Raw genomic sequence first — 123,476 nt, 5'->3', positions numbered from 1 at the left:
CCGTTCCACCTCCCACAGTCCCTCAAGAACCCTGTCCAGGTGTCCCTGCCTCAGCTGCAGCAAATCCACACCTTCCATCTCTCTCCTCAGAGTCTTCCATAGTGCTAGTGCTTCGCGCGGTAAGCTGTGGTTCACGTCCTGCATCGAGGTGAAGTGGTACGGGTGGTCTCTGACTGGCAGCTGATGGCAGCGGGGACACCTGATGCGCGTGTAGAAGGTTGAGAGAGTTTGGTTCTTCATGGCCAGGTAGAGGGTGTGGAGGCGCATGTAGAGTTGTTGTCTGTGCAGGTAGATTGTTGAGGGTGGGGGGTAGGCGTGTGGGAAGAAGGGGTGCTGGATTTGTCGCTGGAGGTCGAGGAGGGGCTTGATGCTCCAGCTGTAGGCTGGCATGTGCAGTTGCTCTTGCCATTTGGTGACGTCAATGGTGATGTCAGTGGGGGTCTTGGTATGTGGCAGAGGCAGGTTGTGAGGGTTTGACATCTTGTGGTGAGTTGCTGTTGTCACCGAGGCAGAGTCGGAAGGGAGAAGGAACATTTTCAGAAATGATGACGTTGAGGTTGATTGAAGATCGATCCATTTTGTGGAAAACTAATCTTTATATTGTGTCCAGCTGGGATAACAAAGAATGGTTGTTGAGCACAGTTTTGATTCACCACAAAGAAAGTTTGCTGTGATATCTTCCATTTTTGAAAGCTTCCAAGCATCAGAAGCTTCTCTCGAAACAAAGGAGAGGCTTTTCTTTACCTTGCTGATTAAAACCTCATTAATCAAAAAAAAAAAAAACTGTCGAATGGCAAGATTTAACTTGAGAAGGTGAAGCTTCTAGATATTATATCTTTTTTCACCTTTTCCAGAATCTTTGGCTCGTTTTGCAACTTGCTTATGTTATCCGAAAAGTGAATAGCACAGGTCAAAGAGTATAACTCAAATCAGTGACAGATTTCGATTTTTCCATGGCTGTGCTTCTTAGAACCGTAAAGTGAGATTGCTTTTCCCCTTTGCTTAACAACTGGCAGATATACAATCTATACCAATATCCTCAGCAAACGCTCTCTTCTATTTCCTTCTCGATTAAATCGCCCACCTTTACCTAGCACTTAATCAATGCACTCAGCCTCCCAGTGAGCATTTCCAACATGAAAAATAAATTCCTTGGCCTCCCTGCCGTTTGAACCCGAGGCCTTGGATATTGGACGCCCTGTTCAACCGCCATGCAGAGTCCTTAATCAGTCATCTTCAGTGGGTGTGGGCACGGGGGGGCGCAGCAGCTCCCCTCCGCTCCGCTCTCGGGACCACATTTTAGCATCCCCCCATCCCACTTCATCCACCAAACTCGATAGGGACACGACACCCGCCGGCGCTTTTCTCCGGGCAGGGCCGAAAGCGCAGCGACTTTCGGTCGGCCCGAGGCGCCTCAGGACCCGCATGTGAAGCCGAGATGAGTTGGGAGACGGGTGCCGAGTGCAACGGCCGAGTTGCGCCGTCGTTTGGATGCGACCTTGGGGCGCTGATCGCGGGTTAATATGCCTTGCGTCATTCTTGGACGATGGTGGCCCGTGGGCTTGAAGAGGGTGTATCGTTGCTAAGGGTCGAGGTTCATGTGTAACGTCACAGAAAACGGCGCCTTATAGCAATGAACTGGTCAAATCGATAATTACTGATCTTAAGGCAGGATATTTCTTCGAATTGATTTAATAGTTGATTGCGCTAAAGCCTAGTTAAATCCTTCTGCAAGCGGTAGCCCTTCTTCAGCAGCATCTGGGTTCTGGGAAGCTGCACCGGCAGGTGACCATTAATACAGCAGCTCAACTTTCAAGCACTGCCTATCCAGATCTGCATCGCATGCAGCTCTTTACCCTTTCGTGAACCCGGGCGGAAGCTCACAAATCCGTTGGCGAAGTGCTGATGCCGAGTTAGTCGTTTGCGGAAGAGCCTGCATGGGTTACACGGCGAGCGGGGCCCGAGAGTGGCACTGCTTCCCAGATCGAGAAAGGGGCTGACGCCTGCGCCCTCGAGCTCTGAAGATCTTTTGCTCGGGATCAGTGGCCTCCGGTTGTACAGATATTTTAGATCTGAGGATGCAACAGAGGATGGTGTCTGGATGTGTTAATGTGGGGTGGATTGCTAAGATCTACATTTACACGGAACTAGGTTTCTAAAGTTGGAAATCAGAAATGGAAATTCCAATGCTAATTCCTTAGTTTTCAGTCTCTAAATAAGAATAGATTAGATTAGAAGATAAGCGAAACAAAATGCTAGTTACGTCTCAGTGTCAACTTGAACAACGGCTTGGGATTGTGGTTAACGACATGAAACAATTCAAAACACTTCGGAAGATATCCTCTTCTATATTGTCCTATGTTCGGACCACCCTAAGCGGTTGGCTCTTGGGGCTCCTTAAAAAAAACTGGTCACGTAAGGAATACTAGAATTTCCTCCTTCTAGAAAATCGCATATCGGAACGTAATTATATCCAAATCCTTAGAGCTAAGCTTAGAATTATAAAGAAGAAGCTCAAGTGCCTTTCTTTATATTTTAGTAGTTCTGAGATATAAGGGGCTTTTATTGTGATTTTTTAAAGCTTAGGGGGGAATCTGAAGCTAGCGGCTCTATAGAAAGCGCTAAGAAAAAAAAACCTGGCTTTATATACTCTCTTCTTTTTCTTCTTTTTATTACTATGGATTTTTTCCGCTTTTATATTTTCTATAGGCAAAATCGGCCTGCTTCTGACTTTATTATAAAGCGAGCTAAGCTATATAAGACTTGCTATTACTATTGAGTTTATATCTCTCCCCCTCTTTTCTGGCTTAATTAATTAGTTAATAGGCCCGAAATACTACTAATTATATCTAGCAGTACCCTGCCTTATAAGAACTCGATCCAAATATCCTTTCTATTTTCCGGTAATAATAATAGTTAATTACAGACGTTTCTGCAAATGAACCAGCCCTATAGTACTAGTAACAGATCCATTAATTACCTATTATAGCCCTAGTTAATATCTTGGAAAACCCTCTTATAAATCTATCTATTATACGGCCTCCTGGCTTTCTCTTATATTTCCGGCTAGCTCCTATATATATAACTAGTCTGTTTACGAATTACTATATAACTTATAGAATTCTCTATTTTAGTTATATAAATAATTATTTTAAGACCTATTATAAAAAAGGCAATATAATACTTCCTTTAATTCGCAAGTCTTTTCTATATCTCTTTTATTTCTTTATAAATAATAATCTGCTCTATTAGGCCTTTCGGATAAATATCCAAATATATAATTATATTTTTACTTTTATATTAATTAAATATAAAAAGAATATATAAATCGATTTCTTCTATAGAATCTAGTACTTTTAGATCTATAATAAGCTTTTCTATTTTCAAGGCCTGCTATAGCCCGCTTTATATACTAAATCCTTTTTTATATAGCTCTTTTTTTATAATCCGCTTTTTATAACTAATATATAAGCTATTAATTTCTTTTACTTAGATTATATAATTCTTTTATAGCTTATAAATATACTTATAAATTATAATTCATTTATTATAATTTATAAAATAGCCTGCAAGTATTTTGCAAGCTAATAAACCGATTTCTGGATTTTATTTAATTTATAAATATATTTAATTCTCGAATTAGATACTAATTATTATTATAAGAACCTTCTAATAAATAATAAAATTATAGCCCTTATTCCGAATAAATATATAGATATAAGCCGCTATAATCTGGTATTTATAATCTATAAGACAGGTTATAAATATTTATAAATATATATAATTAATATTATATATATAATATATAAATTACTCTATTATATTTTACTTTTTTTATATAATAATCCGGGCTAATACTATAATTTGCAGTTATAGAACTATAATAGGATTCATTAGTAAATATAACTAAAATAATAGATTTTTTACTAGTATTATTTCTATATTTATTTGGTTTTTTTCTTATTCTTTTATACTAGTTACTTCTTTTAATAATATATTACCTATAAAATAATCTCGCTTGACTAGCTTTATTTATATTAGTAGAATATTTATATTAATATATATATATAGGTTTTATAAATACTTTAATTTATAAGAATATTTATATAAGTAATATTAGCTATTCTTTTATTCTTTTATTAAGCTTTATAAATAATAATTACTTTATATAATAGCTTTTTTAAAACTTAATAGCTATTATATAATATTTTAATAAGCTAAGCTTTTTTATTACTTTTATAGCTAACTTATATTGGCCTGAGATTATAGATTACTTCTTAAATAAATAATAAGTAATTAATTATCCGGATTTCTTTTATTAGATTTTTATTCTAAAGATATAAAAGCTTTTTATAGATTTCAAGAATTACTTTTTTAGATAATATACGGGCTATATTTATATAATTAAATATTAGAAATATAGCTTCTTATATATATATTTACTTTTTTTTTTTTAGAAAAAATACCGTTTTCTTAATTTCTAATTTAGTTAATAAAATTATTTATATTAAGCTTCTAGACCCGTTATAGAATTCTATAAATAAACTTATAGTTATAATAACTAGCCAGATATTTTATAGGCTATATAGCCTTAATAATAATCCGAAAGCCCTATATATAGTTTATAAAATACTTATAGCTCTATTTATATACTAGAAGAAGTTTTCTAAAGTATTTATAATTATAATAATTATTTATAAGAATAAATATCCCGAATACTAATACTAAAATAATAGTTATATATTTATAATCTATAAACTAGGCTTTCTAGATTAGAAAATTATCTATAATAATTACTAAATTATTTTATATAACTCGTATTTCCTCTAGAAATTTCACTTATATATTAATATTAAGATTTATATATTTATATAAATAATTAAATATATCTATAAATATATTTATAAAGAAATAAATTATATAACTATTACTATTTCGAAAATAGATAATAAAATTATCTAATATTTCTAGGCTCGGTATATAAGTTTTATAAAAGCTTTCTAATATCTATTCGAGTATTTAATATATTAGAAATTCTCTCTAATTTAATATCTTATAATTTATTTTCTTAAATAATATATAGTTTATTTTATAGCTAATCTTTTATTTAAATAAGTTATAAATAAAGCCGTAAATATTTATTTAACTTTAATAGCCTTTTTTAAATATAATATAATATATAAGAATAGTTACTAATATTTATATTATAAGTTTTTATAATACTTTATATAAATTATTAAAATCCGGATATAGAAATACTATAAATAAAAATATAATATTAGCTATATTTATTATTATAGCCCAGTTTTAAATAAGTAGTTCTATTTACGGCTTTTATTAATAATTATATATAGTTTATAATTCTTTAATAAACTCTATTTAATTAAAAATTTCTATTATTTCATATATTATATTATTTATATTATTTATAGCTTAATAGAAAATAATTAAAAATAGTTCTAATATTTTAATAAAATTATTTTATTAATAACTAGTTATAATTTATAAATATTCTTTTTTATAGGTATTTACTAATAACTAATTATAAATATATAAGTAATCTAAAACTAGTATAAAAAGTATTTCTATAATAACCTAATCTATAAACTAGCCTATAATTTATTAATTAATTTCCCGTTATTTTTAATTAATTTTTACTATAATTATAACTTCTTTTTACTTGATTTTAGCTTTATAGATTTCTAGTAAATATTTATAAATATTACCTTATCTGAAAATACCTTTAATTAGACTATAAGCTATTATATAACTAATTTATAAATTAATTATATTTATAAAACATTACTAGTAACTATAATATAAGCCTAACTAAATATAAACTAGTATTCTTACTTTTAGATAATTATAATAGTAATTATAAACGGTTTATAGACTATTTATTTCTATTTATAAGGCCCGAATAATACTAGTAAAATATTTCTTTATAAGACTCTCTATTATTATTATTATAATTAAGGTAAAATAGTCCTATATATAATATTAATAAGTATTATAGCTCTTTTTTTTTCGAATAAATATATATCTTATTTCTAGTTCCGGATTTTACTTGAGCTTAATAAATTATTTATAAATATAATTACTAAAACGAGTTAGTTCGGGGCTCTTTTATAATCTATAAATCTAATTATCTGAAACCAAATACCTATATAATATAAGTACTACTTTAAGGTAATATACTAGCTAATAGTCGATTTATAATTAGTAATAAATAATATTTTCTTTAGAGAAATACCTGTAATTCTCGGAAAGAACTTTATTTAAATCTTATTAATAATTTTATATAATTTGTAAACTAATATAATATAGGCCTACTTATAGCAGATACGGATTTAGCTATAGCTTTATTAATTATTTTTACGAATTAATATACGGGTCTATAATAACTTATTTAAATAGGATTTTATAAACTAAATTAGTAATCTTTTATATAACCTGTTTCTAAATAAATAGATTATATTCCCGCCTTTTATTCTATATACCGGATTAATTACGGACTTAATTAATTATATCTATTTATAAGAGTAACTCTTATAGGCCCTATATAATAACCGGGCCTTTAATAAATAAGTAATTCTATTAATTCTAAATAATACGATTTGTAAATTTAATTAAATAATTCTAGATATATTTACTAGCCAGAAACAGATATATTTTATAGTAAATTCAGCTAATATAAACGAGGCAGATTCTGAGATTATAGAATTATTACTAGAGATTCTATAAAGTATTTATTTACTAGATCTACTTCTTTCTAAGCTATAACTCAAAATTAGTATATCTGTAATACTTTTACGGAATTTCTATCTATAAAAAGGGCTTTATAACAAATTACAGATATTAATTTATAGCTTTAGGAGGTTCTCGATTCGGGTATAGCTACTAGATAGTAATTTTAATAGCTAATTACAGATAATTCTATAAATTAAGCTCTAGTTTATAAATTAGTAATTATCTTTTATACTTTTCTATAAGTAGTTTCTATTTGCTTTATTCTTTATAATAACTATTAATAAGTTATAAGGCCAGTTATTTAAGGTAATAGAAATAGATTTATAATTACTAGTCTTTTTTTATAACTAGTTTTATATAGTAGCCTTACGGGTTATCTTATAAATAGGGCTTTATATTCTTTTATTTCCTAATATAATATATTCAGAAATATTATAAAGTTTTACTTAGTTTTTGATTTATTTATAGGTAATTTTATATATTTATAGGCTATTTCACTTTTTATATTATTTATAAAGAGTTTATAAAGAGTCCGTATCTGATTTATATACTTAGCTAAAAGCCTTTATTAAGTTATATAACTTTAGCCAGGGCCTTTATTATATAGTATGCCTCCTTTAATTCCAAATCTATTTGGGACGAGTTTAGGGCAAAATTATTAATTGGCTCCAGAGCTTATATAAGGCCGCTAATTAATAATTTTAGTAAAGCGGCCCTAAACTCGTTAGAGTAACTAAGATTTAATATACCCTATCTGATTTCGGGACAGATAGTTATATCTATAAAAGTAGATAACGGAAGCCATAAAGCTCTAACCCGGAATAACCCTGGTTTCCATCCAGTTATTAAGCCTTGGTTATGAGACCTCGAGTTAAGAGCGGTACTCCTATTCGTAATAATTTTTCCCAACTATTTATATACTAGTTTTTAGTCCTGGTCTCCTGTCAGCTATTTAAACTTTTCTTGAACCCTGAAATATAATAGCTTCTATCCTAGCCCCTGCAGTCTCTCGTCGGCCTCGGCCGAAGGCGCCTCACTCCTAATAAGCACAATTCCGCAATACCAGGATAATAAACTATAAAACAGAAGAAAATTCGTATATCCTTTCTCTTGAACGTTATATATTCAACTCCTGCATTAGATAATACTGTAGAAGGACTAAACAAAAATGTTAAAGCAAGAGATGTGAAATTTTGAAATCTGTTCTTCAGAAAGCAGATTTAAATAATTGTAATTGTCTTTTCTTGCCAATGTTCAAACGTGCCAAACTCTGTCGTTCCCATGCCATATCGCTCATATACATTCAAATCTTTGGAACTGATTACTAAAAGAAGGTAATAATTCCTAATATAAGGAAAGGTTCTTTCGCCAAGAAGAAGACAGTGAACTTTTTCAGGTGGAGGCTCCAGTGGGTAATCTGGAAGAATGAGATCTAAAACCGCTTTTGGGAACTTTGTTAATGGGGATACATTTTCAACGAGTAGTCCTGTAACGCGAATCCATCCATGGGAAACTTGACCAAACGGGTCACCGACAAGATCTACCATTGCATCTATAATCTCAACACGCTTGACGATGTCTCCACTAGGCACCATAAGCCAAAATACCCCAGCGTTGATGGCGGCCCAAGACCAAGATGGCGCAATATAGTTCTTAGGCCTTTCTGTACTCTGTCGTTCCCTCCTGTACCAGCTTAATGTATACCAAAGGCCTTCGAGCCAAAGGCCTGCTAGGTACGGAGAGCACAACTCATCTGCGAAATGTTTTGCCAAGGCTGATACAGCAGGGAGCCTGTCGGTTGGGAATGTTATCTTGGCATCAGAGTAGTGGCTGATAATCTGGTAACACCAACTCTGGAGATGTTGTTCTGCACTCTTTGTGGCCCTTATATTGAGAAGATAAGACGGTGTCAAGGGGGAGGGTTCAGAACAGTCGGGCACCATGTCTTCGCTGGCAAATCCCTTCCTGCATTCCCAAAAGAGCTGGTGTTGTGTGAAATGGAGGTTGCGCCGAGAGAGAATTCTCTCCTGGTAGGCCCAAGCCCGGCTGGCCAGATGAGTATAGTTGAAGAGCCCCGGGGGAGTCGAACAGTAACGGTAAAAGTGCAAACAGCTTCGTTCTCCATTAGAAAGTACACTGCTGATACGAATCGCATGCTCCGGATGAATTCCTTGCGGCCGATCGATTAATCGAAAGCAGCCACCTTCCGAATTGGTGCTCCAGTCAGCTGAGATGGTTAGATGAGAGTTGCTGTAAACGTCGGCCATCTTGGCGGCTTCGCTAGCCCAGTCTTCCTTTGAATCTTGTATGATGCACAAACTGTCAATCCAGACATATCGAATACCAAGTGAACGGCAAACTGATATGGCATCACGGTAGGTCTTAGGAAGCTCTGCGTATCCCATTCTGTGTCTGAGAGCCGGGAGAGTGGATTTGGTTGCTTGATACCTAGCATCACAATTGACACCCCAGCAGTGACTAAGTGTTGCGTACAGACTGCCAGAAGCCGGTTTTTCTACTAGTCGTATGTCTAAAGAGCCCCCGTTGAAGGCCTGTAAGTCAAGAAGACGAGTTGGAAAAATAGTGCTTCTCTCGTCAACTACCTCGGAAAGGTCCGAATCCGGACATTTCTTTCCCCGTGGGACAAAAAGGCTTTTGTGGCAGTCATGTTTCTCGACGCAATGTTTCAACCAACTGCTGGCAATCGATAGAGTTCCTTGAGATCCGCTAGAAGTCACGGGTCTGAAAGTAGGTACACCATATTGAACGGCTGCTGGATCCCCTTAAAGAAAGCTTAGCATAATGTGCAAGACGACAAGCTACAGCGATCTACCTTCTTGTGTAATTACTGGAACAAAGGGCGTTTTAATATGCGTTCCAGATTCAACACGGAGATACATGGTGGCGGACCCCATAGAGGATGACTTTCGAGATAATTTGATTCGAACGGGCTTGTCTTGCATGCTTTTCACGAATCCAAGGGTGAATAGCTCGTGGCATAGAAGGCACGCCTGCGGCGAATAATCCGGCTTTTTATAGAAATGAGGATGGCCCTCTGGTGATGAGAGTGATTCGATGTTGATACGGCTGCACGTATCGCAGATGATCATACTTGTTCTGGCAGTTCCTCCTGCCGTGGCCTCCATATCAAATCCTTGATATTTCGAGATCGCCCCACTAGCAATTTAAAAGAAGGTCGAAGGGTGAATGTATAGTTACCAGCTTATCCGGGGATGGAAGTTTGGAAAGCTGGAAGAAGAGTGAAGGGTCAACAGACGAGGCTGCTAGGCACCGATGACCACATGACTTGCGCAGCTGCCGATGTTTCAGTTCAAAGTGAGATAATCGGTTCGCAGGTGAGTGGCCGAATCCAGCGCCACGACGCCATACTTTCCAAAGAACCCGACAGAAGCCAATCCTTTTGGCTTGTCTATTACTCAACTGGGCATTGCCACAAATCAACTTCGACCGCGCCTGCACTCTACCAAACTTGGCGACTAGTGGAGGCCGACTCCCTCATTACTTTCATTCCAGCTTGGCAGGAGACCTCCGGACCAACACTAATGAACAAATGGCATTACGAATATAAAACCACAGACAGTAAGATACGAGAAATTACTGGGGGGGAAAAGTGTGTAAATTGAAAGACATTCACATCGATGGCGCTGTATGATAAAATCTATGCAGATCGCAGCATAAAGCGACGGGATTACAGGACATTTGGGACCGCGACGACTCAACGCCTCCTCGTGGTGCGGCCTGGTAACCTGTAGTAGTTGGTCCATCGATTACAGTCTCTTTGGAGAGTACAGGGCTAGGATTGAGTCCCGACCTGGTGACAATAATCGAATCTCCTTCTCCTTTACTGCCGCTACCGCTCCAACTCGCCGACTCCTCCCCTCGACAAGATACCGTGTCTCTCTTATTAATTAACGTCGACCTTAATCGCCTATACAATTCTCTTTGACTTCGACTTTGCCAGTATATCGGGTCCTTATTCCGCTTGTTCTATAAAGGCTACCGGCCACAGCGAATACTAATTACTGTCCGTAAGAGTAAGAAGATATTTGGGATATATTCTTATATTCTTTTGGGTTTAGTACTTTACTAGTATAGGTCTGGCTTTGAGAGGCATATAATTCTTGATAAAATAAGGACTTGAGAACTAGACTTAGGAGGCATAATGCGAGGCTTAGAGGTTATATAAGAATAGTTCGAGGGTTATATAGATTATTTTGGTGGAATAGATCTATTCCTCTTTCTTTAAGCATTAGCGTTTATGGCCAGAACTTTCCCTAGATATTAAACTATATAGGTTAGAGGAGTATGCCAGAATTAAGATCCAGAAGGGGGGTCCTTTGTGCTTTCCCCTGAGGCGGAGAAGCCTGAAGTCGTATAAAGGTGGTCCGGCTAAGGTAGCTTGGGGCTATGGCTAGCTATTTTAGTATGTAATTATTCCTTTCTAGTATAATCTCCCTAACTCAAATAATAATTAAATAACCTTAAGCACGATTGCAGGACATTTGTGCTCCCAGTCCGCTATTTGCTCCGTTTCTATGACAGTTGACCACTAAACACCCCTATATTTCAGGCCATTGCCCTGAAAGTACCTTATATAAGCTACAAGGATAGGGTACCTTATCAGACAGATCCACTATACTTACAGGGGCAGGTTCGCTAAGGAGCCCTATAACTGCGCCTATTACAGCGTCCGAGCTCTGTAGTTATTCCGCTAGCAGCGCTATAACCCTTGACTATCTTCAAAAACTATGTCCATGTCTCACATCTTGGGTTCAGGGCACAAGGCCTAAAGTTGCAGGTTTTATTCAGTAGCGGGCTTGACGGCTCAAATTACATGTTACTGTGCCCTAAGAGCCCCGAAAGCGACAAAATGCCTTGTAATCCCGTCACTTTATGCGGCATCCTTCGTACGATGTATGGATTTATATAGCATGACCCACGTTTTCGCACTACTCCAGAACAAGAGAAGAGAGTATCAACGTGGTCATTGTGTGGTCTGACGTTTGAGATAGTCCAGTTGGCTACCAAGAGGGCGGGTTGAAATAGTTTTGATACGGAATCGACGTCTTTTGTAGAGTATCAGGGACTCTCAAAACTGTAACAAAAATCTAAGCTTTAAATAAAAAGTGGTCCTTTATGAAGTCATAATATGAGGAAGATCATATGGGCTGCCCGGCTAAGTAGGGATGGCTTGAACATCGAGGAAGCGTTGAACTTTTGAGGTGGTCTAGGTCTCAGACTCTCGAAACTTGAAACCAGTTAACGAGGTAAACGAGAAACTCCATGGGCGCACCGAATACTTGCAAGAAACATTATTTTAGTTCATAACAATAAATGCAAAGAAAATGTGTTCGACTGGTCATTCCATTACAGGAGGCTGCTTCGGGGCAGCCAATAACTGGATTAAAGAACTGCAGGGCCGTTAGTCATCTCGATGCGGGAACAGCAATCCCCCTGGTTCGCGCACGAGGTCCGCTAACGCAACCATTTGGAATCGAGCCCCTGTATGCTCGTCATTTGTTACACAAAGTTTGAGGCGCATTACCCGTAAGAGGAAATTCGGTAATAGCGTTGGAATTGCTCTGGAACCGCTTATTCATGAAAATGATTAAGGAGGAGGTTTTGGACCTGGGGTATAAAGTCAAGAGAAGCGGTTGACAATACGACCCAAATATCGATTCAGCCTCTCGAGAAAGATAAAATCGGAATTTGGCTCAACTGGACTAATTTACCAAGTAATCTTTCCACGACGGCCACCCAAAACGGGACTCTTTTCCTTCATCCTGAAAATATAGCAGGCCAGAATAACAAATCCCAGTTTTCCTCGTTCAACCCCCTCAAAATGCAACAAGCAGTCTTAGTCACCGAAATAGGGAAGTCTCTCACTCTCGGAAGTCGAGCTATCCCAGAGCCAGCGGATGGCCAAGTTCAAATCAAAGTCCTCTCAACTATGCGCGAGTCCTCTTTCTCTCCTCTCCCTTTCTCCTACACCCCCAGCTAACAACACAACAAGTCGCGCCCCATGACACCTACGGCCACGACCTCGGCCTTTTCATCGCAGACCGCCTCCCTTTCATTCTAGGAACCAACATCGCCGGAACAGTCACCTCTCTCCCCGCCTCTCCTTCCCCATTCAAAATAGGCGATGTCGTCTTCGGGCTCGGTTCCCCCTTCTACCCAACACCGGAAATGTCAGGATTGCAACAATACGCTCTCCTCTCCACCGAGTCCTGCGCCAAAATTCCTCAGGGATGTACACCCGGTGACATGGTCACATTTCCGGTGAATGCCACCACTAGCTTCGCGGCGCTGTTTGATGTGAAGGGGTTTGGGTTTCCTGCACCTCCTCCATTCCCACCCTCCAAAGAGGAATTCGACGCAAAAGAGTTGACAGTGTTGGTGATTGGTGGTGGTTCGGCAGTAGGCAAGTTAGCAATTCAGTACGCGAAGCTTGCCGGTATTGGGACGGTGATCGCCATTGCCTCTGTCGGGAGAACAGAAGAATTGAAAGCACTAGGAGCTACCAATATCATTGATCGCCATGCATTGCCTGAGGATATTCGAGCAGAGGTCAAGGATATCACGGGGCAAGAAGGCGTGGAATACATTTACGACTGTGTGTCGTGGGACTATGATTTTGCGATCTCGTTGCTATCGAAGACAAAGAAGGGTGTCTTGTTGACGCTGCACCCTGCTGAGAAAGCAATAGAGCTGGCCAAGGAGATGAGACCGAGTGCCAGAGTGCAGTTTATCGTGGGTAATGCGGACTTTATACAGCCGCATACAAAGGCGTTTTGGGAGGCGTTGCCAATTTGGGTGAAAGAGGGGGGTTTGAAAGTGGGAAAGGTTCGAGTGGTTGAAGGTCTGACCTTGGAGGGCATTGAGGAGGGGTTGGCCAGTTATAGGGATGGGAGTGCGGTTTTGCCTGTGGTTGTGCATCCTAATTCAATCTAAGGGAACGATTGAGAGTTAATTTTGTGTTTGGTTGCCACGGAGCTTTTGAAATTTTACACTTCTCTGGCGTGTTTGAAGGGAATATTGTGTCTTAACCACGAGGTTTTAGTTGTTCCTACTATCGCTTGAGCTGTCCTCTACTATCACACTCTGTATATGCTCGTTTATTTAGCTAATCCCTATTATCGCTTAAGCTATCCCTACCATGGTTCAGTATATGCTCTCCTTTTGCTCTGTATATGCACGGGCTGGGAAGGATCGGGTTAGTCCCGAGGGGTTAGGGGTGGTGAGAGCCTCTGCATTGTGTTATATTAGAGCTAAAGGCCCTATGGGTCAGGGTTAGCAAGCATATGCTAAGTAAATGGGTTTCATATGCTCGGCATATGCTAGGAGTATGCCTGGCGTGCCGTAGGGTGGAAGTCGGGAACGGAGGAGGACGAAAGAAGAGAGGGGTAGTGTTGCTTTAGTAAAAATAAGTATCTATGGTATCTTAAGGTCGAGCTTATGAAAGAAGCTGATCCCTACTATGGAAAATACAAGGGTATTTTCGCTAATTAATAGTAGGGGACAGCATAAGCGATAGTATGGCTCAGCTACTGGCCCCTTAACCACTTGTCGTTCATCCTATCCAGTTTTCCATGTGGACTGAGATGCCAAGCTTCTCAAGTCAGGTGTTCATGGAGTGCTTGCGCTAGCTTTCAGAAGGCCCGTGGTCTAAAGACTCAACACTTGGCACCAGTAGCTCCCATGAGATTGGGTTTTGCGGATTGTGAAAGAAAAACAAAGAAGACTGGTGTGTTTGCTTTGTTGTGCGCATTGGTAGCACCGTGATGCTGGCTGTTCTTCAGCTCCAGCCTGTGGCGTCAAACTAACCGCAAATGTTCCAATTCTTAGTTCTCTCAGACCAATGTGGTTAGAGAAAACACCACAATCCTCCTTGGCTCCTCGGCATGCGGCAAACTCCATCAGCTCATGTCTTACATATTTCTCACCTGATTTTCCATGCAGTCATGGGAGATTCCTTGCAACCTCCATAATCTACTTTAGAGCTCCGACGAAGATGATAGAGCGCCTCCTCTTTCTGTCTCTAGCTCTCGTACATTCAGCTTCTGGAGATACGCAATGCTATTATCCAGACGGCTCCAAAGCAGTCAATTATAGATATGTCCCCTGCACCAACGACACTTTCTCGGCCTGTTGCAACCCAAACGAATATGACATATGCCAGCCAAATGGTCTCTGCTGGTGGCCAGGAGGTTCATCATTGTATCGGGGAGCATGCACAGATCCAACATGGCAGTCTCCAAACTGCCCAAAGGCCTGCCGAGATGGTCAGCTCCCTTGCACTCTAGAACCATTCTTACCGTCCAAAAGCTGACCATATACCGCTCTCTCAGCAACCCCCAGTAGCTGGACCTATGCAATTCCCTGCGATAATAGTGGCAACTTTGTCTGCGGCCTCAGTGCAACGTGTTCAGCTGGGGCATTCACCGCATTCTCGGTACAAAAGACATCTACCGGCATGAGCGCTGCTACGGGCAGCTCATCAACAGGCACAATATCGGTTTCGGTATCTAGAATCACAGAAACGGAAACGGTTATCTCAACGGCAGCAAGCTCCAAGTCCAGTTCGGGCATATTGCCATCTTCTACAGCTCCTCCGGCCGCATCGGCGGCCGCTTTGGGTCCAGGAGCAATCGCGGGGATCGTGATTGGCAGTATTGCTGTGCTTGGCGCTGCGTTGGCTATTTGGCTTGTGTTGTCATGGAGGAAAGTGGTTGAGAGAGGACAGGCTGGGACAGGGGCACATGTTCCGCCTCCAGTTTACCATGAGTCGATGATTAAGGGTCCTTTGGAGGGTCAACTGCCGCAAACGCAGTCGCCGGTAGAGGTGCATGCGATTTCGTATGTTCCGGAGATGGATGGGAGGGGTGTAGGTAGATGAGAGGTAGAAAGGTTGCAATGTCCGAAGTGGCTCCGTGACAATGACACTGTCAAGGGTCATTGTTCGACGTTGTTTTCAGCTGATAGTTTCGAGGGGTGAAGTGCGCCGGAGTCTTCGAATTTGTGGTTACGCATCACTGGCTGCGGAAACGCTCTGGCTACTTTAAAGTGAGGTCACTGATTTGCTAATTACAAATTGGTGAGACAAAGCCTTCCTTCACTTTGCGTTTTGTGTATATCAGATGTATGGTTTCTCAACCCCAAGATCAATTGTATGCTCTTCTCCTCTTATTTAAGGAATGTCCTTCTCTACTAATCCGTCACGTCGATACTCCCTTGCGCGATTTCCAGCAGGTGAAATGACGAGAGAATAGCGGCCAGGCTTCATTGCAGCTGGGCTTGTGGAGCGGTATCCCCTCTTTTACTCAATCCAAAGCGTCGATAGCTCGATCTACTTGAACGTCTCCAAGCCCTATTCGGTCCAAACTTTGAACTCAAAAGTGTCAAAAATGAGAAAATTATCAACAAATTTGTTGGGTTCCCACATTTTGCCAAGATGCCGCTGGTGAGAGTAAGGGCATAGGGGTACCAGATCGTTTGACTCGGCTTCGAAAATGCTTCCCAAAAAGGTTGAAATGGAATTCGATGTCAAAACGAATAGCCCTTGTTTCCCACTGTTCGGGTTGCTGAATATGTGTTTACTATCATGCCACTGTTTAGCCGATAACCGCAGCAGGATGGAACATCCTTCAACCCCCTTTCTAGTTTCTTCCACGGAGAGACTGGCTTCCATAATAAGTGGTAAAGTAGATCACCCCGCAACAATCCTGCCACAGATTGGTCACCCGTGAGCTTTTCAAAAAGCTTGGCAATTCCGGCAAAAAAGGCAGCCGCGCTGTTGCTTCGATATGCTAAATGGCGTTGATTATATTCCTTGACGGAGAACTCTCGCCATAAAAAGAGGTAAGTTTTAATACATCTAAGCAATCTGATTAGACGGCAGGAGCGAGCCTATGGTAAGAAACCAACGTCATTTAGCCCTAGAGGAGCATCTAGTGTAGACGGAGTAGATCCAAATATTTCAGCAGCCATGGACTTACAGTTGACTCATGGTGTTCTCTGTATTTGTTTTTTTTCTGAACCGCGACTGTTTCTCCTAGTTATTGCCATTTTTTCGCCTTCGCTCAGCTTGAAATTCCTCACATCAGCTGAAATGTGGCAGAAATAGCCCGAAAGAGTTTCTGGTTGCAGAAAGCAGTGAACGGCTTGAGGTTTGTGGCTAAAGACATCTCCAGTCTTTGGTTACGTTCTGAAATCGCTTATGCTCAGCGAGGGAGAGCGGGCGACCATGGAGACTGTCCGATTACACACTTTATGTACCTCTTGGCAAAGATCAGCCCTATTTTCACGAGAAGGCGCTGGCAACAGTAGCACACGATCATCATCGTTACCATTCAAGCGAATATCTCGAGCACGTGGGCAACACTTGTCCCACGTGTTTAGATTAAATTCGGCGAAGTACGGATAACCTGTACACCTCAACGAGACGGAAAGAGAGAAAGCCCCCTATGAAAAAAATCTTCTGTGGGACAAAGTTTAGAGGCAGGATACATTGAAAGTTCAACATTTGTTGGTACAAGAACTTCAGATACTCTTTCAAATCGGCTCTTCCGTCCCCCTGAGCCTCCTTCACAATATTGGTGATATGTATTGCTAAAAGGCGCCATGCATTTCCCATCTCTCGTCACGGCGACTGCCACTGTGATCTTTATATCAATGGCGCAGGCCGCGTCCAACATGGTTCCTGACTACGAAGTCAAGCTCCTTCTCGACCCCGACATGGTCCTCGGATCCGACCACAAGCTCACGCCGACCGTTCTCTCGACCTTCGCCATGCCAACAAAAGTTACAAAAATGAACGTTCAGTTCCTCGACACGAGTACCGAGGAGATCTATAATACCGGGTGGAGTCCTCGCTTACGCAAAATCGAGGGTGTGGCAGACTTCGAGGAAACGTATAAGAAGCGCTACGCGATTACTGGGGGAGATATCGATGCCGCGCTCACGACAGCAAACAATGAAGGTTTCGATTCTGACACGACGAAATATGATGCTCAGATCGAATGGGGCTACCAGAAACTGACACTCTCCATCAGCCGGTAGAAGACGGCATCGGGCTCCGGCTACAGTGGCATGGACTTACCAGGAACAAGCAGGTCTCGAACACTCATGATCAACGATGCCCCTGACAAATTTGACAACTGGCTGTTTAACAACTGGGGTACTGACGCGTTGGCGGTGTCGCGCATTTTCGGCCCGGTTTTTGCAAAGCGGTCGATTGGCACTTGGAGCGGGTTGAAATTGTACATCGAGGTCTGGCCGATTATTGATGCAGCTGGTACGGGCACGGAATACATTGTCGAGGCGTCCTTCAAAACGACGAGCCGGACAACGGCTTTGAGTAAGCATGATGGCATGATCGCTTTTCTGCAGGGCAAGGGATGGTTTCTGGCACAGGACTCCTTGAAGACTCAGCTGATCATGGACCGATACTGAATGAGGCTGCTGAAGGCACTCTCTGACAAGATACTCTCCCGCGCCGTTTAGATAATTCTAATTCATAACTCACTATCCTCTCTATCCTCTGAAAAGAAAATCCCAAACGCTAAGATTTTAAATCTACTATTCGCCGGCATTGTTGTGGGTAGTTTCTTCGAATTTATTTTATTTTGGGGTTGCTACGTGTTGGTGTTTGGTGTTGTTGGAAGGGGTTGTTCTCGTAGGGGTTAAAACAGAGGCAAGGAAGGAGACTTGGGTAATGACAAGCTTGCTGGGGGCGATGTTGCGGAGGGGAAAGAGGCTGGCTGAGAGATCGACAAGTGTTGAGGCATAGGCGGTATTAATCATGTTATCAAATTCCTGGAACTTCTCTGGAAAGAGGTAAAGTTATTAACTAATTGCGAATTCTACGCGAATCTCACTGAGGCATGCATTGGCACCGCTGGCGGCAGAGGAGAAATCGTGCATTCCTATCTCGACCCTATTCCGATCCCCTTAACCCGGCCCGGTTCCTGATACCATTATCCAACTCTAACTCCAGGCACGCAATCGGTATCTTTCCTTCCCCAAACCCAAGGAAACCTCCCACATCACCAAATTCTCCCACCTTACGAACCCTACAAAGCCTTGACCACACTCTCGGCGTCAGTCTCCAAAGCATCTAATGCCGTCTCCGCTTGCCCCTCCAGCCATCCCCTCGCCTTCTCAACAACCATGCTCCAAACCCCCTCCTCCTCACCCGCCATAATCTCCAACCACTTAACCACCAGCAACGTAACCCAGACATTCTTATCCACACCATCCTGTCTCTTCACACCTTCACTCTGTCCATCTCCCAAGCCCATAATCGAAAAGACTTCAACATCGAAGACCCACGAACCCTCGAAAGTCTGCAACTCGATGACGCGTGCAACTTTCTCCTGCACGGATTTGGATGACCAATCGATAGCAGGCAGAGTAAGTTTCATATGATCAGCCTCGGGGCTAGAAGTGTCAGAATCCCGAAGTTCGCTAGCGGCAGACAGAGAACTGCGCTTCTCCTTTTTCTTGAGGAAAGTATTAAACCCTGCACGTCTCGCACGCGGCGCTGACTTCACGTCGCTCCCAGCCGCAGCGGGGGCCGCGATAGCAGGCATCGGGGAACCTGTGGCGCGGCGAGCGTAGCCATGGGCGATGAATGGTGCATTCATTTCGGGTGTTGACTCTTCTGACTTCTCGGAAGTAGCTGGTGCTGGGGGTGGTGGTGGCGTCATTGCTGAGTTGGTCCCTTTCATAACGCCGCCGAAGAGGTGACTTGGTCCGAGACCGGTTGCCAGCCGTGCTTGAGGAGGAGCGCGGCCGTAAAACTGGTCCGTGGGAGCTGCATTTCCGAATGCCTGAGCAGGAGGCGACACCTGGATGTGAGAATAGTTCATCGAGTATCTGGCGGAAGATGTACTCCCAAAGAGGCGGCTACCCGGTGCTATAGGTGGAGGTGGTGGTGCGGGTACGTTAGACTGGAGAACCGCAGCACCAAAAGGTTGCGCCTTCGTAGCTGGGTTTGGAGCAGATGCGCTGAAAAATGAGGCCTGTGGGGGTTGCCGTTGTGCAGCTGATTTTGAAGCGTCGCGAGCCACCAACCCAGCTCCTCCAAAAGGCTTGCCAAATGCTCCTGCAGGACTCCCGCCTACAGGTGCTCGGAACTTCTCGTTGCCAGAACCAAACGCGGGGCCCATGCCCCAAGTTTGCGGCTTCGGGCTGGCGGTCGAAGCACTCGCAAGCGCAAACATGGGGTTGGGTTGAGATGCAGGAGCTTTTGATCCCAGACTTTCCCTGGCCTGATTGGTCCCCTTTGCTTGTTTCATTCCGCCACGGAAATTCAAGCTTCGCTTTGCACTTGGTTGGGGCGATGCAGGAGCAGGAGGTGAGTATGCCGGCGCGGATGAAGAAGGAGTACCGATCACTGCGAAGCCATCATCGGTTTCCTCGTCTTCATCTTCTTCAGCAGCGTAAAGGTCAAGTTGAGCTGACATGTCCATATCTGCAATCGCAAAACAGTTAGTACATCTTCTTTTGAAAACAAACAGGGAGCGAAAACAGAAGAAGGGTGGACTCGCCAGCAAGAATCTCCCCATCATCGTCAACCACCAAACTCTTCTGTTCTCTCATGCTCTCCTCCTTCTCCGCGATCTCCTTATCATTCGCGGCAACAGCCACGAAACTGCACCACTTCCCTGCAATCTGGAATTTCTCGCCCAATCTGACGGCCTCCTTCTGCACCAAATCGTCGAAACGGCTTGCGTATCTCTCCTTGACCAACATGCCGTTCTGATCCTTGGCATCGTAAATCCACCCCCGACCTTCCTCCAGGTCTTGCACTGCTTTCTTGGCGGCGAGTTGATGAATGGTCTCTGCTGGCGTGGCAAGATTCTCAATCGGAATTTCGAGAGCGAGGGGGCCGTGGGTGGATGTTGCGCGCAAGATAACGGCGGTAGGATTTCGTTGGATGGTTTCGGGTGACATGAGGAGGTAAACTGAAGTTCGAGAGAAGGCAAAGAGAGTGGGTATCTTGTGTGGTGCTTGGTGCAATTTTGGGAAGGGGATATCAGGCAGCCAGAATGCTGAATCTTGAAGTCCCTTCAAGTCCTCCTTCTCTGGGTTGACGTTGGCGTCAAAGAGCGAAATTGTTGGCTTCTCTTCCTTTGCCTTCTCGTCTTCGGAAAGCAGGACTTTCATGCCTTCGGTGACCTTGTCGATGAGGTCAAAGTCATCATTTTCTTTCTCGTACTTGACTTCAAGGGTGTAGTTCGTGATATGTGGGGACAAGGCACCGCGAAGCATGCGAACAACGCAATTATCAAGTCTCTCACCATCCTGAACAGCTTGCGCGAAGCCATTTCCGGCTCGAGCGAGACCCTCGATGAGACTATGAGAGACGCCATTCCCAATGCCCAAGGGGAAGATCCGGATATTGCCATTCGTCTGCTCAACTTGTTCATTGACGTACTGAAAGAGGGCTTCTTGTTGCCAGATATCTCCATCAGTCAGGAGGATGATCTCGAGAGGGAGATCTGTGAATCGATTGCCAATTGTAGCCTGGATGGCACCGAAAGTCTCCGTTCCGCCATAATCAGCATCAAAGGTGAGCAAGTGATTAGATGCTTGCTGAAGCGTTTCCTGAGAGTAGCTCTGGCTCTTTGGCCACAAGAACGTGTGCGATGAGCCGAAAGAGCAGATGTTGAACTTCACGCCCACAGGTATGGATTTCAGGAAGACTTTCATGGCAGAGACTAACATCGGAATGTTATGTTGCATGCTGCCGCTTCTGTCTGCCACGAAGACGATCTCTGGTCGCGAGGGTGGGAGCGAGAATTTGGGGACGAGGGTTGCCATTAAGGCACGGTGATTGCGGATTGTGGGGTGAGTTTCCAGGATAGCTTTCGGGATTCCGACATCCTTCGACTGAACAATCAAGACGAAGTCTTTCTCCAGCGCAGCGCTTCCCAGTGACAAGGTAGCGGATGCCTTGCTCATCTCCGGATCAGCAGTCGAAGCCGTAGAGACTGTTCCCATCGAGACAGCAATCGGGTGGCTCGGGCTCTGAACACCCTTAATGAAGCTCCTTTCCTGCATGTTAACATCCACCGTAATCTTAATCCCTCCATCCTCGTGCGCTTGGACACCTCCCATCGCAGCAGGACCAGCGCCGTACCGCGGCGCAATCTTGGTCGGAATCGTAAACCGGATGCCTTCAGTCTCGTGATGCTTCAACTCGCCCACATACTCAATCTCCACAATCACGCTCCCGCCAGCCGGAATATTGCCCAGCTTCGTGCTAAACACATCCGCTGCCTCGTCCGTCTGTTCGAGTAAGCCTGCCGTCTCGCCTTTGCTGACTGCTTCATCGAATATTTTTTTCGCGGTCTGCTTTTCCTTCACCAGACCACGGAGGACCCGCTTGCCGATGCGGCATGTGAAGCTGACAACGCTGACGCCGTCGTAAAGAGGGAAGTTGTAGATGCATTCCTTGATTGCGGTTGTGGTAGAAGGGTTTGTGAATTTTTGGGTGAGCTTGGTGCGCGAGGTTGTCGATAGAATGGTGCTGTGGACTGTGCTGGAGAGGAGCGGGAGGTAGTGTTTTTGAATGCGGATGTGGTATTCTGTGGAGGCTATGTGGTAGTAGCACCCACAGAGGTAGCTCATTGTGACGGTGTTGCTTGTTCTGGCCGGTGTTTGGTGTGTATTGTGTTGTATTGTATTGAATGAATGAGCTTGAGGTTGGATGTTCTGTGGGTTGAAGGTGTTGGACGATGGAGGGACAGAACGTGGGGTAGAAGTTTATATGCAAGCGAGCGGGAAGGGGTTCCCCTGGTGCCTAATTTTAAGGTCGCCTGCGCCTCAGCCCAGATTCTGCCTTGGCTTGCTCTCATTAACGCGACTTGCCGTGTGTGTTTCACAGCAATCAAAGAGAAGTTCTGAATTTACACTTCTTTGGGTCTGAGGATGACGTCACAAACTTTATAGAAGGCACAGTCTGGAGGGACTCACAAATAGGGACCGTCACGTGATATCCGCGGACCCACAAAAAGGGGGAACATTCAATGCCTCGCCCGTCGATATTGGAGAGTCCTGGATCATGTTGGGACTTCTGTGGAAGCGAAATCGATATGTTTATTCAGCAGAATGCCACCTGGAGCAAAGGATTTAAGGTTGCCCAATAGGGGTGTTTCCCCAAACTGGTGCCTTGCATTTACTTGCTGCCTGCCAGGAACGCTGCACAGGCAAGGCTGACTGACTCCAACTCCCGCTTCTTCACCGATGCAATTGCCCAACCGATGCGGAACCTTCAAATCTTGTCCCGTGGTCTGCTAAATGGATACCTAATGGCTGACTCGATTGTTCAAGAAGCTTGGGGGTTGTTCGGGAGGAACGGGATGTGAGTGTCCAAGTGTCTTGCTGGACGGTTAACAGGGGATGAGCTTGAATATTCCGTGGCTCGTGGGACATGTGGAAGGGAGAAGACTTGAATGTTCCGTATCATGTATTTAGACCTCGATTTTTACTGACTCATCTGGAAAAATAAACTTCCCTAATACAGCCATCTCATGTGTGTTCCTTCAGATGAAAACGCCAGACTCCTGTATATGCACCTTTAATCAACCGTCCAGTCTCGTCTTCTCGAAATCTCTCGGCCGAATACCCATCTCAAACAAGCGATCGATCTCCGCGAACGTCCTGCCTTTCGTCTCAGGGTAGTACCACCAGACCCCAATGCAACTCAGACCAAGCAACGTGCCGTAGATGAAACCCACTTTCCCTCCCATATTCCCCTGATCAGGATTAACAAGGAACGGCAAGCAAACTCCGGAGACAGCGCCCACGATGCCGGTTGTAATGGTTGCCAATGATTGCGTATGCCCACGGAGTGTGGATTTTGAGACTTCAGTGACGATAGGCCAAGCAACGGAGCCGATGGTAGATTGATACGTGAATGACCAGATAGCCATAAAGACGACTTGGACCCAGATTGCGTTGGAGGATTTAAAGCAACCAGTGATGCCAATGGCGAGGAGACTGACTGAGAGGGTGACTGAGCCTGCGATAGATTTAGTTAGATGAACGCCCTGGTGCGAACCTTTGGGAGAGTGAATTACCGTACAACGCAGTGCCGCGTCGTCCAAACCGCTCCACGAAGACCCAGCCAACCATGTTGCCGATCAGCATGATGAACGAGAGGATCATAGTTACTGTGAAGGCAGCACCAACCCCGAGACCTCCGAGCTGCAGGAAGTAGGCCATGTACCCAATGATCCATCCGATACCACAAATCGACTGGATGAAGAACGTACTCATGGCAATGAGAGTGCGCAATGTGTTGGTACCTCGAAAGCACTCTCTATACGAAGCGCTCTTCTGATCCTCCGCCTCGTGCTTCAGCAGTAGCTCAATGCTCGAAATCAGTCCATCGACATCGAAATTCTTGTTGTAAAGTCTCCGTGCATTATTCTTCGCCTTCTCAATCCTACCTTGCGCAACGAGGAAATACGGAGATTCTGGGAAGAAGAAGAGGACTCCAAGGCCAATGGCAGCAAAGATCCATTGCACGGCGAACAAGATCCGGTAGGCGTTGGCGTTCTCGAGGCCCTGAGTTTGACGGATGACGACGTAAGCGAGGCACTGACCGAGAACGATGCTCCAGTTAACTGCAGCGGTGGTGGCTCCACGGAGGGGCAAGGGTGCAATCTCAGAGCAGTAGGTAGGTGCAATGGTGATGAATACGCCGAGAGGGATGCCTGTGAGAACCTTGCCGCCAAAGAGCATGGGGAGATCTCCAGGGTGGCCTGTTGACGCGGCAGAGAACCATTGGAGGAAAACACCGATGATGGTGAACACTGGCAACAACTTAACATCTGGTGAGGGGAATGGAGTTGAAACTTACCGTACGAGAGAGCCATGCAAAGCTGTCGACCATACTTCTTAGCAATGAAACCAGCTCCTATTCCACCAAGAAGCAAGCCGATGAGACTGCCGGCCCCAAGTGCGAGTTGCCAGATAGCAGGAATGACCCAGTCATACACTTTCTTGTCCTTGACATATGCATACACCCCATAGTCCTCCCGGAACTTCAAGACAGCGAGGACGATCTGATAAGATTAGCAGACTAGCCAAAGAAGAAAGGAAAGGGACAAACAGAGCTTGCAAGGCCATCATAACCCCACATGATACAGCTAAATAACGAGTAAGAGCCTGTAGATCGACATCAATAATGCTTGACAAGTGTCTCGAATAGATCGGAACTTACACCATAGCAGAGCCTTCGGGTTCGTCTTCACGGCATGCCACCACCCCTCGTCGTGCGACAGCATTTCAAAAACCTTAGCCTGCTCCTGCTCCTGTGTGATCTCTGATCCTCTTCCCTTCCCCATGCCGATATCCTTCAGCTTAGCCATTGTGTGAGCCGGTGGCGAGTGACAAGTCACAGATGTATCAATTTCCCTTGCTCAGAACAGAGTCAGAACATTGAGAGCGTGGCGACGTCTCTTGTACCGATCCTGAGCGGACCAATGCAGGACTCCGGTGGCAAGGTTCGGGGCTGAGTTCTGACACTGAAGATGAGACGTCGGCTCTGTTTGTCGGGTTTGTTTGCGTCGTTTCGTTTTCTGCCCGTCCCCGTCAAATATGAGTCCAGGGTACAAAGAAAATGAGGAGGGGAGTGCGGGGTACAGTGCAGGATGTATGGGGGTACAACGAAAGGGTTGCTATGGGTGGTGTTGTGGTTGTCGCATCGTGGTGGAGAGGTCGTCTTTGGCAGATGAAAGAAGGAGGTTTTGGGAAAGATCGAAAGGATTGAAAGTAAGGCTGAAAGTGAGCGGAAATGCATTCATTGTGACAAACCGGGTTTCATCGGTTTCATAGGCTGCAAGCTCTGTGGGCTGCTGATGTCACGTGCATTGTTAATGGGGGCTGGTGCGGAAGGCTAGGAACTTTAACATTTGTAGACTTTATTATAAGCTGTAAAGTCTATTTTATTTTCCTGAGTCTGATTCAATATTCTTCGCATCTGCGTCCCACCTGGCGAAGCCCACGGAAAAGGGCTCAAAATATTGCCTTATATCAGGTACGTTAGGTAACATAACGAGCCTGAGTAAATCAGAGCCTTGCTCAAACCCAACCTCATGAGTCGGCCGCTACTCACCCTCATGAGTCGGCCGTACTCACCCTCATCTCACTGTCAGCTAAGGTGGCTCAGACACGTTGCTGCTCCTCTTTCCAGTGACCAATCATATTCTTCTTATCATTTCGGTTTTGCTATGCGAAAAATTGTCAACTCTACATGACTGTGTTCAGGGGAACCAAGTAGAGGACCCCCTAAAAATGTATCTTTCGATCTCTTCAGGCAAACTCTCCGTGCCAGGGCCTTAGGACCCAGTTCGACTCCCGCTCACCCTAGGGCTCCCCGTACGTCGCCACCCGAATTTCAAGTGTGTGTCATCCAATATGTTTAATACCCATGCAGCTCTCTTCCTCAGATCTTTGACAGCCGATATTCCATCGCCGATGCTGTATGTAGAAAACTTGGTTGGGTGCGTTACCCATGTATTTAACCAACAGTACATCGTCTTCGGGGGCACCTAAGAGGGGCGGTGGAGCTTGATTATATGAGCCATTTTCTAGGTCTGCAGAGGCGGTATCGGGGAAGTTGACAGCGGATATATTCGGGGTGCTGGGCGAAGCCTGGTACTCTGGTTGCCACCTCCAACTAGCCTGGCCTGTTCAGAGTTAGCAGGTTCCAGAGTACGAAGTGGGCCGGGATAGAGGAATACCATTTTGATAGATACATGCAATGTCTGCTATTGTGAAGCATGCTTGAGAGCGTTGCTTCTCGTCGAAGCCGAAGACGAAGGTTGGTGAGGCTGAGGCTGAGGCTGTGTCGGTTCGAGCCACTACAAAATCCGGGGTACCGTGCGAGAAATAAAGCCTTGAGTGGCTTTATAATAATGTCTCATGATCCAGGCTTTAAAAGGCGCAACCGAGGAGAATTGTTCAATTTTAGACACCAAACCAAGGAAGCAAATTTTGCTTTGGCATTTGAACCCGCTCTATCATTAAGTTCATACAGCTACTTTGTTAGTCTCAATCCACACAGGAGCAAATCTCCAATAGCCTCCTCACTATGGCTAGCGAATTCGTCGAAGACAGTCTACCGACTGAATCTGAACCTGCTCCTGAACCGGAACCAGCAGCGACTTCAACGCTTTGTTGGAAATGTTTCCGTTTACTATATAAGAAGAAACGCGCAAACAAATTGATAACAGACGGCTGTGTTCCATTCCGAAGAACTTGGAAGTATCTGTTGAAGAAGGCCCGGAAAGGCTGTGAACTCTGCATCATGATTTCTTCTAAAATCCAATACATGAGAGATGGCCCAATGAAAATTAGCGAACTCACAGATGAAGTTCTTGCCAGGAACATGGAGTTTGAACTGCGCGATGCAAGGACAAATAGGATGGGAGAGCTTATAGGTGACAGGATGGCAAACTTTGCTGCATCAGAACTTTTGAGGGTAGAGGTTCGTGTGCAAGAGGAGGGAATATTTCAGTGGGAAAGTATAGAAGAGTTCAATGTATCCGCGAATATCGGTAATCTGCCATTCAGAGTCATTTTTATAAATTTTCAACTAATGGGCTCCAGGTAATCCAACTGCAAGATATATCAACCGTCGGCCACGGATTTACGACATAGCTTCTGAAAGCAGCTTCCAAATGACGAAAGAGTGGTTAAGCACTTGCCACAGTTCACACGACAGCTGTCCTCCAATGAACCTTGTGCAACTGCCCACTCGCGTCATTGATGTTGGGACATCCACATCTGATCAGCAAAGGCTGATAACAACAAATAGTATCTTAGGGAATTACGCAGCATTGAGCTACTGCTGGGGAGGAGAACCACAGCCGCTTATCACTAGCAAATCGAATGTTGAAACTCTTTCCAACAATATCCCCACCTCATTATTGGCCAAAACAATCCGGGAAGCCATCTTCGTCACTCGACAGCTGGGACTTCGCTACATTTGGATTGATGCAATCTGCATAATTCAAGATTCAGCCGCCGACAGAGACGTCGAGCTCACTCGCATGGGCGAGATCTATGAAATGGCAGCCATCACGATCGTAGCAGCCAGTGCAAAACATTGCAAGCAAGGTTTTCTGCAGCGGAGATCGTATCCGTGGGGAGTTCAAGAGTGGAAGTCCTTCAAATTACCATTCTCTTGTCCAGATGGGAAACGGGGCGAATTAATCATTGAGCCCACGGACCCTTACTTTACTGGAGATCAGCCGATCAACCACAGAGGTTGGACACTACAAGAGTTTCTCCTTCCGCCACGAAAGCTCATATACAGCGCAACGCAATTGATGTGGCAGTGCAATTCTGCCCAGGCAGAGCTTGGAAACAGTGCGAAGAAAGCGGGCGATGTTAGAAAGGACTTAATCAAAGTTCAAATTCTACCTATGCTTCTATCAAGCAGGGAGCCTTTTTCTTCACTGGACCAAAAGCTCGATGCCAAAACGATGCACGATATCCGCTTCAACTGGCAGGTTCTTATTCAGAACTACAGTAGCCGCTCTTTAACAAACAAAGACGATATGCTTCCCGGAATATCTGGTATTGCCTCAAAATTCGCCCGCTTCCTAAGAGAGGAGTATAAAGCAGGGCTTTGGTACTCCGAATCAGACAAATCGAATTTCGTTCAAGAGCTGCTTTGGATTGTACAAAAACATGAAGAAGTTTCTTTATTGGACTGGGCGCAATCAAATCGGTATACGGCACCTAGCTGGTCATGGGCTGGGTAGCAAGGCTCAGTATCATGGGAACCACCCCGCAATCTACCTACAGAGGAGGGTATGGTCTGCTACATTGATGAATGTTCAGTGGAACTTGCAGGCACAGCTCTATTTGGACAGGTGAAAAGTGGCAAGTTAAAGCTCCGGGCTAGGATTAGGAAATTGGGAACCCTCGGTACAGGATATGTCATTGATGATTTTCAATACATGGTTGACGTGCTTGAAGATGAGGTTGCCTCGATTCGTCTAGATGACACAGTCGAGCACCTTGCCGCTAGATTCGCTCCCTGGTCTCTTTGGTGTATTCTGTTGACGGTTGAAGGAGGATTGTTGGTAGTACCGTTCAATGAAGAGAAATGGGTGAGAGTTGGCATGTTTTGCAAGAAACCTATGTCTCGTATAGGCCATACGTTTAGTACATGGTTTGAAAATGAGGAGTTAGAAGAGATTACTATTATTTAGCAGAGCACGAAGCGCAAAAATTATAAAGGCAAGACTCTTTGTACCCAAGCTATTATATATTTTAATACTTTAGACTCTAAACCACTCTTATTAAAAAGATATTTGCTCCTAGATTTTTTATTACTAAGTTAATTACCTCCCTACGCGTCATTACGCACTAACTATTTACCAAAGGCAACACCCAATCTAATGCACCATGCATAAAACCATAACATTGTTGTGTTGTCATAATAACTACAAGCTGATTCTCGGGTTTGTACATTAAACAAAGGCCCTTCCGCCACGGCTCATCTCGCAACATTCCGATTCCGGCCAAGTTTGTTTCGGTCCGAAAGGCCAATGCCCACCAGGCACTGGCCGCTTGAAATTGCACAAGACTTTTATACTGGCTTGGCAATTTTTTGTATTTGGTCCAATACACACACAACCTTCAAGAAGGCTCATGAATTCCTTCCGCTTTCAAGATTCGTCTTTTTGTCTTTCTGAACTGGGTCAGAGCGAATCCAAGCACAAAGGTCGCGGAAAACAGTCCCCTTCCTCAGGATCAGACTTCCACTCATCAAACACATGCCAAAGTATCCACACCACAAGTTCCAGAATCGTAGCTAGGATGGTCACAGCCCAGTAGACCCAGGATTTGCCCGTCACAATAGAGGTTGAGCTCCAATTGCGAGAGTGGCATTGCGATAGAGGCCTGCAATTTAGTTTGTATATAAGTGGTTTTAGAGTGGGGAAGGGGGAGGTGGAGCTTACGGCGAAACATGTGCTCGGTAGGAAAAACATCGTGAGGACAGCGGTGGCTTTCATGGCAGAGGAGTCACGCTTGGCTTCCCTAGCGATGTTCCTTCTCTCTTGGGACATTGCTGTACTGATTTTATTTCCTACTGAAGTGTTCCTGAGTTGAAGCTATGGATCTTAAACTCAACTTGATCTGAAGAGCCATGAAAGATTGGAGAGAAGAGTTGCTGGAAGACTTACACCACGCCTATTGAGTTCAGTGTGTCCTTTCGTGTGCTCGAAATATCTGTAGCTCCAGCATGTTTACCAGATACTGGAGCCTGTTTTGAACGATTTCTCCTCCTGTTTCAAAGCGTGGCCGTAGACCAGAACCCATTTGAAATGTCTCGAAGTCGGGCATCCAGTTCGATAGCGTGGTGGCTAGCTTGATAACAGTTTCTATCTTTTCCAGGAGAATGAATGCACGTTGCTCGTATTCGAGGGACCTTTCTGCCTGCTCTTCAGGGTCTAGTGGCCTTTCTTACGACATTCAGCTTTATATCGATCACCAGCACTCAAGCCTGCGATTATATATAATCGCACTGTGTTGATATAAATAGTGTCTAAAATTTGAATAGCTTCACTGCACAAAAGCTCGATGACCAGAGTCGGAACGAACATTGGATGGAGACTGAGGCCTTGTAGAGCTGGGTCTTCCGGCCTCTCATGGACTCTTCGGGAATGAGATTGTGAAGTATGGTAGTCGGTACAGAAGTGGCAGGACCAAAACAACGAATAAACGGAACCAACATTCCGATGGGTAGGCTCTCGACCTAAATTGCTACGAAACGAATTAGAACGCTAAAGGGTGTCGGGGAAAATGGGATAGGCGGATAGGTATTGCCAGTGGGATCCTGAACCTTTGTTGTTTCAGCACATTCATTCATAGTGCCACCCACAAGGTGCAGATTCATAGCCTCATCTAAGGTTCGAATAGTATCCGGCTTGAATGGTAAGGACTTGGAATTGAAACCACCGAAGCCACCTCTCTGCTTGCTTGTGTGGGGCCTAGCAGGGCCAAGTCTTTGAATGTAGCTAGTTGATACATTCATCAATAATGATTTTTTTATTGCAGCTCACAAAATATGAGATTGGGCATCGGCGGTAGCTTTAGTACTCTGTCTAGCCCATTGAATAGAATCAGCGGGGGTCCCGGTTTATTGTCAACGGACTCGAGCGCCTTGAAGAATAAAACACATACTTCGAAATGCAGGAACTGGAGGTAAGAGCAAGGGTCAGACTGGGAAGGAATACTCTGCAGAGACTGCCGCCAGGTCTCGAGGAAATCGGCCTGGCTTCTTCTGAAGAAGCCCTGGTGATCCATTTTGGTGTCGTCTTTGTAGGAATTCCTCGGGAATGCTCGAATTCGAGTCGTTCTCCAGAAGAGGACAGCAAATCATAAGTTATTGGCAAGAAGCAGAAAAAGAAATGTAGGTGCCTTGTCACACATTTCAGACTGACTCCAGCCAATTGCGGAACAGGCTGAGCATCCACCGGACCACAGAATTCTGTGCGGAATCGAGTATCATTCATCACTGGGCTGGGACGGAGGCATCCTTGAATGCGCATTAAATTACCAGACTGCGACCGCATACTGCAGGAGTCGAGAAACAAAAAACTGAAGTCTACCACGCGGAAGTCCAACTATCCACGTCTGCGGGTCGTTGGATTCTTTCCCTTCGGCGTAGCAGTCGTAGAGCCGGTGGGAGCCGGAACAACAACCTTCTCCTTCTGCTTTCCCTTCGTAGACTTCTTCGTCGGCGCATTCCAATAGTATACCATCTGCGCAGCCAAGACCGCATTGAGCGCAAAGCCCGCAATAAATCCGTACAAGATCAATTTATCATTAACCTCCTGCAACGTTGTGAAGATTCTCGAGAGGGAACCAGCGAGGTAGTTGAACACCTGTAGATCCGCCATTAGCCCAAACTTTCAATCAGGAGAGAGGGGCAGGCAAACCGCGAACGCGCTCAACTGTCCAGTTCCGCCCTCCTGCCAAACAGCCGCAATCTGCGGGACCTTGCTCGCAATACCCAACACGCCCGCACCAGCCTGGAGATACGAGAGCGTTTTCATATCCAGAACCCCCTCCGTAAACAGCGTTGCCGCACTCGTTGCCAGCCCCGCAACGAACAACGCAGCCGCGCTCTGCTTGCCGCTGTAATGCAGAACCAACACCGCAATCACTACGTTCTGCGCCATAATCAAGCTCGTCTCGCCATAAGTACTGAACGGGAATCCTTGGCGCACATTATATGCTAGTGAGATCAGGTACGCGGAGGTCTCGAGGAGGTAGGAGAGGAAGGAGATGCCCTCGGAGGACTTAGAGTTGATGAGCTTGAGGATTTGCGGAACCTTGACGATGGTGGAAGCGGCGATGATGCCAATTCCGAGGCCTTTGGAGATGGCAAGCTTGATGCAGTCGGTGGAGGAGAGGTCGATATCGAGGAGGAGGGTTTTGTAGCATGTCTCGCCGAGGATAGAGACGCCGAGGTCGTGGATGGGAGCGGGGAGGCTGTGCGTGATAGGTTGGAGAGCACTGCGAAGGGAATCCATCTTGAGATCTGTGTGAGGTTGTGTCTTGGGAAGTAGTGTTACTGTCGCGATGAAGTTGGGGTGGTGTTGATCAACGAGATCAGGGCAAAATTAAAGACTGGCCCCGAAGCTTGCGTAGGGCCGCCAGGCTTTAATTTTAGCGAAGCGGCCCTGATCTCGATTCGAGATTAATTGGATACCTCAGGCACTTATTTAAGGGATATCAGCTTTACTAACTTTAAATTTACTTTGAAAATTCACTTTTTAAAGGCTAAAAATTCTCCAGGTAAGCTAAATAAGGTAGGTTTTAATTTCGAATTCCAAAGCTTCTTTCTTTTAATAAATATATACGTATACGTAAGTCAACCCCCATACCCGCTACGGGCCTGCCCCTGGCCTGTAACGCTTCTTACGGTCCGTAGAATGTCTTCTCTACTATCTGCTACCGCCGCCGCTACTACTACTATTACTACTACTATGGCAGTAAGCTTTGCTACTGGCCTGCCGCCGCCGCCCGCCCCTTCCGCCCTGCCTGCCCTCCCGCCCCGCCCCCGTACTATGGCCTCCCTCTCCCTCCTCGCCGCCCGCCGTATACCTGTCTTGCGGCCCGGCCGCACTACCAACCCCGCCCGGCCTACTAACCTGGAGGCTAAGCTTGGCTAATTCGTTAGTCAAGTTTATACCGCCGGGTATATATATTATACTAGCGGGTCGGGTATATGGACGGTATATATGGTTATAGCTGGTTTTTTTAGTAGAAGCTATACTAACTATTATTATAGTAATAAGGATACCTGCTACTTCTTCCGTAAATACTTTTATATAATATTTTACGGACCATAACTAATTTAATAGATACTTCCAGGTACTACTACTATTACTACTATTACTGCCGCTACTACTATTACTACTACTACTATTACTACTACTACTATTACTTCTACTGGCCCCGCTCCCGCTAACCCTTTCTTGCTTTCCCGGGTTATTACTAATAGTTATATAGGTAACCAGGTTACTTCTAGTAACCTATCTTTATATATATATATCCGTTACGGATTACTATAGACCGTAACTAATATATAAATAGCCTGTTATACTACCGCCGCCTGCCGCTGCTACCTACTTACTCTCTCTTAAAGGATATACCATTTTACTAAGCTTTATAGGAAGCTAGTAGCTCTTTATAAAGAGGAAGCGGAGGTACTAAAAGAAAAGGAGGGAACAAATTATTTAGTACCGGTATTAGAGAATAGAGAGAAATAAAGGAAAGAGAGAAAAGAGAAGGAGAGAGGGAGAGAGAGAGAGGAAGGAGGAAAGTTATAAATCCTATAAAGAATTATCTAGAAGAGGTATATACTTTTAATACTTAATAGTATAGTATTCTCGGTCTATTTAAGCCCTAAAATATTTAAAGTAATAATTACAAGTTACTTATAGATAGATATGGATACTTATAGGTAGTTACAAATAGTTATAGACTCCCAAATCCCTTAATTCGACCCGTAAGACTACCTGGTATCTATAAGGTACTTATAAGAAATAAAGTACTAAAGTAAATTAGCTAAGATCTCAGGATAAGTTATATTAAGTATTCTAGATAGGTTCTTATATAATAGAAGAATACTTAAGCCTTTTATAGATAATATACGGGAAATCCCTATATAAAACTATTTATAAGCAAATATAGGTATTTATAGGTCTAAACTAATAGTATAAAAGAACTAATCTTATAACTTATTAATAGTTATTATAAAGTATAAATAGACCAGAAACTGCTTCCGGAAAAGGGCAATTTCTAGGCTAGTATTTATAGCAGATAGCTTAATCTATAGAATTACCTATAACTAGCTATTAAAATTTCTTCTAAATAAGCAGGCCTTAATATAATATATCTATAAGCTTATAACTATTATCCGGATTCTATTATATAAATCTTCTTATAAATATAGGTTCTATAGAAGTAATACCGGAGCCCTAATCTTAAAAGTAAGCTAAGATAGTAATAAGAAAGGAAGATTAATACTTTATAGCTATTCTATAGGTAGCTTATATAAGTTATTATCCGAAGACTTATCTATATTTAGGGAATCTACTAATTAGTATATTTATAATTAGTCTAATAAATATTTAAGGATATAGGTATTAAGCTCCGAGACTATAGTATTTAATATAGTTAAGAGATATTACCTATAGAAAATTAACGGATCCGTAGTAGCCCAAAAAAGAAGATCTGGGAGGTAAATATAGTTAATTAGATCCGTAATTAATACTAGCTAGTTTATATAGTCCGGAATTACTACTATTATATTAGGGTCTGGGTTATTAAGTAATTTACTAATCTAGTAAATAAACTCCTGGCTATTCTTACTCTTATAGACCCGTATATTAGTCTATAAACAGAGCTACTTGAGCTATAGCTAAATAAATAATTATTAAAGATATATAGTAATAATATTAGCCTATAAACTATATAATATAACTAGAAGAATCTGGATAAAGTTCCTATTAAGAATTATAGGTATTTTTCTAAAGAGAATATTATCTACTATAGACTATAAATCTACTAAAAGCCGGTAAATAACCTTAAAGCAGTACTTATACTATATTAGTATCTTATTCCAGATAATAAGATCCGTAAATTAGAGGATCTATCTAAGAGTACTCTACTTTATAATAGAACTTATAGACGATTTATAAAGCTTAATTAGAATCTTAAACTAGGAATAAGACATATATTCATTTAGTAGTAAGAGAGCCATAATACCCGTAAATACTATATAAAGAACTATTTGCTCCTATCTATAAAAGTAATAGTAAAATGCCTTATATAAGAATGTCTTACCTATATTTCCTGGCTCTTATAAGTAGAAGTAGGCTATTTATAGATCTGATTTAATAGCTATAATAATCTCTATAAAATATAATTACTAATTAGGATTAAGCTAGGCTTATATTATAACTATAAGTAATACCTAATTCTCGAGAGTATATAATATAGATAAGAAACGGTATCTACTAGTCTAATTCCAGACAAAAAACAGGAGCCCGTAGTCCGTAAACGATTACTACTAGTCCGTAAGCCTATATATAAGCAAGAAGAGGCCATAATTATAATACGGGTTAAGAAGCAGAAATAGGAAACTACTATTATAGGTAAGCTAATACTAGAGATTATTACAGAAATAGTACTTATACTAGTTCTAGATTACTAATAAGTCTGTAATTAGCTACTAGTAAAAGCTAGTTAAAAATAATATCCGTAAACTACCTATAGATATAAATAGAATAGCCTTATTAAAATACTAGTACTATTTCTAGTTATTCTCTACTAAGCTATAAATAATACAGATAGCCTAATATATTAGGTAATAGATGCCCTTAACCAAATATAGATCCGTAAAGAATTATAGGCTATAAATAACTATAAGTAAGAGCCATAAGTAGTATTACTTACCCAAAATAGGACTATAGTAATATATATAGCCGATCCGCTTGCCCTTATCCTGCTAGTAATATTTCTATTTCCGGGTCTTTAAAACCTATATAAACTCGGCCGGAAACTCGGAATATAAATACTTCTAGCTATCTTTATATATAGTATTATACTTAAAGAAAGCTATTAGTATTAAATAGGTATTTATAATTTTTATAGCCAGAGCTATAAGAGAGATATTATCCGAAAAGTAAACTATTTACTCTTTCTTAAAATAAACTATAAGATACTAAATAGGAAAGAACTCCTAATATATAGAAAATTCGAATAGCTACTAAATAGCTTTATATAGACTTATATAACGGATATATATATATTAGGTAATCTTATTATTTATAGCTATAACTATAACTATAATATAGTCTACTCCTTTATATATATACTTATAAATATACTTAATTACTTATATAAATATATAAATCTTAATATTAATATATAAATAGAACTTTTAAAAAAGATACGGGTTATATAAAATAACCTAGTAATTATTACAGACGACTTCCTAGCCTAGAAAGCCTAGTTTATAAACTATAAATATTTGCTTATTATTCCAGTAGTAATACTCGGGATAGCTATTCTTATTAATTACGGTACGGTCTATAAAAGCCTTCGGGAACCTCTTAAAGTATATTAATAGGCTATAGGCTTCTTTACGAACTATATATAGGGCCTATATATAGTTTTTCCTATATAGACTATAGGTTATATTACCCGTAACTAAGGCCAGAAGCTTGCCTATAGGATCCTATAATAGATCCGGTAGCTTAGTATATATAACCTCGTTTATATACTCAGGTATATTAAACTTTTCGGATACCTATAGAAATAAGAGTAAATATAAATATAGAAGCCCTTATTTCTAGTACTTAATTATATAAATATAACTTATATATTATTCGAAAATATGGTTTTTTAGGTCTATAAAAAGCTTATAAATTTTAAATTAAAATATATAAGTAATTAGATCTAGCCGGTCTATAAGTTATAAGTTACCTAGCTCCTGGATAATCTCTGGCTATTACGGGTTTATTATAAAAGTAATAAAAAAGATAGGCTTTTTAAAATAATAAATAATAGTTATTAAGTCCTAGAAAAGCTATTATATAAACTAATTCCCGTCTATAAAAGAAGAAGAGAGAATAAATTAATAGCCTAGATTAGCCGGTAAGATATCTTTATAGATTAAGATATCTACTAAACTATTATAAATATCTATACAGATCCTGTCTTAATATAAATAAAGCTAATTAAGGGATATAATCTTATAGGTAATAAAAGTATCTATAATATATTACTAAAAGAGCCGGCAAGCCCAAAAGAGAAAAGATTTCTTATAATTACAGGTATATAAACGGAACTAATAAAAGGGCCACTACTTTAAACGGAACTATTAATAGATATAACGGGTATCCTATAAGGTTATTTTATAGTACTATCTATATTTACTATATAGGAAAAGTAATATATAATAAAGTAATATATATACTATATAGGTAATAGCTATCTAGTAAAGTTACGGACCTTAATAGCTAGGCTTATAGACCGCAAGAAGAATATTATATTAACTCTTGTCTATAAACTCGTTCAAAAGGATTCCTGCTAGCTCTATAGCTATAAGAAGGTTCTTGCGGTAATAATCTGCCCTAGACTAGAGAATTAGGTATATTTATAGGCTAAGAAAAATCCGAAAGTAATCTATTTAGCTAGCTAATTACTTCCGGGCCGTCTTATAGATCCGTATAAAGAAATTACTATAATCCGCAAGTATCTCATAAAGGCTATAGAAAATAGTTTAATCGAGTTATAGGCAGTACTATAACCGGAGATTAGTTATATAGTCTAGATTATAAAAAAATAACTAGGTAAAGGCTAGAACCTGCTATAAGCCTGGCTCCAAGAGTCCCTAGTAGTAAAACAGCTCCCTATAGATCTAAAAGTAGTAAAGGCTATAAAAAAGATTAGTATAGATATCTTTAGTATAGCTTATAAATATAAAAGCAAGTACCGAGTTATATATTCTTATATTTTAATAAAAGCTACGGGCTTACAGATTATTTTCCTCGAAAAGCGCCTATAAAAAGGGCGGCGGTGCCCGTAACTCGTCTAATACTATATCTCTCCTCTTATAATAGAGCTCAAATCTCTAATATATACCCGTAATTGCCTCTAATCCCTAGTATCTTGCCCTATAATCCTTATACTAAATATTTATTAGGCCAAGATTATAGGCTAGCGAAAACCGAAAGAATAAACGGAAGCCGGATAATAAAGGAAAAGGGCTAGAAGAAGTAGGAAGAGCAGGAGAATTCGCTATAGCCAGAATATGGTCTTATTTAATTTATATATTAGTCTGCCAAATATACTTATAGAACTATAGATTCTTATCCCTGTTCGTAACTAGCTATTATAGACTACTACGGGTCTGCCGGGGCATATTAGAATTAAGCTTAGCAAGAGCAGGCTAGTATATCCTCTAGCTAGCCTAAAAAGAGATTAGCTATAGGAGAAGAAAAGAAAAGAGAGAGAAACCCTATAATATAAATATATCTTATATATTATATTATTAGGATTATAAGGAAATTAAGAAAAGAAATAATATTATATATAACTTATATAAAAATTATGGAAAGAGGAATTTATTATAAAAGAAAGCTTACTAGCTAGAGAAAAGAAGAAAAGGAGGCTAGAGTAAAGTATAGGCTAGAAGTTTCGGTATTCCTGCTTAGGTAAGAATATATAACTAGGAATTTTAATAGGTAGTCTAACTATATAATAATATTATATAGACAAGTTTAGGGCCGCTTTACTAAAATTATTACTAGCGGCCCTATATAAGCTCCGGGGCTAGTAATAATTTTGCCCTAAACTTATTCCGAATAGCTTTAAATAATATTTCTTAGTAATAAACTTATTAAAAGCTTTTAATAAATTATATAAGAAAGAAAATAGCTTATAAATATATAAAATTATTTATAAATAAGCTAAAACTATTTTTTTAATTTATATTTTATATATAATTTCTTTTTAATTATTATTAAAATATTTAATAAAATCTAAATTATAATAAATTTAAATTTAAAATATTATTTTATAATTTATTAAAAGAATTTAAGTTTTAAATTATATAAAAAAATCTTAATATTTTTAATTATTAAATTTTAATAATATAAGTACTTTTAATAAAAACTAAAATATTAATTTAAATATATATAAATTATTAATAAAATAAAAGTTTATTAAGTTTTATATAAGATTTAAATTATATTTATATAATCTTTTTATTTATTTTAATAATTAATATTTAAAGTTAATTTATATTTTAATTTTAATTAATATATAAATATAAAATTATAAAAAATAAAATACTAATTTTCTTATATAAAAAGTTAAAATTATTATTTAATTTATTTATATATTATTTATTAATATATTAAATAATTTAATTTAAATAAAATTAAGGCTAGTTATATTTAAAGTTATTTAAAGCTTATTTTATAAATAAAAATATTTATATTATTTATATTTATATTAATTAATATTTAAAAGCTTTTATTAAAATATTTAGTCTTTTATCTTATATATTAGGTCTAATTTACTTTCTTATTTTATTCTCGGTATATATTATATATAAAGAACCGGCCAAAGTTTATAAGAGGCTTTTTTTAATTATAAAAGAAATAGTATTACTTTATAGGCTATTTACTAGAGCTATAAAGCATTTCCGGCTCTTTTACGGGCTTTTTTAAGCCTTATTTTCACCTATAAAGCTCTTCTTTTTTACTTATAGGCCTCTTATTACTTATACTCTTACCTATAACTCTCTTTTAAGCCTTACTCTTATTCGCAAAGCCCTTCCTTTTTTTTTACGGACCCTTTTAAGCCTTACTCCTATATATAAAGCCTTCTCTTTTCTCCTATAGACCCTTCTAAGCCTTACTCTCATTTACAGAGCTTTCCCTCCCCTCTTATAAGCCCTTTCAAGTCTTACTTCTATTTGCAAAGCTTCTCCTTTTCTCTTATAGGCCTTCCTAAACTTTATTCTTACTTGCAAGGCTTCTACTTATAGAGCTCCCTCCTACTTATAGGCTCTTCCAAGCCTTACTTCTACTTGCAAAGCTCTCTCCTTCTTACAAGCTCTCTCCTTCTTACAAGCTCTCTTATATAAGTATATAAGAACCTGTAATTTTTAAAGGCTTATATTTAAATAATTATTAACTTCTAAAGGCTATTTTCTATTATCTTTTATAAGATACCTATAGTATTTCCTTGTCCTTACTTCCCTAAGCTCTTGCTTACCCGATTCCTTACTACGGGCTTATATATACCTCTAAAGCTTATCTCTAGTAAGCTTATTCTCAAGTCTCAATATCCTTACTTGCTCCTTTCTTTAAATCCCATATTAATAATTTGACTTTTCCTTCCGTTTTCGATATATAAAGTATATAAAGTATATAAAGAAATATCCAAATTCAGAAGAAAGTCGTTTTTAATTATAACTAGAGTAGTATTCTAAGAAGAAAAGTTAATAAGTATTTACGGACAGATTTTCCTACTTACGGGCTATAGGCTTGTCCATAAGCTGGCCTACAGGTATTTCTTCGTCCGTAAATTGATCTATAAATATCTCTTTATTTACAGGTCTCTCTTCTTCGTCCGTAGCTCCTTCTTCTTCGTCCGCAGGTCTCTCTTCTTTATCCGCAGGTCTCTCTTCTTTGTCCGTAAGTCCTTCTTCTTTATCCGCAAGCCCCTCCTCCCTTTATATCTCCAAATATTAGCTAGCCATAAGCCAGTAATACGTTTCCTATAGCTCTTGCTTATACTCGTACTCGTACTCTTGCTCCCCCCTCTTATACTCGTCCGTAAACTACCATATATTAGCCCTATTCCTTAGCTCTTCGCAAGCTCTTACCGGATCATTCTCCTCCTATTACCTCTCTTGCTCTCTCTCCCACTGCTTCTCCTCCTTATGCCACTGCCATTCGTCTTCTTATAATCGAGCTTAGAGCTTCCTTTCCTCGTCCCAAGCCTGCCATTATACTTTTGCTTTTGTTCGTATTTCCTCCAAGTCTATAGGATCCCATATCCTATGTATTTGTGCCCGTAGCTTTGCTCTCTTTACCCGTAAGACCCGCCGGTTATACCTTTCTTATATAAACTCGCCCGTAGCCTTACGGTATTAGTCGTACTTTCGTACAAGGCAGATTTCGCAAGTATAAAGTCGATATCCGTCCTCGTAAAAAGGGAAGCTTGTAATTAGGCAAAAGGACTTATACCCAAAGCAGCGCAGCCGATTTAAAGGAAGGGTATCCATTAGAAAGTCTATAAAAGGGAGCCTATAAAGCTTATGGAAGTGAGCCTATAGAGCTTGCGGAGCCAGTAAAGCTTGTGGGAGGAGCTGGAAGTTTTGGTGTTCCCGCACAGACCCCATTACGTAATAGCGTCCGTTTTCTCCGGAAAATAGCGTTAATATAAGAGAGGAAGGTAGATGTTTTTGTGCTGAAGAATAATAAAAGGGAGCTTTTCTGGAGGAAGGCTGGGCCGACGAACTGCCAGTAGTGTCGGATAAACATTCCACCGGGCCCACCCTTTTCCCCTTTTCGTCACTCACTCCTTTCATCTCATCCACCACGACTACCTACCGTATTGTGGATAAGATTCGGTCATGGTGAGAGTAATTAAAACTAAGCATTTATGCTTAGTCGAGAATATGAAATATGCCGTCCTACTAATTATTCCACAATCAGTGACTTGGCGCAGCTTCCTCAACGCTCCACGATTCACTATCCCCCGACACCTCTCCTCGGCTCTGCTAAGGTAAAGGGATGAGTAAAGATCCAAGGCATACTAGAGGGAAATGCTTCATGTCGGTAGCGACTTTCTGGTAGTTGTGTTCTTGGGAAAGTGCTTGAGCTAAGGAACATTTGTTTCAGGCATGGAAATAAACAACCAAGCCCCCTCAGCACTTATCCAGTTCTTCGAGAAAATAAATAGAGCATTTTATCCATACGAAGGTCGAGGTCAGAAGTCTGAAAATTACAGCGTTCGAGCGCTATATTACCCTGTAATCTTCCCCGTCCTACGCTGAAAGTCACTAAAATTATAGGCTTCTAGCCTATAAGGTGCTTGGAAGTGTCTTTGTTGATTTGCGCACAGACAACGCCACGTTGTAGTAAGGCGTAACACACGCTAAAGCAGCCTATAAGTCCTTGTGGTTTTAGCGAGCTACTCGCTGTACTACAGAAGCATGCCCTGTAATCTCCAAACTTTTGACAGAGGCCGTCGTGTCATACACCCTCTTATCTAGCGATGCCGTTGCTTGTGAAACGCTCCTGCGTAGTATGTTACAAGTTCCTTGGCAACTTTGTAAAGCTAACCATAAGATATTTTCAGAGGGTTGCAGCGTGCGAGCGTCGTAGTGGGGTATTATTTTATGGGCGGGGATCCGGCGTTCAGGGGCTTGCAAATGCTAAGCGAACTTGCCGAGACCCCCTTTTTAACAGGTGCCGCGATCATCATACTAGAAATTCTCGCCATTAGAACGGTTTTGCAACCCCCTACAACCGACTTTTGATAAGACGTCCGCTAGACTCAATTGAGTTATACAAACTCCCTATCGAAAACCTGGAATTGAGATTTTGCTAGTCTAGTAATTTAAAGACGTGGTTAGTCCCCGGTTCAATTAAAACTAGTAATATTAAGTGAAGTCTTCCAAGCGGGCAAAGTAAGTGCTACGCTAGGTAGAAAGGGCATGCCGACAGCGTTATCTAAAAGCTAAATTTACTTAGCGTTCCGACTAAATAGGCGGAACTCTAGCCAGAATATTAGCTTTAATAAGGAGAGCCTCTAAGAGATTCCGTACTATGAATCAGAGGCTTCTGAGTAGTTAATAAAGCTTTACTTGATTAGGAATACCAAAGTTATTAAAAAGTAGTTATCGGGGTGGCAAAACCTCTCTATTTATTACATACTACGTACAGGCATATATATAGCTTCTTTACTGCCCTTAGGGTACTATTATTAATATATATATTTATATAAATATCATATTCCACTTCTATAGCTTATCTAGGCCATAATACTATTCTTTTTAGTTCCCTATAAGTAGTCGGTTCGTTTATTTAACGTATTAATAGTTAGTTCGTTTATTTAACTTATTAATGGTTAGTTCGTTTATATATGAGAGAAAACTAATCAGGTGCCACGTTACTCTAAAGAGAGTCAAGCCTAAATCCTGATTCCGTTACTTATAATTTACTTTATATAAGATCTCGAGTCCTAATATAGAAGGCTTTCTAGTAATATGGACTTATATTTCTGTAATTATTAGTCATTCACATTATTTAGGGCAAATCCGAAAGCCCTCGTAGACTATAGCAGAAGAAATAATTCAATTAAAATCCTATATAAGTATTACTTGAAATAATTTATAAGAAGTATAAATTATATTAAAGTTATAAAACAAATAGCAAAGTTAGCCTTAAGTATTTCGAATAATAAGTTTGAGTTAAATTAGTTATATTAGCTTTATTAATATATTTACTATTCTTGTTATAATACATGGTATTACTTTAGTTATAAGATTAAAAAGTGAGGTAAAAAGGCCCTCTAAGTCCTATAATCTTAAGGGCTTTTAGGTACATATCCTGAGTTCTTTTGAGTATATTATAGTAATAATTAAACGTGCTTAATAAGCTTATAACGAGGTTATTAAATATACCCTAGGCCTCGCCCTGGCTGCAGTAACCATGCTATGGCTATACTAATATTATGGATATCTCATAATAGTAATATTATTAATATCATATACGCCATTGATTACGCCATAAACAGAAGAAGATACGGTATCTAAAAAGGCTACGAATACGGGACTTATAAGTCACGTGACAAATCTCCTCTTTCTTTTGCAGCTTTCCAATCTATAAGCCTAAGTACAAAATGCAAACACATCAACTTACTCCGTTACTATTGATCTCCATGTAGACCTACGCCCTTCTCAAGTTAAATCACCAGCAGACTACCGACTCCCTAGCCTTCATATCCGGGTCCCCATCCCTCGCACTTCTCGTCCCACATCTAATTATAGCCTCTCTCCTCTGCAAATCAGATACAACCTCTCGAACCATAACCCTCTGCCTATCTGGTGCAAGAGGGAGGTCTGAATATGGATTATCTCCACTAAATGGCACCATTCCCTCTTCCTCAATTTCCATAATCCACATCGCGATCTTAGCGCAGAGTATTGAGTCCCACATTCCTTCTCTTCTCGCGGTGAACGTCAGGAGTCTGATAGCTTCGCGTCGGATAAGGCGGTCGCGACATTTGGTGGCGACTATGTGAAGCGGTGGTATGATGCCGAGGTCGAGGGTGAAGGAGGCTTTGATGCGAGGGGAGGAGCCTTCTTCGATGTGAGCATGTGCTTCCTGTTCTTCGGCATGCTGACTTGGGTTTAGTCCAGGAAAATGCTGTCGGCAATTCCAATTGCTGAACTTGTCACACCTAGTAATCCCTCGACCCATCTCAATATCAAGTATTACTTCCTTAGCCAGTTCGACAATCTCCCGGTACGGGAGAGCGAAATTGTCAAAATCCATTTCACTTGTGGAGAAGGTCATCATGAATTGAACCAAACTCATCCACTGGATCATTTTTAGAACGCAGATGCCTGTTATTTCCGCATTGCTGGTGCCCGCTTGACGGCGAGACTGTAAAAGAGGATCAAAGGCCGTAGACCATTGATTGAATTCGCTTTGAAACCCATAACCGGATGATCTGATACTCGAAGGAAGGATGTTGTTAGGAGCACCGTAAGACGACGACAGTGCTTCGTTGAAGCGCATTATGCGCTCGCATAGCGAGAATAGTGCCGAGCGGGCGTCTTGAATAGAGACAAAGACATCCGGGATGTGTGCTATTTTCTGGGAGAAGGAAGAGATGTCGCCTTCAGACGGAGAGACCAAAGGTAGTATCGCCGATGGCTGGGACGATATCCCTTGGTCGTCATCCCGATTAGAAGTAAGGCGAATAACGTAGGGATTTGGGAAATGGAAGGCCATGTCATAGTATTTGGCTTGGACTGCAAGCCGGGTGAAGATTTCAAGAAGCTCGTCTTCGATGAACTCGTCACGACTGAGGGTTATAAACTGTTGGGTTCGCTGTCGTCGCTCTTCCAGAAGATTTAAGCCAGCCTGGATCTGTGTGATTGTGCCTTCTTGGTCACCGGTGAAAGATGCAAAACAGGTGAAGAGGATAATGGACATTAACGTTGTTCGAAACGATCCTACTCCACGAGTCGATATACCTTTTCGTAAGAGTCTAATTGCCTTCCCATATTGTTGTAAAGCAAACTCATAGTGGGCTGGTGCTGTGGCATGTATGCAGTCGCTCTCGCTCGGCGATCCAGAGGTGGATAACGTTGTTTCTTCCAAGGTCTTATAAAGTGCTCCTAACGCGACAACTGCATGGCGTATAGATGCTTTAGAGTGACTCTGTTGAAGAATACTTCTTGACCAAAACTCCGAGTCGAAGAAACCTGATAACTCACTCGCAGCGTAAGTCCGAAACAGCTGAAAATATTGTCCTTCTTGCGTGTCGAATGTAAAGCCTCCCGGGTTGTATGTTGTCAAGGAAGGCGTTGTCAGAGACGGAAAGGTGCTTTCTGATATGAAGGATGAGAGATGTGGTTCCCCGGATTGATAGAAGGATTGATGACGATCCCCATTTTCGCTGGTAGATAACGCATCTTTCCCATGTCTTGACCTCTTAGGGTTTCGAATCAATTCTGTCCCTGTGATCTCTTCCGCAGATGCCCCAGCCTCTTCTGTGGCTCGTCCCTTTCCTTTCCGCGGAAGCAGTGGGTGATCATTTGAAGGCTGGGGAGATACGGCAGAAGGGCTTGGTGAAGCTGGCTGAGGTGTAAATACACTGAAAACCGGAGAAGGAGCTACTCCCAACATCAATTACAATCCATAAAAACCTTCATAAAAAAAACTCACCATCAGTAGGACTTGGAACATCCAGGGAATCTTCTGCAGAAAGGTTATTTCTCTTTAGAAACCGATCGATCTTGGCTTCGTCAAATGGGGCTCCATAAACTCGAAATCGACTGTCTATACCGACACGCCTGCGCTTTTCCCGAGTCTGAGCGATGGATATCATATCATTGGTCTTGATATTCTTTTTGTCAAGCCTCCACGATTTGATCTTGGTCTTCAGTTGTTTCAGTCTAGAGCTTTGATTAGCATTTGGTCGCTCAAAGTTAACAGAGTAATGCCTCGTGAAGACATACGTAGCATTAAATCCCGATTGGCTCAAGGTTTCTTGAACTTGGGAGAGAGTGTTACCCTCTTCGATGTAAAGGCTCTCGATTTTAGATTTCTGATCTTCCCATTCAGCACGAGTGAAGCGATGATTCGAGACCTTTGTTTGCGGGTGATAAGGCTGAGGCTGAGCTTGTGGAGGAGGGCGGATTGACCATGAACTTATGAGCTCAGACATCTCTAAATCATCCATTTTGGCAAGATTATCAAGGGAAGAGAATGAAGATAAATTCGTTGAGAAAGATGTGGAAAGATGTTTAGACGATTTGTGGAGAGAAAGGGAGATTTATAGGAAGGCGCGAAGTTTGATGTTCTTTCTGGGTGAGGCGCGCAAAAGTTGCCTCCGTCAGCCCCAGCAGATGTGGCCATGCTGGTTGGCCAAGAGCACCTTGTGGCTGCATGATTTCAGCCCTTTCGTTAGTTGACTAGACCACTTCGAGGCATGAAGGAACTTTTGTCTGAGAGTCTCACTTCAGCTTCAGCAGCACGTGAGTTGAAGACTATTTCAGACCATGAGTTCGCTATCTCACATCGTGTCATACGATGGCGGCGTAAAATTTGATATACCCTGCTCTGTTATCTTTGAATTTGATCTACCCTATCCACCCGCTGCATTAAGCTAGCCAATAGATTAATCGCGATTTCTTGATCTCCATAGCGACTTTCGGGCTGCCTCGCCAGATTCTGGCATACCTTCCGCTAAGCCACCGCGCATCCAGCGTACGCGTCACTAAATTATAGGGGCACATATCGCTATCCTATAGCATATATATTCCTAAAATTTCCCTTTTATCTTATTACGGGATTAGTCGTAGTAAGAGTTTACCGGGGATCTAGAAGGCAGTAAGAGCCCCTAGTATATATATATCTTATAGAAGTTAGGTATAAAGAAAATAGCTGAGAATATACTTTTTGCGCAGTGACTTAGCGAAAGGTATGCTAGAATTTGGCAGGGCAGCCCTATAATTTAGTGAAGCGTGAGCTGGAGGCCTGGAAAGCCGTGGCCACAGGTGGCGCTATTTTCATTGGCTAGCTTAATGCAGCGGGTGGAGAGGGTATATCGAATTCAAAGATAACAGAGCATGGTCCATCAAATTTTCCGCCTACAGTCGGTCCGACCCAAACACGACAAAACGGTCGCTCTTTTACGCCCATAATAACTTTTCAACCACAACCTTCATTAATTTATACTAAGTAATGCGATTATAGAATAGAACCAGGCGAAAAATACCTATTAATCAGATTTTTGATATAATTTGTGGTTTATTAATAATTAAGGCCTAAAGTATACGGACCCTTTTTACTTTTTTGATTTTTCGTCATACAAAGCGCAAAAATATTTGCTCGCTAAGGTCACGTGAGCCCGGACTTCAGGGAGAGATTAGGGCATCTCACCAGCCTTATTATTAATAAAATAATAATAATTAAGCCCTATAATCTTAATTGAACCTTCCTAAGTACTAAATATGTCTTTTTCTAGTACTATATATATTATATATATGGTAGGACTATAATTAAATAGGTTTCAAGCTTACTTTTAGCTAAACTAAATCCATAAACTTAGCTTCTTATTTAGCTACCTTCTTTCCCTTTCTTTTGCATATTATCCCATTCGTCTATTACCTTTTTAGATATCGTTCTATAGCGTTTTTGCTTCTTTACACACCAAGCAGCTTGTTTAATACTTAATCCCTTCCGATATATATCCATCCAGCGGAACGTACGGTTGCAAAACCTCCGTATAGTCTCAATCAAACAAGCTTCAAGTGCCTCTACTACCTTAACCTTAGTATCTGGGAAGCTAACCTTCTTTACTTGACGAAATCGAGTTTTGCTATACCCCCAGTATATCTCAATTAGGTTAATTTCGCAGTAGAACTTCGGTAGAAACACAGCCTTATATCCCCGCTCTATAATAAGCTCTTTAATTTGACTCTTCTCCTCAAAGAAGTCTTTGTGATTCGAGAGTATACGAGCTAAACAGTACGTTTGTTCAATAGCGGGAGGGTATTTAAGGGGTACAGTACACTTAGCACCCTTTAGATACTTAAATCTTAAGCCAGGGATATTACACCCTTACTCAATAAGAATCTGTTCCACGCCCTTAGGCTCTCTTTCTCCATTCAGATTAAGTTGCCAAAGAACTTGTATAGTACCCTGTAACCCCGGAATCGTATACTCCGGTAGGAAATACGTATTCCTCCCATAGGGCTTAATATTACCCTTTTCAATCCCTCCTAGTATCTTGTTTATACCAAAGGCGTTCAGTACACCTTCGCCATACAAAGCGTATGCAGAAGACTAATCAAATATTAGAACAGCTATGTAATTTGGGTACTTCTGTTCAAATATATCAAGCGTCCTAGTAACCTGCACTAGTAGCTGTTTTGTATCCCACCAGGGATCTCCATTTGAGCCTGGATATATAATTTGACGGGCATCCAAATCGGGGTCGTCCGGAATAAAAATGCCTTTATTATTCGGCACCCTAATACGCCCCTCAGGCCCTATAAATTCAGAATCGTGAATTAGCCTCCCTTTGCTCTTTCCTGGCATTTTTTGCTAATTATCTGCTAGCCAGAGGCTCTTTTTATAGTCAAAACCATGGAAACAGCTCTTATCATAGAAGTATATTACATGTACCTGAACTCCAATTGGGAGTAAAGGTTGAATCGTATACCATATACCAGCTTCATCCTCCTCGTACTGGACTATATACGATAAAAGCTCATTCATTAATGGTAAAAACACCTCTTAACAATACTAAATCACATCAGATCGTTCGTATCCATCCACATAAAGCCCTTTCTTAGTCTCATGGTAATAAAAGCCGAGCCTAGGAAGCCATAAGTAAGCTATGCTACGAGCGATTAGCCTTTCGATTATCGATAATAATCGAGGTAAAATCTCCTGATTAACGGTATTCAGGAAATCGTTTAGTAATATCATTCCAAGCTCTTGATTAATCAACCAAGTACGGCAAGCTAAAAAGATGTCCTCGTTATCCAGATAGGAGATACCATCCCTTTTACCACCCCTAGCCTCCAGTGGAATGCCATGCCACTGTCAATAGTAATTAAATAACCCCCTAATTCGCCGAGCTAGTATCTTTCCATTATTAAAGCGGTAATTACTGGAAGCTACTAAGAGTAATACATCAATTCTCCCTAGTCAATACTGCCCTGGTTTCAGGAGCTATTGGGTATATTGCCGGAGTAGGTATAAGTTAGCAACTATATATGGAGTATATAAGTCTTTTATCTGTACTAGCTTTATATTCACATCGTCAAGGACTTCCTAATAAGTCATTCGTACGTCTAGAGCTTCGTTATCTCCGCAAGCGTTTCCAATAAGGGCATCCAAAAGTAGCTCGTTCGTTCTATTGTCTTCATCCTCAAGCCTTTGCTCTTTTCTTAATTACACATCCCTAGGGATATCAATTGGCCTCTCAATAATACCGAATTGTAGCTTCTTTTGTTTAAAAGACGGTACGATTATAGGGGTCTTGAGCCTAGCAACTTGAGCATCTTTTGCCCTCTAATCATATATATGCTTTTATTGAGTTCTCAATGGCTTTACTGATTCCTTTATTAATTTAGAGACATACGAGCCTCTGGAAGCTAGAAATAGTATTAGTATACTTATATTATAATATAAAGATAAGAAACTTACTAGTCTGTACCGTAAGTCTTTGCTCTTGCTATACGAATATAGGCTTCTCCAAAATAATCGTCTCATTACCACTAATAATAAGCTTCCGCTGAATCCAAAAGAGAGTTAAATCTTCAAGCTCTAATTAATCGCCTTGTTCAATATCTGAACTATTAGAATCGTCCTCTATATTAGAGGATTTCCCATGCCGTTCGTCAAGAGTTACTTGGATTGCAGCTTCTTCAGCTAGAGTGAGAACTATAATTAAATCAAGAGTTGAATCAGCTCGCTTGCGCTTCTGAAGGCTTACAGAGGTAGCCATTGGAAGTATTCAAAAGGGGCACTTGATTAGGTTTGTGGTTATTGAGATATTAATATAATTATGGAAGAGCGGTCAATCTGGGGGGGCAGTCACGTGACAGCCAAAGTTAAAAAATGATCATACAAAGCACAAAAATATTTGCTCGCTTAATTACATATATTATAACTCCCTTAATAATAAAGATATTATAATTTTGAGACTATAGAATTAATTCCTAGCATATATAGTATAGTTTTAATTAATACGATTTATATCAATTAGTATTATGGTGGTTTTTTTTTTTTTTTGTCGTGTTTGGGTCGGACCGACTGTACGATGTCTGAGGTGGTCCGTGCTCACTTTAACTTTACTCGAAATAAAGCGAAGCCGATTCTGTAAGCGACTATATACCGAAATCTGGGGAGACCTGTTTTTGAGCACTTTGACCATGCAGCAGGCATACAATCTCGAGCAGTGGTTGAGTGGTCTACTGGGAGTTGGGCGCACTAGCGGAGAAAATTTGTGCCGGGATCCTTGGGAGCCTGGTTGGGCTTCCCAGGGATCATCGCCAAAACTTGACAAAATTGAAATGAGAAGGCCCTAGTCTATCCAGCCTGATCGGGGATCAAATGCGTGAGTAAGTAATACAGTGTAACCTCGCTAGAAGGATACTCAATATAAGGATATCCTTGACATAAGGATACCACCTTAGGATCCCAATAAAAATTAGCCCTGAGCTAAGGATATCCTTACTATAAGGATTATCCTTATGATTTTGAATCCCAGCCTTGATTTTTTGGTGTTTTATCCTTATAATCGTGCACGTGATGGGCTAATTTACCGCTCCTGACAGGTCTTCAGGCACCAGTAGACCCGTATTCTAAGCGTTAATCTCACTGCTCCAGAGCCTTCACAGCCTATTACCCTCCCAACCCACTAATCCTATGCCCCCCACCGATCCCATGGCTCCCCAACAACCTAGGTAAAGAGGTTATTTATATATTTTCAAATCTTGGTGATATTTCTATTTTTATATATTTGCACGTGATTCTCGATATAAGAATACCTCGCATTATCCTTAGTTTTTGGGGACAATTTCGCTATCCTTATATCGAGGTTTCACTGGTACCGATCAGGGGCTGCTCAGGGACTGCTCAGGCTGCTCAGGTGAGCTGGGTGAGCCGAGGGTGATTAGCGCCTGAGTAGAAGCGGCTCGCTCACTAACCGGCCTGGGGGGGGGGGTTCGTTTTAGTTTTTCCCCTGGGGACGAAGAAAAAAAAAGTTGTGTTCAACTACCGTTGCAATTGTCGCACACGCTAGCTTCAATTACATTCCCCCTCTCCAATTGCATGATATGCGTGTTGTTGTATGGTTTCACATCCTCTATAATGCAGAACTAGTGGCATCAACAAGTTTGTCTTCTTCACATACAGTACCTTTCCTAAATATCCTTGATTGACCTTTCTCCTCTTGTGTACCCTGAAGCCGTGCACAATTTTGTATAAGGAGACCATCATGCCAGATAGAATTTTGACGTCGAAACATCAACACACTACTCTCTGAGGACCTAAGAGTCAGTAACTCCATAGATCTCTTCCAAGGTCTTCGGTCGTGCGTTGCACTCTGTACCAACAAAATTAACAGGGACACCCGAATATCAAACACCCCGTCCTTTTTCATTAGAATTAAGGTCGGCCGAAGGATGGACGAGGCTTTTAGCCTATGTGCGCACACCTCATCCTGTTATCCAGAACTAGCGGCCCACATGGGTGGGAATGGCGTCATTTTGGCTTTGAGTGCTGGATGAAAGAAATAAATACGGCTATAGAGAAGAAAGATTATCAATAGATTCTCCATGGCGAGAAAATATAGCGGACCAGGAGAGGGCGATGATCAAGGGGATTCAAGTTTAGCTGCAACCCCTCGACGTATCAAAAGCTTCCCCAAGACCCAAAAGTGAGCCCGAGACAAATGATCCGAGAGAATCATAGGTTATTTCTTCTTTCTCAGACCCACGTGTGCCGCTTTTCAGCCAAGTGGAAATATATGTCAAGGTCTTGACACAAAGAGTTATATATCTGACCCAATCACTCGCCAGCGACCAACAAATTCTGTTCCACCAAAACTCCTTCCCAGTTTTCTGGGAATAAAGGTTTTCCAGGCCGGTAGCCTTGCGTTATGATTTGTTATTTAAAATGGTGGAAATTCCAGTTAAGGTCCGCCTACACGGTCTGGACTCTGCAGCGATGACATCAAATACGTGTTCCCACGGTTGGGTTAAACGGTTCAGCATATTCATAATTGCTTTGCAACCCACAGAAGAGGGTGTCACTCACTTCCTATGACACTGCATTGGCTATGCTAAGAGATTTTTGTTGCAAAATACAAGTTTTTCTCTGTGTTTCAGGTGCAGTGCCGCGCTCACATCCTCTATTAGTGAGTATTGGGATTCGAGTGGAGGACTGGCTCCCTACAAGCCCAATTCCGGGCCTTGGGACATCAAGGTCAACTGCCAGTGGCAGCCTCGAATTCACTGTTGCCGTTTTCGGGCGCTAGGAGGTGGGTGCCTCATGCAGGGTCCAAGACATGGAGGCGCAGGCTGCGGCTGAACGGCTCACGAGTCAAGTTAATTTGAAGCACAATATTTTCCGCATGTGACGGGCCGGGGACGAAAATAGAAAAAGAGAGAAACAAGAAGACTTTCCTATATCATAAAGATCAAAGTTGTCTATGTAGAGCTCATGTAAATATTTTGAATATAGTGCCGACCTCGTTACGTAGGCTTTACGATTAGGTACGTTGATACACGGAGTCGAATTAAGCTTGACGGGAAACAGATCAAGATTCTTATGCAGGATGAAAAATGCACGGATATCACCACCCCGGGATTTTCCAGACGCTCTGGCCAGTAGGGGACCTTCCTAGACCGCATTGTGGTTGACGTGCAGCAGTCTAGTGCCTCACCCAACCGGTGGGTACGCCGCTGACGATCTACGGGACGTCCCGTCCGGCTTCGACCAGTCCAGACTTGGATCGAAGATAGAGAAATTCGTTCAATAGTTACACGATAGTCATGACTATGGGGGTCAAATCCACGCCCATGGAATTAACCACCCAGATTTGGACAATTTGAGAACTCATTTTAAACATGGCAGCTCGGCGCCTTTGTCTATATAAAGAGCAATTCCCAACTTCAGAAACTCAAGCCAGCATTGATATTCTTCATTCATCTTCTGCAAGCCTCAATCCTCAAGCTATCTTCAATTGTTTTCAATACTCCTCAATCTTCCAACCGTTCTTCGCCTGATCTTTTATTCCAATACAACCCCAATCTTTACCCACAAGCTTCGTCATCATGCACTCCAATATGCTCGGTGCTTCTAAGCTCGCGCTTCTTGCCCTCTTTGCAATGCAATTCAGCACCATCTCTCTGGCTCATCCAGCCTTGGAGCAGCGCGCCGCTCCCATTGTCATGGGACTCGCGAAGACCTTCGGTGCCATCGCTGCAACGACACTTACTTCCACTGGTGCAACAGTGTAAGCATATTGAGACCTCCCTACATCCCTCCTTTTCACCACGAAATGCTGACTCTTCGATCTCCTTAGGATCACCGGAGACTGCGGAACCTGTCCTGGGACTGCCATCACTGGATTCGGTCCAGGAATGGGAGTCTGCACGGGCAGCAACAACGCTGGCAACACCGCTGCCTGCAACGCTGAAGCAGCCTGCCTCACGGCTTACAACAACGCCGCAGCCCTCGTTCCCACCCATACTCTTGCCACAGACCTCGCAGGCCAAACCCTCGTCCCTGGTGTCTACAAATTCACAACCCTTAATGCGATCCTCTCCGCCACACTCAGTCTGGATGGAACCTCGAACCCGAAAGGTCAATTCATATTCCAGATCCAGACCACATTCGGCACTTCAGCTACCACATCGAAGGTAGTGTTGATCGGTGGAGCCCAGGCTTGCAACGTCTACTTCATTGTTGGTTCTTCAGCCACCATTGGCGCTGGGTCAAAGATGCAGGGAAATATCTTGGCGCATACTTCTATTGCTGTGAATTCTGGCGCGAGCAATAAAGGGACCTTCTGTGCCCTCAATGGGGCCATCACGTTGATTGATGATGCTCTGACCTCGCAGCCTACTTGTTCTACTTGAGAAGGAGATCCTGCCGTGCGATGGAAACTCCTTCGGCGGGGGTGGGGGTTGTGGAAAAAGTCCCTTTCTGCTGGTTGCTTTCCCTTTTTGGATTTAAGGTGGTTGATCGTCTCTCCTCTAATTTGGTAGTGATTGGGGACATGAGAGACAGGTAGTTCTATATCGAAATTTGACATGGCTATTTTTCTGAGACTGGTTCCCTGTACCCTCCGACCTTGTCGAAATCAGTGACTGCATGCCTCACACTGGCATTTCCATCGATCATGTCCCCCCCCCCCCATATTGACATAGGAAGGCTAAACATAGTGTACTTGGTAAATATTTGACCGACCATTGGGACGGCAATGTTCCATAGTTAAACTTCGAGATGAAAGGAGATACTCTGGTCTGAAGTTCTTGTCAGCTTCAAGTGATGCTCACCACTTGACCGACACCTCCGCGATTCCTGCGTCACTCCGTGAGTTTAATCATGCAACTGCGGCCCCTGAACGTACCTTAGAAACACCATTTCTTTCACTCCTTCAACCGCGTATCTTCTCTCCAACACTGAAGAATTCTGGTCCATCTCTAAATGGGCGCAATGGATCCCATCCTCATCACAGCTTTAACCTCATCATCAATTAACGGCCCCTCATACTCTTTCCTTCCACGAATCCAGTACCAGGTGATACTGAATATAATAACCCCTCCCGTAACCACCACACTATAGTTCATTGTTGTAGCATCAACGGGGGTTTCCGGCGGCCAAAAGCTCCAGAAAATCACGAATATCATATAAACACATGCGTATGCGTTATTGATGATTCCCAGTATGCCTGGGATTCGGAATGGTCCCCATGAAAGAGCTGCTTGGGCGACTTCCACGATGGGTGTGCCGGCGTTGGTGTCGTTCGGATCTGTAGCCTTCTCGCCTTCGCCGTATTTGCTCTCCTTGGCAGGCTCATTCGTTTTGTCGGTCGCGGGATTTGAGGACACGTCCTTTTGTGAAGCAACATGTCCTTTGATGCGATGGTATAGCAAGAAAGCGGCGGGGAGGAAATATGATCCATAGAATCCGGTAATGGTCAACGAGATAACATCGTTGAACAGGCTGGTCAATAAGCCAGCCGGCTTATCAGCTAGCTTATAAGCTAGTTTATTAAGCTATTCAGTTGGGCTTTAATTTTTATATCAGTCAGTCAGCTAAAAATCTACTAGCTTAAAAGCGGCTAATTAGCTAAGTCATACTAATTTTGCGATTTTGGAGTTATTTAAATATATAATAATTAGAGTTTTTGGGAGGGTTAGTGGGGTAATTAGGTAATCATAGCCTTAATTACTAGGCCTTCTAGCCTTGAAAATCTCCTTAGCTCGCACACTTGGCATTTGATTCCTTAATTAATATTAAAATAGACGCCGCATCCACCCCTACTACTCGAGCCTCTCGTGATCTCTCAATTAGACCTTCTGAATCGTTATTAAATCTTCCGAATACCTTTAGCCAGATAATGGGCAGTGTGCCTAGGGAGCAAAGAAAGGACGTACGAGATCAGTACAATCGGCCGGTACTAACTTATAATTAAAACTATAATCCTTACGAGCCTCCTCCCGAAGATCAATGCCCTGATTACTCTCCATATGCTCCAGGAGAGCCTTTATATAATAATTGCACAGTTATAATTATATGGCTTCCGAAAAAATACATTATTACAGGTACTACTAAGCGGAAGAGAATAATATGGGTTTAGTAGCTTGGTTACGCTCTTACTAATACGAGCAAAAAAGATAAGCCTACTATATGGGCATGCAAGCTTTATATACCTTTTTATTATTATATAGTAATTATATACTTATTAGTTTTTTAGGCTACTATAATCCCGAATTTTCCAGAAACCGAGAATAGTATTATAATAGTAACTTCCTTAAAAATGCCAAAAATTATTTCCTTACCCGCTACTTTCTTAATTATAAAAGAGATATATAGAGAGTATAGCATGGAAATAATAGCCTATAAGCTTTAGGGCCGGTTAATAGAGGCTATAAGTATGCGATCCCGTTCCGTTAGCAGGAATTCATAAATGCATTTATTAAATAGGTTATAATAAATAATATTAAGTCTTATAAAGTAGCTTTTCCCCGACTAAAACGCACCTTTAAGATTACTAATATATAAGCTGCAAATGCTCTACTATCCTCCCATAATATAATAGAGTCCTGGATTAATAAGATATTTTATTATTTTGAGCCAGAAATTAAAGAAGAGATTAAGATAGCAAAATCACAAATATATTATAGTTTTAATAGCTAGGGCTCAAAGTATGAGAAAATTAGTATTTTGGGCATTATTATATATATAGTAAACTATAAAGGAAAAAATATAATATGCCTAATTAGGTTACTAGAGCTCTCTAATTATAGGAAACATAGTATTAGTAAGTCTAGATTTTTACTACTACTACAAATAGATTTTTATATAGTAGTATTAATAATTTACGAAAGTAGTATAGCGTAATTCGGGCGTTCCCGAGCGTTTCTAGCTAATAGGAGGGCTTTAGCCGGACCTTAATTTCCTTCCGAGATCATATAACTAACTTTCTTTATTAGATCAAGCCATAGTAATCTTGCTATTATTTTAATATTTTAGTATTAATAAAGATAATTTAGGCTATTTCGTATTTAATAATACCCAAAATAATAATATAATACTATAGGAGCTCGGCTAACAAATAGATTTTGATCCAATTCAGAAAAGACTATACTATATAGGATATATCCTTAACCTTATTATAGAAGCCTATTTATTTAGGCAAGACGAGTCAAGCTAGAAAGAAGACTTTAAGGAAGCAGGTATAGAAGAGTATTAAAGGCTTTAGAGATAGTAAGGAGAGCTTGGAAAGCTATATAACTTGGTAGTATATATTATGAATTTAGGAAAGCGGACAGATATCTTTATTAAGTTATAAATTAATACTAATACCGGAATTACTTTAAGCAAGTAATAGAAGCTTGTTTTAGATAGGGGAATATATTAGAATTCGATATATCTAATAATTAGGAGAGCCCTTGAACTCAAAAAGGCCCTAAATATCTATACTAACGATTTGAGAGATTCTAATAATTCTGATAATTAAGAGATCTATTTAGAAGACTATATTACTATAGCTAAATAGAGGGCTCTTGAGATTATTAGAGATTAGCTTAAACCTCTTTTCCGATTAACTAAGGACTTGGAAGGTAATTATGATCTAAAAGACAGAGTATAAAAGGCTTTATATAGTACTTTATAGGAGGTACTCCCTGTCTTTGAGTTCCTTCTTAGTTATTTTGAGAAGCTTAAAAAGAAGGCAAAAGCTAGAGATTTTAACGAATATCCCGGTATTTAAAGCTCAATTACTTTAGCTTGGAATACTACGATATTATAGTATAAGAAGACAGATTACTCTCTTATATAGATAGCTTTAATAGTCTTATATCTTCGGTTTAAGTTCACTTGGTTTAATTAATACTAGACGTTACTAGGGGAAGTATATACTCTTAATTCGGCAAAGACGAAGATACGTAAGCTTTGAGAGAAAGAGTATAGGGATAATGGTATTTTAGATTAAACGAATTAGTCCCCAGAGCCTGAAAAAACGATATCTTACCTGGAGAATATACTAAATTAGATAGTGCCTTCTAATTTATTATGTCCTAAGAGGCCTACCCGTACAAAAGACGAGCTTTACCTATATTTAGCTAAACCCCCTACTAATCTTTTGGGAGTTATAAAGTACTAGAAAATACGGGAGTCTGAATAGCCTCATCTTGCTAAAATAGTATACGATTTTCTCAGTATTCTAGCTATGAGCTCTGAGTGCGAGCGAGTATTTTCGCCTTATACGAAAATGACTACTTCTGAGAGTTCTAGACTATTAGGAAAGAGCTTATGGTATTACGAATACTTAAAAAACTGGCAGAGGAGGGGGGTAATTATGATGGAAACGTTTGGGGATACTATTATTTTGAAGCTAGTTTAAATATAATTTTCTGAGATTTATATCTTTAACTGATCAGCAGCTAATCAGCCGAATCAGCTAAGTAAGTCAGCTGACCCACTTTATATAAGCTAATCAGCTATCAAAAAACCTTAGCTGATGGCTGACTGACTGGCTTATTGACCTGCCTGTCGTTGAACGCAGTCGCCGAGCCGACATAGATGAGCGTCAATAAAGCAGAAAATATTGTAATAGCAGACACAGCAACGACGGGGACTTGGGTTCGAGGCTCAACTTTGCTGAGAATGTGTGAGAACGGTGTCCCTCGATCCCGGGCGAAGGACCAAGTCATTCTCGAGGCTGTTGTTGTGATTCCAATTGCACAGGCCCAGGTGAGCGCAAGCACCACTGCGCCCATAGATGTGACTCCGGCGAAGTTTCCGACGCTGTCATAGAAAATTTGGATAAATGGAAACCCAGTCTTTGTGCTGAGAACGGACTCTAGATCTCCGATGCAGAAGAGAACTGTGAGCATCATGGCAAAACCCAGGAGGCCATTGAATATCATGCTACCGCAGATCGCCCGAGGGATGTTAATGGCTGCGTTTGAGACTGTATGAAGTCAGTATTAGGCCGTCTAAACGGAGGCGTTTGAAATCAAGTGACAGTTCTAAGAAAAGGGGTGAGATCCTTAAACCACGTACTTTCTTCAGCCATGTGAACACTTGCATCAGCTCCAACAAACGTGGCAACGTTTCCGAGAAACCCTACGCAATATGAAAGCCCTTGGGTAGGCCATCCTCCTTCATTGAGGCTCGTTGTGAATACCGACGCAGCACTGCCATGGGGTGAGTATACCCAGAGTACAGCCATTATTGCAATGAATCCAGCGCAATGAAACACCAAAATAAAAGTCTCGAATTTTGGCAGCAAGCCTGGAATGATCACGTTGATGAACACGGCAAGGGCAATGACGAGCCAAGCCAGAAGTGTTCCCTGCCACTGCTTCGGCTCATAATCGGGATAATCCAAAATGATCAGTCCCCGAATAATCGTCCCAGCAAACATCGATTCCGTAGCTACAGTAGCAATCCAGGCCAGTGACGTGAGCCATCCAATAATATAGCTTGAGAACTTCTTGTATCGCACGGGAGCAAGCATGTAAACCCAATAATATTGACCTCCAGCAATAGGCGCCATGGAAGCCAGCTCAGAGATCACCGTATAAACAGAAATAGTGGAGAGCCACGCAATGAGGAATCCGTAAACCAGCCCTGCTGGACCCCCATTGTTGAGACCTTGACTGAAGAGGGCGAGAACGGTCTCCCACGTGATCAGCTCGGCCATGGCGAATCCAAATATTGATATCAGGCCGAATCGTCGCTTTAGCACTTGTTTTTTCCCCAGCAGCGCTAATATGTCGCTATCGGCATTGCGCTCGCTGTTGCGTTCAGCAGCGGTCTCGCCCATGATGTAAACGGAGGGCCAGGATAGAAAGTGGGTGGCTGCATGAGGTGCGCGGGAGGAGAAAGCCGCGCCGCGATACCGATGGCTTGTTTGCGCCTCAAGTGAGGCTCAAGAAGTGGGAGTTGAATGGAAAGAAGCCTTTGGAAGTGAAAAATCAAGCTTTCATCAAGAAGGAGAAAGGCCAAATTAAGCTAAAGCTCGGCATCGCCGCTGACGCGGGTGATGAGCTAAGCTGCAACTGTTACTGGATACCGCTGATCCGAACACTGATCGGGAGCGTCTTGGGGGAACACGATGACAGGAGAGCAAGAAGCGAGCTCAGATAAAGGGCATGCGAACTGTGTTCAAGTGAGTAATGTATAGGAGGTTAATAACGATACCTCGAGATTTCATGATGGCTGAGACCAAAGGGAGGAAAGCGTCGGCGGGAAGGAAAAGCCCCTGGAACAAAGGAGTACCCCGCTCGCTTATTACTTCGTAGCGCTGGGCCAGCGGCCGCTCCTCAGCCACTGAGCCACCCACTCCACTTTCTCCGATCTCCTCTTCCGCTCTTTCTCCCCCAAAAGTCGAACACACAGGTGTAGCAGACAGAACCACATACGTCCTCAAAGCGGTCATTTATAAGAACGATGAATTGATGTAAGATTGCGCTTTGCACATGCTCCTGTTTCGCTGAGCCGTCCTTCCACACCCCGAACAACGTTTCGGGTACAGTGCTCACAATTTCCACTCAACATACAAAGCATTCTATCGGCAGCAAGCAAATCCACACCACAATCCTGCCAAGACTTAAACCAAACGACTTGAGAAATTCACATACGCGTTGGTTCTCCCTTTGCAAGTCTTCGTTCCTGTTCTTCTCCACCAGTTAGAATCCTGACCCCGCACCCAAAGGAAGTTCAACGGCGCGATGATCCGGGCAACCAAGCGGACCGGGTGTACGACATATCAAACTGCGTTTCGGACCTGTTTAGATTCGGTGGAATATTCGATTGGTGGAAATGCCAAGGTTACGATGACTTCAGGAAAAATATCTGCGAGCTCCCAAAATTATTTTCCATTCTTACAGTTACTCCCGTTCACTGAGGGATCGTTGCCCAAATGCGATCTTTGATGTCTTTTCGTTCATTCCTCTCCATTGCGCTCATAATTCTGCCCTCTTCTATTTTCAATATCAGTCGATTAGGATGAAGCAACTCATTGCTGGACTTGGAGCTGCTCTGGCAGCAGTCGCCTCAGCTGCCCCAGCCGATAATTATGAACGGGCCACTGCTGCAACTCCTAAAGTCTACCTCGCCGGAGACTCAACGATGGCTCGCGGCGGCGGTGGAGCACAAACACAAGGTAATAAACTGCTATTTCCGGCCCAGCACTCACAGCAACTAACGCCCACAGGCTGGGGAGAGTACCTCGCATACTCTCTCCAAGGCATAACGGTTGTTAACGATGCCATCGCCGGCCGATCTGCACGCTCCTACTCCGACGAATCCCGCTTTACAAGCATGGCAGACGTTGTTACTACTGGTGACTACGTAATCGTCGAATTCGGGCATAACGACGGCGGTTCGCTCTCTGTGGACAACGGTCGCTCCGACTGTGTTGGCTCGGGTAGCGAAACATGCACAACTGCGGCCGGGCTTGTAGTCCAAACATACGTCACTTACCTCACGAACGCTGCCAAAGCAATTATCGCGAACGGCGCAAACGTTATCATCTCCTCCCCGACTCCGGATAATACGTGCGAAAGTGGGACTTGTACCTACAGCCCGAGTAGATATACGGGGTATTGTAAAATCGTTGTTCAGAATGCCGGGGCGAAGGCGAGTTTTGTGGATCACGGGCAGTATGTTGCCAACGAGTTTGCCAAGTTGGGTGCGGATGTTGTAAATGGGTATTATCCGATTGATCATACGCATACCAGTCCTACTGGGGCGAATGTTGTTGCTGCGCAGTTTGTGAAGGGTGTCCTGTGTGCGAATGATTCTTTCGCGACCCATGTGAAAAATACGACGGCGAGTATTGATGGAAAGTGTTTGTAGAAATTGTGTTTGGTATTGGGGAAGCTTTGGGAGAGGAGAAGAGAGACACGGTATATATATTTATGGTAAGGATGTGTACATACTGCGTTGCTTCAGTGTAGACTATCTGGCGGCAATGGAACCAAGATGGTCCTTCTTTAAAGCTCTCAAACCCTCATGACTGCGGATTCTTTCTACGGCTCCGGACCTTGCTGCTTTTACTTTTTCTTCTTGCGTCAAACATTCCGAAGGAACTTCAATTCTTGAATGTACTTCCTCTTTTCTTGGGGTGGTGCAAAAGAAAGCAAGTGCGTTCCGCCTCGACTATTAATAGCCCAGCAGTTCCTGGTATGTCATTTGTTCATGACACTACGTGGGTCTTACGTGATATACAGGTAAGATTATCGTGAAGTCTTACAAGGTCGACAGAGCTAGCTGTTAAATTATTAGGGGCCTTCTGTAGGTTAGAAACCTTTCATACCCCTGGCGTTTCTGCCAGAGAGGATTTGGTTCGAGAATGGTGTCAAGAATACTTTTCCAGACCGTCACACTTGAACTGAGGTTGAAATATACATAGTGGCACGAGTACAGTGGCGATCTCTTCAACCTTAAAGTGCTTACTATACCTTATACGGAAACCTTATTCCCGTGCCAGGTGATGAGACATCCAACGTGACTTCGGGGAGTTAAGTTGAGTTGGAATTCAGGACCTTGAACTTGCTGGTGTCAAATTTAAGCTAGACATGTTTCTGACTTTCCTGTTCCTCGGCGTCAAAATCTCGAAGCATTAAGGCTGCCTGATTGAGTTTGCGGTATGCAACGTGCACAGCCTCAAGAACAACGAGGATAAATTTTACGATGGGGCGCATCTTACAGGGTTGATTGGGCCCATCGTACAAGTGCCGAAGCAAACGAGGATCCGAGCCCGCCAATGCCAACGTCAGCAACACGAATACGCATAGTCAATGCTGTGCTAATAAAAATTACGATTGCCCTTGGTCATGCTTTTCGGGGAAGACTTTTTCTATTCCCTAATTCTAAGAAGTCCTTTAGTCTTCACATGGTTGCATTTGCGAAATCGGCTTAAAGATGTTAATGATTCGCTCTTTAGAGTGAGGCCTTTCTCGATTGCGATTCCGCGGGATCCGGAAGTTCCGGACCACAGCAGGGAAACATTATGAGCGATGAAAGTCGAGGACGAATGGCTTCGATGGTTGGATTTTGCATCGTAATGATTATCTTGCAGGGTCTCTTGCTCATGATTCATCACCCGAAACATTCACGATCACTGAGTGGACAAGTAAGTCCAGCAGAACTGTTCGCCGGAGTTACCATATTTTGGGCATCTCAACGTTGTGCTGGATGGGTTCTGGAGGGAATGGGAGCGATTTTGTCTTTTGGACTATCCGCGTTGGCACCACACCATGGAGAGCGCCCAGGCAATCATAGATATGGCGGTCTTCAAATCGCAGATGTGCCACTCAGCTCAATTTGGGATAGCATTACATCTCTATTTGAACTGGTACTCATCACTTGGTTCCTCCATCTCGCGTTGACCTTCGTTCTGGACACCGGCATACCATTCTGGCTCGAACTTCGCCAAAGCCCTCAAAAGGCAGCCCATAAAGTTGACCTACGGCTTAAGGAAATCCTTAACATTTTGCAATCGACCTTTCAACACCCATTTTCAGGCTTCTTGGTTGAATTATCAGAGAGGCTTCGTGACGAAAACTCCAAGGCCAAAGGACAAGCCATTCATCTGGAAAGACGCCAAACGGATTACCCCAGCGCAGGTCAAAGGAGGCTGTCTTGGAATATTGCGGTGGATGAGGAAGCAATGGATGAGATGAAGGAGACACTGGGACCCCCAGGTGGATTTGGAGAGCTGGGATTCAATGTTGCGAAAGATGGAGTGAGGTTTGAAGCGATGGGTGTAGGGACAAGCTTTAACTTGATGTTCAAGTTGAGAGAGGATGAGGACGCAGGACTTGAAAGGGAGACGAGGGGAAAGCAAGAATAGATGATGTGGCCTAAACTTTGTAGTAAACACGCTCAAACAATCGAACAGAAGTATCACTAGTAGTAGATCCACTCATTTGGTGATCATCATGCCGGTCTGATTCACCGTCTTCAATCCCAACTTCAGCGAACGAACTCTCCCACCACGGACGAGAGTAATGAAGGAGAGATCCTCCGGCCTTGAGGCTCTCCTCTTCAAATCCTCGACCTTCTCCTTCAACTCATCCTTTGCTTCCTCCTTCGCCTCCTTCTTTGCCACAACTTCCGGCGCTAGCTTTCGCCTCCATATCTTCGGCACAAGGTTCGCAATCCACTCATCGGGGATCAGGCGAATGATTATCGCGACGGGAAGGGAGAGCGCGCCCAAGACAAGAGAATAGCCCCACTGAGGACCATTGAGAGGTGTGACATGGAACGCTTTACCGCCCACGAAAACAATCATTACTTGCCCTCCGATCATGATGGCGTTTATGGCAATGAAGAACCAGTTGTGTTGAATACCTTCGAAGATATTGAATTTGTTGTCCAGCCGGCGATTGCTATTTCTGTGAGTAAGTGGGCGAGAAGGGATCAAAAGGCTTACTTGAATTCATTGAAAATCTGCATCCAGACGAACGTGTTGAATACCAATGTACGCAGCTGGTCCTTCTCGTGATCTGAATGGTAGGAGAAGATGGTTTCCCCGCCAAAGTTGAGAATGAATGTCACCACGAGCTGGAATATCGCTTGACCGATGATCATCTTCCACATGTTGAGGGTAATGAGAGGTGCGGATTTCTTCTGTGGTTTTCGGTTCAGGATATTCCGAGTCGGAGGATCGGTAGCTAGGGCGAGAGCGGCAAATGTATCCATGATTAGATTAACCCAGAGAAGTTGCACGGCGGTGAGAACAGATTCCTCTGTGGCGCTGGCGACGGCTGAAACGAACGTGAGAATAACGGCTGTAATATTAACAGTGAGTTGAAACTTGGACACATGTTAGCGTTTGAATTTGGTTTTCACACAGGAGAATTTACCTGCAGGAATTTCTTGACAGCGTCGTTCACAGCTCGACCCCACATCAGAGCCTTCACGATCGACGCAAAATTGTCATCCATGAGAATAATTGCCGACGCCTCCTTGGCCACCTCTGTGCCCGCAATACCCATCGAAAAGCCAATGTCCGCCATCTTAAGGGCCGGAGCATCATTGGTGCCATCACCAGTCACAGCGACCGTTTCTCCCAGTTCTTTCAACCTCTTTACCAGAATGCGTTTATCGTCTGGGCTTGATCGTGCCAGTACTTGAAGATGGGGAATAGTCTGGTCCATTTCATCCTGGCTTAGTCTCCTGAACACCGGACCCTCCATCACTACCCCGCCTGTCTTGGGTGTGTAGATGCCGCACTCTTCGGCTATTGCTTTCGCAGTGAGGACATTGTCCCCGGTAACCATGCGAACCATCACTCCAGCATTCTGACAATCTTTCACTGCATCCTGGACGCCTTGACGCAGCGGATCTTGGATACCCACTATACCTAAGAGTGTCATGTCTTGGAAGACAGCGTGGAAATCTGCCTGGGTGCTGTCATCTTTGGATACTGCACCAGCTGGCGGCCAGCTTTCGAAGTCTCGGTAGAGGATAGCAATTGTACGCAGTGACCGCGAGGCGTAGGTAGAGATAACACCAGCAAGGTATGCGGAATCCTCAGCTGCTAGTGGGACGCCCGACAAGTCCGCATTCCTGGGATTCTCCACAATCTTGGTACATTTTTGTAAGAGGATTTCAGAGGCGCCTTTTGCATAGATCCGAAATCTGTCGTCTGCCAACCTCACTACGCTTGCCATGTACTTGTGGCCGGAGTCGAAGGGGACCACTTGCACCACGTTCGCATTCGATCTCTCCTCCTGAAGAGGACCGATTCCCAGGTAAGTTCGCGCAAACTGAAGAAGGGCGGTCTCAGTCTTCGATCCAATGATTGTTTGTTTTCCGTCTTGCTCTCCCTCAAAAGCGGTGGAGTTTTGGACGATCGATTGGGCAAGCAATCCTTTGGTTTCAGTACTGAGCTGTGAGAGAAAGTCATTGACGGCCACAACATTATCCTTGTCAATGCTGTGGCTAGCGTCTCTGTCATCTCCTGCAACTTCGCTCTTGGCGCCATTGCCGGTATCATCACCTAGGTCAGTTCTCTTCCCATATTGAACCTCCTTGCCAACTGTTGCGGCAACCATAGTCATCTTATTCTCTGTGAGGGTACCGGTTTTATCCGAGCACACAGTCGTCGCATTTCCCATCGTTTCGCAAGCACGTAAGACTCGAACCAAGTTGTTATCCTTGAGCATCCTCGTGGTCGCAAATGCAAGCGCGAGCGTCACCGCAAGTGGGAGACCCTCTGGAACAGCGACTACCACTACAGTAACGGAAACAATAAAGATTTGAAGGAAAGCTTGGCCCTTCTCAGACGGCGTTTGCGTACTGCCCTTCAGCTGTACACAAAACTTGATAAAGAGTGCTACGAAGAGCACCAATGCTGCTGCTCCACCAAGCTTAGCGATATACTCGGCGAGAACATTCAGCTTCTGTTGCAATGGGGTTGCTTCAGTCTCCTCCCTTAGGGACATCATCGTCTTTCCAAATGTCGAGTGCACTCCGACTGCCGTTACGAGAAAGGTACCAACGCCTTCAGTCACCTTGCTGCCAGAAAGTATGAATGGATCAAGCTTGCGGACATCTTCGCCAGCTTCAATTGCTCGGAATACCTCAGCCCCGGATTGTTTCTTGAGGAGATCAGATTCCCCGGTTGCAGAAGACTCGTCACACTTGATAGAATGCCCTTCAATCAAGACGCCGTCCACAGGAACCATATCGCCGGGCTCAAGGTGCATAACATCGCCGACGAGGACGTCGTAGACAGACAGCTCCTGCAATTTTCCAGACCGGATGACCTTTACCAAGCGATCTTCCTTCTTCTTGTTGAGCTTTACAAACTGTCTTTCTTTTTGCCAATCATTCAGTGTGCCAACAACGACTACAATGATAATCGCAGCCATGATAGCAACACCTTCGACCCATTCAATCTTCGCTTCGCCTGGCTCGTGTTTCTGTCCAAATGTTTGGTAAAGCCCTAGAGAAAGGGAGACCACGGCAGCGATCGTAAGGAGTATCAAGACCTTGTCGTTGTAGGTGATCCAGGCCAATTCCAGCAAACTCTTGCTCTTCTTCTCAGGCAATCTGTTATCTCTGAAAATTCTCTTCCGATCGGCAAACGATTCGCCAGAACCGCGTGTCGTCACCTTGTCAGCTGTACTGACAGTGACCAATCCATCCGATTTGGTGGCAGACTTTCTTGGAGAAGATGCGACCCCAGTTGCATCTTCGAAAGTGACAGTCCCATCCAGGGAGGCTTCGTCAGAGCTCAACCCACTTGTGATATTCGATCGTAATCCTTTCTCCAGACCAGCAATTCCACCAAGCGCATGAAAAGCACTGAGACTCTTGGGATTGAGGAGTTTAGACAATTGTCCAGGCGAGAAGGCGAACTTGTTCTTTTCGACTTCAAAGAGGTGTTCCGTACCGGGGTCGGGAGATAGAGCCATTTTATCGCTCAATATGGTTTCGGCAGTGACTTCTTGAATGGGTATGGATTCGACAACTTTTGGAAGATTGTGAACATCTTCAGGATTGTTGCTTGAGATATTCCCATTTGAAGGCAACGATGAGCTCTTATGATACGTAGCATGTTAGCAAAAGCACGAGCAAAGAGCAAGCAATGGTCCAAAAGCTATGCCGCGACTTACGGCCTGGGAGTGTAATGGAGCCTCGTCGCCTCCGCCCTTTTCAATATCTTGAGAAGCCATGATACGGCTGGCCAGTGCGAAGGACACGGTTTGTTCTCTTGCTGGAAGAAGACGGCAATAATGGAGAGGTGTCCTAATATTTGGGTTTCGTGTTCAGATCGGTACCTGAACTAAGCAGGCATTGGCCAAGCTTCAGGAACGCTCGGGCAGATGGACTATGCGGAAGAATGGCAAAGAGTCGTCAAAATGGGTGCCTGTGTATTGTTTCAGAATCGAAAACAAAACAGAAAATTAAAAGTAAGAATAGAGAATGGCACCGTTGGGTTGTGAATGCGCAATGATCAATCGTTTGCTGGCAACTGGATGAGAAGGGTCGCACGGTTATGTACTGTACAATGCTAGCTCCGCCACCAATGCAGAATTGTGAGCGCGAGGCTGCCCTCGTTTGATTAGACAGAATCATTTTTGTTTGCCTGTGCCAAGTGCCAGCGGAGAGTGGTCATCTTGGCATATACGTCTGTCGTGGACTCGTGGGCGGACGTTGCAACTTGCAGCCCAACATACCACATCCTATCCACAACCCGAGTTGAGCGCAGCGGCTTGAAAGCCGGGGTCCCACCAGGTGATCATCAGGAGGCCAAGACCTAGAAGTGATGGGTTTCGAGTTCCAGGCTGAGGCCGGTGACGTCTGTGGGGAGGCTGAGCAGAGTGGATTGCCAGTGGGATGATCTTTCCTACGTCGAACGGGGAGGGCAGCCTTCACGCTGCGGCGGGCAAACCCCAATCGCTCGCCGTAGAAGGGTTCACCATCCGAATGCCCACACCACGCAACCACTCGAACTTAGACTTAACCACAATAACGACACAACTTAGGAGGATACGCTATATTCGGACTCCTCGAATTATTTTCTGTAATCTATGAAGTTTTGGGAATTTTCTAAGCACTTTGAAAAATACCAATTTTTTGGTGTTCCAACAGGGACGAGTGGTCGGTTGAGTGGTGAACAAATTCTAAGTTACGTGACGCCCAATACGGCCAAGCATTGGCGCCAATGCTGACCCATCTCCTCTGACCTCTCAAGACTTCTCCCAAGGACTTACCAAGAAATCTTTCAAGATTTTTGCAGTTTCCAAGACTCCTAATTTCCCCTCAAGTCTCCCCTAGGCTTTTTTTGAAACTTTCCTCCAAGGCTCTGTTCTAGGCTTTCTCGAGGGCGTGGCTTGCACAGTTCACGTGTCAAACTACCGTACGTGGTGCTGTCCCTTGCATTCACAACTGGTCCACTGTGGACCTAGGCAGAGCACCTCTCGACGACTGAGAATTTGATGGCCCTTTCGATGTTTAGAGGCTGGGGTAAAGATCGTCACCTACGAAGTAGGGCCATCATTTTCTGGGCTTGCGTACCCTTCGCACTCACTACAACTGTGTATAGGACACCACCAGGTATGGAGCCACTTTCTCCTATCAATCTTTAACTGTATCTTCACCTCGTAAGAGATCCTATGTACTTCCATATTTTGCGCGGTTGAAATAGATTATGGTTGAAAGCACCTCAAGTGCATTGTCTTCTGACTTTGCTGTGTTTGGCGAGTTCCTGAACAGCAAGTAGTTGCTTCTGCCAGTTCAGTCCCGCAAAGGAGGGTCGCCCTTGCAATTTATTTTATTTCAGGAATGCACTTCTGCGAACCTCAGACATTAGTTTGTCCTAGGCAGAAGTATGCCTGCTTCCAAACAGTCTCAAGTTTCTACAATGCTCGACGGTAGAGGTGCCGTGATAGACAGCTGGTAACAACCCATATGTTCTTTTCAATCAGCAGTCTATCGCACGTTACGTATGAGCTTGCCGAGCCGAAAACATACCCCTACGAAAGACTCACGCTCTGCCACAACCGCCACGCACCATATCCCACAACCCCAACCACCGCAGAAATCCCTGCCCATCTAGACCCTGCCTCTAGCAGGATCTGACCAGCTAACCCCTCCACAGCCTCTGCATCGTTAGCTCTAGGAAAAGGCTCGTCCGGAATGCTTGTCCCCAGGATCTTGCACAAAGGAGCCCATCCCTCGCTCAGCTCCATCGTATGAAATTTCTCAGGCGGCGTCACTTCCCTAACATACTCGTTGTGTTCGTCCATTCTTCCTATCTGTATTCAGTATATCTCAGGAAAATGCGGTGATCAAGAAACTCACTCTCCGTCATTGGACCCCATATTTCCTCTTGCCTAACGGCAGTGTTAACATATTTAGCAATATTGGCTGGCGAGCACATATTGGCAAGACCGACTGCTCCAGAAATTGAGTCACAAATTTCGGATACCATCTTTTCCCCGGGACAGGCGCAAGGAACCAGTTCAAGAACCCCGCACTAGCCTGCTTTGTCACTGATTCCCAGCTCTTCCACCACGTCGCCCGGTTCCGTCGCACGCATAAAACTTCAGCGTCTGGATAAAGCTCAAGTAGCTCCGCGATGAAGCAGTTTCCTAGTGCACCGGTGATGGCTACGAAGCCAGCAGTGGCTTCACGCAGGAGTTTGAGGCGGGGTTTATCGTGGCGCGCGGTGAAGATCTGAGACCAGAGCTTGACGTAGGCTGTAGTTTGTTAGTTGTGCAACCATGGGTATGAAGCAAAATGAGAAGACCCAACGAGAAGAGTGGGGTGGGGTCACTACGGTCTTCTCGACCAAGAAGCTGTGAGCCGCCGTGCATCACGGGACCATCGAGCAGCTTCTCGAGCGCAAGTGCCATCGACAGGGTTCCTGTTCTTGAGTATCCTGCTCCAGTGATCTTTAGTGACCTTGTGGGGTCTGTTGGAATCGATGGAACACCGCCCATTATCGCACTAATGTTACTCTTTACTGCCGTAAGGCTGAAGTGTTGTCAATGCCCGCTAGACAATTTTCTGCGGGTATGAGGAATATAAACCACATAAATATGTCACTCTCTCAATGTATTAATATTAAACAAGCGGGTCATCGCAGCAGCGCACCAGGCGCAGGTTACTTCTTGCAGAAGTTGATGTGCGGTTGGAGCTTGGCAACCGTCAATGCAGTCAGCACTCTCCTTACGGGGCTACGATCTGCGCCCATCCCCAGACTCGTCTAGAGACGATGCATATATACGTACGCCCCAAAGAGCTCAGGGACGTTGAGTTTATGGACGTACGTAGATCCGGAGTTGTGGTTCGATTGGAGGACTTAAGGAGGGGGGAGGGGAGGGGTATCAAGGCACGATTTGGCTTTCCTCGACCCCTGGATGGGATGAGCTTACATTAAGGTCAATGATGAATGCTTGTGTCCCTCTTGATGTTCCTGAAAATGTGGGGCATTGGGTGTATTAATGTTTAAGGGATGGAGGTCAAACTTATCTTCTCTTTTGGGCCAAAGCTGTGGGATCGGCTGGCTCTGCGCATGGGATCTAAAGAGGACCCAGATATATTAGCCTCTACGAAGTAAGTGACAGGAACTGCATTGAGAAAATTCCAGACCTAACCAAGTAACATTGTTCCTTCGCCGGCCTGTAGAAGTGTTCACTGGCCAACCGCCCAAACTACTCAACCGCCCAAAATCGCTACCTTCAAAAAATCATAATTCAATACCCACATAATATTTTACTACCAAATTAATTGTTTTCTGAAGCTTTTTTAGCCCCTCAATATGCCTGTAAAGAAAAATTACTATGCCGAATTTCCTGACGATCCTAACGAGCTCTCTGAGAGCGTGTGATTACAGATGGCCCATGACGATTATCTCGAGTATAATACTAGTAAGAAGACTAAATCTATTCGAAAATGCACGAGAGAGTATGGAATTGCATATGAAACCCTTCGAGATCGAATTAATGGAGCGAAACCAAAGGAACAAGATATAGCGGCAAGATAGCAGTTATTAGGGAGGCAAGAGGCGGTTATTTAATATTATATTCGAAAATTGGAAGTATGGGGCTGGCCCCTAATGGTTTATTAGGTTCAAAAGATAGTAATTAAGTTACTAAAGGTATAAGGAGAAGATCTAGAAGAGAACCCTCTTGGAACGAATTAGTATTAAGGATTCCTAAACCGCTATCCCGATCTCAAATCTCGAATTATACTATTCCTTAATAAAGATCGAATTATTATAGAGAATCCAGAGCAAATTGCGAGATATTTTGAGCTCTTTTATATAAAGAAAGCATAATATAATATATATAATAATAATATTTATAATATAGACGAGAAAGGAATAATAATAGAGATACTAGCCAAAGTACGGGTTATTTGCTCTAGGAAGACTAAAGCTCCCAAGATTATATAATAAGGTAGTCGAGAATAGGTTTCGTTAATTAAGTATATATCTTTAGATAGATAAGTTCTTAGTCTATACGTTATTTTCAAAGCCAAGGTTCTCTTTAAGGATTGGATTAAGGCATTGCCTACCGGGTATATTTGTGCCTCTAAGAAGGGTTAGACAGATAATAAGCTTTATATCGAGTGGTTTAAAGAGATATTTAAACCAGAGATATTAAAATCAAAGAAGAGAGAGTATAGAATACTTCTTTTTAATGGCCATAGTTCTTATATAATACTAGAAGTAGTAAGGTTTTGCAAAGAGAAGAAGATAATTCTTCTTTGCCTTCTAGCCTATTTAACCTATATCCTTTAACTATATAATATAGGAGTCTTTGGGCCCCTAGTATACTTGTATTACATATATCTTACGGAAAAGACTTGTTAGGGTATAGGATATTTTATTAATAAGCTCAAATTTCTAGAGATATTATAATTAGTACGAGCAGATACCCTTAACTACTATAATATTACTTTCTCTTGGAGAAAGTATAGCCTTTTTCTATTCGATCCCGAAATTATTATTAGTATACTACCTATAGTGATTTTGCAAAGAGAAGAAAATATATAAAAGGCTCTTATATCCCCTTCTCCTCGTATTTCTTATCCTCTTGCTTTATCTAGTCGACTAACCATATCTGGTAATCCAGCTTCTTTAATTATTATAACTCTAGAGAATATTACTAATATTAAAGCTATTCTCAAAGTTAATAAAGAAATTAATAGCAAGCTTAATAGAGTCCTTGCCTATTAATTAATAATTCAAGTCTCCCAAATTAATATATAAAGGCATTTCCAAGATCTTTAGCTCGTAGTCCAAAAGCTTGCAAATTTAGCTACTACAGTAATTACTAAGACTACCCTCTCTTAAGTAGTTAATAAAGAGCTAATTAATATAGCTAATAAGTATAAGAACCGGAAAAAGGTATTAAAAAAGGATAAAGACAAGATTACAGATATAAGGGTAATAAATATCGAATTAATAGAAAAGGTACTTAAAGTAAAGGTAATTAAAAAGAAGGAGATAGAGGAGAAGCTTATAAAGAAGAAGAAACTAAAGGCTTTATATAAATTATAGAAGGCGCTTTATAACTATACCCTTAATGATTTTCGAAAATAGGGCCCTGATTTACTTTAAGAAGTTAATGATTTTAATACTCTTATAATTCGATTATTAAAGCTATTAAAGCTATTAAAAGCTTTAAGAATACCAAAAGCTAGTAAGACGAAAACTTCTCCTAAAAGCCCTCCGATTATATATACGCTTCCAGAAATCGATTTTCCCAATATCCCTTAATTACTAATAAAGCCTCGATTAACTATACTTCTCCCTTTTACCTAATTAACTATTCCCTTACTTTTAAAACAATGATTTCCCAAGAAAACTATAAGGCAGAGAATAAAGAAAATAAAGGAGCTAGTTAATAAGGTAATTGAGCCTCTAGAAATCGTTACTACTAGAGAAAGAAGAAGTAAAAGGAGGCTATTTTATAATGAGGTTCTTATAAAGGCTCTGGCTAATTAGAAAGAGGCATAAGGTTTACTATATAATAGCGAATTTAATTAATATTTGAGCTTTTATAATCGAAAAATCGAATAGTACCTAAATTATAATTGAATATTTAAGTGATATGAGTAATTCTTTATTCCAAGAATTAGGTATTTAAATTTAGGCTTATTACCTCACTAAATGCAAGTTACTAATTCTTACCCCAAAGAAAATTTAATAAGAAATATTATTATAATAATGCAAAAAACCTTCTAATATACTCTCTTATATTAAGCTATATATTACTAAAGAATTTAGAATATTATATAAGATATTTAATTAATTATATAGAAATTAGTAAGGAATAGAGATAGCGGGGTAAAAATTAGTACAAAAATGCCAAAAATGCCACTAAATTAATAATTTTAGTAATACCATATAATTTTAAAGTAATATATAGCCATTAGGGGATTGAGAATACTATAAAGTATTAGTATTTAATAGGAATTAAAATTTTATTAAGGCGTTAATTAAATATTAAGATTTTAATTTTTGGGCGGTTGAGTAGTTTGGGCGGTTGGCCAGTGAAACCTTCTAGGCTGTTGGTAACATGGCGTCGAAAATCTTATGGTGACTTTTATCTCGCCAATAGACAAGAAGACGTTTACCCCCAATAATGAACCAAGAGATAGAACTGGCATTCACTGTATACCTACTACGAAGGCGCGAGGCGTTGAAAACAGTCTAGCTGCTAGTAGCCGAGGTTCACCAAAATTGCTACGTTTGGAAAGTCATACCAAATCTCAACAGAACGCCCGAAACTCTTTAAAAGTCGATTAATAATAGAAGAGAAGCAGATCTAACTTTCGAAGTCGTTTTTTACGGTAGTTAAATATAGGGGGGTTGTGGGGGTTTCTGTGTTGCGAGGGTCAAAATTGCGCTCATCCCCGCTTAGGGTGTTGGACGAATTTTAATGCCGCTCGCCTTTGTACCATGACCGGGAAGAGTTTATGGGCACAGTCAGTAATTGATGACTTGCAATCCCTTTCTCTATTACTTGCACTTCAACCAACGTCTCTAATCCTTTATTTGGCTTAAAGAAAACAATCTTCGCACCGATTCGCGTCTTCAGAATCTTCAGAAATTGGAAAGTCTGCCCACCCATGCTTGTCAAGCTATATTGCTTTCTTTGAACTATAATTAAAACGTCCATGTGCTCGTTCATATTAAACAAGAAGCTACCCGTACTTATAAAACGTCAGGATCTTTTATAAAAAGATGCCAGAGACCGCAGAGTCTCGCATGTGATGCTTCGGCTTAGACTCCTAGTGCTCACTCCACTCCTCTGCCTGGTTTGGCCTTTTGATGGGTCAGCCAGGTTAAAACATGGGTTGACGGCTTTGCTATTGCCACTTTGGTGATGTGGTTTGTCTTAACAATTGTGTTCATTGTTACCGAGTGGCTTCGAGGACCCCGGGCGGTAAGGCCCTTGGGTCTGTTGAAACCTCGTGTGACATGGACTAGCGCCTGGATCGATCTATAGTAATAGCCTATTACAACACTTACCAGCAATGAATGCCCCCAATATTGGAACAGTAACCGCTCTTACTACGAGTGCATCTAAGCTCTGATATCTCTTCAGCCGTGCGGGTTTAGATATCGAAAGTAAAGCTATGTTCGCTTAGCTCCAGCTAGTTCAGCATTCACTACCGTATTAATTCTTGCGGTCCCTCTAAAGAAGATGCCTAATCCAGATTATGAGAAGACGGAGCATGGAGAGGTAACTTTCTCGACATAGAAATCACTACGACTAAGATTAAAGCAAGAATATCATGGGAAGACGGCAGCGGAAGGCGGAGCACTGGCTAGGACTTTTAGAAGAGGATTTGCAATGGGATATTCAAATGTTATATTTTGGCGATAGAATATAAAGACCGAATGCCGTTGTGCCTAATAGTCATACTTTCTGGTCATAGAAGTGTTGATGCGAACATTTCGAGTCCAATAAGAAGAAAATGTAAGTCGTGGATAACAATAACACCGCGGAACTTTCCTTCCAAGGAGAACTCCCACAACCTGGACGGGAACTCAGCCGCATCAAGAAATCCACTCATTCAAAAGAAATAAGAACGAAACAAACGAATGAACAAACCTAATCATCAACCAAAGAACGAGTCGTTCCTGACCCCCAGCTCGACGAAGCATCACTGTCGTCATCACTGTCAAAGTCACAGAGCTCATCCATCTCCTCCATATCGATCCCTCTCATGGCAGCACCACGCTCCTCCACAGGGATCCCATCATACAGCGTTGAGAAAGTAGCTAAGAAATCATTGATCACTTTCTCCGTTTCCTGCTGTGTGAGCTCGATATGGGCAGCTACTCTACGTTCAGACCTTCGTTTCTTCATGGCATCGACCTCATTTGTAAGATCATTGATTTCCCTCGGAGGTGGACCTCCCGGATGTTTTGGGGATGGCCTCGATTGTGGCGGGCCACGTGTAAGGTTGACGATGACAGGTGGTGGTGGAACTTGGACTTGGAGTTTGCCGCGCAGGATGACAATGTAGCCTTCGGTCTTCTTTTTCTCTCTGCCGAAACGTTTGGACTCCCACCATTTCCAGTTGACCAGGAACTCAGTGTTCCACTGTCGACGCGGGTAAGCGGGTCTCTGGTTCTTCTCGTTGACCAACGCGTAAATAGCAGTGCTGATTTTTGGCGAGACATTGACCATGTCGCTAAGAGTTGGTGGAACCGTATACTCGTCGTCCATTTCTCTCATGATGAAAGACTGGATTTCTGCCATTGAGGAGGGGATTCTGTCCACGCTGGCGACGACTTCTGTCTTGATGCGACCAAGGTTGACAATCCCTGGAATTCCGAAGAGGCGGAACCTGGTGTGGGCTCTCTCTTTTTCGTGGGTCTTGATACTGACTCGGTACATCTCGTACTCGCCGTCGTCTCTGGGTGGTGAAGCGAGGACGGGAGGTTTGGGTGGAGAAGGAATTTGAACCCTGTTGGTGTTAGTATTGAGAAATTTGGCTTAGTATTCTTTGAGTACTGACTCCTGTTTGATTGGAGAAATATCCTGGACTGGTGAGTTGAGAATGGTAGCGGATGAAGAGATTGATGCATCGTCGGGGGAGGACTCTTGAGCAACCGATTCGGCAGCCTTAACAAGCTGTGCCGAATTTGCTGGCTTCGTAAGATCAACAAGACTGAATGCAACAACAGAAGCAATTCCTTCTCCTCGAATTGCCCTAAGAAGCTTCCCTAACCCTTTCTTGAGCTGGCCAAGTTTGTTGTACTCCGAAAGTGTTAATGGCTCATGTCTGCACAGATTAGCTCCAGGTTTGTATGAGCCGAAATGGAGACATACTTCTGAGCACGGATCTGAAGCACAATGAGAGAGACAATGCACTGCAACATCAAAACACGTAACCACGATTCATTGAAGCATTCTTGGAATTCCTCCCACTTGTCTTTATCCACACCCAACGCGGATAGAAGCCGTTTCCATGGCTTCTGGGGCGATTGCCCCGTGCCTTTTGTGGCGTCGCCCTTTTCGAAGGACGATGCCTTCTCGACTGCGATAAGTACTGCCTGATACTGTTCCTTACATTTCATTGGAACGTGCTCAAAATTCTTCCTGAAGTTTTCCTTAAAGCAGGTCGCATTCTCGTTCACCTGTCTCCCGATCTCGGACAGGAGGGTGGCCGAAAGAGATATCTTGGACGCCAGCTCTCTGGACTTGGGGGTCGGGGTAAAGCTAGAGAGAACGGAAGCTGCTTTTAGGCCATACTCAGCAGCTTCCAACATGAACGCCCCTGGGAGATGTTTCGCGTCCATCTTGCTAAGACGTGGTAAGAAATGCGGGGTAAGTGGACGGGCAGACGTTCGCAATTTGATGAGATGTATTCTCGATTGGTACTCTGTATCTTAGAATCAAATACACGACGAAAGTCTCGTCAACTCATGAATTAAATCTCGGGAAGAAGTATAGTATGAGGAATCGGAGAGGCTGGCTGAAATGGGGACAAAAAGGGAGGGCCGACATAGAAGCTGCCCTCACTAGCTGCAGCACTATGGTCATCGAACGTGGAACGGAACAATAGGCTATGGCTGTGGTATGCAGGCACTTGACATATGATTGGACATTGTACTCGGTGAGGATTCATCTGTCCTGCAGAATTGGCTGGCAAAATAATCACGTGCAACGAGCGAACAAGTACAGGTGAAAGAGTTGAATAGGACAACGTGACGGAAGGAATAAATGTAAACCTTCACGATATACTACGTTATGGATTAAGTTTTGAAGAAAGTAAATAAGATTCGGCACGTGAAAAATGAAAGGGGCAAAAGGATCGGCCGGGAAAAGCGCCGACCCCGGTTAAGCGAGAATGCCCCCCTTTTTCTTCCCCCCCCGTCCTGCTCTCAATGACAGGATCTCTCAGGAAGGCAGCAGTCACGTAATACTAAATTTAGAATGCATGGGCCTTTCTACATAGTAATTTAATCAACCATCTGTCCACAAAACTCGGTGCAAACCACGAACCGCGGATCATCTTTCTCTCTCTTTCCAGAACTCTATTTTTGAACCTAAGAGGTTCATATTCCTCTCCAAACTACGTACCAGCACTCCGACTGCCTTCTAACCAGAGTGTCTTCGTCACGGCTTTTGAATCGGACCTTCCCCGCCGTCTCCGCAACCTTTCATCCGGGACGTGTCTCAGCCTCATTCTAGGTTTGCCCGTCAAGTGGCCTCGACTCGTTCTTTATCCAATTATCGTAATCACCCAGGTGCCATACTCAGAAGTCTTGATTCGAAGCGAATTGACACCGCGCTCTAGTTGGTGACCTCGCATTCTTTCACCTGTCAACACGCGACAGGGGCAGGACCCGGAGAGCCACGAGTGCCAGCTCCATGGAATGGGAATCTTCTGGGACTGCAAGGAAGGTTCCCCGGCACTACCTGCAGGTGCAAGAGGACATGGACATAAGTAGAGACCTCTCGTTGTTGAGTGCTGGGCAAGTTTGGACAAATCAGCGGTCGAACGGTTGATGCTCCGCAGCTGTTGCTTGACTCCCTTTGCCACGATTACTCACTGGCGAATGAGCATGAAGATGGAGACCGAAGTGCCCAGTGTTAGCACACGGGTGGCGTAATCTCTTTCGTGTGGCGTCGAAATGGGTGCTCCCATCGAGATCTTCATGCTAAATACGGGGTTGATCAGAGAGCGCATCTCATATTTAGACAAGGTTCTCAAGGTATGCTCATTTCTTTCGCACCAGCAAGGGCAATCCTGCATCACTCACGTGCCATGAATCAGCAATCTCGACATGTACCCAACGATTCCGTTGGAACTAAAGCACTCACTGTTCTCACACCGATATTCGCAATAGGCATCCTCTTCTACGCAGTGAGAATATATACCCGCGTCGTCCCCAAATACAAGCTCAATGTCGCCGACTGGGCATGTACCATTGCAACAGTTCGTATACCCCACCTGATGCCCTATCAACTTCATTATTCTGACATCAAAATCAGTTGGCAGGATCCGTCACCTACACCCGCTTCGCCGCAGCCGTAAGCTTCGGCTTTAGAAAGCACAGCATCTACGTCTCCCACCCATCCGTCCACAGAATCTTACAATGCCTCTTCGAATGATTCTGACCGGCCTCATGGCTTCCACCTTCTGCCGTGTCTCCGTCGCCTTCCTCCTCGACTTTGCCCCCTCAAGAACATGTAAAATCGTCCTCTGATTCTTGACCATCTTCCAAATAATAGCTCTCCTTACCACCGAGTTTATTGAATTATTTCAATGCAGACCTGTTAGAGCGTTTTGAGAAGTTGTGCCGGGTGAGAAGTGCAATACGCCGTGTGTGATGTGGACGCTAGTATATGGGTATGCTGGTTCGTCTCCCGTCTCTCTACTTGCTTGCATATATTGACGCAGGCTTTTGAAAAGGATCGGAATACTGGGTGATTTGAGGTTTGCAATTATGCCTATGTTCCTGATCTGGAGGCTGAGTAGATCAGTAATCGAACGGTGCCACCGTTCTTATCGAGTTACGTATAAGTAATATTATTAAAGTAAAGGTTATTATAGCTACGTGAGTCTTATTAAAGCGAGAGTCTTAGCTGATAAGTTTATCCCGAAATGCGAAGAGATTAATAAAGTAATCGTCTCCGTAAAAGTCTGAATAGTTTCCTGGGATACTAATAATGTCGCGATAGAATTTTTCTGAGACGCCAGGTTGAAGTTGGCTTATGTGATCCAGGGCCTTAGCGCAGAAAATTGATAATGGCACTCATGAGGCCCCTATGGTCATTCTGCTCCGATTGTGTTTCCGTCCAGGAAAGCAGACGCATCGAAGTTGAAGTTGTCTTCCGCCCCTTGGTGTAAGAAAGTGTCGAAATCGAAATCCATGAGTACATCCAGGCTACTTTCATTGGGAGCAAATTCCGTCTCATTCGAGAAACCGAACTGTGAAAGTTAGCACGATAACATGAGGTTGGATTGGTAAAACTCACAGGTTCGCCGCCCAAACCGAACCCACCAACCTGTAAGGAGTCTGGCTGCGAGACCACACCAATATTGGCAGCTAGACCAGTTGCCGGCGCTGATGGACGGGGCATTGCTCGTGTCTGAGGAAATTCTATGCCTTGCTGGATTATTTCAGTTGCACCTTGCGCTGGCCTTTCCACGGCGGGAGGGGGTGCAAGACTTTCCGCAAGGCTGGGGCCCTCCACAATAACTGGATGGTAATTCTCATTGTGCTTGTTTAGAAGGTTTCGAGAAACGAATCCCCTCGCGAAATGGACACATGAGGAATGTGCGCATCGAAAGTGTCGCTGATGTTGGGACTCATGCCTGGCTCGCTGCGAGGAAGATTCAAAGCCGTCGGAGCTGAAGACACAATGTAAAAATCGGCATACATAAGCCGAGGCTCCATATGTTTCTCGGAAAGATCGAAGGTCCTTCTCGTTGATCTCGGGATAGGTCACCTCAGCCATGCCATCTAATAAAAGCTCAGCCGCGTGTTGATAATAGTGACGGACGGCGCCGAAGTGTGTTGGATCCATATCACACGAGCCTGAAGAAATCACTAAGGTGTATTAGGACTCGGCAAGTAAATTTGACTAGATAGGTGCTTACTTTCGGCGGACTTATCAGAACCATTCTCTCGGGCCATCTTGGCTCGGAACACGAGGATATCCGAGACTAGTCTCTTGACACCCGGCATCTGATTCAATGGCTCGAGAGTAGGGTCTGTAGTCCCGTCCTTCCCCGCTGTGATATTAGATCCTGAAAGTAGTACTTGATTATCTTTGCTAAATCTCATCAAAAGGTGAAGTTGAGCTAGGAGTTCTGTGGAGAATTGTCGTTCTTTGTGCTGACTCAGAAATGAGCAATATGTCAGAAGATGCTTGTACCAGAACATATCGGCGTAAATTAGGAGGCCGTGAAAACCGCGAGCGATAATGGCTGCTCTTTGAGCTTCTGTTGAATGTGCTGGTAGTAATGAGACGCAGGAATTTAGAAATGTCACACAAGAGAAGGAAATATCCAAATGTGCATTCTCACGCCATATAAAGGGGCGCTCAGCTTGATAGTCTTCTTCAAGAATATACCTATGAAGGTCAATGATTTCTTGCCCCTTGTTACGAGGAGAAATGCTTACTCTTTTGCTGAAAAGTGTACAAAATCGACAGTGCCAGCAGGACCCTCTTCGATAAGAGGCCGGCAAAGATCCAGTATGTCTTTTCGAACTTTCGTCTTGGGTGTCAGGGTAGTATTTGAAGGGTCAAAGGCAATACCATCGAGGAGCTCGTAGCTCTTTAATATCCTATAGGAACAAGCCATCCACCCCAGAATTCTAAGTGCCATGTGTCTTGCATTCCACGGGATGTTAGGGTCCATGATCCTGTCGAGAATACGTCCGTACCTACAAGTCTTTTAATGACCCAGAACGACAAGACACGCAGAACTGCGGATGTATTTCTTACGCTGCTTTGAGACCCTTTGGTAGTCTCGAGGCCGTTTCCTCCAAAGCTGCATCGCTGTAACAATATTTGAGCTCGTCGACTACTAATCGAACCCACAAGAACATGCCTACTCTTTGATGAGCATTAACCCTTGCTATGGTGTTGAACACTGACCATTTGCTCTTTCCATCAATATCGATTCAATTCTGCCCAATAGATCTTGATCAGATGTGCAGAGTCTCGTTATCTTGTATTTCAAGAAAGACCGGATATCCCAGTCTACTTCCTGCCGGCCGTCCAGTGAGATTCGAGGCTGCTCAGAAAGCTTCTTGTAGATATGCACCTCTCTTCGACTTGAGTAGAGAACCTTACACGGTGTTACTAAACCTGCACAAAGAACCTCAAGTTCTTTTAAGATTGCTTTCTGATTTTCTTTTGAACATTCGTCGATCCCGTCAATAACGATTCTTGTGTAAGAGGTTATCTCGAGAAGCTGCGGAACAAGAATTCTGAGCTGAGCCATCCCACAACTTGCCCCGTTATAGACAAATTCGTTAGCGATAAGTGTGCAAATATCACGATGCTGTCTCAGAATTTGAACTACGATGGTTGTCAGGATCTGGTGACACACGTTGCCAGTGTCTTGACTATTGCAAAAGTAGTAGCAGACAGTTAGACCCGGTGTTTTCGTAAGCGTTTGAACAATGTATGAACACATGATACTCTTGCCTAGAATAGTAGTATTAGCACCAACATTGTTTTAGGATGCTATAGGAGTGTGCCTGATCCAGGCTTTCCCTCAAGCCAGAGGCACGGTCGTCGCGCATCATCCTTAATCCAACTCTTTAATTGCGGCTCGTTCGCGATCCACTCGCAGGTTTTATCATGCCGTCTGTTTGATGTTCTTTCGTACACGGCCTCCTGGATTTTATCATCCATAGAGAGCCACGCGTGACAGTGCTGTAACTGAGAGATTCTTGCGCTCTTTTCGTTTCCCTCTAGGATTTCTGATTCTCGTTCTTGCCTCTGTCGAATGTCATCTTGAATTCTGGTGCGGGACTCTTTCCCTTCTACGATGTCGAAAGAAGCAGCCTCGATGTCGACGAAATCTCTCTGTTTCTTCAACGACTTGATGATGTTGTCGAACCGACTTCCGAAGTCCTTCCAGAGGGAGAGAAAAATAATATGCCATGCTATAGTCGGTTCTTAGTAAGATTTAAACTGAAAATAGTGAAGACATAATTGAATACCTCTCCGTCGAAAGAATTTGTATGCGCGTTGATGAAAATCCAGGATTGTAGTATATACTGAAGCAAGGACGTGCTGAAATTCGAGATTATTGGCGAAAGTCTCCCTGTAACGGTCAAATCGTGGTAGAGCGTCGCCTATATCGGCATACGCTGCAAGAAGTGCTTCAAAGACATCCCGATAGTGACTTGCAATCTAGGAGGATGGATGAGCTGAGTCTGGTCTTAGAATCATAAGGAGCGGGGATGCGAACCTCAAGCATCAACTTGATCGGGGCCTAATAAGTTTCGTGAGATTATTTCGTCCTTTGCATGGAATGAGAAATTGAGTACGAACCCACACATATGGTAAGTAGGGGGTTCCGTTACATAACACCTCAATAATCTTGGTATACTTCTCGATTCCTCTCAACATAGGTTCGATGCGAGCCATATTCTGGGCTGATAGCCGCCTCCTCTGTCTGCTATCGATCTCGCGAACAGCCACCCATACATCTTTCAACTCGGTCGACGCAAACTTGTGGGCATCTTCCTCAGATATCGAGCGTTTGAGCTTCCCAAAGGCATCAGCGATCACATCTCGAGGGTTCGCCATATGCAGTCAGAAAGCAAAAGCAAAATAACAGATAATCAAGAACGTAAAAATAAAAAATGCGGACGAGAATAAGGAATTATTGCAGCGAGGCTATGGTATGGTGCTGACGCGATGGGCTTTCTGCAAGGCAGCCCATGGCTTGACTCGTTAGCACAGACGAGCACTGCACTGTACTAAGGAGCAGGCCTTTGGTTTTGATCATCAACACCACGGGGTCTCTCGACAGACACAAAAAATACTTCCCTTGGTACCGTTGGCCCTTGTATGTGCAGTAATGGGATGAGCTATCTGAAATGAATGTGCGGACTGACAACACCCGACCGGCCAAGCGTCCTCGGATCAACAACAATCATAACCCAACGGCACGACCAACGTCTCCTCGTGCACGGTCGTATCTATCCCTCGTGGGCTCCCACGCTTCCCTCCCCAAACCAGAAGGATTGAATGATGTTGGACCCAAGCCTGCTAATGGAACGGACCTCTTGGCCCACCCAACGAGTAGTGAACTTGGTGGCAATGGCAGACTACGCGAAGTTGAAAGGGAACCGCCAGAATGCTGCTATGGAATGGTTCGTATGGAAATAAATTGCCCTTCCAGCCATATCCATATCATACCTGATTGTTTGCGCAGTTGTGTGACATCTCCACGAACATTGGCTCCCAAGTTAGCCCGAATTCGAATAATATACCTGTCGACTTTCATAGCCCCGAATATCTTTCTTCGAAGCTCGACGGCGGTTTGGTTACCTTTCGTATCGCATGCCCCAAAGCGGCACGAATACTGTGCGAGCTGGAAAACGTGGTTGAATTCACGACGCAGCTGTACTGCCATTCAAAACTCGAAGTATCTCCGGATGGAGGTGTTCGTCAGAATGGTAGACGCCGCGGAAAGCCACTGCGGTCGTGGTTCCTGAACATAATCATTTTCGGCAGAGGCGGTCTTGAGGACAAGGTGGGAGGATACTTATCAAATAAAAAGATGTATCTTCAAGACCCACGGGGATGTGAGCGTTGCGTCCTATACCGGAACCCACATATCATCCAACCAGATTCAGGAGAGACGGTGATGACGAGTTCATTTGATTCGATACTTGGGAATTTACAAATCGAGCGAGTGGAGGCCGGACCTGATTTGCTTGCACATTTGATGGAGGGTGGTAGCCCGTTGCCAGAGACTCAAGCACCTGATATCGTGAAAACCGATTTATTTGGGTAGATCTCTCTCATAGGCAGGTGTACATGTAGCTGATATATAGTACAGGCATCAAAAGCAGGCGTTGACGTTTATGTTGCGTCGGGAGAAGGGCTGGGGGCTGGAAGACGGTGCTAGTGACATTTGGAGTCAACAAACAGATTCTTTGGGGCGGTTCAGGTAGTCGCCAAGTTTTCCCATCTAAGATCATTTAATAACACGAGGAGATAGTTACATCAATAACATCAGTGGATACAGCACAAACGAGGCTCCACCAGACTTTCGGGGTGGTCTGCTAGCGGATGACATGGGCTTAGGCAAGACCCTCAGCATGATATGTCTCATTGCAGCCAACCGGGCGAGCCTACCAGCTACCCTCAACTCTGTGACATCTGATTTTGTGAAGACTACTTTGCTCATTGTACCTCCGGCATGTACGTATGAAAATGGCGGCCACCGCTCTCTTAACTGACGGGAATAGTAATACAAGCCTGGGAAAAACAATTTTGTTTGTGAGTCTCCTACTGTTTTGCAGACGGTATTAACTCGTACTTGCTTGACCATGGTATTGAATCACTTCTAGGCACCTCCGACCTGGAAAGATAAAATGCCACGTTTATCATGGCCAAAATAGGAAGAATACGGAGTCGCTGGAGCAATACGATGTTGTTATTACAACATACCACACTGTCTCTGCCATTTGGAGAAAATTCGGCGACCAACCGAACAAAGAGAAGTCTATATTTTCGTTGATCTGGCATCGGGTGATTCTGGATGAAGGTGAAGCAGCTTCCCGGATCTGATCAAGCATTACTAACCTGCGCAGCTCATACAATCCAGAACCCACAAAGCCAACTCGCCCAAGCGTGTTGCACTCTCCGTTCAACGAGGCGATGGGCGATCACCGGAACCCCTATCCAAAACAAGCTCGCAGACTTCGCCAGCATTGTAAGATTCTTACAAGTTCACCCTTACTCCGACCCGAAAAGTTTCGAAGAAGAGATCTTCAGACCATGGCAGAATCGTCAAAGTCCCGATGCCCAGGGATTTCTGAGACTCAAAACGCTCGTTAGGGCTATTACTATCAGCCGTACCAAAGCCGTTGTCCAGCTTCCATCTCGAATTGACGAGATTCATCACCTCGACTTTTCCCCTGCTGAACGAGAAAAATATGATGCCGCAAAGACCCAATCAAGAGTGCTTCTTGAGGAAGCCATCTCTTCCGGAAACCAAGGTGGCAAAACTTTCAATGCACTCTGGCTGCTTAACATTCTCCGTTTAATTTGCAACCATGGTCTTCTGGCCCAGTCTTCTGTGGAAAGCAAGATTCCTCAAGCTCCGCGTTCGCTGGGAGGATGGTCTCCGGGAGAGGCATCTGACTCGTTTTATGGCAATATTCTGGGCCGTTCTGCCAATTGCTTGAACTGCGGTGCAAACTTGCTCGAGGATCTTCTCGAAGGCCCAGTGAAGGCTGATTTTGAGTTGCAGCGCCAAACACGACCTTGCGACCAAATGATATGCGAGAGATGCGTGTCTCAAATCGAAGACGACAGAGCAGGCCATCCACGTTGGGACGCGTCGGTCGAGAGCTGCGAAACCTCAACCCCTGCAACGCCGTCCGGGGACTGTGATCTGGCATTTACCATCAAAAATATGTCTACGAAGATCAATGCTCTTGTAGCGGATCTTTGTAAACACAACACAACAGAGAAAAGGTTAGTATCGACTTACATATTGCAGTACTCGAGGAAATGGCTAATTTTGGACAGTGTGGTGTTTTCATACTGGACGAATACGCTTAATCATGTCCAGCTGATGTTGAACGACAGGGGGATCCTGTTTTCAAGGATTGATGGGAAGACTTCTCTTCCTAAAAGAAATGAGGCTCTACGTGCATTTCAGAGTGGTGATTCCGTGCGTGTCATTCTTGTTTCCATCACTTGCGGAGGGGCTGGGTGAGTTGTTTTCCTGAAAAGCATTTGAGTCAATCACTGATTGAAGCTTAGTCTCGATCTGACAGCTGGTTCGCGGGTCTATCTCATCGAACCACACTGGAACCCTATGATTGAAGAGCAAGCTCTCTGTCGAGTACACCGAGTTGGCCAAACACGTGATATCACCACGATTCGATACTTGATGCGAGACTCATTCGAAGAGGTAAAACCTGACCAACTCGCCCCTGAAATACTCGTCCCCCAGCTACGTAACACCAGTTAGCTCTGAGCCTTTAAGGTACTGACTATATATAGCAAATTGTGGATATCCAAAAGCGGAAAAAGATGCTGGCACAAGTGACCTTCGCCGAAGGTCCTTTATCAGACGCTGCCATAAGTTTAGGGACATTGCAGGTATGCTTCAAACCTAATCGCCGTTCAAAGACAAGTCTAAAATTCCTCCAGTACTTGAAATCTGTCCTCGAATGAGGTGTCTGCCATCAAGTTTTGTTGCGGTCACAAGAGGGTGGTTGCGGAGGAAAGTGCAGCAGCCTATTAGATAGGGAAGTGCCGGCGTTGGGCCGTGAGCATCAGACCACTTTTGCTTGACCTTAAAGCGCGACATGCAACACAAAGACTTCAAGAATGCTCTTATCTATAAACAGACTGGCCAATTGCTGTTTCTGGATAGAGAAGTCTAAATTTTGACTGCGCTCAAAGTATGGTAAATGCTTCTCAAATCTGAAGTTCCAAAAGAAAGCTGTAATCCGCAGCTTGATTTGGGCATTCCAAATGAAGGCCTCCTAAGACATTTCCGATCGTTCGTTATATGTTATCATGTTCGGGTCGTCTGGGTAGTCAATAACTGGGTTCTTCTTGACAGGCATGGTAAGAGATTTGAAGAGGGACTAAATGCAATCAAAATGGCACTGAAATCAACAAAAGTCATTAATTGGTTGTGTTGCAATTAATCGGAAGTGATGATTTTTTGGTTGGGCGGGAAGTGGGTTTGGGCGGTTGGTGGGTGAACCCTTCTATATACGATGCCACCCGTTACAAACCAATGTTCAACCCGCGGCGCGAAGAGAACTGCTTTTCCGTCACGCCCGAACGAAAATACTACAAAGTCGGTTAGGCTTTGATCAAACGCAGCCTGCGACCAACAGAATGGCAAACCAACCCGTTCACAGGCACGTTAATTATACCTCGTTTCGGAAAACAAAGACTCTATAATGAGGCAGCGTCAATGGCGTTTATCGCTAGGCATATGAGTATTCCAATCCCTGAGCTATATTGTTGCTTCGAAGATGATGAAGCCGTCTATCTGGTTATAGAGTATATTGAGGGGGTAAGCATGAATGCGCTTGCAGAGGAGAAACAGAAGGTTATCCAAAAGGAACTAGAGGTTTATTTGGAGGTGTTGAAGAAGCTAAAGTCTAAGTTTTAGGGTGGGCCTTCGGGGATTATATATTGCCTGTGTTAATGACAAGCTCCCTTGGCTTTTATTAATATAACTAGGTCGTACCACCAATCGCATTATGGTCAAAAGTGGCCTTCTAGAGTAGAAGATAAAGCCTTTTGAGACTGAGGAGCTAGTATTTAATCATGACGACTTGCCGACGTATAACCTGGTCGTTGATCCCGTGATACTAAAGGTGAAGGCTATAATTGATTGGGAGTATGCTGGTTTCTATCAGCGCAGTTTGAAGGGAAGTTCTTCAAGAGGGTAAAAGCTTCGGTTCCGTTGCAAAGGGAGGAGAATGACGAGGATAGATTACTTGATATCATGATTGAGAATGGGCTGAGATGAGCTGAGATGAGATGAGAATAGAATCTAGCGGATAGGATCATAGAAATAGGACGCTTTGTCTCCAGTAACCAAACATAGAGCAAGTGTTGAAACATGGGCTATGAACAGAACAAGTCACTTCCTTTTCTTCCCGTTACACTATGCACCCACTTCCCCTTCCAACAGGAAAGAGAAAAACAGGAAAGAGAAAAACCCTTCAGCCTTAGAGAAGGAGTTCCTGGAGAAAAAGGGAAAAAGGGAAATAGAGAAAAAAAATAAAAAAACATACAACAGCAGGTATTCGCTGGTGGTCACCCACCCAACTACTAATCTGCCGATCTGAAGCTTGTGTATGGCAGAGCGGACGGGATGCCCAATGTTCTTCAGTCTATGGTCGTATGTACAATGCAAATGTTTAATTAGATACATATTACACGACTCTTAGTGCCTTTCCTCGTTGTCGCTTTCCAGCAACATGGGCCGCTCCAATCGCAGAGCCGAGAAGCTTTCTAGGCTAAAGGTTCTTTGGGCCCCACCCCACTACTTCGGAAGCAGTTCTGTGGCCTTGGATCTCGGTTAAAATTGGCGTCAAAATCTCTGGGGTTTGATATGCAACAGCGACTTCCTTGAAGGAACGAAAGGACCGAGGAACTTCTACAGAGGGAAAGTGATTTTCCTTGACACATTACCATCTGATGTGTCCCAACGGATATCAATGGCTGGGGATGGCAACAGGTTTTCTTCGTGCTGGTAAAATCTCCGTATCGAGTTGTGCCCCCATATCTATTGATGCTGATGTATACACCGCAGCTGAAGCTGGCGGTTGCTTCGAAATCTGACATGGCGTTGGTGAGATTATTGATGAGTCGCTCCCTGCCGATGCGGCGTGGGGACGGAAGACTGGACATCGCAGATCAAAGAACCCCTTGGGTTCCGATCGTTTGAAGGTGACGGTCGTATCCTTGCGTGTCTGCTGGCTTCGCGGCTGATCGGTGTACCAACCCCTAGAGAACGAAGGGATATCGAAGACTAATCGCGAACGTACTATTAGCAAACAGTGTATCAAAAAATAATCAAAGTCAAATTAATTATAATTAATTATGATTTGATTAGCTCCATTTTAACTTGATTTGATTTGGGAATATCCGTTCCGCTGCCGCCAGGAAGGGCTTTCGTAAGCAAATTTCCCCCTTGGTTAATCTGAAATAATTTGCCATGAAAAATAATAAAACTTAATTCCTTTCTAGGATATCTAATAGTTGGATTTAACGTCGCGACTATTACGGAGGTACAGCCCATCAGTATTCACATAGCAACCGAATCGACAGGGGTCTATGAAAATTTAAACCCTCATAACTCTTTCAAATCGTGACATAAAAGCGCCTAGTTAACTCGATTATTATCTCATATACGTATGCTATTATGCTATTATGCTATTTTATTTTTCTGTTTTTTATAGCATTTCGTAGTTGCGTTGTAAGGGTTTGAAGTTCAGACCCTTGCTAACACTATATGAATACTTATGGGTTGTACCTCCGTAATCCTATCGATTCTGGAAATCGATTCTAAGCGAGAGTCGCGAACCCCCCTATCTAACCCTTTTAATTACGATTCTTATTATACTTATTACCTTTAATTGAAAAAGCAAGTACAGCGTTATAATTAGGAATATCGCTTTAATAGTTTTACATCCTTTTATAATTTTTTTAAGGACTTTAAAAAAGTTGACTTTCTTGGTGTTCCTTACCCCTCGCTAGCTATCCGACCCCTCTTGCAAAGGAAAGTACCTCTCCATATAAATTTACTATGTAAGTTACTTAGCAAATTTCTCGCTTAGAATCGATACCGGATCAATACGGATCGATCCTACTAATACTGAGTAATACTAGGGGGTATTGATACCAGTATTGATACCTCAGGTATCATTGCCAAGCCTGTCCTGGCAGCAGCGGAACGGATATTCCCAAATCAAATCAAGTTAAAATGAAGCTAATCAAATCAAATCAAATCAAATCATTCAATACACTGTTAGCAAAGGTAAAGGGGGTGGACACATCGGAGCGAACTCCTGTACGTGCAGCTATATGTCGGAGATGGGTGTTGCTATAGTGAAAGCACATGTCCACCCTGTCTACTAAACTTTTAGGTGTAAAAGTCTCTATGGCAACAGCACAGCGACATATGATCACCTTACAGGAGTTCGCTCCGATGTGTCCACCCCCTTTACCATACAAGATTATGACGCGACTTACCAGGTGGGTCTGGGTGATCTGGGTGATCCACTTGATCTTGGTGGATGATCCAGATTGATCTTGTTGGATGATCTGTTGGCCTGGGTGATCAAGGTGGTCCAGGTCGGCCTCAGCGGTCTTGGGTAGGTCGTCTTGTCATGAAGATGGTAATGGCATAGCTTTAGTAAACTGCTCCACAGTAATTACGGCACGTCGGCAGATTATTCGGCCAGAATAGAAGGAGAGAATTGGGATGAAGAATTAAATGTCGTTTTACTTACTCCTCCCCCCCTAAATAAATGTAAAAGCGGGCCCAGAGTGGATACTGTGGTTGCCATTTAGCAAATAGTACTAGTTACTTCTAAGCCGTTGCCATGGGTTAACAAGCCCTAGCAAGGTAAATAAAGCCCCGTCTTCTCGAAAGACCTCACGATGGACTAGTGCTAGGTGGCTGACCAGGGTTTCAACCATTCAGAGCACTGATATCAGGGATTGGCACCACTGTTACATTTAGGGGGGGGGGAGAGCACGAGGCAAACCTTTTCGAGCGTTCAGGGTCGTTCGCGACGAGCCGAGAGGGGGGGCGTTCAGCTATCTTTGCCCCGTTAGCCGAAGACCCTAGAGCTTAGTTCAAAGTATTTGGACCTGGTCGCGTTGCGATGCGCAACTTTTAAAAGTGTGAGATTTTGGGTATTCCTAACCCCACTAAAAATGGTCGATTTTCAAAACTGTGCCCTTTCGCACTCCCCCACCCCCTAATTAAATGTAACAGTCGGCCCTCTTGGCCGGGGTGTTTCGTTTGGTAGAACGTCTGTGCTCTGTGGACCCACTGTTACAGATAAATAAGAGAGGGCGGCAAGGTAGCGCTACAACGAGGACGGGCGGCATAGTTAATCAAATTAATATGTGAATATGGAGGTAGAATATGATTAACGAGTATATTTCGTCAATCGATTAGATTAATAGTAATTAATGTAATCTCCTCTATTCATTTGATACACTGTTTCCGATTCCGCTGTTTACGACTTCCTGATTTCCTATAAATACAGGCCTCTCTCTCTAGAAGACACTCCTCTCGTTAGTCGAAAGGCAATCGGAAAAGACACCTCGTTCCTATTGATATATCTCTACATACTCCCCACACCCCGCTTATTACTTTCGCTATTTAAGACGCAATGTTCAAATCGGCAGCCTTTCCTGTTATTCTCCTCTCATTCACGCTATTCTCCGCGGCTTCCTCAGCCGACTGCCGCCCTCAAACGGTGCATGTTAAATGCATCCAAGGCGGTTGCGACCAGTCAAAATTAACGTGCAACCCTGGCCAGTCTTACGGGGAGGACCCTATAATCAATAATATGTGTCAGGAGTCGAACTCCTGCATCCTTCAAGTATGTTATCTACTATATATAAACCAATAACCAAGCTGCCACTAACAACAGTTTTAGTTTGAATGCTGTACCAAATAGTGTGACAACCCTGACAATATAACGGGTTATCGTTAACCCTTGACGGAAAAGAACGATATTGCGGGAAGTTGCTAGGACGGGAGTTTAGGTTACGTAATGGATCAGGGCTATATATACCCCTTCGTTTTCCTGTAACTTAGACTCCTGTTCCTTAGTTTAGTAATTTTTGCATCTTTCATCAGTTCACCTCTTCCTCCATGCCAAATCCGAACATACTTCGTACGGCCCCACAATGCGCCAAAACCACAACCCCTAAGAAATAGAAACACAGGTCCAATACCCCTCCCAAGCTGTCGGGTTTTTCTTATCCACATACTGATTCCGAGCCAGAAACTCATCCATCGTAATATTATTCGAAGCCACAATATTCTCCACCTTGTATTTGCTCCCGCTGCCCACGAGTTCATACTGCATGCAATTGCTTACGATGCTCCTGTACCTTATCAACATTACCCCTTCAAAAATAAACTTACAACTGGAGAGAGTGTATCACTTACGGCATCATAGGAACCGGCACCTTCCCCGCACCCTCCACGGTCCCCGGCGCCTCCTGCACAGGCCGCACGAAGGCATACCACGGCGTATTGATGCAAACCGGCACATAAGCCCTCAACCCGAGACACGTCTGTCCCACATCAGGGTTCCGGTAATAGAACTGGGTGGGTCTGGAGATGTTAGATGTTGTGGCGATGGAGGTACATGAGTTGCCGGACTGCACCAGGTAGGTAGCGCTGCAGTCCGAGGGCGTGTGGTAGCAGACTGTTCCGGCAGCGACAGAGGAGTAGGTTGTGCAACTATCTCGAGGTATGAGGAAAGGTGTTGCTTTTACACCGGGGGAGAGGGCTGCAAGAGCTATGAGAGAGAGGAGAAATGCATTCTGGCTTGACTAGACTTGGCTTGATGATTTGGTTTAACAAGTGAGAGCGATCTTAGAACGAATGTGAAATACTGCTTCTGAATGAGAACCGGAAATCGAAAAGAAGAAAATATTGCTCTTATATAATCCTTTTTTTTTTTTGATCGGCAAGACGATGTACAAGACCGTCGATGGGGCGGCTGCCTGCATGTCGCCCCTTCACCCCGGTAATAAACTCCTCAACGGAATCCGCAATCAGGCCAAATGCTGTCGTTACTGTGGCACAGCGGTGCGGTAGTCTTTAAATTCATTAAGATCCGATGAGAGTACTTGGTGGTGCTCCTGATAATCCCAATCTCGTGTTTGCGGATTATAACTAGGTCGGCAGCCTTGTGTGAAGTACGCAAAGGGGGTTGATTCAGGAGTGCTCTTACGCTCCTAGTGTCTCAAAGGATTGGTGTTGTTAATCAAATTAATTGATTAATGTGATTAGATTATAAGTAATGCAGTTTTTTCTCAATAGATTAGATTAATTAATCTTGATTAATTGAATTAATATACTTGATTAGTCACGGGATTTTCTTCTTCCTAACTTTTACTTATTAATTATTAATACACATTTAGTTGAGTAGAGTAGGGAGTTGCATTGCAGTTTAAAGAGTGAAATTAAATCTAGCTAGAAAAGAGCTCAAGTGAGGGTGGAAGCTCTGGACTATATATTAAGAGCGGCAGGTGCCCGGGCCCACGACCAAGACTAAAAAATCGAGGAGGTTTCGCTTAGCTTGGCAAGCGGCCGCAGCCCTAATCGGTAAAAACCCACTCCCTATACGGCTAGAGTAGACCTTATTATGGCCTACCCCGACTTCACGCCCTTCGACGTCATGTGCGCTGTCACGTCTTAAGTCACGCGCAATATCAATCTAATTAGATTACGGTCAAAATATGATCAATGGCGAAATTCTTTGATTAGACTAGATTAATAGGCATTTACCTAGTCTAATCTAATCATTTGACACACTATACGCTCCGCAAGCAGGGGGAAATATAGAGTTTTCAGGGTGCTTTACCTCCCGATTCTATATTTTGATCGCCACCTTAGGAGATGGGTTGAAGATTTGGCGTTTAAGTGTGTAATGACCGCAAACATGAAGGTGGAATGAGGGCCACTTCCTAGATAATGTCCAATGTCCCAAGATTGAGTCAAAATGAACTCTCGAGACTCAACATCCTTCCGGGAGAGTTGACGGAAGAAAGCAGAGAATCAGGAAATCGCTTCCCTCGCAGTTGATCAATGGGACTTTCTGTAAAGTGAACCCTCATTTGAATGCCAACAAATTCGTGCTCTGTGGTCTGTCGTTTCGTCATGCTGACTGCGATCTAAATATCGTCCCCCATCCGTTTTCTTTCCCTCACTCGCAGCTCAAGTCTTCCATCCCGTGCCATAATCCATTGACCTCGTGCCTTCTCTGCTAACCTCCACCTGACAACTCATATCCAGAACTCGTCACCAGTCCAATTGCAAACACCACCTACAAAGCCGTGACAACCTGCCCACCCTCCCAGCTCTCCCCCCCCTCAAGTTTAACCCAACCCTTCACCGCGCCTGCTTCCACACAAACCATCTCCTTATACCCGTCCTTTGGCTCAAAGTCCGCCGTGGCCTTCGCGCCAGCCTCCCACGGATTCCACACGACAATCTCATTCAAATTATCCCTCACAATGCTAAACGTCTCCTTGCCTCCTTCCTTAATCACAACAGGAACTTCGGGACCACCCGCAGGACTGTAGACACGGTCTGTTTGTGCGGCGATCTTGAGAGAAGCGGAGGGGGAGGTGGCGGTTGATGGGATAGGCGTCGTAAGTTTGTCGAGGTACTGGGAGGATTCGAGGCCTGTAATTTCGACTTTTGCGATATCCTGCAGCCAAATTCCCAATTAGTGGGTTCCCAAATTAACAGCAGGAGGATGATATAACTGACCGCAACGCGAAAATAAGTATGCATCAGCGTCTGAAACTCCCACGCCTCGTCTCCCTCATTCCTCACCACCATACTCGTGCTTAGAATGCCACGACCCAGCGTAACGCTATAGATCAAGCCGAACTCAAACGGCCATGCCTTTCTACTCCCTTCACTCAGATTGCTGGGAGACAGCCCGAAATCCAACTTCACGCTATCATCACCACTGCCGGAAATGGAGGAGGATTCGGAGGTCGACTTGCCAAGGAACTCCCAGCGAGAGGTGCGTGCGAAACCGTGCTGGGGGAGCTTAGATGTCGCTGCGTGGTCGGGTGCTGTGCCAAACACCTATGCAGGGGGAAGATGTCAGCTTGTTTCCCCTATCCATTTCACTTCGCTCCCTAGAAGTTGCTCTTACAACCCCGCCTCAAACTTCAAATTCTGCAGGTGTTCTCTACGTACGGGAAACACCACTGGAACACCCCCTCTAACAGCCTTCGTCCCATCCGTCTTCGCTTTCCCACTAACCCACAGCTTCTCCCCGCCCTTCGCATCCTTCCAGCTGATGATCGTTGCTCCAAAGAGCAGCACCTCGATGCTCTCTCCTGTGGGTAGCACGGCAGAGACGCGGTTGTTGGAGTGCGAGATTGTAACTTGTGCTTGTGGGGCGAGGCCCGGTGTCGCGGAGAGCGCGGATGGTTTCTTTGGGCGGTCGACCATCTTGAGGTGAGGAACGAGCGGTGCAGCGCACGATTGCCAAGGAGTGGGTGTTGAAGCTGAGGGAGGGAGGTAGAGGAAGGAGAGGTCGAGTTCGTAGTTGGAAGGAAGGGAACGAGGGCCTCTTGTAGTCAAGAAGAATGTGAGATGTCCGTGAGCAGCTAGAGAAGGAGTAATGGAGGGAGGGAGAGGAGAGAAGAGAAGAGAAGAGAAGAAGAAAGGATGTGAATGCGGCGGGGTTGACGTTCCAGTGGGATGTTAGCGAAGATCAGGCCCTGCAGAACATGAAACGCGGGCGAGGTCTCTGGTGGGCGCCGTGGGCGAAAGGTGCTGACTAATGACAATGCCATCACGTGGGTTAAGTCCTTGTTTCTTCTGCCCCTTCTCGAGTCTTGATTTAAGTTGAACCCCGTGCATACAGTTCAAGTTCCTTGTTTGCGAGTATCACGTCTATAAATAATCTTCAAGTTGGGCTTTAATCCCCTCACACCAAAAACAGACATCGACATCAAGCTTCTTTTACGAATCCGACCAAACATCGCATGTAACACAATCAATATTTGGAGTCTTAGTTACAATGTTCTGTCTCCTCGATGATACTCCGCCCATGCCCATGCAGCCGTCCATTTTCACTGTCCATCAACCGCCCAAAATATCTAGAAGCAAAGCAAAACTCCAATCGCGATGCAATTTATAATCACATGTTCATCTCACTGACCCCCCTCTGTCTTCCTCGCCGTTCCGCACCGTACAACTGCTCCTTTGCATCGTAGAACAAATCTTCAATTTCGCGAGTCCCCTCCCTGCTTAAAGCTGCAGATTTCAAGTCATCAATTAGGTTTCCAAGCTTGGTTTTGATGATGCTCTCGAGGGTTAAGAGTTCAGGCTCAGCTTCGTTGAGCACATCTGTAGAAGCTTCTTCCTCGGCTGCACCTCCAATTTCGACAACCTCGGAAGTAGTTGCAGGGATAATCTGCGCAGAAGGATCGTTCTCCGGTTTGGATGTCTCTGGGGCTGGGCTGGATTCGGCCTTGAAAGTGCTCTCATTGATGGTTGTCTCCTCAAATCTCTCAAGGACTTGACTAGCCGCTTGAACTTCGCTGACCATTGGCGAATCTTCGGCTTCGTCGATCGATTCGTCTGCAGTTCCCGCATCCTCGACGAGCTCATCGACCGTTGCTGCCATGTTGATATCTTCCTCTGGGGCAGATACGTCCTCTGTGGTGGACGATATCTCGCGGCTCGCATCCAGTAGTGCCTCAGTATCATCCGCTCCCTCTTCAATCGCTGTCGTCTTGCCACTCGAGGTGGGTACATTCCTTGTACAGTCTTCAACTTCCACATCGAGCATCGAGGCATCGAGATCCACCGAAGGACTCTGACTTCGTCCAGCCTCCGCATCTGCCTGATGCTGTGACGCTTGGGATGCTCTATTCGATCGTCCGTGCTGGCGTTTCTTCTTTGGGGATTTCTTCCTCGGGGAAGATCCTAAGCCACAAGTCAGCGCCTCATTAGATGGACAGGAGCGAACAGATTGCATACTCGCCACAGCCGCGTTGGGATCTTGACCTTGGGCGACCTCACTCGCACCCTCAGCGAGCCGGCGTTTCCTCTTCTTCTCCACTGCCTCCTCAACTTCCTGACTATCGGGTACCTCATCCATGTCCTCAGCGAGTAGCTTCCTCTTATTATTGGCGTAGGTGGTGAGTTTCTTGGGTGCGCCGCCGCGTTTGGCTGTTGGGCGACTGTCAAGTCTCTCCAGGCTCGAAGTATCCACGACAATGGTATCTTCCTGGTCAAATTCTTCTCCATCGATGATGATCTTCATGGAAATCTCATTGGGTCTCGCTGCTGGCGTTTCCGGTATCCGGGATGGATAAGAAGAAGGCCCCTGAACCTCAGATGTAAAACTTGGTTCTTTGTCCTCAGATTGAGTTGTAGATCGGTTTCTCAGCGACAGCTTGCGTGGAGATGGGGCTGCGGGCGAAGATGTTTGCTTAGCGGGAGAAGTACGCTTCCGTTGGGCTTGGTTCTTTTCCTCAGCAAACGAGACTTGCCGTCCAACGTGACCTGACCCTTCATCGTATTCAGCCACCAGTCGAAGCACACTAGAATCGTCCGCATCGCCGAGAGGCGAAGATGACTTGTTCAGGCGTATTCTAGAAATGTTTAATCGAGGAGAAGAAAATGCATCCTCAAATACATCTCCATTGGTAGACATCTTGTCAGAAGATGCAGGACTTGACCGCGCATCAACAAATTGTGGTGTCTTAGGAGTTTGTTGATTTGGTGGGGACTCTGTTTTGTTTCGGGGTGGCGTGCCGGGTAGTTGAGGGTTTGTGACGGGATCCAATGCAGGTTCTACTCTTTCTTCGGCTATCCTCTGCAGGTACTCAGCCTCGGTAGCCTGCAGCTGAGCGGAGGGGTCAACTGGTGATGAGCCACGTTCCACTGGCGTGCTTTCAACAGTTGACATTGTCCGGGTACTGATTTCGGCAGCATAGGCATCAACCTGCGCCGAAGGGCTGAGCGACATTGTGGTGTTGTTGTCTGGTTCTGGTGTCACTTCTGCAGGCGAAGAAGAGATGGCCTCAGAATACTCGACACTCTTGTGCTGAACAGGTTCTGGTGGTGACGATGGGGGATCTGGAACCTGTACTTCCCCGCGCAAAGATCTCGTAGGAGTTGGAGAAGAAGGAACTTGGTTATCATCATCGCTGGGAAGAACAAGTGTAGGTGTGGTTTGCCGCAAGACATTTGGCGAGAGCATGGCACGTATCTTGGACGACGAACGGCGCACAGGCAATTCTGGATCCTCCACAGACCTCTCAACCGACTTAGCTTTCGGCAAGGGATTGGACCGCAGGTCCGGAAACATCGCCGCCTCAGTTTGTTGGCGTTCCTTGACCTCCTTCTGCTTGTCAGTCAACAGCTGCGAGTCCACGATCCTGTCAGCCATGGGGGAGGACTCGATCGCCTCAAATTGCACCTGGGAATCATCATGCCTTAGCCTTGGTGTAATTTCTCGTTTCCGTGACTTCCTGTTCGATGTCTCTGGTGTAGCTTCTCGCGATCGTTTCCGTGATTGTGTCCCCCCAACCTGGATGATGACCTGAGGCGTAGATTGACGAATTCTCCGCATCACTGAAGGTTGCAGATGAGGCTCGAGATACTGCTTAAATGCTGACCCCAAACTCGACACCCCGGAATAGTTGCTCGATTCGTCTTGGCTGCCAGTAAAATCTGTTGGCTGGCGCTGATCAACGAGGAGCTCACTTTCCACACTTTCGTGAAGCGATGGCAGTTGAATGTCGGTGAAGGGGCGAAGTCTGAGGAGCGCAGCTTTGACCAGCTCAGGGTATTCCAGCCCACCTCTGCAGTCACCAAATACGGAATTCCATAATTGGATACTTTTGTTAACGATGTATTTGTGCTTGCTCTCGAGCCCAGAACAAATCAACGGTTCCAGTTCGCCCAACACCTTCGTATGGCTGTACAGCGTCGGCAATTTTGATAGGATTTTGATTACTGTTGCCCAAAGAGTGATTACCTGGGGATGTCAGTTATAATACAGGGGCAGATCTCTGGTGGCTTACTGATTGCGACAGAGGAGTGTCGCCAATGACCTTGTGGCCGCCATCAACAATCCAGCACGAGATACCCTTTTGAATTTTGATAAGAACGATCAAAGATAGTTGGGTTGGACAGCGATCTAAGAGGGTTGTGACTGAGGATATCATGACTGCATAATCATGGTGATTTTGCTTGGAGAGTGAATCGTAACCTGCAACCAGACAATTTTGGATGTACTCGTACAAATGAACATAAGGATCAAAACTTGAACCCTTGGAACCTGCGTTATCAGTGCCCCATAGCCGTCGTCTTGCGGCATCGAGAGCTTGTCGGTCCCTAGGATAAGGGACTACCTGTCCAACTAACGAATGCAAATAAGCCAGCCCTGTCATGGCCGCGACAGTAGTGGTTGGGGTTGGAAGAAAGGACTTCGCCAGAGGCTCGATCACTGCAATGGCTCTGCCCGCATCGCCCGCATCGAGCGTGGCTGATGTAGCCAAAGCTCCAAGTAGAGCATTCCAGCGGGATAATGGTTGATTGGGAGAGATACCGATGCCAACCTCAAGGATGCTAACTACTTCACGGTATTCCACACCGAGCGGCTGCTCACTGCCTCGATTCACATCCTTTTCGTCCCTTGTATCCACAGCGATGGCTGCAAATTCCGCTAGGATTTGCCAGACCAGTCTGCAAGGCACCGTGCCTTCGGCAGGAAGTAATGGAAGCAAGTCCCGTACTAGGTCTAACCGGGATTTCCTTGATGTGCGGGATTCGAAGAAAGGATGAAGAATGTTGCGGATCATTTGCGAAAACCGGAGGTCGTATTCGAGATTGGGTGAGAGCTTTACCAGAAGCAGAATGAGGTGTTGAATTGGGGGTTTGGTGATTCCTCGAGGCTTCTTTGGGTGTTGAGACGGTGTCACGATAGCGATGAAGGTATCCTGAGTGATGCAAAGAAGCTTCTCGGTGAACGCAAGCAGGCCAAGTCCGCTGATAGCAGTTGAGACAAGCCTCTCAAAACTTCGCAAGAAGGCAGATGTGCTCTGCGGTAGAGCTGGTTCCTTGCATGGGTTAAGGGATCCTACATTCTTCGGCCCAAGGTTCCAAATCTTATGCAACAAGCTGAACAGTGAGGCAACACATCCCATTGTGTCAATCGAGACCTTCACTTCCTGTCTCATTGGGGACGCAACGGAGGCGACGTAAGCTTCCCAAAGTCGCGCCACATCCGAGTCTTCGCCAAGATCCCAATACAGCTTCTCGAGGAGTGGTCCAAGAACAGGGAAGACGCGAGAGTAGCTTTTGCGCAACCACTTTGAATCTAGAGCAGGAAGTGCTTTGGGTTCGACATTGTTTTGTTGGAAATTCTCCATGGCGCGTGTTTCGGTCCATGGCGGAATTGTTGTTGGGTTAAAGAGACCATGAAGAATGTTGCATGCATCCGTTGCATCTTTTGCTACCAGATCTGGATCACTTCGCATCCCAGCGACCAAGCATTGGCCGACAATGGAAACAACATACTCGTCCCAATACATGTCAAGCTGGGCTGGTGGCGAATTTGGCCTTAAGGCGTAGTATAGTAAATTGCAAACGCTGCTTATCGTGGCCTTTCGGCTGCTTCGTTTGAGCTGCGCAATCAAAGGTCTCGAGAGGATGCCTCTCACATTCGGCGGCGTCTTATCACTTGGCAGAATCGCATAAATGAGTCGATTCCAAGCATAATTCGCTTCCATTTTCGTAGCCGAATCGCTGGAGTTGAAGCAATGCTGCAACACACCGAGGAAAAGATTCAGGTACGCCCATTGCTCCAATAGTTGTGGCTTGTGTCGAAGGAACAAGACGAGCACGCTGAAGATTTGAGGCACCGTTGAGCTGTTGTCCTCTTTGTTTTTAACCACATCCCGTAATTTACTGGCGTAGAAATCCGCAAATTTCGGCCCATCCTTTTCGTCCGTGGTCTCGCCCTCAAAAAGATTTGATACCGCCCGGGAAGCGTTTCTCTCTCTTCCGAGCACAAAGGAAGACTCGAGACCAAATGTGATTGCTGAGGTGCGTATTTCTCGGATACTGCTCATCATATCCGTGAATAAGTCAGGGACCCAAGTCGTATTGGAAAGCATGTGGGGTTTCGATTGTCGCAGAAGGGTGCGATAGATCTCCAGTCGTCCCATGATAATGCTCTTGCCCTTTACATGGCTCTCAATCTGGTGCAATGCGAAGATCAGACGTCCGGTTCGTTCCTGGTTCATGATTTTTGGGGAGAAATTTTGCTGCGCCAATACAAACATGAGGTGCTTCAAAATATCCTTCGAAGCAGTGCCATCCTCCAATACCTTGATGGCGTGATCAACGATGTGCATTGGGAATTCAGTTGGGAAGGTTTCGGCAACGGCTGGCTTCTGTAGAAAGCTAGACAACAGGACCAGAGCTTTGGTGACGAGGGTCGAATCCGTGTTCCCATTCTCGAGCTTCTCCGACAAATCCCTCCAGATGAATTGACATAGCAATGGCATCTTCTCCTTCAACGCTTTCATGTCGGGAATATTGTCTGAAGCCTTCAAGGAGCCCGACAACATCAGGTATGCATCTTGCTTCGAGCTCCTACCTTTTCCGGCCAGCTGCCGTACGATCGATTCGAGCATAGTGGCAAACGTTGCGTGGTGGTGGGGTGGAAGAAGCTTCGTGCTACCCCCTACACTGCTGTAGTCCTCTTCGTGAGATCCATTGGAGGGCTTGAGGATTGATTTCGAGGGCTTTCGTTCTGCAGAAGGAGGGAGACGTTGCACAGCGTGCGTAATCTGCCCTTTGCCATCAAAGGAGACTTCGGGAGGCTCGTTGTACTCGGTCCAGTTTGCAAAGCCAACCTTCTTCCGGGAGTAGACACCAGCGGGCTGGCTCGGGGACTCAGCAGATGATTCGGGGGTGAAGTTCGAGTTTGTTGAGGAGCGCCGGGAGGAGGATTCCTTCTGGGAAAATCGTCCGATCAAATTGGACGACTTTGTCTCCCCGTGATTCGACTCGCGTGGTGGCGTGGGGGGCCTTGCAGCTGGTAGCAGAGGAGGTAGGGTCGAGACTGGCGCCGGCTCTACCATGGCTGCGAGCTCTGGGGCGTTGCGCAGGTCGTGCCAGCTGCATCGAGACTCATTTCATGCCTCCTATTCTTCCATCCCCAGCAGTGTGTCCAGTCGTCGATGTCGGAGCGTCGAGAGAGGAGTTGTGGTGTTGTCGTCGCGGTTGCAGAGGCCGAAAGCGCGAATGTCGTTGGACCACGATCGCGGCGATTCGAAGCGCGTTGCACCGCGTTGCCGAAAATGGAAACCACTTTAAAGCTGTGCACGTGACCATCAGGCAACCTCGCCTCCAAACACTCAAAGGCATTGTCCTTCTCCGCCTTCACTTCACTACAGCTCACCTCGCCTCACCTCACTTCGCTTCCACTGCCCCATGACTTCGAACTAAATCCTCGTCCACATCCTTCACCTGTATATGGTTTTGCTCGTGCCAGATCACTTGCGTGAACACATTCGGCCGACTCCCGTTTTCCTGACTACCTCTCCCCTCCATTGACATCACGCTCTCACCCCATGGACTGCGCCTCGTCGACCTCATACCCTCTTGTGGGACTCCAACATACAATGCAGATCCTCTATCCGATTACTTCACCCAGGGACCTTGCTCTGGGGCCGTCAAAAGGCGCAACTGTTCTATCACAACCCAAGCGCGACCCCGTGGTGTTGTTACCACTCGAAATCATCGACAACATTTGCGAGCATCTTGCTGCTCACTTGGATTTTGAAGCCCTTCAGTTCACCTTGTAGATCTAGCAAGTCAGTGCTGATAAAGCACCCCAATGTCAAAAACCTCAAATTCAATGGCGCAACGGCATCGAGCGACTGCAGACTATTTCAAGACACCTAAGGCTTAGGAAGCTCGTCCATTATACCTGTTATGACTCACGGCGGCTAGAACACAACCCCGAGTGGATACGTGTCTGCCCAACAACCAGTACCTGTCCGACAAACGGGTCACATTCCGTCTCGAGCTCGTCGAAACACTGACTGAACTTGAGGATTTTCACTCCACGTTCCTTACTTATGTAGCTGTGTAGCATCCACTATCGCAAGATGGGAATGAAAGCAAGATTCTCCATGATTGTGTCTCAGAGGTACCTAATCTGCTTGGCATACGGCACTCAATCTTTCGGAAAAGGGTACCATTGTGGCATTTGCAGAGGTTCGAAAGATCCGACGCACTCTCAGAAAGTATATTTGGAAATCTCGTTCATGAGCGCCCCTCCAAAGGTCAATGGCGCTTCTGGAGCCTCCTAGGTGCGGCCTGTTTGTCGGGATCTGCACCGGGACTCTGAGAACTGCGGGGATCGAGGTCCCACTTACATAAATGGACCACTGCCGCTGCGCCATAGGTCAAATTCTTTGGAGGTTTCACTGCTCTTCGCACTCTAGAGCTTGAGTTTTACGAAACCCGCATGATACGACATGTCACCTCTAGCCTCGCTCGCTTACTCCAAAATGTCCCTTCGCTGCAATCACTTCAACTTTATTTCACGGCGCTCACGATCTAATACGCGTACGTACAGGGCCACGTATCTCTCGATGACAGGGTTTTTTGAAGTTGTCACTGGAAACATCTTACCATAATGTCTTTGCACGGGTTTGCAACAATAGATGGAATCTTGGGAACTTTCATCTTCCGTCATACCAACACTCTCCACGCCCTTGATCTTGGTAATACTGCTCTGTCAAGCAGATGGCGAGGAAGAAGGGAACCCTGCTTCTTGGATTGACTTTTCACTCTTCCTAAACGAGTCTATGGACCTCAAAGGTGTGAATTTCCGTCAAAAGTTATCAAACGGGGTTTGCAGGGCGGGCTACTGTCCTAGCGCTGACTCGAAACATGATTATATCTGTTGTAGCAATCGACGGGTCAACGATTCGAATCCATTCGATTGCTTGAGATATCGCATTGAAGGGTTCCTAACACTGGATGAGCCCTGTCCTTTGAAGTCATTCTACGAAGACGCGGACTTGAGACTTTGTTTTGGCCTTCCTTGGATCTTTACGACGGATAGGCCGTGGGAATTCCGTGCGAGAGACCTACCAAACTTCAGTCAACATGAGTCGGTTCCTTCCAACGATTGATATTGTATTGGATGGCTCGAGTACCCCCCTTCTCCCGTTCAATTGTCACAACCACTTTGCAAATTGAATGAAACAAAATCCATCGCCTTCAAATTATTTCTCAGCGGTCAAAATTTCCTCAGAATTACATTAAGTAGCGATCCAAGCGCCCCAAACAACACTCGCAACTCCTCAAGCTCCATCCTTACTTGCACAGACCCGACGGAAACGAAGAAGCACATATATTGTTCTTCTTCACCACATTCTTTTTTCCTATCGTCTCAACGTGGATATCAATCTCGTTTCCCGTCACACTGTTCTTCTCAACCAGATTCCCCGATGCAACCGCCCCTGAAGCATCATCCATGATCGCGATACCATATCCCAGGCCAAGCTTGTCATGGATATTGTTACCCTTCACAACAGTATTGATCGCACCGGACATAACAATTCCATACACTTGCCCGCCGAAGATGGGGTTAGCCGAGCCATCTGGGGCTCTGCAGTTCGCCCCCGTGCCGGAGATATCGTTGTCATGGACCTTCGCACCATCAACGTTGGGGTCCACGTATGCGCCAATGCATGTGTCGTGGACGCGATTCTCATAGACGTTCGCTTCATTCGTCTGCAAACACAAGCCAACCCAGTAGTTGCTGATTTCATTGTGATGTACAGAAACCGGGTTCCTGTCGTCCATGCATATTCCAATGACGCGAATGAATGGGAATGGTAGGGGCGTCGAGTATACCGTGTTGTGCTTGAAGACAGTGTTCTTAGAGCCCACAGTCAGGGCGCCGTAGAAGTTGTTGTCGATGAGTGTGTTGCCCGACACAGTCGTATCCCGTGCCCCAACCACTGCCACCCCTAACCCAAAGCCGTTCACCGTGAAGCCTTTGACAGAGACTTCTTTGACAGTGCTCCCGACGGAGTTGAACTTTCGGTGTTCAAACTCCCACCTGGCGAGAGAAACGTCGGTACCGGTGATACAGATCCCAGCCTGGGTATCGACGGTTGGATCAACTTGGTTTGTAACGTCCGGGCCAGCGAGGCCGGAACAAGTGTTGTGGAAAGGAGTGCCAGGGACGCTCAGGGTTGCCTCGTGGCCGATGAGAGAGATGCCATTCTTGGAGATGGTCAGTTGCTCAGCATAGGTGCCCTTTTCGACAACGATTCTGTCTCCTGGATGAGCATCATCGATAGCTTGTTGGATGGTCTTCCCGCCTGTGGTCGTGACCGTGATGGTTTTGGCGGAAGCGAGACCAAGGAGGATGAGAGAGACTGCTGCAGTAGGGAGCCTCATGTTGCTACTCTATGTTGGTGAAGGATATGCAAAGAGTGAACACGACAGTGTTGGGAGATGATAATGTCAAAGGAATGGGATTGAAGGGAGGATTTATCAATAATTGCGCACACTTGCGCCAAGTGTTTGGGCGTCATTCTCGACCATTATGTGACTGTTAGTTAAATGTTCACAGACTATTCACCTCTGCCAGGTGGTGTTTAAACATCACCATAGAGATCAGCTGCCAAGAGGCTAAAGAGAAAAACTTTGGAACGAAAAGGAAGATATTCGAAGAGCACCAAAGAGATCAACTGCCAAGTAGGGGCCAAGAAGCTAAATAGTAGAACTCTGCAGTGGAAAGGAGGTTTACGAAATGGGAATGCGGGCACGGGATGCAAGGCGTCGGAGGTCAACGGGAACGTAAGACACACCCAAAGCCTCAATTGGGTACCAGCGATTTGATCTACCAAGATCCTGGCAGCATCTTCCCTGAAGTGATCTTTCAGCCCTGGATTTCCCCGCAACCGACGGGTCCGATTTCTTTTGCTGACCATATGTGCCTGGAACGTTTTTCAATAAACGGAAGAAGAAAAGAGTATTCTGCGCAATCGTTTCCCCTGTATCTGATAAAAAGTGACTCAACAGAGGCTAAATATGGATAATCGAGCAATGCGAATCTTGAAGAAGAAAATAATTGATAAAGGACGGGCGGTGCGTCCAATTGACATGTGCGTTGACAAGACGAGGAGATACTTCGACAAGGCGGGTGGTCTGATCAAGCATTAGTCGGCCCCGCGCCGCCCTCTTCATCGAATGAGAATAGTATCCAGACGCCGATACTTGAGTGCCAAGTTGCCAAGTTGCCAAGATGGCATGTGCCAACTCGAAGCATGGTCAGAGACCAGGTTTGTGGAAATGAGGACTGGCCAGTTGACGGAAAGTCAACACGCGTGAAAATGGTAGTTGAAAATGCGCCTGAACAGTCGAGAAAAGAGGGGGGCGGCCTTTGGTCGTCTTGCACACGCAAAAATGAAGGTCCCCAGTCACGACTTGCCATGAACTGTCATATCATTGTCGAATGTGCCCCAGCCGGCATCTGACTTCATAGACTTCCATTGGAGGAAATTTCGAGAAATTTGAGTGCCTTACCACGGAGAGTTCAACTTTTGGTGACATCGATTGATGTAGGGACGGATTTCAGGGAGGTGGGCAGTCTAGCACTTGAATGATACTCACGTGTTCCGATGTCCGGTCTGGAGACGTTTCGGAGGTTTCGGACATTTGTTGTATGCACAGCATCGCTCTTCTTCACATCTCAACTTCAATAACACCGGTCCCTATTAGCAATATCCTAACAAAGTCTGTTGACTTTATTCGTGCTGCTCTAACCGAAGTCCCGCACCAAAACACGCGAGTTTATACCAAAAACCCTTAAAACTAATAATTAATATCTTAACTCACAACGCCTTTATTAATAAGCGGTTTTTTAATATTAAATAAAATTCAACTTAAGATTATAAAATCAATTTTTTTCAAGATAAAATTGAAAGTCTTATTAATTAAAAACTGCTTTAAAAATAAAGATATTATTTTCTTGATTTTTTATATTTTCTTTCTTAAATTATTTAAGTAAATATTAATAGAAGTTTAAATTTTAATCTATTTTATAAAATATATATATATAAGTTATCTTAAAGCTTAAAATCTAATATTATATATAATTTATATAAATAGAAATTTATATTTTATTAAAACTCTTATTTTAATTAAATTAAATATTAGTATTATAAGTTTAAACTTGAAAAAAATTAGTCTTTTATATTTAATAAATATAATATATATAATAAAAAGGCTTGAAATATTTTTTATTATTTTTAAAATAATTTTATTTTAAATTTTATAAGAAAAAATATATAATATATATAGGGTTATATATAACTAAAAAAATATATAATAAATCTCGAATATTACAGGTATTAATTAGCGAGATTAATAGCCCTTTATTATTATAACTAACTACTATTTATATTATAAGTATTAGGTTTATAAATTACTAATTATATATATATTATTAGAGTTTTCTATTTAAAGAAAGCTTTCTTGAATCTTATAAAAGAAATAGAAATTAGTTTTATATTAAATTTAATACTATAATTTTATAACTTACTAATTTATTCTATTATCTTATTACTTATTAATAAATATCTTATAAGCTAATTTCTCTATTTTTAAAAGAGATAATTTAATAAATAATTATATTTCGAAATCTATAAAATATAAAACCTTTTACTAAAGCTATTTCTATAAAGGAAGTCGACTAAATTAATCCTAATATAGGTAATAATAAAGGTTCGTTTAATACTTTTAATAGGGCCCTTTAGGAGCCTTTAAGAACTAGTAATAATAACGAAAATAATTCTGGTAATAATTAAAATACCGAGATTAATTATTGCATAGCAATTATGTGCTAGTAGTCACGTGCAGGCTCACGTGACCATACTCACTGTATTTAAGCTTTGGCCACCCGTGCCACACCTCTTTTCTTTGAAATCTATCTATATATTATTATTATAATATAATAATATTGTTTTATTATAATATTAATACCCAAGTTATTATTATTTAAACTATAAAATAGGGCTTATATACTAAAATTAAAGTATTTTAGTAAAAGTAAAAATTAGTAAATATAATTAATTAATATATTTTATAATTAGAATAATATAAGAATACGTTTTAGAATATCTTATAATTTATTATATTTTATAAAAACTTTATTTATAAATTTATTTTATTTTCTTTAATAATTTCTATTAAAGAATTTCCTGAAATAGAATTAGAACTTATTTCCTTTTCTAATATAATAAATCTTGAGAATAATTTTAATACTATTTATTAGAAGCTATTATATAATATTCTGAAAATATATTTAAACTAAAAAAAGCTTTTTAAAATTCGAATACCTGATTTATATTATAGAAAGTTTCTTAAAAAATAGAAAATATTTGTATTTTTCTAAAAAGTAATCTTTAGAATCTAATTTTAAACTTATAATAGATATTCTTCTAAAATTAATTCTATTATAAGTATTTTTTAGAAATAAATCTTATAATATTTAGAAAACTATAATAAAATAAAGCCTATTATTATATAAGATTTATTAAAAGTAATTTAAAGCCTATTTAGCTAATATATTCTAAATACTTTAAATTTATTAATAAAATATTTTTAAGGAACTTTGAAGTCTTTATTAGAAAAATAATAAAATAATTACTAAATTATATATTCGAATAATTATTTTCGAAATTAACTAGAACTTTTGCCCTAAAAGAAGTTAGATTAGAATTCTTAATATTATTCTATTTAATTATAAGACTTATTAAATATTTATTTTCTATTTTTTTAGAAATTAAAATAATATCTATTCTTAAATAGCTTAAAAAAGCTTAGAAAATAGAATATATTACTTATTTTAAATTAAGGAAAGTAAAAATAGAAAAATCTAATAAAAATAATTCTATTTTTAAAAACTTTAACTTAGTAAATTCTAATTTATAAAGCTATTAAAAAAGGTAAAATAAGTTCCGAAAATTATATAAGAAATTCTCAAATAGTATTTTAGTTTCTTTTAGACTTTACTAGAATACTAGTTCTATTTTAAATATAGTTTATTAGACTTATAATTAGAAAAAACACTTTTTAGGAAATATAAAGTATTTTAAATATAATAAATAGACTTAATAGAACTCTAATAAGGCTAAAATTATAAAAGAGTTAAGGGATTTATAAAATAGGTTTATATTATTATAAAAAAGTACTTTAAAAAAACCCCTTTTTAAAAAAATTTAAAAAAAGACTAAATTTTAAATATTAATAATTTTAGCTATAATAAAAAGAGTATATTATTTTATATAACTATTTAAATAAGATTAATATAACTAGAAATAGATATTTTAGAAATATATAATAAATTTAGTAATATTAAATTAGATTATAATTTCCTTAATAATAATTAGATTTAAAGCCGGAACTTTATTATTTTAATTAAATATAATTAAGAATTTATAATCTTTTATAAAAACAGATTTAAAATCTATTAAGCCTATAATCTTAAAATATTTATTATAGATAATTATAATAAATTTTTTTTTTTTAAGTTCTAGTTTTATAAAAATAAGAATATTAGCTTTTATAACCTTGTTTTTAATATATAATTTTATAAAATAACTCTTATATAATATATAAACTATATTAAAAAATAATAAATATATATATTTATATAGTCTAATAATATTAAGATTCTAATATTAAAAGAATTTAATAAAAAGCTTAATTTATATATTAAACTAATATTTCAAGTTTTATTTTTAACTAAAAATAAATATAATTATCTTAAATAATAGGTTCTATATATATATAATAGTTATTAGATCTTTATTTTATTATATAATTCTAGTAATATTAAATAAAAGATTTTAATATAATAAATTAATATTTTCTAAAAAGAAGCCTTAAAAATATTTATATATTTCTAGAATAATAAATATAAAAATTTCTTAAAGGATTTTAATTCTAATAAAGCTTCGAAATTTCCTAATTTTAATAGTATTAAATACTCTATTAATATAAATAGTATAGTTTTATATAGATCTTTATATAATTTATTAAAAACCTAACTAGAAGTATTATATTTATATTTATAAAATATATTTTATAAATATTAAATAAAATCTAATAAAAGCCTTATAGAAATACTTATTTCTTTTATTTCTAAAAAAAATAGAAAGCTATATTTTTATATTAATTTTTATAAACTTAATTAAATTATAATTAAAAATTAGTATTTGTTTTCTTTTATTAATAAAACTCTTAATTAGCTTTAAAAAGCTAAAATCTTTATAAAAATTAAATTTTAAAAATATATATTATTAAATAAGAATTTATAAAAAATATAAGTAAAAAATAACTTTTAAAACCTATTATAGCTATTTTAAATATCTTATAATATCTTTTAGTCTAGCTAATATACTAGTTATATTTTAAATATATATTAATATTATATTTATAAAGTTCCTAAATTATTTTATAATTATTTATTTAAATAATATTCTTATTTATTCCCGAAATAAAAATAAAAATAACCTGTTTTATAAACTTAATAAATGCGAGTTTAATATTAAGGAAATCGAATTCTTAGATTTTTTTATTAAAATAGAAAATATTCGAATAAATCCTAAATAGGTTTATAATATTATTAAATAGCTAGAATTAGAATTATTTTATAATATTTAAGTATTTCTTGGATTTATTAATTTCTATTATAGAATTATTTATTATTATTTATAAATAATTATAAGCTAAATAAATCTTTTAAAAGAATAGAAAAGAGCTAAAAATCCGATTTCTTTATATAAATAAATAAAATAGCTAGAAGCTTTAAGGTTTTAAAAAAAGCTTTTATTATAATATTTATTCTAGTTTATTTTAATCTTTTTAAAAAGGTTTATATTAAAACTATTAGTATAGCTATAGTTATTAATAGTTATATAATATAGTTATATAATATAGAAATAACTAGAAGTAATAGAATATAAATAATAGGTAATAATTATATAATCTCGTATTATATAAATAACTTAACTAGTAGCTAGTCTTTATTAGGCTTAGTAGATTTAGGAATTATATATTAATATTATAATATTATAATTCTTATTTCGGGAAAAATAACTATTTTACTAATTTATATAAATAGTATTTTATAATTATATAATAGTATTATATATTTCTACTAAACTAATACTAATTAGTTTATATATATAAATTAAATAATAAAAAGAATTAAGTTATATTTATTTAAGATTCGATTTCTTAAAAATAAAGCTATTATTTTATATTAAAAAGGAAATAATTATTATTACTTTTATTTATAATTCGGTTCTATAAAAAAGAGAAAGGTATTTAATTTTACTAAAGCCTAATTATACTATATTAAAGAAGAAAAATAATAGTTATCTTTATTTATAATTCGGTTTTATAAAAAAGAAAAATATTATTTCTTATTAAATATTAAATAATTAGTTATTTAATTATTTAACTATCTTATAAAACTACTTTTCTTATAATTACCTAAATATCTGGAGCTCTTAAGCTTTAGAATTATTAGGTTTTTTCGAAATCTCGATATTTTATTCTTTAAAATTTTACTTTCTAAATTTCTTATTATAAACGAAATTTTTATTTATTTATTTTGTAAACTATTTTCCTTTTTATAAATCTATTTTTTTTTTTTACGAATTACTATATTTTAAACTAGATATAAGCCTATAAAATATATAATAATAGAATTTATTATAGTAAATAATTTCTTTATTAGATTTATTTAATCTAATTATTTTATATTTATAAAAAATAATAATTTTAAGGAAATAGTAATAAAATAAAGATATGAAATTAATTTAGATACTATTATAATATACGAGATATTCGAATTCTTAAATATTAAACTATTTTAATATATTTTTTATAAAATAATTAATAATAACTTTTAGAAATTATTTAGATATAATTTTAAAGATTTCACTTATTAAAAGAACTTTAATAAGCTTGAATTTCTAGAAATATTATATTTATATAAGATTCTTTAATATAGTAATATATATATATAATAAAATACTAGTATTTTTATTATTATAATTATTTTACTTTCTATTATTAAAAAAATATATAAGATATCTAAATAAATAAAAATCTATTAATAGCTAGACTAGATCTTATTAAGAGACTAATTTTATTAGGTTTTATTATTTTTATAAAAAAATAAGTATTATAGTATAGCAGGCCGTACTTATTAAAAATTATATTATTTTAGTAGTTTTAAGATTTAGGTTATATATTAAAGGCCGCGGCCTTTTATATATAACTTGCGGAAATTATATAAGAAAGCTGGTTTTTCTATAGTCTTAGAAAATAATCCCTTATGAGTATTTAATTAATTAAGCTTTTATATACTATATACTATTTATATTTTACTATTTATGCTTTTGATTTATTATTTTACTATTAAGTCACGTTTTGTACTCTAGTATACTTTATATAAGTTTTTGTCTTATTATAGTTTCTCTCCTAAAATATCTAGAATCTATTATTTTTAATATTTTTATATTATTATTATTATTTCTTTTTTTATATTTTATATCTTTATTAGATTTATATACTAATATAAAAGTACTAAAAGTAAATAGTATATTTCTACTAGTTCTATTATTATTAAACCTATATCCGAATATTTCCTAATTACTTTTTTTATTTTTAATTATAAAACTTATTATAAAAATTACTAAAATCTATATTAAAAAATAAAAGTATAATGAATTTAATAGTAATTTTAATTATAAACTTATTATTTTCCTTAATATTTACTAATATAAGCTTTTTTTATTATACTAAAGAAATTAGCTCAAGATTACTTTTATAATAACTAGCTCTTTTAATATATATATAAAAGTAAATAATAAACTAATTTCGAAATTATATTTTATATATAAGAAACCCGAATACTATTTATAAAAGCATATATTAGAGAAATAAAAGACTAAAAAGGCTCGATTTAGAAATGGAAATATTAATTAGTTTAGATTCCAAAATATCTGTAACTTTAATAAATACTTTAATAATATTTATATATAATATATTATTAAAGCTAAAGGTAAAGAGAATAATAAAAGTAATAAAAACAAACTAGTAAATAATACTTTTAAAGCTTTATTAATAGAAAAAAAATTACTATTTAGATTTTTATTTTATTTTAGTTAAAAGCTTTTTAGATATTTCTATTATTTCTATTTTACTAATAATTATAGCTAATACTTTTATAAATAACCTTATTTTTCTTTTTTTTATATATTAGATAATAAATAAAAACCATATTTTAAAGTCTATTAAATCCTTAATAAAAAACATTTAGACTTTCATAATTAATAATATATTAAGATATAATATTTATTACTTTTATAAAATTATAATTAATATTAGAGCTTTTAAATACTTAATTACTAGTTCTAACTAATTTCAAGTTTTTTAATAAACTAATAATAGTATTAAACTTAATAAAATTATTAAAGACTAAATTAATATTTAGTTTAATATTAGATTTATATTTTCTATTAAATCTATAATAATAAGTATATTAATTAGATAAGTATAATTCTATATTATATTTTTAAAAACTTTATTTTTATTTAGTTTAGCTAATATAAATAAGCTAGAAATCTATTTTAATAATTTTATTATTTTTATTAGAAACTATATATTAATAATATAATATTTCAAATACTTTTTCTGGCTTTGAAATACTATATTATAAAGCTTTATTTCCGAATTCTTTATTTCTAATTCTTGCTTTTTTATAAAAATCGAATTATAATATCTATATTATTAATTTAGCTATTTATTTATTAGTAAACTTTAGAATATATTAGAATAAGCAAGCTATAATATTAATATAAAAGCTCTTAAATATTTTATAAAATACTATAAATAATACTGGAAATATAGCTAATTATTTAAATAATTCAAGTTTAATTTAAGAAATAATATTAGCTTTAATTATTCTATTATTATTAATATTTTCTATATTTCTAATAAGCTTATATTTTATATTATTAATAAAAGTATTTAATATTAAATCGGCTAATAGTTTTAGAATATTAATATAATATATATTTGAAATATATTTAAATAATATTAGATTAATAACTATTTAGGCTCTTTTAATTAAATTATAATAAATATTATAGGAACTAAAATTAAAATTATTTTTATAAAAGCTTATAATTTTATTAGAATTATAAAATACTATTATAATTTAATTTAATATATTTATTTTATTATTATAGCTAAAGTTAATAGAATTAATAAGAATACTATATTTCAAATAGCTTTTAAGGCTATTAATAACTTTATAGAATCTAATATTATTATTTTAATTCTTTTAATTTATAATATTTTATTTCAAATAACTAAATATAATACCTTATTATTTATTATATTATAATAATTAGTAGTATTTAAAAAGGTAATAATAGAAATTTAGAAGCTTTAAGCTAGATATTAAATTATAAATATTTTAAATACCCGAAATAATTCTAGTACTATTAATATCTATAAACTATTCCTGAATTTAAATATTCTTATTTAATATAAAAGAAATACTAATTAATCTAGTAATTAAAATAGATTATATAAGCTAATAGCTATTAATAAAAAAACTATATATTAGCTTTATTATATAATAATACTATTTTTTGTTTAATTTCTATAAAGCCCTTTTATATAAGAGATATTAAAGTTATTACTAATAGTTTTAAATCTGAATTTATTCCCGAATTTAATAATAAAACTAAAAATAATATAAGTATAATTCCTTTTATTATTCCCGCTATTTTACTAAGATATAATAGAAAATACTTTTATAAAACTCCGGATATTATAATATTTCTATAAAATAATAACCTATATAAAAACTTCTATTAAATTAAAGTTACTAGCCTTTTAGAAAGAAATATATTTAATATTATTTCTAGATCTCAAATATTAAAAAAAAAATTATTTTTAATTTTTGATTTATTAATAAGATTAAGAATAAGGATATAGAAAAAGAGCTTAAAAAGTTAAGACTAGTTATCTAAACTTATAATAATAGTAAGAAATATATAGTATTAATATAATTATTTATTATTTAATATATTAGCTAGAAAATTATTTTTAGTATTATTATTATATTAATATAATATCTTATAAGTTTATTAGAAAGCTAAATCTAAAAAATAATTCTATTCTAAAGATTATAAAACTATTATATAATATATTAGAAGCTAGAAATTACTAGTTTAAAACTTATTATTTCTATTATATTAATAAGCTTTTTATAAAATAATTAACTTATAATCTTTGTCTTTTTTATAATAAATATTTCTTTAGAATTATTAGCTTTTAAACTAATAATATTTTATTTATTAAAACTAATAATTTTATAAAAATAAAGTAATTAAAGCTTTAAAAAACTAAGTTTTTAGCTAAGAAATATAAATTCCTTATTTTTAATTATAATCTCAAGTTTAATAAAAGTATTATTTATATAAATATTATTAGAATTACTTTTATATAGAAATACTAATATAAAACCCTCTAAATTATTTTTATAAAAAAGACTATTTATTAAAACTTTTCTATTAAAAACTAATATATTATCTAATATATTAAAAGAGTATATATTATATTAGTTTATTAACTAGAAGCTTTATATAATTTATTAATTATTATTTAAGCTATTAAATTCTCGGAAACTAATATAAAGATATTTAATAAATATATTTATTAGTAAATTAAGAATATTACTAGAGAACTAAGATTTATAAAACTAATAAAAAAATTCTTATATTTAATTATTTTTATAAATACTTTATTTATAAATAATAGAAATCTCTTTTTCTAATTAGATATATTCTAGTTTAATAAATAGAACTAGATATACTAATATTATTTACTAGTTTTTTACTAAATATAAAAGAATTACTAGAAGTATTCTAGCTTTAAAACTTTATAATATAGCTTATAGTTTTAATATAAATACTTTAGTTAAATTTATAATTAATAAAATACTAGAAATAGAATTATTACTAGTTATTTATATAAATTTAAAGTCGTTATATAAATACCTTATTAAATTAGATACTATTTAAAAGAAATATCTAATAATTAATATAATATATTTTTATTTAATATATAAATAATAAGAAATTATAGAAATTAAATAAATTAAAAAAGAATTAAATCCTATCGATTTTATAATAAAATTAAAGCTATTAAATACTTTTAAATACCTTATTAATATAAATATTATATAATTAGATATAGAGAAATAAATTAAATATAAATAGAATAGGAAATAAATATATAAAATAAAAAGATATATAAAATAGAAAGATATATATAAAGATTTCTTTAATATCTAATATTTAAATATTTAGATATTTAGATATCTAATATTAGATTAAATTAATAAATATAAATATATAAGATAAGAAAATATTATAGGAAAGGAAATTATATATAAAAGGCTATAGCTTTTAATATATAATTAAAATCTTAAAAATAATATAAATATATAAAATATTTAAAAAATCTAGTATTAAACCGAATTAGAAAGTTTATATATAATTAAAAAAAAGTACTATTTTTCATATTTTTTAAAAAGGTTCTAATATTAGTATAGCTATAATTATTAATAGTTATATAATATAATTATATAATATAGAAATAACTAGAAATAATAAAATATAAATAATAAGTAATAATTATATAATCTTATATTATATTAGTAACTTAACTAGTAGCTAGTTTCTATTAGGTTTAATAAATTTAGGAATTATATATTAATATTATAATATTATAATTCTATTAGTTTATTAGTAATATATAATACTATTATATAATTATATAATATTATTTATATAAAATTAGTAAAGTTATTATTTTTTAAATATAGGAAATATAATATTATAATATTAATATATAATTTCTAAATTTATTAAGCCTAATAAGATCTAGTTTATTAATCGAGTTACTTATAAAATATAAGGTTATATAATTATATCTTATATTTTATATCTTATTACTTATATTTTATATCCTATATCTCGTAATTATATATATAATTTCTAAAGAAATAATTATATTAATACTAAAAACTATTTAAAAAACGCGAAAAATAGTATTTTTTTCTAATTATATATAAATTCTCTAATCTAGTCTAATATTAGATTTCCTAAATACTTTATATATTTATATTATTTCTAAGGTTTTAATTATATACGAAAGGCTATAGCCTTTTATATATAACTTTCTTTCCTATAATATTCCCTTATTTTATATATTTATTTCTTATTTTATTTATATTTAATCTATTTCTCTATATTTAATTATTTAATATTTATATTAATTAAGTATTTAAAAGTATTTATTAGCTTTAATTTTATTTTAGAATTAACAGGATTTAATTTTCTCTTAATCTATTTAATTTCTATAATCTTTTATTATTTATATATCGAATAAATATATATTATATTAATTATTAGATGCTTTTTTTTAAATAGTTTCTAATTTAATGAAATATTTATATAATAACTTCGAATTTATATAAACTATTAATAATAGTTCTCTTTCTAGTATTTTATTAATTATAGATTTAACTAAAGCACTTATATTAAAGCTATAAGTTATATTATAAAGTTCTAAAACTAGAATACTTCTAGTAACTTTCTTATATTTAATAAAGAACTAGTAAATAATATTAGTATATTTAGTTTCGTTTATTAGAACTAGAATATATTTAATTTAGGAAAAAAGATCTCTATTATTTATAAATAAAGTATTTATAAAAATAATTAAATATAAGAATTTTTTTATTAGCTTTATAAATTTTAGTTCTTTAATAGTATTCTTAATTTACTATTAAATATATTTATTAAATGCCTTTATATTTATTTCTTAAGATTTAATAGCTTAAATAATAATTAATAGGTTATATAAAGCTTCTAGTTAATAAATTAATATAATATATATTTCTCTAATATATTAGATAATATATTAGTTCTTAATAAAGAAATCTTAATATATAGTACTTCTATTACTTATAGTAATAATATTTTTTATAAAAATAATTTAAAGGTTTTTATATTAGTATTTTTATATAAAAGTAATTCTAGTAGTATTTATATAAATAATACTTTTATTAAACTTGAGATTATAATTAAAAGTAAGGTATTTATACTTTTTAGTCAAGAATTTAGTTTTTTAGAACTTTAGTTATTCTATTTTTATAAAATTATTAGTTCTAATAAATAGAATATTATTAGTTTAAAGGCTAATAATTTTAAAAAATTACTTATTATAGAAAAAGTAAAAGTTATAAATTAATTATTTTATAAAAAGCTTATTAGTATAATAGAAATAGTAAGTTTTAAACTAGTAATTCCTAGTTTCTAGTATATTATATAATAGTTTTTATTATAAGTATAAGATCTAGGGCCTGGAAGATATAATTAGGCTATTTCTATTTTAATAATTTAAAGCTAAAGAGAGAAAAGAATCTTAAAAAAGCCTTGGATCTAAATAATTACGAGCTATATATAGGTTTATATACTAGTTTAAGCTCGGAGTTATATATAATAATTAGGTAATTATAGATGCCTTATTTAGATACTAGATATTTCTTTTAGATACTAGATATCTTACTAGCTCTAGTCTAATCCCTACTAATACTATATATTATAATAACTATAATAGTTTTATAATCTTTAAAATAGAATTATTCTTTAGATTTAGCTTTTTAATAAGCTTATAAAGTAAATTAATATAGAAATTATAATTAAATAAAGTTATTAATTAGATATAAGCTTATAAAATATTATATAAATATAATTCTATAATATTTATTATTATTATAATAATAATACTAAAAATAATTCTCTAACTAATATATTAAATAGTAAATAATTATATTAATATTATATATTTCTTATTATTATTATAAACTTAGATAACTAGTTTCGACTTTTTAAACTTTCTTTTCATATTCTTATTCTTAATCTTATTAATAAACCGGAAATTAAAAATATATATTTCTTTTAGTATTTAAGATCTAGAAATAACCTTAAATATATCTTTTTCTAGAAAGCTAATAATTTTAATTTAGTAAAAGTTCTTATATAAGTTATTATTTTATAGGAATATTATAAAATCCGGGTTCTTATAAAAGTATTTTTTATTATATTTTAGTAAAATAACGGGAATAATAAAAGAAATTATATTTATATTACTTTTAATTTTATTATAAAGTTCAGAAATAGTTTTAGGTTTAGAGCTATTAATAATAATCTTAATATCTTTTATATAAAATAGTTTTATAAAAAGTAAATAAAAGATAATATTATTATATAATAGAATTAGTATATAGTTCTTTCTATTAATAGCTACTAGTTTATATAGCTTATTCTAATTACTAAATTAATTAGTATTTTCTTTATATTATATAAAAATATCCGAATTTAAAAAAAGTTTATAAATATTAGTAATACTAGAACTATTTCGGGTATTTAGGGTATTTATAATTTAATATCTAGTTTAAAGCTTCTAAATTTCTATTATTATCTTTTTAAATATTACTAATTATTATAATATAATTAGTAATAAAGTATTATATTTAGTTATTTAAAATAAAATATTATAAACTAAAAGAATTAAAATAATATTATTAGGTTTAATAAAATTATTAATAGCTTTAAAAACTATTTAAAATATAATATTTTTATTAATTCTATTAATTTTGGCTATAATAATAAGATAAATATATTAAATCGGGTTATAATAATATTTTATAATTCCGACGAAATTATAAGCTTTTATAGAAATAATTTTAATCTTAGTTTCTATAATATTTATAAACTAAGTAAATTCCTTATTAGTAAATTACTTTCTAATATTTATTATAATCTAATTAGAAGAGTCTAAATAAATATTAATCTAATACTATTTTAGAATATTTCAAATATATAATATATTAATATTTTAAAGCTATTAGCTAATATAGAAGAGAAACTATAATAAGACAAAAACTCATATAAAGTATACTAGAGTATAAAACATAACTTAATAATAAAATAATAAATTAAAAGTATAAATAGTATATAATATATAAAAGCTTAATTAATTAAATACTCAGGAGAGATTATTCTCTAGAATTATAGAAAAACTAGCTTTCTTATATAATTTCCGTAAGTTATATATAAAAGGCTATGGCTTTTACTATATAACTAAAACCTTAAAACTACTAAAATAATATAATTTTTAAAGAATATAGCCTACTATACTATAATTCTCTTTTTTATTTTTACTTAGTATTCTTTTCTTTTTCTAGAAGCTTCTTTAGATAATTTATATAATATCTTATTTCTAATTTTTTAATTTTTTTATTTCTAGTTTCTATTTATTATTTTATTTAAAATTAAAAGTATTTCTTTTTTTAGATATCTTTTCCGAATTTAGAAATAAGCTTTTTTATTAAAACTAATATTATTTTTATTTTAGTCTTTATTATAACTAAAAAATAATATATAAATTAATAATATAATTTTATTTCTAAATACTAAAGTTTATTTCTAATTAAGGTCTAACTTATATTATTTTAGTATAATATTTCTTATTTTATTTCCTTTATTTCTTTTTCTTTTATTTCTTTTTCTTTTATAATTAGCCTCTATTTTTATTATTTCTATATATTATACTAGTAATTATATCTTATAACTAATCTATATTTAAGTTACTAGATATATTAGAAATTAATATAAGATACTAAGATTAATACTTATATATTCTTAATATTTTAGTTTTAGGCTTAAGGTATTATAATAGCCTTTTTCTTTTCTAATTTATTAAACTAATAATTTGCCTTATAAAAATTCCTTAGAACTTTATAAGAATATTACCTTAATTATAAAGTTTTAATTCTTTTTATATTACTTATTATAAAATATATAAGAAAGAAATTATAATAAAATAAAAGCTTATATAAAATATACTAGAATATAAAATATAACTTAATAGTAAAATAATAAGATTAAAAACATAAATAATAAAGTATAAATAATATATAGTATATAAAAGCTTAATTAATTAAATACTAAAAAGAAATTATTCTCTAGAATTATAGAAAAACTAGCTTTTTTATATAATTTCCGCAAGTTATATATAAAAGACCGTAGCCTTTACTATATAACTAAAACCTTAAAACTATTAAAATAATATAATTTTTAGAAAATATAGCCTATTATATTATATTAGTTATTATAGAAATAGTTTTATACTAGTTCCTTTAATATAGTAAAAAAAGCTCTTATTAATATCTTTTCTAAAAGCTTTATATATTAGTAAATATTAAGGAAAATAGTAAATTTATAATTAAAACTATTATTAGTTCTATTATATTTTTATTATTTTTCTAATAAGCTTTCTAGTAATAATAATAGATATTAATTAATAGAAATTCGGGTTTAGTAATAATACTAATAATAATAAAAATAGTAAATAGTAAATAGCCTTAATTTAAAAGAAATAAATAAATAGCTTAATTTCTTTATATCTAATTTTATCTAAAATAAAATAAACTAATATAATAGGTTCCTAAAAAAGATCTATTCTAATTAGACTATTATTAATAATATTAGCTTTATTCTATATGCTTTTTTTTAAATAAAGTTAATAAAGAATTATATAATAGTAAGGTTTTTATAGTTCTATTTAATATAAATACTATTATATTAAAATTAGACTTAAAGATTTTATATAAATATATAATTAATTAAATTATATATTATAATATTAAAGTTTTTAAAGTTATTCTAAAATAAGTTCTATAAATTATTATTACTCTTTTTATATAAAATATACTAATATTTCTTAATAATTAGATATTTCTAAAAATTAGTTTTTATTATAATTACTAGATTAATACTATTTTCCTATTTCTTAATTAGCTTCTTTCTCTTATTAGTATTTATATTAAACCGAGTTCAGGTTCTTTCTAGTATATATATATGGTTTATAATAGATTTATAAAAAGAGTTTAGTAATAAAAATATTTAGATATTTAAATACCTGATTTAGATATTAGATTCAGATACTAGATACTCTAGATATCTAGATACTAGATATCTAATAGAAATATCAGATACCTAAATATATAGAAATATTATAAGTATTAAAATAAATATTTTATTCTTAAATATTTCGTTTATAATAAGAAATTTAGGAAGTAAAATATTATAATTCCGGGAGGATCTAAAGCTTAAAGAATTCGATTTAATAGTAAAATCGAAATAGTAATTAAAGAGCTTTAAAGGCATATATAGAATATGTATTTCGGAAAGAAGTTTTATAAATACGAATATTATATAAATAGAAAAGATAGTTTTCAAGAAAATAGTCTTAGAATTAAAAGAAATTAGTTTTAAAAAATAATAGAAATTAAATAATTAAATAATTAAATAGCTAACTATTTATTAATTAGTAAAAGCTAATATCCTTTCTATAAGTTATTAAATACTTTTATAAAGTTAATAAATAATTTTCTTCTTTAATATAAAATAGACTAAATTTATTTTAGTCTATTAAATACTTTTAGAACTAATTTAAAATTTTCTCTAATTTATATATATAAACTAATTAGTATTAGTTTACTAGTAATATGTAGTATTATTATATAATTATAAAATACTATTTATATAAGATTAGTAAAGTTATTATTTTTTAGAAATAAAAAATATAATATTATAATATTAATATATAATTTCTAAATTTATTAAGCCTAATAAAATCTAGTTTACTAATCGAGTTATTTATAGAATATAAAGTTATATAACTATATCTCGTATTTTATATTTTATTATTTATATTCCGTATTTTATATCTCGTAATTATATATATAATTCCTAAAGAAATAGCTATATTAATAAATTCTTATTTTACTAATTTATATAAATAGTATTTTATAACTATATAATAGTATTATATATTTCTAGTAAACTAATAAAAACTAATATATTAAAATTTATAATTATTAATATTATTTTATAATAAGTTAATTTTAATAATAGTTTTAAGAAATACTAGTATTTAATAATATTTTAATTCCGGAAACTTTTTAAAGTTAAATATAATTATAGTATTTATAATAGGGAATTGCTTATAATTATTAAAGCCTTTAAATATTAGTACTATTATTTTAAAGAATTCAAGTTTATAATTAAAATCATTATAGATTATAATAATCTCTAATATTTTATAAAAATAAAATATTTAAAAAACTATTAAATATATTAAATAATATAGCTTATAATATATAATTTTAATATTATTTATTATAAAAGTACTTTAAATCTAATAAACGAATCTAATAAAAGTCCTAATTATAAAAAAATTCTATTAATATAACTTGGCTTTTAATTTTTTAAAATAAATTAAAGAAAGCTTTTATAATTATAATTTAGAGGTTCTTATAAATATTTAAAAGGCTTTTTTTTTAAATTAAATATTATTTAATACTTGTTATATTTATAATAGCTAAAAAGAAATATTTATTATAAGATAAATAAATAGATTATTTTA

The 123,476-nt window shown here is 39.9% G+C and overlaps 25 protein-coding genes across 25 annotated transcripts; 9 read left to right on the top strand and 16 right to left on the bottom strand.

Moving 5' to 3' along the window:
- Window positions 1-7,970: 7,970 nt before the first annotated feature.
- K444DRAFT_636364 (HET-domain-containing protein) lies at window positions 7,971-9,650 on the bottom strand (the record flags this gene model as incomplete). Its single annotated transcript, XM_024883987.1, has 2 exons — window positions 7,971-9,532; window positions 9,584-9,650. 2 exons carry the CDS (start codon window positions 9,648-9,650, stop codon window positions 7,971-7,973), a joined length of 1,629 nt encoding a protein of 542 aa, XP_024727876.1.
- A 2,963-nt stretch (window positions 9,651-12,613) lies between these two features.
- Window positions 12,614-13,898, top strand: K444DRAFT_601155 (GroES-like protein; the record flags this gene model as incomplete). Its single annotated transcript, XM_024878660.1, has 2 exons — window positions 12,614-12,709; window positions 12,769-13,898. The coding sequence occupies 2 exons, from the start codon at window positions 12,614-12,616 to the stop codon at window positions 13,723-13,725; spliced, it is 1,053 nt and encodes a 350-aa protein (XP_024727875.1). The 3' UTR covers window positions 13,726-13,898.
- A 3,496-nt stretch (window positions 13,899-17,394) lies between these two features.
- On the top strand, window positions 17,395-18,225 carry K444DRAFT_706710 (uncharacterized protein; the record flags this gene model as incomplete). The annotated part of the gene is made up of 3 exons (XM_024888142.1): window positions 17,395-17,412; window positions 17,455-17,828; window positions 17,859-18,225. The coding sequence occupies 3 exons, from the start codon at window positions 17,395-17,397 to the stop codon at window positions 18,223-18,225; spliced, it is 759 nt and encodes a 252-aa protein (XP_024727874.1).
- A 336-nt stretch (window positions 18,226-18,561) lies between these two features.
- K444DRAFT_222226 (VIT-domain-containing protein) lies at window positions 18,562-22,800 on the bottom strand. The gene is made up of 4 exons (XM_024871156.1): window positions 22,756-22,800; window positions 20,946-22,704; window positions 20,325-20,921; window positions 18,562-20,248 (listed from the first exon to the last, which is right to left on the bottom strand). The coding sequence occupies exons 2-4, from the start codon at window positions 22,408-22,410 to the stop codon at window positions 18,846-18,848; spliced, it is 3,465 nt and encodes a 1,154-aa protein (XP_024727873.1). The 5' UTR covers window positions 22,411-22,704; window positions 22,756-22,800; the 3' UTR covers window positions 18,562-18,845.
- A 429-nt stretch (window positions 22,801-23,229) lies between these two features.
- K444DRAFT_620149 (putative sugar transporter) lies at window positions 23,230-25,582 on the bottom strand. Its single transcript, XM_024881645.1, has 5 exons — window positions 25,010-25,582; window positions 24,899-24,954; window positions 24,647-24,851; window positions 23,862-24,599; window positions 23,230-23,803 (listed from the first exon to the last, which is right to left on the bottom strand). Exons 1-5 carry the CDS (start codon window positions 25,155-25,157, stop codon window positions 23,364-23,366), a joined length of 1,587 nt encoding a protein of 528 aa, XP_024727872.1. The 5' UTR covers window positions 25,158-25,582; the 3' UTR covers window positions 23,230-23,363.
- A 1,306-nt stretch (window positions 25,583-26,888) lies between these two features.
- K444DRAFT_601145 (HET-domain-containing protein) lies at window positions 26,889-28,559 on the top strand (the record flags this gene model as incomplete). The annotated part of the gene is made up of 4 exons (XM_024878659.1): window positions 26,889-27,347; window positions 27,400-27,941; window positions 28,014-28,181; window positions 28,239-28,559. The coding sequence occupies exons 1-4, from the start codon at window positions 27,098-27,100 to the stop codon at window positions 28,557-28,559; spliced, it is 1,281 nt and encodes a 426-aa protein (XP_024727871.1). The 5' UTR covers window positions 26,889-27,097.
- Window positions 28,560-29,124: 565 nt separating this feature from the next.
- Window positions 29,125-30,016, bottom strand: K444DRAFT_222164 (uncharacterized protein). The gene is made up of 3 exons (XM_024871154.1): window positions 29,991-30,016; window positions 29,766-29,918; window positions 29,125-29,706 (listed from the first exon to the last, which is right to left on the bottom strand). Exons 2-3 carry the CDS (start codon window positions 29,871-29,873, stop codon window positions 29,572-29,574), a joined length of 243 nt encoding a protein of 80 aa, XP_024727870.1. The 5' UTR covers window positions 29,874-29,918; window positions 29,991-30,016; the 3' UTR covers window positions 29,125-29,571.
- Window positions 30,017-31,342: 1,326 nt separating this feature from the next.
- On the bottom strand, window positions 31,343-32,436 carry K444DRAFT_620147 (monosaccharide-P-dolichol utilization protein). The gene is made up of 2 exons (XM_024881644.1): window positions 31,749-32,436; window positions 31,343-31,694 (listed from the first exon to the last, which is right to left on the bottom strand). Exons 1-2 carry the CDS (start codon window positions 32,343-32,345, stop codon window positions 31,434-31,436), a joined length of 858 nt encoding a protein of 285 aa, XP_024727869.1. The 5' UTR covers window positions 32,346-32,436; the 3' UTR covers window positions 31,343-31,433.
- Window positions 32,437-43,820: 11,384 nt separating this feature from the next.
- Window positions 43,821-46,404, bottom strand: K444DRAFT_601141 (uncharacterized protein; the record flags this gene model as incomplete). Its single annotated transcript, XM_024878658.1, has 3 exons — window positions 46,103-46,404; window positions 45,810-46,039; window positions 43,821-45,757 (listed from the first exon to the last, which is right to left on the bottom strand). Exons 1-3 carry the CDS (start codon window positions 46,324-46,326, stop codon window positions 43,821-43,823), a joined length of 2,391 nt encoding a protein of 796 aa, XP_024727868.1. The 5' UTR covers window positions 46,327-46,404.
- A 7,036-nt stretch (window positions 46,405-53,440) lies between these two features.
- Window positions 53,441-54,210, top strand: K444DRAFT_647357 (uncharacterized protein; the record flags this gene model as incomplete). The annotated part of the gene is made up of 3 exons (XM_024885322.1): window positions 53,441-53,622; window positions 53,692-54,102; window positions 54,171-54,210. The coding sequence occupies 3 exons, from the start codon at window positions 53,441-53,443 to the stop codon at window positions 54,208-54,210; spliced, it is 633 nt and encodes a 210-aa protein (XP_024727867.1).
- A 604-nt stretch (window positions 54,211-54,814) lies between these two features.
- K444DRAFT_601137 (amino acid transporter) lies at window positions 54,815-59,819 on the bottom strand (the record flags this gene model as incomplete). The annotated part of the gene is made up of 3 exons (XM_024878657.1): window positions 58,905-59,819; window positions 58,401-58,812; window positions 54,815-55,337 (listed from the first exon to the last, which is right to left on the bottom strand). Exons 1-3 carry the CDS (start codon window positions 59,668-59,670, stop codon window positions 54,815-54,817), a joined length of 1,701 nt encoding a protein of 566 aa, XP_024727866.1. The 5' UTR covers window positions 59,671-59,819.
- Window positions 59,820-60,854: 1,035 nt separating this feature from the next.
- Window positions 60,855-61,706, top strand: K444DRAFT_543825 (carbohydrate esterase family 12 protein; the record flags this gene model as incomplete). Its single annotated transcript, XM_024875994.1, has 2 exons — window positions 60,855-61,011; window positions 61,063-61,706. The coding sequence occupies 2 exons, from the start codon at window positions 60,855-60,857 to the stop codon at window positions 61,704-61,706; spliced, it is 801 nt and encodes a 266-aa protein (XP_024727865.1).
- Window positions 61,707-62,706: 1,000 nt separating this feature from the next.
- K444DRAFT_222075 (uncharacterized protein) lies at window positions 62,707-63,994 on the top strand. Its single transcript, XM_024871153.1, has one exon. It carries the CDS (start codon window positions 62,863-62,865, stop codon window positions 63,703-63,705), a length of 843 nt encoding a protein of 280 aa, XP_024727864.1. The 5' UTR covers window positions 62,707-62,862; the 3' UTR covers window positions 63,706-63,994.
- K444DRAFT_656516 (calcium-translocating P-type ATPase) lies at window positions 63,305-67,575 on the bottom strand. The gene is made up of 4 exons (XM_024886088.1): window positions 67,481-67,575; window positions 64,721-67,405; window positions 64,288-64,670; window positions 63,305-64,243 (listed from the first exon to the last, which is right to left on the bottom strand). Exons 1-4 carry the CDS (start codon window positions 67,538-67,540, stop codon window positions 63,778-63,780), a joined length of 3,594 nt encoding a protein of 1,197 aa, XP_024727863.1. The 5' UTR covers window positions 67,541-67,575; the 3' UTR covers window positions 63,305-63,777.
- Window positions 67,576-69,169: 1,594 nt separating this feature from the next.
- K444DRAFT_668937 (uncharacterized protein) lies at window positions 69,170-70,312 on the bottom strand (the record flags this gene model as incomplete). Its single annotated transcript, XM_024887472.1, has 5 exons — window positions 69,170-69,202; window positions 69,359-69,621; window positions 69,672-69,703; window positions 69,766-70,069; window positions 70,150-70,312. 5 exons carry the CDS (start codon window positions 70,310-70,312, stop codon window positions 69,170-69,172), a joined length of 795 nt encoding a protein of 264 aa, XP_024727862.1.
- A 4,871-nt stretch (window positions 70,313-75,183) lies between these two features.
- Window positions 75,184-77,299, bottom strand: K444DRAFT_668936 (uncharacterized protein). Its single transcript, XM_024887471.1, has 3 exons — window positions 76,670-77,299; window positions 76,356-76,622; window positions 75,184-76,304 (listed from the first exon to the last, which is right to left on the bottom strand). Exons 1-3 carry the CDS (start codon window positions 77,137-77,139, stop codon window positions 75,443-75,445), a joined length of 1,599 nt encoding a protein of 532 aa, XP_024727861.1. The 5' UTR covers window positions 77,140-77,299; the 3' UTR covers window positions 75,184-75,442.
- A 2,320-nt stretch (window positions 77,300-79,619) lies between these two features.
- On the bottom strand, window positions 79,620-83,122 carry K444DRAFT_543972 (uncharacterized protein; the record flags this gene model as incomplete). The annotated part of the gene is made up of 10 exons (XM_024876011.1): window positions 79,620-79,734; window positions 79,848-80,400; window positions 80,451-80,926; window positions 80,977-81,240; window positions 81,302-81,410; window positions 81,455-82,002; window positions 82,095-82,473; window positions 82,531-82,723; window positions 82,782-82,805; window positions 82,865-83,122. 10 exons carry the CDS (start codon window positions 83,120-83,122, stop codon window positions 79,620-79,622), a joined length of 2,919 nt encoding a protein of 972 aa, XP_024727860.1.
- Window positions 83,123-83,795: 673 nt separating this feature from the next.
- Window positions 83,796-86,804, top strand: K444DRAFT_706667 (uncharacterized protein; the record flags this gene model as incomplete). The annotated part of the gene is made up of 10 exons (XM_024888141.1): window positions 83,796-84,334; window positions 84,384-84,494; window positions 84,546-84,748; window positions 84,796-84,826; window positions 84,898-85,094; window positions 85,141-85,628; window positions 85,686-86,029; window positions 86,084-86,269; window positions 86,321-86,471; window positions 86,564-86,804. Coding segments are annotated over 10 exons (2,424 nt in total), but the record flags the coding sequence as incomplete, so codon positions are not given.
- A 416-nt stretch (window positions 86,805-87,220) lies between these two features.
- K444DRAFT_706649 (uncharacterized protein) lies at window positions 87,221-88,058 on the top strand (the record flags this gene model as incomplete). The annotated part of the gene is made up of 4 exons (XM_024888140.1): window positions 87,221-87,378; window positions 87,415-87,665; window positions 87,814-87,903; window positions 87,951-88,058. The coding sequence occupies exons 1-4, from the start codon at window positions 87,312-87,314 to the stop codon at window positions 88,056-88,058; spliced, it is 516 nt and encodes a 171-aa protein (XP_024727858.1). The 5' UTR covers window positions 87,221-87,311.
- A 3,730-nt stretch (window positions 88,059-91,788) lies between these two features.
- On the bottom strand, window positions 91,789-92,364 carry K444DRAFT_221977 (uncharacterized protein). Its single transcript, XM_024871152.1, has one exon. It carries the CDS (start codon window positions 92,139-92,141, stop codon window positions 91,842-91,844), a length of 300 nt encoding a protein of 99 aa, XP_024727857.1. The 5' UTR covers window positions 92,142-92,364; the 3' UTR covers window positions 91,789-91,841.
- Window positions 92,365-94,119: 1,755 nt separating this feature from the next.
- On the bottom strand, window positions 94,120-95,267 carry K444DRAFT_636347 (putative glucose-6-phosphate 1-epimerase; the record flags this gene model as incomplete). Its single annotated transcript, XM_024883986.1, has 3 exons — window positions 94,120-94,506; window positions 94,569-94,895; window positions 95,010-95,267. 3 exons carry the CDS (start codon window positions 95,265-95,267, stop codon window positions 94,120-94,122), a joined length of 972 nt encoding a protein of 323 aa, XP_024727856.1.
- A 406-nt stretch (window positions 95,268-95,673) lies between these two features.
- On the bottom strand, window positions 95,674-102,098 carry K444DRAFT_573338 (uncharacterized protein). Its single transcript, XM_024877400.1, has 3 exons — window positions 98,861-102,098; window positions 96,807-98,814; window positions 95,674-96,752 (listed from the first exon to the last, which is right to left on the bottom strand). The coding sequence occupies exons 1-3, from the start codon at window positions 101,927-101,929 to the stop codon at window positions 95,962-95,964; spliced, it is 5,868 nt and encodes a 1,955-aa protein (XP_024727855.1). The 5' UTR covers window positions 101,930-102,098; the 3' UTR covers window positions 95,674-95,961.
- A 1,292-nt stretch (window positions 102,099-103,390) lies between these two features.
- Window positions 103,391-104,088, top strand: K444DRAFT_221897 (uncharacterized protein). Its single transcript, XM_024871150.1, has one exon. The coding sequence runs from the start codon at window positions 103,523-103,525 to the stop codon at window positions 103,994-103,996; it is 474 nt and encodes a 157-aa protein (XP_024727854.1). The 5' UTR covers window positions 103,391-103,522; the 3' UTR covers window positions 103,997-104,088.
- A 92-nt stretch (window positions 104,089-104,180) lies between these two features.
- K444DRAFT_499412 (pectin lyase-like protein) lies at window positions 104,181-105,212 on the bottom strand (the record flags this gene model as incomplete). Its single annotated transcript, XM_024873326.1, has 1 exon — window positions 104,181-105,212. A coding segment is annotated over one exon (1,032 nt), but the record flags the coding sequence as incomplete, so codon positions are not given.
- A 163-nt stretch (window positions 105,213-105,375) lies between these two features.
- Window positions 105,376-105,924, bottom strand: K444DRAFT_221901 (uncharacterized protein). The gene has a single exon (XM_024871151.1). The coding sequence runs from the start codon at window positions 105,809-105,811 to the stop codon at window positions 105,476-105,478; it is 336 nt and encodes a 111-aa protein (XP_024727852.1). The 5' UTR covers window positions 105,812-105,924; the 3' UTR covers window positions 105,376-105,475.
- Window positions 105,925-123,476: the final 17,552 nt, after the last annotated feature.

The sequence above is a fragment of the Hyaloscypha bicolor genome (assembly GCF_002865645.1).
Source record: "Hyaloscypha bicolor E unplaced genomic scaffold K444scaffold_182, whole genome shotgun sequence".
Classification (NCBI taxonomy): Eukaryota; Fungi; Ascomycota; class Leotiomycetes; order Helotiales; family Hyaloscyphaceae; genus Hyaloscypha; species Hyaloscypha bicolor.
Note: the sequence above shows the minus strand (reverse complement) of the source record. Positions and strands in the feature narration are given on the sequence as shown.

What these genes read in the sequence shown, in the direction of transcription:
- K444DRAFT_620147 (XM_024881644.1), bottom strand. Translation starts at nt 32,345, where the DNA reads ATGGATTCCCTTCGCAGTGCTCTCCAACCTATCACGCACAGCCTCCCC. An exon ending in GACAGTTGAGCGCGTTCGCG is followed by an intron (nt 31,695 to 31,748) that starts GTTTGCCTGCCC and finishes GCGGATCTACAG; the next exon opens with GTGTTCAACTACCTCGCTGG.
- K444DRAFT_573338 (XM_024877400.1), bottom strand. Translation starts at nt 101,929, where the DNA reads ATGGTAGAGCCGGCGCCAGTCTCGACCCTACCTCCTCTGCTACCAGCT. An exon ending in ACACTCCTCTGTCGCAATCA is followed by an intron (nt 98,815 to 98,860) that starts GTAAGCCACCAG and finishes TGACATCCCCAG; the next exon opens with GTAATCACTCTTTGGGCAAC. An exon ending in TCCCAACGCGGCTGTGGCGA is followed by an intron (nt 96,753 to 96,806) that starts GTATGCAATCTG and finishes CTTGTGGCTTAG; the next exon opens with GATCTTCCCCGAGGAAGAAA.
- K444DRAFT_222075 (XM_024871153.1), top strand. Translation starts at nt 62,863, where the DNA reads ATGAGCGATGAAAGTCGAGGACGAATGGCTTCGATGGTTGGATTTTGC.
- K444DRAFT_668936 (XM_024887471.1), bottom strand. Translation starts at nt 77,139, where the DNA reads ATGGACGCGAAACATCTCCCAGGGGCGTTCATGTTGGAAGCTGCTGAG. An exon ending in CTTCAGATCCGTGCTCAGAA is followed by an intron (nt 76,623 to 76,669) that starts GTATGTCTCCAT and finishes TAATCTGTGCAG; the next exon opens with ACATGAGCCATTAACACTTT. An exon ending in ATTTCTCCAATCAAACAGGA is followed by an intron (nt 76,305 to 76,355) that starts GTCAGTACTCAA and finishes TAACACCAACAG; the next exon opens with GGTTCAAATTCCTTCTCCAC.
- K444DRAFT_222226 (XM_024871156.1), bottom strand. Translation starts at nt 22,410, where the DNA reads ATGAGCTACCTCTGTGGGTGCTACTACCACATAGCCTCCACAGAATAC. An exon ending in CATCGACAAGGTCACCGAAG is followed by an intron (nt 20,922 to 20,945) that starts GCATGAAAGTCC and finishes TGCTTTCCGAAG; the next exon opens with ACGAGAAGGCAAAGGAAGAG. An exon ending in TGATGGGGAGATTCTTGCTG is followed by an intron (nt 20,249 to 20,324) that starts GCGAGTCCACCC and finishes TTGCGATTGCAG; the next exon opens with ATATGGACATGTCAGCTCAA.
- K444DRAFT_221901 (XM_024871151.1), bottom strand. Translation starts at nt 105,811, where the DNA reads ATGGTCAGCAAAAGAAATCGGACCCGTCGGTTGCGGGGAAATCCAGGG.
- K444DRAFT_221977 (XM_024871152.1), bottom strand. Translation starts at nt 92,141, where the DNA reads ATGAACTCGTGGGCAGCGGGAGCAAATACAAGGTGGAGAATATTGTGG.
- K444DRAFT_222164 (XM_024871154.1), bottom strand. Translation starts at nt 29,873, where the DNA reads ATGTCCCAAGAGAGAAGGAACATCGCTAGGGAAGCCAAGCGTGACTCC. An exon ending in TACCGAGCACATGTTTCGCC is followed by an intron (nt 29,707 to 29,765) that starts GTAAGCTCCACC and finishes ACTAAATTGCAG; the next exon opens with GCCTCTATCGCAATGCCACT.
- K444DRAFT_221897 (XM_024871150.1), top strand. Translation starts at nt 103,523, where the DNA reads ATGGAATCTTGGGAACTTTCATCTTCCGTCATACCAACACTCTCCACG.
- K444DRAFT_620149 (XM_024881645.1), bottom strand. Translation starts at nt 25,157, where the DNA reads ATGGCTAAGCTGAAGGATATCGGCATGGGGAAGGGAAGAGGATCAGAG. An exon ending in ATGATGGCCTTGCAAGCTCT is followed by an intron (nt 24,852 to 24,898) that starts GTTTGTCCCTTT and finishes TAATCTTATCAG; the next exon opens with ATCGTCCTCGCTGTCTTGAA. An exon ending in ACGCGGCACTGCGTTGTACG is followed by an intron (nt 23,804 to 23,861) that starts GTAATTCACTCT and finishes AATCTATCGCAG; the next exon opens with GCTCAGTCACCCTCTCAGTC.
- K444DRAFT_656516 (XM_024886088.1), bottom strand. Translation starts at nt 67,540, where the DNA reads ATGGCTTCTCAAGATATTGAAAAGGGCGGAGGCGACGAGGCTCCATTA. An exon ending in CTGTCAAGAAATTCCTGCAG is followed by an intron (nt 64,671 to 64,720) that starts GTAAATTCTCCT and finishes CATGTGTCCAAG; the next exon opens with TTTCAACTCACTGTTAATAT. An exon ending in CAGATTTTCAATGAATTCAA is followed by an intron (nt 64,244 to 64,287) that starts GTAAGCCTTTTG and finishes TCACAGAAATAG; the next exon opens with CAATCGCCGGCTGGACAACA.